This window comes from Nelumbo lutea, chromosome 1, assembly GCF_056320005.1.
Source record: "Nelumbo lutea isolate HS-2025 chromosome 1, American lotus-T2T, whole genome shotgun sequence".
NCBI classification, from domain to species: domain Eukaryota; kingdom Viridiplantae; phylum Streptophyta; class Magnoliopsida; order Proteales; family Nelumbonaceae; genus Nelumbo; species Nelumbo lutea.
The window spans coordinates 158898948-159020851 of record NC_142684.1 but is presented as its reverse complement, the minus strand read 5'-3'; the positions used below and the strand labels follow the sequence as shown (position 1 = coordinate 159020851).

General features: G+C 38.8%; 1 protein-coding gene across 10 annotated transcripts; it reads right to left on the bottom strand.

Moving 5' to 3' along the window:
• Nucleotides 1-7136: 7136 nt before the first annotated feature.
• On the bottom strand, nt 7137-113207 carry ATRX (P-loop containing nucleoside triphosphate hydrolases superfamily protein). 10 transcript variants are annotated; one of them, XM_088958335.1, is made up of 27 exons: nt 112880-112997; nt 100179-100334; nt 99911-99998; nt 98987-99049; nt 98811-98906; nt 98620-98712; nt 95762-95952; nt 95433-95676; nt 80103-80216; nt 64831-64914; nt 63903-64544; nt 59263-59561; nt 58840-58930; nt 58548-58763; nt 48027-48146; nt 41244-41410; nt 40733-40874; nt 30870-31019; nt 30726-30781; nt 30288-30591; nt 30038-30173; nt 27283-27344; nt 26661-26887; nt 15566-15769; nt 15400-15478; nt 14971-15224; nt 7137-7942 (listed from the first exon to the last, which is right to left on the bottom strand). In XM_088958335.1, exons 6-27 carry the CDS (start codon nt 98704-98706, stop codon nt 7474-7476), a joined length of 4338 nt encoding a protein of 1445 aa, XP_088814461.1. In that variant the 5' UTR covers nt 98707-98712; nt 98811-98906; nt 98987-99049; nt 99911-99998; nt 100179-100334; nt 112880-112997; the 3' UTR covers nt 7137-7473. The 10 variants fall into 10 exon arrangements, 9 of the variants coding, with proteins under 9 accessions (XP_088814461.1, XP_088814469.1, XP_088814486.1 ...); XM_088958343.1 differs by having other exon boundaries at nt 100179-100228; nt 112880-112993; XM_088958360.1 differs by having other exon boundaries at nt 98811-98902; nt 100179-100228; nt 112880-112993.
• Between the last annotated feature and the right edge of the window lie 8697 nt (nt 113208-121904).

The following is a 121904-nucleotide window of genomic DNA, read 5'->3' as shown; positions in this document are numbered from 1 at the left end:
GTTTTAATACTTGCCAAGTAAAACTAGGGGTGTCAAGGGTATTTGAAAATCCAATTTTAAATTTGATATTCGACATAATCAAATATACTTTAAATATCTAATTAGTCGATTTTGGATATCTTATTTATACTAAATAGTTAATCAGATTCGAATTCGGATATGACCTAATTCGATTTAATAAATATCCGAATTTGACCAATTATTTATTCTTATATATAATATATAAAATATTTTATATAATTTATATATAATAATACTTTATATCAATAATATATTTATTAATCATCTAAAATAATTAATTAATCGAATTCGAATCGAATCAAATCAAATTAAATCAAATATTCAAATGTTTAATCGGATTCGAATTTGGATATTGGATTTTCTAATCATATTCAAATTCAAATATTACCTGCGATTCAAATTCGATCCGTTTATACACCTAGCTAAAACGTGATCTATCAACCTTGCACCATGGCAACCTCTCTTTCACCTCCTACTTCATCAAACTGAAAGGGTTGTGGGATGATTTGGCCATTCTTGCCCTCTTTCAGATTGTAGTGTAGTGTTGCAAAAGGAATAGCCGCAAAATGTGAGAGGGACAAATTTAACCAATTCTTAATGAGACTGAATGAGATGTTCAGCAATATTTGTTCCAACATCTTAGCTATTGAATCACTCCCGACTATCAATCGAGTATTCGAATTTATGCTCTAGCAGTCGAAGAAGAATGATATCAGTCTATATCTTAGAGGTTGTTGCTTTCTCTATTTCACAATGGTGATCGATTTACTCATCCCTGTCCAAAATGCAAGCACTATAAGTGGATAGGCCATATCGAAGAACATTGTTATGAGTTACATGGCTATATCAAAGGATGAGAGAAAAAGAGGCTAGGACATGGTCCAAAACATAGCTCCTCAACGACTGTCTGTACCACAATGACTAGGTCTTTATTAGAAAATGGATCTTGATCTATTCCTATGACTTTCTTGACTCTTGAACATTACAATAATCTCATGAGACTATTGAATGCTGATACTTCAACTATTTTTGTCTCTAATACAATTGGTAAGACTTCATCCCCCTCTAATAACAGCATCTCATCTTCTACTTCAAATCATTGAATACTTGATAATGGGGCATCTAACCACATTGCCTTCACTTTGTCTTTATTCCTACATATTTCCCCATTATTTTCTACCAGCATAGTTCGTTTGTCAAATGGTTCTACCTTCCCAGCCACTCATAAAGATTCCATCATACTGGATTCAAATCACATTGTGCATGGCATACTATACGTTCCTAAACTTAAATTTAATCTCTTGTCCATCAATGAATTCACACTCCAATTACGATGCACTATATTTTCTTTTGCTTCATGTACACTTTAGGACCTAGCTTCGATGAATCTGATTGGCATGGGAGTGCTGCATAATGGTATCTACTGCCTTCCAGCCATCAAACCTTCAATTGCTCTATCTCTCTGTACTATCGAAGGTTACTCTAATTGGCACAATAGACTAGGGCATGTTTCGTCTCTCCAATTGCCAATCCTTTCTAATGGTAGGTTAGCTTCACCAATATATGTGAAAAGGCCAAACACACACGAACTCCATTTCCTTTGAGCTCCTCTTGAGCTTCAACTCCATTTGATTTCATCCATTGTGACATTTGGAGTGCCTACCATACACCAAGCTAGTTTTTTTTACCATAATTGATGACTATAGTCATTGTACATGGGTGTTCCTTATGAAAAATAAGTTTGATACATACAATTTCCTGATTTTCCTTTTGTAACATGGTGAAAATGCAATTTCACATTGTTATTATAGTTGTGTGTTTTAATAATGGTAATGAACTTCTCTCAAGCCCAATGCAATAATACTTCATGAACAATGGCATTTTCCATCAAACATCATGTATAGACTCCCCTTAGAAAAATGGTGTTGTTGGAAGGAAACACTGCCACTTACTAGAAGTTGCATGTGCCTTGCATTTTCAGGCCCCATTCCCTTTAGTATTTCGGGGTGAATGTGTTTCACTGCAACCTACATTATCAATTACTTGCCTACAATACCATTATAAGGCAAATCCCCTTATAAGTTGTTATTTGGTAAAACCCCATCTTACACCTGTTTGTGTTATGTTCAAAAGCGTCCTCTTTCAAATGACAAATTTGCACCAAGGGCCTCTAAATGTATTTTTGTAGGCTATCCCTTTAGTCAAAATAAATACAAAATTTACAACCTTGATTCCCACCGAATGTTTACTTCTCGAGATGTTTCCTTTTATAAAACAGCAATCCATTTTCTAACACCATATAACAGTCTTCACCCGTCCCATCTCACAAAATTATGGTCATCCCTTTACCCCAATTTGAGGACCCATTTGTTGAAATTTCACCCTCTACAATGTCCATTGACATAAATACTACAAGTCTCATGGACAATGAAATCCAACCCATTCTTAACAGTCTTCACGATAATCAATCCGCTATTAGTGATGCACCTATAGTGTGCGATTTTGATTTGGGCAGTTCACTCACAGTCCCAATGCAACATCCTCAATGTACTAGACATATTCCATCACACCTTCGTGATCACCATTACACCTTATCCATCTCCCTCTCTAACAACATTGCTACAACCCCCTTACCACTTGAACCCACCAATAACTCCCAAGTTGCACATGACCCCAATTGGTGTAAGGCTAGAGTTGTAAAATGGGTCATGCTAGGTTGGCACAACATGGCCCGTCTGTGGCCAGTGCAAAGTGAGGGCCGTTCCATGCCACTTGCGGGTCGTGCCTCCCTCCCCTAGGATATTTTGGGGGGTCAGCCTGGCATGAGCCACGGCCCGTGGCATAGCACCGAATGGGCTAGCCCATGGGCCGAGCCTTGGGCCAAGCCAGGACGTGGATTATGAAAAGTTAATTTAAAAAAAATTAAGAAAAAAGCTTAAAATTTTTATTTTATATGAATTTTGATATATACAATTGTTTATATATACAATAATTAAATAAAATAGTATAATAAAATTGAAAACAATTGTTTATTTTATTAATATATTATAATTATATATTATTATATATAATATTAGGGTTGTTCATAAGAATGCCCAAACCGACCCAACCCGAGTCAGTCGGATTTTCATCAGTACTAGTCGGTTTCGGGTTGGGCAAATATATAAACCGATATATCAGGTCGATTTTGGTTTTCTTGTGTGAAAATCGAAACCAACCCGACCCGAACCGAACTAGTAGAACTAGTTCGGTAGTTCCTAGTTTGAGTAGTTTCCTACTTAACTATAACTAGTCTTCTACTAGAACTAGAAGGCCCATTAGGCAATTACAATTAGAATAGGCAATCTATCATAATTTCTAACTTTCTATAATCTTTTACACCAAATAGGCAACCCATTAGGCAATTACAATTAGAATTCAATTAGGTGTCCTTTTGTACATGATCAAAACCGAAACCGACCCAAACCAACCCAACCCGACTCAAACCGACCATGTCGGTTTGGCCTATCAGTGGGTCGGTTTCAGCTTCCACCTCAGGTAACCTGACCAAGTCGGGTTGGTTGGGAAAACCCCAATAAACTAACCCAACCCGACCCGTGAACACCCCTATATAATATATAATATATTATTTATATAAATATATATGGATGGTACTAGGTCGTGCCATGCTAGCCCATGGGCCACGGACAGCACGACTCACATTGTGGTGCCATGTCGACCCAGCCCCAAACCTGAAATCCCAAGCCCGACACAGCCCATACAATTGTGTCGTTCATACGCCGTGCCAACTCAAAATCGTGCCAGGCTGCGAACGGCACACCCTAATTTACACGTCTATGTAAGGCTATGGAAACTGAGATTATTGCATTGGAGCTCCACCAAACATGGCCCATTGTGGATCTACCTCTTGGAAAGAAACCAATGGGATCAAAATGGGTATATAAATTGAAGCTTCATGCTGATGGAACCATTGAATGCTATAAGGCGTGACTAGTGGCTAAAGGTTATACACAAATTAAGGGCCATGATTATTACAATACATATGCTTCTGTGGCTTGTAATTCTACGGTGCCTTCTCGCCCTTGATGTTATAAAGGGATGGGAACTACATTAGCTGGATGCCACTAATGCCTTCTTACATGGTGATTTGTCTTGAGAAGTATATATGATCATTCCTCTAGGCTTTCCTAAACAAGCTAAAAACAAAAATTGTAACGTGTAGAAATCTCTATATAGGCTCAACCAAGTCTCTTGTTGTTGGTTTGAAAAATTTGCTACTGCTCTAAAGAACTATGGTTTTACCCAATCAGTTGCGGATTATTCATTATTTACTTCCAACCTTTCAGATTCATTTGTGGTTGTCCTTGTGTAGGTTGATGATCTATTTATCACTAAGAATGATGTTGTCCACATTATTGATCTTAAGACCTACCTTCATGGCTAATTTCATCTGAAAGATCTTGGGCTCCTCGTAGAGGTGTCAACGATATTTGAAAATCCGATTTTGAATTTGAGATTCAGCATAATCGAATCAAATTCAAATAATTTGAATATCTAATCGGTTGAACTCAAGTATCCTATTAATATCGAATAGCTATTCAGATTCGAATTCGGATATGACCTGATTCAATTTGATAAATATTCGAATTTGACCAATTATTTAATTCTTATATATAATATATAAAATATTTAACTGTCATATATAACTTATATATATAATAATTAAATTATATGAATAATTTATATATTTATATACTTTATATAAATAAAATATTTATTTTATATACTTATTAATTACCTAAAATAATTAATTAATCAAATTCGAATTGAATCAAATATTCGAATATTTAATTGGATTCAAATTTGCATATTAATTTTCAAAATTCATCGAATATCAAATCGAATTTTCTAATTAGATTCGAATTTGGATATTGCCTAATCCAATTCGAATTCGATCCATTTACACCCTAGCTCCTCCACTATCTTTTTGGGCTTGAAGTCACATGATTCCATTATGAAATTTTTGTGTGTCAACATAAGTGTGCCATGAACATCATCATTGAAATAGGTACGACTGATTGCAAGTCTGTCTCTCATCCTACGGAGTAGCAAAAAATAGTTCGTTGAAATGGATTGCCCACTATTAAATGATCCAGCCCAACATCGACAAGTCACTGACTACCTTGTCTACCTCACCACTATCATGCCAGAATTCACTTTTCTAGTTCACATGTCACAATTTATACATGATCCCCGAAAACACATGCAAGCTGCTCTTCATGTTTTACGTTACATCAAAGCATCTCCAGCTTATGGGATTTTCTTTGCTTCATATAATGATTGCACCCTACAGGTTAATGTGATTCTTTGGACCAATATCTTTTTACATTGAGATCAACTACAAGATATGTCAACATGGTTGGAACCTCTCTCCTATCATGAAAAACAAAGAAACAAGCCATTGTTTCTCGATCTTCCACATAAGACAAGTACTGTGCCATGGCCATGGCTACTACAAGTGAATTAGTATGGCTCAAGTGCATTCTTCGTGACCTTAGTCTTTTCTTGCAGCAACCTATTCAACTCCACTGTAATAGTCAAGCAGCTATCCACATTGCAAGAAATCCTGTCTTTCATAAACAAATGAAGCATATTGACATTGATTGCCATTTTGTTCGGAACACGTCTTGAAAAAGGACATCCAGCTATGCCACCTTTTGCACCAAGTCTCAACCGGCTGATATATTTACTAAAGCCCTAGGGGCTGACCAATTTCATTTTCTTGTACAAAAGTTGGGTGTCACACTACCCCCAGCTTGAAGGGGGTATTCTAGAATATCCAGCTTGAAGGGGGTGTCACACTATCCCCAGCTTGACATGGCAATACAAATTGGCCAAGTGGGTTAACCTAAATCTGCTTATATATGTATCAGTTCACATACGAATACACTACCGTTTTCTTCTCATTTTCTTTCAAGCTCTGTTACGTTTGCCACACTATATGTTTGCTGCAGTCTCTATAAATGTGGCAATTTAGTACTGAATCCAGATTTTGATACTAGGGGTGAAGGTAAGACTAGGAGACCACCAAGATCAGTTTCAAGCAAATATCTTTTCGCCTTTACTCGAAAGACAGTTATTTGTCATTGAGAAATGAGGAGTGACCTGTTACAAGAATAGATTCATGAATCATCTTGCCCGGTCACTGTAGCAAGTCGGCTGTAACAGACTTACGGCCCTCATTGTACACATCAAAAAATCATATGGAATAAAAATTTAAGATTCTTTTTCAAATTCTTTGTTCGTAGTTTATTTTAATTTCATCGTTATCGTTCTTTTCAAATTTTCTAAAAAATATGCCACTCATGGCCCAATCCAGGTCCACATAATGGAATGGCATGAGTGGTAGATGAGCCGATACAGCCCACATTACACCTCTAAAGATGAAGGGTATAGAAAGGGGTAGATGAAAATTGATTTGAGGATCCATATTACAATAGAACTGAAACTCAAACTAGGAGGCCACCAAGATCGGTTTCTGGCTAATATCTTTTTACCTTTAGCTGGTAAGGCAGTTATTCGCCACTGAAAGATGAGTGACCTGTTACAAGGTGAAGGGTATAGAAAGGTGTAGATGAGAAATAATTCGAGGACTTTACGATACACAGAGAACTGAGACTCGTACTAGTGAGCCTTTTAGTTTGAGATGAAAATGCTTTTCTGAACCAGGAGCTCAAAAACCACCAGAACTCAAAACTGGTAACAACAAACCACCTCTCAACACTGGTAACTTTATTTTGCTTTAATTACCAATCTCCATCTCCTAAGGTCATCATGTTTGCTTCTTTGACATAGTGTTTATAAAACGGATGCATGCTCATTGCTTGTGCACATCCATACACAAGTGCCCTAATAAATTTTTCAAATTTCAAGACTTCATGCAGTGATGCCACATGATTGGTGTTTCAATGCACTCGCTGATTCCGACCATGAGAAAGGCAAGCGCGTCCAGAAAGATGAGGTAGACCAACTCTTTACTCTTCAGGACGATATCGATGACAAAATATGAAAGGGCTTGATTGAAAACAATTTTCTGGTGCAACACATGATGAACATATGAGAAAACCTTATATAATTAATAAAATTGAGAATTCTTTATACAAAATCATATATATTATGTACATCCATATAACACTACTACCCAGCCTGAATTTGTCCGGTGCCAATTGGCATTTTTTTCTTTCTTTCTTTCTGGTTGCTAACATCAAGAAATTTGTACGGAAGAACAGATTTGGATTGTGACTAAAGATATTGGTAGGTGGAAGAACCTACCTTTAACTGCTTTTACCATTTGTAAAATGAGACTATTCAAATCAAATAGCAAAGTTGGAATTTACAATGACAGTACATTACATACAACACATGAACAGGCCGGAGCCGGGGAATACTTCCTCATCTTGCTGATTTACCATCCCTGCTGAGGTTCTCCCAGCTGATCTCCTGTGCGCATTCCCCACACACAGTTGTGCAACCGGCTTTAGTTCCCTGGCTCCTAAGGGTTAGCAAATGTGAAAGGTTGGTGCATTTTCGCTGTAACAAGCGGTTCCTTGAAATACCCCTGGTTTGAAAGTCCGTGCTCTCTGGTGCATGTGAGCAGGCGATGCTAACAGTTGGCTTCTGATCAAATGATGACTCATCCATGGGAACTCTCTGTGAAATACCCTCTGCTGCAGGCGGGCAGGTGCTAGCAACAGTTGGCTTCCGCTCAAATGACGACTCATCCACAGAATGTCTTTGGATTTCCTCCCACTCTAGAGTTCTCCGGAATACTTCCCATGCCATGTCCTGCTCCTCCTTAGATAGTTTTTCATCCTCATTTTCTTGCAGAAGTGTTTCATGTTCATGATAATTTGCAATCCACCTGAATGAAGTATTATGCACTCAACTTAGAGGGAGAGGGTTTGATCTCCATGAGTACAAAAAGAATATGCAATTCCACAACAATTCGTAAGTGGTTTAGGCAGTATTGCCTGTAGACAGACGCAGGATTTAGAATCCAATGTGCGCCCAAATGTTAAGACTGGCAGGAACTAAACAAATAGTAGTAAGAACTAGAGAAACTTGAAAGTTCAATATGCACCCTGCACATATTAGCTCCCATGTTGGTACAACACAAGAAAAAAGCATGCAGCCAAGAAAGCGATACTTCAGTAATAATTAGATGACAACAACTCGGAAGTTGCACCAAAGGAAGATAAATTGATAGTTTGATACATATGCACTACATTGTTCTGATTGAAACATTTCAAATTAAACATCGACTACAATAATAAGCATGGAGTTGCTGACAGAATTAACTCGATTTCGAAACAATGACCAATTTATAGCAATAAGCTTAATGAACTAGAACTTTGATCTACAAAGGCCCAAACAAACGAAAACACCCCACCCCACATTGTCACTCATTGAAATCCTAACCTATCCTGTGGTGGCAGGGAATATCTTTACGTGACATACTACAGATTTAAGATATCTTGACACTAAGGGTGCAACTCGGGTTGGCCTGGATTAACATTTTACACTGCTTAGGGTTTGGGGTTTGGACCGGGCCGGCCCAAGTTGCACCCCTACATGACACAGCACAAGAGACTTTAAAACCCCAGAAAGGGGCAGAGTAATAATAGGTTCTTTTTTTTCTTTGAAATTCTACTTCATCAATAGATAATCAGGACTACCCCCAGGAATTGGCAAGGGCTGATAATCCCAGAGGATAGCAAGGATTGAATTCAAGGGAGTTTGAAAGAAAAATTAGCTGGAAAGAAGTTTGAAAGCAGATGAAAGGATGACGTTTTTTCCCTGACTAAGATCAGGGTCCAGGCCCAACATTTAATTGAACATTGAGGGAAACTTCAGGTTTTTAATTGACTTCTAAGATTCTGTAATCAACAACTAAGGAAACAATGCTGCATTTATGGCATCAATCCCAAGAAATATGGGGCTGCTGAATCTTCCATCTCAGTCATGGAGTGTTTAAGATAACTTTCAAGGTTCTCAGATGGGTGTTTTAGTGGGAGGGGGTGGTAAATACAAGCAGAGCATGCTTACCAAAGGCAGGTAAATTGTAGATATCATTGTGGCAATTGATGTGTGGAAGAATGAAAAATAATTGTCTTGGCAATGGTATTTTGGTAAACTGTCTTGAAAAGATTGATAATAATTGTTTTTTAATAGCAGTCAAGTCCATTTCAAGGGCTTCTGTCGATTATCAGAGAGAGGACAGAAAGTGTGAAGTTCCTCCTTAGGTATCATGTGAGAATGATTCCCAGAGAAGTAGAAGGTTTGCTAAACCGAAAAACCTAGAAGTTTCAATGTCTTAGGTATCAATGCAAGAATATTATAGTGTTCGCCTGATGTTGGCCAATTTACTACCTGTCATGTTTACCTTTGGGTTGTGGGAGTAGCTTGGCCTAGATCACTACAAACAGTCTCTTTAATAAGATAAATTCATGAAGAATAATAAACTTCAAAACAAGTCCTAAATCTGGAGTTCGCATGGAACCAGAGAAGGCAGAATGAGTACAGGCAGAATGAGTACACAAGTAGGAGATAAAGATCTGAATATTGAGATGGAGTTCAAACAGCAATACACATGGAGACAATTCTTGAAGGCTGAAGCAAAAATATTTGCTGCTCAAGAAAACCAGAATGCAAGGTAAAATATCGTTGAAGATGAGGGAGATGAAGAAAGCCATGGTAATACTGGTAGGGGCTGATGTAGTTGAATGGCTTCGAGGTTGTCTGGATGGGGCACTAACTGCTAACAGAAATGCAGAGTGGAGAAGCTCGAAGGAAGGGAATAATAGGAGATACACAGCAGAGAGAAGTAATGCTAAAGGCAGGTTTTTGGCTGTATTGGAAGTGTTCAGTGAAAGCAAGAAACAGTTAGTCTGCTTGCCTGAAGGAAAAAAAGGTGTAATATGAGAGGAGATTAGATGCATCTTGCAGGAGTTTCTGAAAGTGCAGAAGGAAGAGAAGTCTCCAGAAGTAGAAAGCTATACTTCTGAGAAAGAAACGGGGGTCAACTTGGTAGTGAACGGCCTAGGTATTGGGAAGCTAACCTGCGGAATAGACTTGCTGGAGGATGAAGTGGAAGTAAGTGCATTGAACTTCCAGTTAACAAAGGAAACAATCACAGTTACAAGATGGTCCCCTAGCTCAAACTTGAAGGACTTAGAATTGATGGATGGAATTACAGTCAGAATTGTTGGACTGCCTTTCCACCTAAGAAAGAGGTGTTTGAGTCCATTGCTTCGTTATGTAAGGCCCGACTTGATGATGTTTTCATCTTAGATCTTCGATCAGCAGCCATTAGACTGAGCGGAGTTAAGCCTCATGAAATCCCAAGGAAAATTGAAGTCTTTGCCAACAACTGCTTCTACACAGTTTGGCTTCTATCCTCCATTGAAGCTAGCTTGTGGAGAGAATCCAGAAGGGAGGAGGAAGAGAAGGTAGAGGAAGATTATCTAGGTGACCATCATAGACTAGCCAATTTCAAATTGGCAGGGTCTTACACGTTTTTGGAAGGTCCGAAAAAAGAAGGTCTTAGGAGAGACACCAAAGAGGAGAAAGAAGCTGATTGAGGTGGATAAGCTCAGGTGTGGAGTGGACTATGATAAAGGTGGCACCAGAAGGAAGGGAAGGAAATTGGATTAGGTAGGGGTTGTTTTTAAGGTTTGATTTCATGATGAAGATAATCAGTTGGAATGTAAGAGGTTTGGGGAGTTCAAGGAAAAGAAGAGTGATTAGACATTGTGCTAATCCAAGAATCAAAGCTATTCGAAGTAGATAGGAGATGGGTTAGGAGTGTCTCGGCTTCTAGAGGACTAAGCTAGACTTTTGCACAATCTTGGGGGGTCTCAAGGGGAATTCTCTAACAATCTGGAAAAATGAAGAGTTGGATTGCTCCGAGGAATTAATTGGTAGCTTCATGGTTACAACACAATTTAGGAGACAGGATGGGTTGGAATGGGCACTAACAAATGTTTATGGTCCAAATTTGTACAGAGAAAGGGAGGAGCTTTGGCAGGAGCTTGCAGCTATAAGGGGACTATAGGAGGGTTCGTGGATTTTTGGTGGTGATTTTAAGCATGAGGAAGTTCAACCACTTTTTGGACTCCTTTGAGTTAAAGGAGTTGCCAATGCTACAAGCTAATTTCACTTGATCTAACTTTCAAGAAGAGCCCCTCTGCTGCAAGTTAGATAGATTCCTTCTCTTGTCAGGTTGGGAGGAATTTTGGAGAGGGATGGCTGTAAGAGCTCTGCCTAGAACTACGTCAGATCATTGCCCAATTAGACTGTCACAAGAAAGATTGGGAGGTCCACGTCTGTTTAGATTTGAAAATATGTGGCTGCTCCACCCGGAATTTAAAAGGGAAGTAAAAGATTGGTGGGACGAGGACCACGCAACTTTTAGATGGAAAGGTTATAGATTTTATAAGAAGCTACGAAAGCTGAAAGCTATGATTAAAGATTGGAATAAAGAGGAATTCGGTAGAGTTGAAGAAAAAAATGAGACCATCAATAAAAGGATTCAAGATTTAGACCTAGTGGAAGCTTGTGGAAGTACAAGGGCAGTAGAGAGGGAGGAGAGATGGAGGTTAAAAGTTGAACTAGAGGAATTCCTTAGAAGAGATGAAACAAGCTGGAGACAGAAATCAAGATGCAAATGGCTGGAAGAAGAGGATGGTAATACAAGATTTTTTTATAACTTGGCAAGTGGAAGGAAAAGGAAGAATGTGATAGAAAGTCTGAATTGGAATGGAGAAGTGCTTACTGGTGAAGAGGATATTGCAAGAGCCCTAGTTGAGCATTTTAAATCCATCTTTCACAGCCCCAGTAGTGTGAGAAAGCCTCTAGTTGATTTTGAATGGAAGATGGGTGACAAAGAATTGATGGAGTCCTTGGAAAGACCTTTTGAGAGTCAAGAGATAAAAGTGGCCCTTTTTCTCTATGGATAGGTCAAAAGTGAAAAGCCCCGGGTCCAAATGGCTTTACAACATCCTTTTATTAAGATTGTTGGGACATTTTAAGGGAGGACTTGATGGAGGTATTCTCAGTATTCTTTGAAAGAGGGAAAAGTAATTCGGGTGCAAATGCGACTTTTTTAGTTTTGATCCCTAAGAAGGTGGGTGCATGCCATGTTAAGGATTTTAGGCCCATAAGCTTGATTGGGAGCATGTATAAGTTAATTTCCAAAGTTCTTGCCTTGAGGATTAAAAAAGTACTCCCATCTTTAAAATCATCGAACCAAGGGGGTTTCGTAGCAGGGAGACAAATCATTGATCAAATCCTTATTGCTAATGAGTGTGTGGATTATAGGAAAAGAAAAGTTGGAAAGGGCTTGATTTGTAAACTTGACCTAGAAAAAGCCTATGACTTGGTAGATTGGGACTTCTTGTTGGATGTTTTGAAAAACAAAGGTTTTGGAGAGAGGTGGTGTAACTGGATTAAAGGTTGTATAACTACTTGCCACTATTCCATACTTGTTAACGATGTAGCTAGAGATTTCTTTCATGCTAAGAGAGGTCTCAAACAAGCAGACCCTTTGCCCCCCTTCCTTTTGAGTGTTGATAACTAGGGCTGACTCAAGAAATTTAATCAAGGGTTGGAGAATTGGGACACACCAAGTGATAGTCACAAACATACAATATGCAGATGATATCATCCTTTTTTGTGAAGGGGAACCAGAGGAAATGGAGAATTTGAAGCTCTTAGTGACACACTTCGAGAGGGTTTCTAACTTGAAAATTGATTGGAATAAGAGCTGTGTAGCAGGATTAAACCAGCAAGAAGGAGAGGAGATACCTGTGGCAAAATCTCTAGGTTGTGGGGTAAGTGATTGGCCTATGGTTTATTTGGGTTTACCCTTTAGGGGGAAACCCTATATTAGAGAGTTTTTGGCACCTAGTTTTGGAAGATTCACAAAGAAACTAGTACGATGGAAGAGAAATTACATCTCACTAGGGGGCAGAATCACTCTAATCAAGTTTACTTTGGCCAACCTACCAGTTTATTTCTTGTCCACTTTCAAGCTTCCTGTGAAGATAGCAAGTCAAATTGAAAAGTTGATGAGGGATTTTCTTTGGGAACCGAGTGACTCAAAAAAGGATCACCTAGTGAAGTGGGAAGTTGTCACTAGGAGGCAAGAGGATGGAGGCTAAGGTATTGGTAATATTAGATTAAGGAACCTAGCCTTGTTAGGAAAGTGGTTATGGAGATTTCCCTTAGAGCAGGAGAGTTTGTGGCATAAAGTGGTCGTGAACATTCATGGTTTGGCAGTAAATGGATGGGATGCTGGCGTCAACCCCAAGGCCTCACCACTCCCCTTGGAAAGTAATCGTTGGAGTCCTACCTTCTTTTCAACCTTTCACAAGTTATGTAAGGTATCCTCTCTCTCCTCTTCTCTAACATTGGGAGGGACCCCTAGCATCACTTCCTAGGATCCAATGATTGAAAACAAGATGGACTCACTTTCAGCAAAACCTATTTGTTTTAACCTCCTCTTGTACGTTCTATCAGTGTTGAGCATTCTTTAAGTAATTTCCTTTGGGATGGGGTGGGAAGAGAGGGAGGGGTAGGAATGAGCCGCTTCTCTACTCTTGAAAAATGAACATGGTTGTTATCATTTGAAAACATTTCTTATTTGCAAAAATCATGGGTTAAAATCTATGGATGGGAGAGCAAACTATAACTGTATCAAATTTTAACCGATGTCTGAGAAGTTATTCTCTCTCGCTACTCCACAGTCATTCCACTTTGACATGGGTAAAACAGTGGCAATCATATCAGTTTCCAACTCCAGTGGCAATCATATCGGCTCAAGCCTAAACCTAACCTGAACTTCCCAACCCAACTCAACACAACACTTTGGGTTGGGTTTGGGCTAACCTGGTTCAAGTTGCATCCTACCCTTGAACCACACCATGATGTCTGACCCTACCAAAGGATGGAATACCATTCTTAGGAGCTAGCAGTAGATAGTGGATAGATTCTCATCATTATCATCCAGCCTTGTCCCAACTATATGGGGTGGTCACTCCCACCACCAAACAAAATATAGTTCAATGGCTGTATCATGAGCAATCCAGGTAGCTCAGGTGTTAATGGAGTTCTCAGAAATCACTGAGATGCTATCATGACTATTTTCTAATCCTATTGGTTATGGAAAGTCATGCAGGGCTGGACTGAATGCAGCACTTATTGACTAACGTTAGGGAGAGACAATATAGTGGTAGAAAGGGACTAAAACAGGTGATCAGAAATCAACAGTTTTGGGGGAACACGAATGCATTATTGAAAAGTTTTTGAGGTTATTTACAAAAAAAAAAAGGGAAAGAAAGAAAAGTTTCTGAGTTAGGTAGTATCTGCTAGCATGAAACTCTAGGAGGGCTTGGCTCATCTTTCATTTTTCTACAAGTAATAAAATCTGTCATGTTACCAAACAGAAAGAAAAAGGTAACCAAGGTACTAGACACTTGTGGCAATCAATTCAGCAAGCTAAAGACTTGATCAATCAGATAAACATCCTCTTCAGATGCGTAGCAAGATCAGATAATTACTTAGCTAATTCACTAGCAAGGGGAGGGCCAGCTTGACTGATTTGTACAAGGGACTTAATCCCAGAAAGCATATTTTTTGTATTTTGGTTTCTTGATTGTATTTTAGACTTGGAGTAGTCTGGCATTTTGAATCTATCTCTTGCTCCTTGAACTAGTCTGATCGCATTCTCATTATTATCAATGAAGTTATCAATCAAAAGAAAATCGATTAACAGTAATAGCAATAAAACATGTAAGAAAAAAGGATAACCAAGTCAGAGGAGCAGGACAAGTAATTGAGTGGGAAAAATAATGTCAGCCTCATAAATCATCCAGAAGTTGATGAATATACCGTGGATGGTGCCTGCTAAGTAAGCTTTCCATCAACTTGTCAGAGGAGCAACTCTCATTGGGCAATTTCTGCTTCAGTATGCTCCCAATTCCAACTTCTTGGTTAGAATGTATACTCTTTTGTTCCTGATCTGGAACTAAATCTGGATTTTCCTCATCACCAAAATCAAAGAGGTGCAGCACCTCCTCCTTAGACATGGTTCTATGTATTTGTTGTCTATCAACAACCCTTGCAGCAAGACCTTCCTTGGTCACCTGTTTAAAGTAAACTCTACATAAAAATCAACTCAGGCCGAATATCTAATATTAGCTTTTACATTTTATGAATGACTAAAGGCTTTAGAGGGGCATTTGCTCCAAAAAAATTAAAACCTGGTAGAATAATGAAACACCATGAATGAACCATTTAATTAAATTCTTGGCTTATTACCTGGCGCTTATATATCTTTTCTTCCATTGTTCCATGTGCCATCAACCGGTAAGCATAAACTGGTTTCTTCTGGCCATACCTACAAGCATGGAATAGAAACTAAGGATAAAATAACATGCAAAAGAAGGAAACTTGTCTCCTATAGAAACCAAATTTTATCTCTTACCTCCAAACTCGGTAAATAGCCTGAAGATCATAAGTTGGATTCCATGAGCCATCAACTATGACCACACGATTAGCGGCATGAAGATTAATGCCCAGGGATCCAGCTCGGGTTGATATCAAAGTGCATTTCACCCTCTTATTCGAGGGCTCATTGAACCTCTCTACCAGCTTTTGCCTTTCAGAGCCTTCAGTACTCCCATCTAGCCTATTTAGCACATTAAGTTAAATAGTGTTACAATAACAAGGAGATTAAGAAATGCTTATTGTTAACTGTCAACAAAATTCCATTCGTATCTATCATTTTCTTTTTCAAAATTTATTTAGTAAAGATTTCATTCAACAAAATGACAGTGAAATAGACAGTTTTAAGATAGGAAGACTGCAAAGGATTTTGCGGAACCTAGGTTGCTGAATAACATATTACATCATCTTATATAATGGTCGACATCAAAGTTGTCAAGGCAACATCCAGACAACAAGGTGATGTTGGAAGGTCACCTCATCCAAACAACTACATGTTTTTGTATGAGGTGCCACATAATATTTTTATATTTTTCATTTGATGGTATTTATAATATTACAATAGATATTATTATACTACACTACTCTTTTTTTTTTTACAATTCTTATACTAGTTTCTTTTCTTTCTTATTTATCTTCTCATAAATATGTTGATTTTCTATGTTTTGAAATAAGGTTTGTACTTTCACGAAGATTACAGTCTCTATTAGTTAAAGGTTACTGTTGAATACTATGAAAGCTAGGGACCAACCTAAGATTTATATTTATTTAAAAAAAAAAAAGAAAAGCAAACTCCCACCTAGGAAACAAGGCACCCTCCCCCCCCCTCTCACCTAGCTTTTCCTCGGTTGCATGAAAACCATTCTTGATACATGTACAATTAGAAACATAATCTAATCAATTACAAACAAAAGCCCAATTATGTGTACCATATAGAAAAATGTGAGCCTAAAATATACTCATAATTGATAAACATAAAACTACACCAGTATAAATTATATAATCAATTATCATGGATAACCAATAAAAAGTCATAATCTAATCAATTACAAACATAAGCCCAATTATGTGTACCATAGAGAAAAATGTGTGAGCCTAAAATATACTCATAATAGATAAACATAAAATTATACCAGTATAAATTATATAACCGATTATCATGGATAACCAATAAAAAGTCATCACAATAAGAGTGACTAAAAGCTCAGTAGAACATAGGAGTAATCTCTTGCAGCTGATCAGGATTTAACACACCCCTAAAAATAAGAAAACAAAAGAAATAAAAAAGCAGCCAGACAGGAAACATTCTTCATACATGTTTATATGCAAATCACATACAAACAGAACAAAAGAAGAAATAGAGAACAAAGTGAAGAAAATAAGTTGGGGTCATGGTTTAAAATGTCAACATATTTCCATTTCCATTTCCATGGGTACCAACACAAAATATAACTGGAATTGGCACATTCCCTAGCAAAAACTACTGGTGCTATGTGGAGAAGTGCACAAGGTAGAATTATAACATGATGAGTTGGCAACAGCATTGTGGATATGTGAATTAGCAATATTATCAGGCACCTAATGGAGATGACAACCACTTTGAGACAAGTTGAAGTTCTTTTTTGGATTTGATGGTAAATCTTAATTTTGTTTGTTTAATAAACTATTTGCTTGATCTTTATAATTATTCACATACTGCAACATTTCTGACATATTACCTATATTTGGATGACCAAGATTTCGACTAACATTCATTTCCACAATGTTTACAATTTTTACAATATCCCCATACAACATTTCTGACATATTACCTATATTTGGATGACCAAATTTTCTGACATATTACCAAAATTTCCACATATTACCTATATGTGGGGCTAAACTCCACATTCATTGCTTTAGTTCCCAAGAAAAGTGAGAAAAGCCACCCAAAGGACTACAGGCCAATCAGTCTAGTTAACAGCCTTTATAAAATCATCACGAAGGTGCTATCAATTAGAATCAGAAAGGTGCTACCATCTATCATCTCGAACAATCAAGGAGCTTTTGTGAGGGGGGGGCGAATAACAGATCAGATACTAGTAGCAAATGAGAGTTTAGAGGATTACAAGAGATCCAAGAGAAGAGGAGTGGTCTGCAAACTAGATCTGGAAAAGGCTTATGATATGGTTGATTGGTCCTCTCTATTGGAGGTGATGATGAATTTTGGGTTTGGAGATATCTGGTGCCATTGGGTGATGGGATGCATTAAGGATTGTCATTATTCTATCTTGGTGAACGGGACAATGGTAGGCAAAGAGACCCTCTATCCCCCTTTTTGTTCACATTGGTAGCTGAAGTGCTGGGGGTTTGATATCTAAAGCAGACTCTAGGGAGCTTATAAGGGTGGAGAGTTGGAAGGAATAATGTACCACTTACACATCTACAATTTGCAGATGATACGATTCTGTTTTGCGAAGGTGGGGATGTCAATTGGATTAAAATTTTGGAACTCTCTATACAACTCTTTGAACATATGTCAAATCTTAGGATGAACTTTGAAAAAAAGTTGTATAGTTGGAGTCAATATGGGGGAAGGGGAGATGGGAGAGTTTGCAGATATTTTGGGATGTGCAGTGTCTAATTAGTCGTTAAACTACCTGGGCTTACCTTTGGGAGATAATCCTCAGAGAGATGATTTTTGGGCCCCTATTGTGGAGAGATTTGAAAAGAGGCTGGCCAACTAGAAAAGAAATTATTTGTCCCTTGGAGGGAGAATCACCCTAATTAGGTCTACGTTGGCTAACCTTCCTATATATATTTTATGTCAGTTTTTAGGATACCGGTGAAGGTGGACAATAGATTGGAAAAGCTAATGAGGGACTTCCTGTGGGAGCTGGAGGAGGAGAAGAGGGACCATAGGGTCAAATGGGAGGTGGTTTGTAGAGCTAAAAAGGAGGGAGGGTTGGGTATTGGTAATATTAGGACTAGGAACCCGGCACTACTAGGAAAATGGTTATGGAGATTCTCACTGGAGAAAGATAGGTTGTGGGTTAAGGTGGTGGGAAGTATACATGGACTGGCAAATAATGGTTGGGATTCAGGAATTCTAGCAACGACTACAAGAGCTTCCCCTTGGAGAGTCATTCAAGCCATCTTGCCTTTATTCTCTCCATGGATCAGGTATGACTTGCAGTCTGGTAACCTTATCAAATTCTGGGAACAAGTTTGGGTTGGGGACTCCCCTCTGAAAGATCAATTTCCAGGCCTTTTTGCTTTGTCCTCCCTCAAGAATGAACCAATTTCCTCCTTTATTGTTCCTTCTAATTCACCCTTTGGGTTTGGTTGGAATCTAAGCTTGAGAAGAGGTGTTAGGGACACAGAATTTGCCTGTACCATAGCCTTAATTTCTATCCTTCAAGGGGTCTTTATTGAGCCATCTAAAGCAGATAGAAAAATCTAGACACTCACTCACTCGGGCTCCTATACTTGTGCCTCCTTTTTCAAAGCACTGTTACCCTCTCATCCTGCTAGTTGTTCCTTCCCTATTAAAGAAGTGTGGTGTCGACCTATACCTCCTAAGGTTGGGAGTTTTTGTTGGGAAGCCTTCCTGGGAAGAGTTAATACAAGGGATCTACTCCAAAGGCAAAGGCCTAACAGTTGCTTGTCTCCTCATTGGTGTGTTCTCTGCAAGTGACGACGAGTCTGGATATCACTTGCTAATTTCTTGTAGGTTTGTTAAAGCTATTTGGGTATGGTTTACTTCTTTGTTTGGATGCAGGTGGACCCCCCCCCCTTGAATGTTCCAAGCTTGTTTTCTTCTATGCCTAATTGGCCAACTAAAAGGGCTAAAATCATGTGGAGGTGTGGTAGAGCTGCAATCTGTTGGACAGTGTGGGAGGAGAGGAACTCAAGGATCTTCTCAAGTAAAGCGAGTATTCACATTGGAATGACACAATGGTTGAGAACACTGGAGCTGTTCAAAATGTTCTTAGTTGATGAGCTGTTACGAAATTGGAAGGAGATTGTAAATTCAGGCTTATGTAGAAAGTTATCAAAAGCTTGCTGGAGTCCTCCACCTATTGAATTCACCAAACTGAATTTTGATGGTAGCAGCATAGGCAACCTAGGGCCTTCTGGAATTGGAAGTGTGATAAGGGATGGAACAAGAAACTTGTTAGCCATGTACTCTCGGCCAATTGGGATGGGAGACTCATTGAGGGCTGAGATTCTTGGAGCTATTGAAGGGACTCAAAGGGTCAAGGAAATGAAGATCAAAAAGGTGGTTATAGAAGGTGATTCTGCAATGGTGGTTCTTGGCAGTGTAGCCGGCCAGAGATAGGTGGAAGAGGAGAGAAGAGAAGAGAAGAGAAGAGAAAAGAGAGAGTTTGCAATGCAACAGTACTGGCGGCGCCAGTGTTTATTTAATATATATAGGGCGACAGAAATAACAAGGGAAAAGACCCTTGTGCCCTTGAGTACAATAACAGACATAACAGAAATAAAAAACGAAATAAAAAAAAAACACTTTAATTAGACAAACAGGCCCTAACAACTGCAACTAAGTTATTCTAACATTATTCCAACACTCCCCCTCAAGTTGGAGCAAAGATGTCAATCATGCCCAACTTGTCACACAAATATTTGTGCCGCACATGATGAAGACATTTGGTGAAGATATCTGCAAGTTGCTCTTCCGAGTTGACATATGGTGTGCACACTTCTCCACTTTCAAGTTTCTCTCTGATAAAATGTTTGTCCACTTCAATGTGTTTCGTCCTATCATGCAGAACTGGATTAGCAGCAATATTGATAGCTGCTTTATTGTCACAGTAGAGTGAAGTAGGATTGTTTACTTCAAAACCCAGTTCACCTAACAGATTTCTTATCAACATGATTTCCGCAACCCCATGAGCCATCGCCCTATATTCTGCTTCAGCACTGGATCTAGCCACCACACTTTGTTTTTTGCTTCTCCATGTGACAAGGTTTCCTCCTACAAAGGCACAATAACCACTGGTGGACTTTCAGTCATTGACTGCTCCTGCCCAATCTGCATCAGTATATACTTCCACTTTTAAGTGACTGTGTTTCTGGAACAACAAACCAGCCCCAGGAAACTTCTTGAGATATCTCAAGATCCTCTCTGCAGCTTCAAAGTGAGTTGTCATCGGGCTGTGCATGAATTGACTAAGGACACCCACTACATAGGCAATATCAGGCCTGGTCATAGACAAATACAGAAGTCTCCCCACAAGTCTCTGGAACATCTTTACATCTTTCAAAAACTCTCCCTGACTGTCTCCTAGATGGTGATTAGGTTCAATAGGTGAATCAGATGGTTTTACCCCCAACTTGCCTGTATCTTCTAGTAGATCTAGTACATACTTCCGTTGGGAAATAAAGATGCCCTTGTGAGAGCGGGCAACTTCAATTCCAAGGAAGTATCGTAAGGAGCCTAGATCCTTCACCTCAAATTTAGTGGCTAAGAATTTTTTTAGTCTCTGGATTTCAGCCTCCCAATCTCCTGTGATCACTATGTCATCCACATACACAATAAGAGCTGCAATTTTACCTTCACCTCTTTTTACAAACAAGGTATGATCTGATTGGCATTGTTTGAATCCCATTTGTTGGACTACATGGAACTTACTAAACCAAGCCCGAGGTGATTGTTTCAATCCATATAGGGACTTTTTCAACCTGCACACCTTTTGTTCACTGCCTCTGGCACAGAACCCTGGGGTTGGGTCATGTACACCTCCTCTTCCATGTCACCATTCAAGAAGGCATTCTTGATGTCCAATTGATGAAGATCCCAGTCAAGATTTGCTGCCAAGGAAAGGAGAACCCGGATGGAGTTCATCTTCGCTACAGGGGCAAAAGTCTCTGCATAGTCCACTCCATATACCTGTGTGAAGCCTCTTGCTACCAGTCTAGCCTTGTACCTTTCAATAGTTCCATCGGCTTTGTGTTTCACTGTGAAAACCACTTGCACCCCACCGGCTACTTCCCCTCAGGAAGATCTACCAACTCCCACGTACCATTTTTATGTAAGGCATCAATTTCTTCCTGCATTGCATCTGTCCATTCAGGTTTTGACAAAGCTTCTGCCACGGTCTTAGGGATGGGAACACTGTCCACAGAGGAGAGGAAGGCACGGTATGAGGGTGAAACATGCTCATAGGACACAAAGTTAGAGATAGGATGATTAGTGGTACAAGATCTAACACCCTTTCTCTTAGCAATAGGAATATTAAGATCATTGGGGACATGTGAATCAACATTTAAAGGAGCAATGGGAGCAAGTGTACCTGGCTGATGAGACGGATTTGCCTCGGGTGAATCCGATGATGTTGGTTGCATAGTGTCCGGCTCCACGGCTGTTGAACTCTACTGGCTCTTATGACGATGATGGAAAACCCGAAACGGAGGAGGATCGGGTAAAGGAGGTAGTTGAATCTGAGTCGTCGCCTGTTTCTCCTCAACCCTACTCTCCCCCCGAGGAGAAACCGAGAAGAACGGTTGACTCTCAAAGAATGAGACATCAATGGAAACATAGTACTTATGGGCAATGGGATCATAGCAACGATACCCCTTTTGAGATGAGGGATAACCAAGAAAAACACAAGGAATAGCCCGAGGGTCAAGTTTACCACGAGTAGGTGATAGGTTGTGGACAAAACGACACCCAAAGACACGCATCGGAATGGTGGACAGCGGGGCTGTAGGGAACAGGAGCTGATGTGGGGCCTTATACTCTAGTAGCCGAGAGGGCATGCGATTGATGATATATGTCGCACACAATACTGCATCCATCCAGAACTGTTTCGGCACATTCATATGAATCAGCAAGCCACGAGCAACTTCGAGTAGATGACGATTTTTTCGTTCAGCCACACCATTTTGTTGGGGTGTCCTGGCACAAGAGCTTCGCTGAAGTGATCCACTCGAAGCAAAGAACTTCGTGAGATCACTATGGAAATATTCCTTTGCATTGTCCGACTGGAAAATATGAATTTCCGTTTGGAACTGAGTGAACACCATGCGTTGGAAATCTTTCACAATTTGTGGCACTTCATCTCGAGATCGCATAGGATAAACCCAAGTGTATCGAGAATAATCATCAATCAACGTAACAAAATACTTATAGCCAGCCGCAGTAGGTAGAGTAACAGGGCCCCAAACATCAGAATAAACAATTATGAAATGGAAATTCAGATCTTTTATTTCTTAAAGGTAAAGAGCTTCTACAATGCTTACTCAACTGACAAGTTTGACACTACAATTGACTCACTGACAAGGACTCAAAAATCTTTGGGAACATAACTTTTAACGACTCAAAAGAAAGATGACCTAAATGACTATGCCATAAATAGGCCTGACTCTCACTCGCCGAACTTGTGGACTCAGTCGCCACTAGACCAGCATTATTCTCCAACACGTAGAGACCATCCACCATGCTTCCTCTACCAATTGTCTTCCCCGAGGTCAAATCCTGAAACACACATGAAGACGGAAAAAAGGTGACTGAGCAATTCAAAGAGTGAGTAATACTACTAATGGACAACAAATTAATAGGTAATTTCGGAACATGCAGGACATTTGGTAGATTAGCTGAGTTATACCTTCTTTGATTCTGCTGGCCTAGTTTCTTGCCCTGATCTGGTGCTGACTTCTTACCCAAATCCTGTGCCCATTTAGGTTTTCCATGGAGATCCCAGCATGTATCTTTAGTGTGTCGTGTCTTCTGGCAGTGAGTGCACCAAAGCTTGCTTTTATCTTCTGTTTTTTTCTGAGTGTCACCCCTTTTAAAAACACCTCCGACATTTGTATCTAAATTTCCCCGGACCGCTAGGGCAACTGACTCCCCTTCCACACCATTCATCACACTTCTTCTGCTTTCTTCTGACTGCACCAAGGCATACACCTCCTGGACTGATGGCAAGTCTTTACTACCCAAGATCTGTACCCTGATGGACTCATATGACTGATTCAGTCCTAGGAGAAAGGCAAACACACGTTGCTGTGATACAAGTGACTTATAGGATTTTGCATCTTCATCACACTTCCAATTCACATTCTGATAGTGATCAAGTTCTTTCCATATTGATGTCAAATCAGAATAGTACATCGAGAGACTCCTCTCCCCTTGCTTGCAAGTAGAAGATTCTGCTTGTAGTTGATATATCTTGGCATAGTGTCTCTGTTCTGAATAAGTGGACTTCGCTTGTTCCCATATCTCACAAGCAGTTTCAGCCCACATAAAGGTCTTCCTTACTTGTGGCAGCATTGAAACCAAGAGCCAAGACATCACCATACTGTTCTCTTGGTCCCACCTATCATGCTCAGCACTTCCATACTTCGGTTCCTTTACTCTCCCATTGATGTATCCTATTCGCCCCCTAGCAGTGATGTAGAGTTTTATCCCCCTAGACCACTCAAGGTAATTCAGACCATCAAAGGGAATGACAGCCATGGGAAAGCTCATATCCATTCCCCCACTCACTCCATTGTGGCTCCCTAAGATTTCTGAAGTAGCAGAATTCTCAGTCGACATGGTCAAGCAGTTACTCAGTCCCACACACCGGATTTAGGACCCCTCCTTACTCCACAAAGCAATGCTCCACTCAGTTCACACCCACACACTAGGGTTTACCAACCAGATTGTGCACAAACCGTACCAAATTCTGGACAAAACTGAGGTAATAATCGGCAGTTTCAGACCTGCCTATCAGAATTCTAGAATGGCTAACAGCCACTAATCAGCAGGAGAGATCCTTCTTGCTTATAGTCAACTCAAACCATTGAGAAGACAGGTCAGCATTGACCTACAGTTGTCTTAACACATCAACAGGATCACACCATCCAAGACAACTAGGGTTACACAGGTTCGATAGCATTCAGCCGCCCCAGATTCATAGGGTTTTCACTCGGCCCATGATCGATCTTCTCTTGACAGTAGGGTTGATCGGTCTGCTCTCTTTTAATCAGTATTCCTGCTCTGATACCATCTTGGCAGTGTAGCCGGCCAGAGATAGGTGGAAGAGGAGAGAAGAGAAGAGAAGAGAAGAGAAGAGAAGAGAAAAGAGAGAGTTTGCAATGCAACAGTACTGGCGGCGCCAGTGTTTATTTAACAGACATAACAGAAATAACAAGGGAAAAGACCCTTGTGCCCCTAAGTACAATAACAAACATAACAGAAATAAAAAACGAAATAAAAAAACACTTTAATTAGACAAACAGGCCCTAACAACTGCAACTAAGTTATTCTAGCATTATTCCAACAGTGGTGAAATGGCTAACAGAGGACAGTGCTATGATGTGGAAATACAGCAATGAAAAGAGGAAATATAAATGGTTAACCAGGGACATGGAAATTCAATGTAATTGGATTAAGAGAAGTGCAAATGCATTGGCTGACGGTATAGCTAGGCAAGGGGTAAATAGAGACATTATTCTGGGCTGTTCTGTAATCACTACAAAATCAGAAAGTTCTTGGGTAACTGGAGTTAAGACTTTTTAGCTCCATCCCATTGTAATCTTGTTTTTATCATTAATAAAATTTCACTGTTACTGATAAAAAAAGAATTCCACTAACATTGATATTTTAAACCTTGATTGGGATGACTTCAGTAAGGCCCTTACAACTAGGTCATCAAACCAGTGTAGTTAAGGTGGGTGGGTAACACCCAAGTAGTTTTGAATAAGATTTGTAGAGAGACTGGGACGAATGGGCCCTAGTACTTGTCTTTTATTAAGCAATGTCTGTTTATGTTTTATTATGTTAATGGGCCTTTTTCTCTATGGGCCTGTTAACTTCTTTTTTGTTTCTTTTAAGTGATTGATGAACGGACCACCCACTTAAGGACAGAGTTGTAATTAATCTCAGTTAAGATGAAATAAAAGGATTAGAGAAAGAGGAGAGAAGATCATTGAACTCTCTTCTCCAGTTCTCCTTTCTCTTCTTCTTCTGCATCTTCTTCTTCCTTTCTGCTGTAATCATCTTTTTTTTTCCTTTTCTGATTGCTGTAATCAAAATTTAATCATCAGATTTACATCTGGATTAAGAGTCCAAATTTCTAGTTCTGCATACTCTCCTATAAACCGAAAATGAGTTAAACACAGTCATATCAGGGGAGCATAATCAGTTAAATCCCCTATTAAGATGTTAACATCTATACCACTCACCCAGTTGGTCACCTTGGCAATGAGCCTCCTGCAAAGTATCGATAAAGGTAATAAGCAAAATTGTGCATCGTGCGGTTCACAATTTTAAGTTTCTAGAATTGAGCCAGCACATCTTTAGGATGGGTACTAACCTTCAAAAGTAGCCACATGTCCTAACTCCTAATATTTAGTGTCTCAGTGAGTTCAAAAACCAATATGTATCGTACAAAACACACTGATACATATCAATAAATTGAACCCTGCACCCAACTACATGTCTCAAGAACAGGACTGGAAAGTGGGCTGCTGAGATTGGTAGTTCCAAGCTCTACTTATTTTGTCTAGGGCCGAGAAGTTCAGCAATAATCTTAGCACAGTTTCATAAATAACTCTAGCAAAATATATGAACTCTAAAATTATTTATCCTACTAACTTTAACAAAAATAAAATAATGTTAAAAATAATAAATACAAAGAATAATCATTTGATTATAAGAACTACCAAATCAACGAATTTTAAAGGGGGAGCATTTGGTTCATATCAGGGAACCAGAAAGGCAAGCAATTCCCATTGTACAAGTTCCTCCAATCATCTCCAGACATTGAAACATTCAATTATACTGTAGAACCATCTTTTGCTTTTAATATATTAAAAGTTGAAAGAAATTCTCATAAAGTCAAGTATATGCTCAAGTTATAAGAGAAATTCAGATAGTTAAAAATTCCATCTGATTGCCTTGACTTTTGGTGTAGGAGTCCTAGGTTTTCAAGTTCAGTGCTGAACTCTGATCTTCTGAACATGCATCTTATAGCAACTTACTGAGAGCCCAGACCAGACAGACACAAAACCAGCCATCCACATGTTACTCTTAACAATTGACTAGACAATAAAATTCCACAGGAAGCATTGTAGTAATTTATACACACCTATACCAGTCTTTTCCTTGTTTCCAGTATTTTCCTTCTCTGCCATTCCGTGGTAATTTTGACAGGTAGCGCTCAATGAGGTCTAGAGTTGTCAAGCTCTGGCTAAAAACCAATGCCTTATCACCTTCTGCAGAACTCATTGATAAAATATCAAGTAGAAGAACCATTTTTCCGCTGTAATCAACCTCTCTGTAGTTCTTCTCATGAAGAAGGTTCTTCCACCAATCCTGGGAAGATAACAAAATAGTAAATATGTCCAGTATAATTAACAAATTACCGACCTATATATTAAAACAAACAATGTAAGAGAGCAGGGCAGTTAACAGCACAATCAACATTTACTTTAAGACGGATTTTAAAATGTCAAGTTAATAAATAAACAAGATACATTAAATAGTACTTCACATAAATCACATTATCAATGGAGTAGCAATGAACTAGGAATAGTTAATAGGACTAACTCATCAATATATGCATGGAACCATGCATGATTAATCAAGTAATCACTGCAGATTCAACCAAATATGAAGAGTTAATAGCAATAGCACATAAATATCAGCATGAACCAATGCATAATAAGTTATATACCAAAAAAAAACAAGACAAAATAAGTTGCTCAAACCTCATGAATAAAACCGTTATCACTTTTTCGAGGTGCACAGTCAGTCTTGATCCTCTGCTTCTCTGTTCAAAACATGAAAAAAAAAAAAAAAGATTATTACCTCACTGATTATCCAACCACAAAAAAATGAAATAAAAAAGTATATCCTATACAAGCATCATGAATGCATGAAAAGGATGAACACTTCATTCCCAGTTTCATCTGAAAGGGAGTTTTTTTCACATTCTAGAACTTTTTGCATAAAGTGCTATTTCTAGTTACAAATTGTAACTTAAAATTTTATTATTGACAAAAGGAAAATCCTAATCAAGCCAAAACCATAGAGATTGGAAACTATACAGCAAACATAAAGAAAGCATAGAGATTGAGACAATAAAGGCACAAAGAACAACCCAAGAAAAAAGGACCAATGGAGAAAACCTTTTTCTTTTCAGTTTCTTTTTTGTGGAAAACTATATTTATGAGTTACCATTCATGTCACTATTCACTACCTTTATGAAAAGGACCAAAACTTACCACCCCTATACCTACTGGGGCCTTCAATGCTAAAATGAAATTAATAATCAAAATAGAAAAAATAAATAAAAGAAAGGCACACTTTCTACTTATAAAGAAATCATCTCCCTTATAAAGTTTCCCCAAATTCATTACAAAGACAGGTCTTCACATCATTTAAATTCTAGGAAAAAAATCGGCATTACATTGGAGAAGGGGGGATACACACCTTCTAAGTTCTTAGGTCGAAAAGCTCAAGACCTTCGATTCAAGTTTGAGATGCTTGTTGGATTTTCAAAAACAGAAGGCCAATCTTTTATTGACACTTCAGTTGCTCCAGAGCCTACTGAATTACCTTTGCTCTCATAATATTAATTATAACAACTGACTTTGAATTGATGGTAATGCTACAATAACCTCCTCCTTATGGCTGCAATCAGATTGAATCAAGTCGAATATAGACCGATCTAAATTTGATTCATTTATGTTTGAATTCGAATTGGAACTTATCCATCAGATTCAAATCAAATTCAGGTTGCAATCGGATATTTAATAGTATTAATAAATTAAACTAGAAATGCTAAAAATATTATATATTATTAATAAAAAGAACTAAAAATGACTTGTATAAACTTGAACTTATCTAGTAAAAATGAAGCACTTAAACCAACTTTACTGATAGATACAATATCAATTTTAAGTTTATATGAGCAAATATATTTAAATCGAATTGAAACGGGTATTACAGATTGAATAGGGGTAGATGCATATTCAATTCAATTAGAAATGGAAGGTTTTAGCACCATCTTTTTTAATCAAGCACAATTACTTGCATTTGACTAAGCTGAATTTCCATTTCACCTCTTCTCAACCTGCATAGACACCCATGCAAAAATTGAAGAACTTCTACAAGGACAAGAACTAGATGTGAACTAAATGTGAAATCAAGTCAAGGATAAGAGTCATAAGACTCAATAACATAATTTTAGCACCATCTTTTCGGAAATTCTCCAAATCCATGCTACTACACCTTAATTTTAAATGCATATGTACATCCCAGAACAGTAAGTCCTGGCGAAGATAACGGAAGCTACCCTTCTACACTTCCCTCTCTAAAAGCGCATTTCTTCCAACAATTCACTTGCCTAAGTTGACAGCAAATAATATTTCCTTTTTTTTATTTTTGAAGTGGTAAGTGGTAACTACATTCACTTGTCAAAACAATGACAATTAATTACTATTTCACTCATCATGTTTAAGCATCATAAGTAAAAGTAGTTAGGTATTAAATGATTTAATAGAAGAGTTTATTATGCAATCTGTCACTGTCCGTACATTAAATTTTCACAACGGTTCACTTGTCTATACATTCTTTTTTTTTTTCAAAAGCACTCTAAATGAGCAAATGTATCAGTTTGAAGCTTTTTCTTTGCCCCTACAAACCACAATTTACCAAAAGCATATTAATCTTGCTAAGCATCGGCAAAACATGATGTATACCTTTATCAACTAAAGTCTACCATCTAATATATGGGGGCTTAGTATCAGTATAATAATAAGAGGCATGAAAATGTCCAAAATACCCATGCAATTACTTTTGACCAAAATGTTCGTTTTCCAAATTCTCTCTTCATATGAGTCCTACCCCAAACCCTTCCAATCTCTTTTTCTGAAATTGAATTATTTTTCAAATTTGCTCTTCATGTCAATCACTCAAAGGTAAAGCTGCAACTGTAAATTCTCTTTTTTGTTGTTTCTAAAGTTTGTATTGTTTTTTCTTTTTCTGTACAGTCCAGCATTAATATTAATTGCATGGGTCTTTTGGACATTTTCATGCCTCTTTTTAGAGGATTCTAAGAGAGGGGGTCTACTAGCAGCTATGTTAGAAAGTTCAGGAGAGGTGACTGCAATTACCAAACTTAAGGGGATGTTTTAGCAACAGTCCAAAACTTGAGGGGAGGTTCCAGCAATTTACCCTTTTTATATTTCAATATATTATACTTCGCATAGAGTGTGCACCATAAATGATTGAAGTGGCCAATAATGGAATGACCAACAATCTCACATTAGATCATAAAAAAAAAACACTACATGAAAGCACTATTATATACTGCAATAGGCATTCCCCCCCCCCCCAAAAAAAAGAAAAAAACGATCCAGTAACAGTTGAACCTAACCTATCTCATGAAACAGTGCAATAAACTGCACTGGGATAGATTTTCATGCATTCAATAAACAAAAACAAGTTACAAGTAGATACCTCCAACTTGCATTTCACGGTCAATGTTATCGTCACTGGAGCTGTCATCAACAAGAAAATTCTCAACAGCATCTTCACGCCTTAAGTAGTCTCTATGTTCTTTTGTCATCTGTAAAAGCCCAGGATGGTTCCATATCTAACAGTAAAAGTGCATATTTTCATTAGTTATCAAATCGTAAAGAAAGAAGATTAGCCAGGCTGTTAAAACTATTACAGTAAAAACAACTTCAAAATTTTAAAAGGATCTTACCTGAGCCAGTGCCTGATACCCAGTAAAAAAACATCTTGTCCTTATTTTTTCACTAGAAACCTTGTCATTTGTGAACCCATGCACATCTAGAAATCTTTTATATAACTTCCTCTGTAACGGTGACAGCTTCACAGCAATTACAAACACAGTTTTAGGGGGTAAGTCCTTCTTTACCACATTCATGTCCATCCGTTGGACAAATCCTTTTAACTGTTCATAAAGAATATGTGACCTCTGGTTCATAATCTTAACATCATCAGTGGTAGAATTAGTATGTTGACCATTCTCTATTGGATTCTGGAACCTGCACATCGAATTACATGATCAAAAGGAAACAAACCATTCAAGAATCTGTAAAATGTCATCCAACATGAAAAGCAGGGAACTGAAGATAGGAGAACAGGAAAAGGGTCACCAAAGTACCAACCAAAGTCTTACCGGTTCCTAAACTCGTGGCTGCTACCAAGAAATCCTTCTCTTACAAAATCAACCATCTGCCACATACAAAATAGAGGTGAAAACGCAATATAAGAAACTTGTATATCAATTCAAAATTTTGGTACAAGTATAGAATGTCCTTACACAATAATATTCCATTAAATTATTTTGTAGAGGTGATCCTGTTAATGCAATCCTCCTCTGGCACTTCACTTGCTTCAACGCTTGGGTAATATCAGCTCTAGTATTCTTGATCATATGGGCCTCATCACAAACAAGTATATCAGGTCCATCCTGTTAAAGTAAATCAAACTTTCAACAAAGTATACTAAACATTACACATGAGAAAAAATGCTTTCAAGGATGAAAATGAAAAAAGAGAGAGAGAAAGCAAACACATATATGGTAATATCCAAGGAAAAGAGGAAAATTTAATTATCAGCACTTTTTTTATCAGCAAAAGAAATTAATTTTATTAATGGGTAGTAAAAGTAACATCAGATTGGGTATCCATTCACCCGAAAATATAGAAAGAAACAATGTCCATATAACTAATTTACAGTAGAGCCAAAAGAGATTAGTTTTATTAATGGGCGGTAAAAGTAACAACAGATTGGGTTTCCATTGTAACTAGAAGTGATCTGAGAAATGGCCACTTTTGAATCTCCTTCAACTTCCAGATTTCTAAAATTCGATTGCTTAGCAAGTTTATGCCTTGTAATAGTGCCATTAGTTCAGCCTTTAATGAGTCTCTTTCTCCAATAGGTCCTGAGTACATAGCCAGCATCTTACTAGAAGAGTCTCTAAACAAACCACCAATGCCTGTCATCCCTAGGTTTCCTATAGAGCTCCCATCAAAATTTAACTTTATCTTATCCCTTGCTGGTGGCTTCTATTCATCATCTCTCTTTCCTTTTGTTTCGAAGAGTGTGCCACCTCATTCCAAGCCCTTATTATATCAGTCACTGTAAAACATTGGAAGATGTCGAGTTTTTATCCGATGGACCACATTCCACCAACTCCTCCTTTGACCTGAGCTTCTCGTTAAATATTCTTTCATTCCTCTCCTCCTAAATGATCCACATTACAGCAGCTCTAACTGCCTTCTGCATTGTTCCCTCACTACACCCTAGGGAGTTATCCACCTGCAACCAAAAAGAGAACAAAAAGATTCCCAAATAAACAAGGCAAAGGGACAAGAGAATAGTAAATGGCATAAGGATTCACCATATACAAAACAAAGACAGCACACATGTAGGGAAAGACATCTATTCAGCCTCCTTTTTTGAAGCATATCACAGGTGTTGACCTTTCCAAAGAAACCTCCCAGAACTGTGCTTGAACTCTGGGTGGCATGGACTTACTCCAAATTTCTTTCATTGGGAACTTTTCTCCCACCTCTAATGGTTGTAAAAGTGAATTAAAAAAAAAAAGGCACAAGTAAGAAAACAAGAAAGCAAGAAAGCACACTAGAGTTTATGCAACATCTGAGTAAGGGTCTCACAATCACTATCTCTCAGCCCCCTTCTGAAACCAAAATTCCAACTCACACCCAGAGAAGGTGACAAATCTCGAAATAGGTTGATACTTGTGGTCAAACATTAAATAAAGGCTGCGGAAAAGGGAACTAAGAGGAACATCAACCAACAAATTTCTTTCAATGGAAACCTCTAGAGAGACTTCCCTAGTAAAGAGGTATTCCTAAGAATCAGATTCCCTATACCTAGTCCTCCCTTCTTCTTTGCTTTAATAGTTTGTTCCCACTTCACTAGATGGCACCTCTTCTCATCCCCAGGCTCCCACAGAAAATCCCTCATAAGCTTTTCCAGCTGACCTGATATCCTAGATGGAATTCTAAAGATGGACAAGAAGTAAATTGGGAGATTGGCTAAACTTGTTCAAATCAGAGTTAGCCTCCAACCCATCGAAATGCAGTTCCTCTTCCAAAGGGCCAGCTTTCTAGTGAATCTCTTGACCACCGGTTTCCAAAACACTTACTGATCTCAAATTCCCTCCTAGGGGTAGTCCTAGATACTCCATAGGCCATTGCCTACTCAAACCTTCATCCTCCACAGAGATGTCTGCTATACAACTCTTTGCTCGGTTCACTTTCAATTTAGAGATGGATTCAAAGGAGTTAATAAGCTCTTTCAAATTTCCAGGATTTTCATGATTGCCTCCCTCACAGATGAGTAACTAGCACCTCACGACTTCCAATCCTCCACTCTCTAAACAAGTTGTTTTGATCAGCCTTGATAAGCATTCTACTCAACAGAATTAGTCATAACAATGACTTAACAATATGTAAACAACACAAAAGAAAAAGAAAACAGAACCTTCCAAATGGCTGTAAAAGGAACAAACGAGAAGCAATATGGAGCGCTTCTAGATTTAGCTTTATAATCAGTCGTCTTACTTGATTTACTTGATTTTCAATCTACTGAGGCCTAAATCTGATTGTGCTAAAATTTCATGCCTTGGTCAAATTTTGATGCCAGTAGAAAGATTCGAATTTTTAATGCTAAAATTTCATTAAAAAGAAAAAGCATTACAATCTAAATGGGTGTCAGGATGGCATTCCAATAGAACTAATCCACTTGAAAAAGATTCAAATTGCTTGAAGTTCAAGGACATCCCAAAAACTATCCATCAGATCTATTCTGTTAACTAGTGCAAATTCTGGAAGACCCAAAACTAGTCAGTTACAAACATTCCAACCAAATCTACTATCACCTCAAGGGTCTTCGACTTATTCTCAAACAGCCTTTTATTCCTTTCATTCCATATTGTCCAGCACACTGCAGAGGGAATGCAGCTCCAGATGATTCTAACCTTCTTGCTTCCTCTGAATCTTGGCCAAGAAGGGAAGAATCTTCTGAACCTTGGCAAAGAAGAGAAGATTTCTGCTGATGAAGATGGCTGAAAGACCCTAATATCAAATAAGAAAGTGTACAACTTCCAGATGAAGATGGCCACCTTGCAGGAAATGAACAAGTGACAAACTGTCTCCTCATTTGAATTGCATAAAAAACAATAACTTCAGACAATTAGTAGTTAATATGCTATCTAACGCTACCAGCCAAGCAAATGCTTCTACACAAATCCTGTTCCAACTATATAGGATCCGTTACACAAATCCTGTTCCATCAATCCTATTTGTTCAGTACAGTATCCATTATTCAATTATGAGCACTTCTGGCCCATTCAGCTTGTAACAGAGCACTTCTTCTTACAAGTTCTATAGAAGGTCTTCTCTGCACATGACCAAACCATCTTAGTGCACTTCCCATCATTTTTATCAACTATTGGAGCTACTATTAGCTTCCATCAAATAAGTTCATTTCTGTCCGGTTCTTATGTTTAGTTTATTTCCCATTTGTTCTGCTTAAATAACTTAGTTTTTTATTTGTTTTATGTGCAGGGGCATAAGAGTTATTTTCTCATCTTTTAAGTGCCGCCCTATATATAATATATTCTGGCACCACCAGAACTGATTCTCTCTCCAAACACTTTCTCCGCTCTTCTCCCTTCTCTCTTCTCTCTCTCCTCTCTTCTTCATCTTACTGTTTCTCCAAACTGAGATCAGAAAGACAACCTACAACTGTACCATGAAAAAAACCATATGAATCAAGACTGCCGAATGCTGTCAGAATGGTTGTGAGGTTCAAACCTCTTTTCTGTGGATCATGTGATCCTGTACCTGAGAATGGAAAACCTGTAGGTCATGGATGATGACCTGTTTTTACCCTTTTTTTGGTGTGACAACACTGTTTTATTATCTCTCCTGGTAGCTGGTGTGTTTTTAGATGATCTGGAAGAATGGTGAACCGTGACTGTTAAACCTGTACAGCACTGAAATCAACCTAAAAAAATTCTTTTTTTTTTTTTGAAGAATTAGTGCTGGTCTGTGTTCAGACTATGTCCAGGCTGGAGTGTGAATGTCGGCTGCATCTCTAGCATGCTTCTAGGACTGTTTTTTGGTTTCAGGAGGGATCTTAGGGTGTGTGTTGAGGCTGAATAGTGAACTGAACTATGTCCTCTTAGAATTCTGCAACTTCTGGAGGTCAAAACATAATGAGTGGGGAGCTGGATATCAGTTTCCCCATGGCTGTAATTCCCTTTGATGGACTAAATTGCCTCGAATGGTCTAGGGGAATTGAACTCTACATTACTACTAGGGGAAAAATAGGGTATATTAATGGCAAAGTGAAGGAACCAAAAACTGGAAGTGCTGAACATGACAGGTGAAACCAAAAAAATAGTATAGTGATGTCATGGCTCTTAGTTTCCGTGCTGCCACTAGTAAGGAAGACATTCATGTGGGATGAAACAGCTTATGAAATATGAGAACAAGCAAAATCTACCTATTTGAAGCAGAGGCACTATGCAAAGATATACCAACTTCAAGCTAAATCCTCTCCTTGCAAGTAGGGGGAGAGAAGTCTCTCAGTGTATTACTCAGATTTGACATCAATCTGGAAAGAACTAGACCATTATCAAAGTGTGAATTGGAAATGTGATGAAGATGCAAAGGCCTACAAACTACTTGTCTCCCAACAGCAAATATTTGCTTTTCTTTTGGGGCAGAACCCTACGTATGAGTCTATTAGGGTACAAATCTTGGGAAGTAAGGACTTACCTTCAGTCCAGAAGGTTTATGCCTTAGTTTAGTTTGAAGAGAGTAGAAAAAGTGTGATGAATTGTATACAGGGGGAGCTAGTTGCATTGGCAGTCCAGGGAGGTACTAGTGCAAATGGCAAAAGCTATTTTAAGAAGGGTGATGTACAAAAGAGGTTGGATGACAAAGACAAACTTTGGTGCACTCATTGTCATAAGTCCAAGCACACTAGAGACGCATGTTAGGACCTCCATGGGAAGCCTAAGTGGGCTCAAGAATTAAGTAAGAAATCAGCATTTGATCAATGTAAGAAGCCAGCTCAGTAGAATCAGAAGAAACTCAGCAAATGTGGCATCTAAAGAGACTAGTCATATGGTACCTCAAGAGTGACACCCTGGTTCTAATCCCAAGGAAGAGATTATCAACTCTTTTCATGACCATTTGGAATTAGGTGGTAGGGCACTTCACCAAATGGATTATGGCCCTACTCCTTCTATCTCCTTTGCGTCTACATCAAGTAACTCTGCCACTACCTTCCATGTGTAATCTCATACATTTGATTCCCTTGGATAATTAACTCTGGAGCTTCAAATCCCATGACTAGTAAGTCAAATTTATTTCAGGCATACAACCTCCTCTCTAGGAGAAATAAAGTGAGACTAGTCGATGGGTCATTCAACACCATAGCCAGTCAAGAAACCATCTCCCTTCCTTTCGATCTTACCCTCTTTAATGTGTTGCATGTTCCAAAATCACCTATCAATTTACTTTCCATTAGCAATATTACTCACTATTTGAATTGTTCAGTAACCTTCTTTCCTTCTTCTTATGTATTTCAAGATTTGATCTCGGGGAGGACACTTGGTAGAGGAAGCATGGTGGATAGTCTCTACGTGATGGAGAGCAAAGCCAGTCTTGTGGCTACGAAGTCTTTGAGTTCATCTAGTGAGAGTCGCGCTTATTTATGGTATAGTTGCCTTGGTCATCTTTCTTTTGAGTCATTAAAGCTTATGTTTCCAAAGTTACTCAAGTCTTTGTCAGTTAATGAGTTACAGTGTCTAACATGTCAATTGAGTAAACATTGTAGAAGTTCTTTTCCTTTAAGAAATAAAAGATCTGAATTTCCTTTTCACACTGTCTATTCTGATGCTTGGGGCCCTATTACTCTACCTTCTGAGACTAGGTATATGTATTTCATTACTTTAATTTATGACTATTCTAGATATACTTGGATTTACCCTATGCAATCTAGAGATGAAGTGCCAATGATTGTGAAAGATTTTAAACGCATTATTTTTACTCAATTCCAAACTGATATTCATATTTCCAATCAAACAACACAAAGGAGTAATTTCATAGTGATCTCACAGAGTTATATGTTTTGTGTGGATCTCTTCATCGGAGCTCTTGTGCTAAGACACCTCAACAAAAGTGTTGATGAGAGAAAAAATCACCATCTTCTTGAAGTTGCTCGTGATTATTACTCCATATGCATGTTCTGAAACACTTCAAGACGGATGTCGTTATATGTACTGCATATAGCATCAATCATATACCATCTCAATTGCTAGAATTATAGGCCCCAAATCCCTTGTGCTTTTCTCGATTACCCTTTATCTCAAAAGGGCTATCGATACTATGATCCTGCTTCACACAAGCACTATGTCTCCATGAATGTATCCTTCTTTGAGAGTAAACCTTTTTTTTTCTCGGTTTCTCCTTAGGGGGGTGTAAGGTTGAAGAGAAACACACCCAAGTTCAATTACCTCCTCTTCTTGATCTTCCTCCATTCAATGTCTTCCTTCGTCGCCACAAGAGCCAATAAAGTTCAAGAGCCATGGAACCTGACACTATGTAGCCAACATCATCAGACTCTCCAGAGGTAAATCCTCATCATCTAGGTACACTTGTTCCCATTGATATGCCTAATCATCTTGATATTGATCCTCCTGTCATCGATTATCTTGATGTTCCTATTGCTAATAAAAAGGGTGTTAGATCTTGTACTACTAATCATTCTATCTCTCACTTTGTATCGTGTGTTTCTTTCCTCCATTGACTGCATTTCTATTCATAAGAATGTGGCAGAAGATTTATCCATACTTGAATCGGCATATGCAATGAAAGAAATTAATGCCTTGCACAAAAATGGCACCTGGAATTAGTGGATCTTCCTGAAGGAAAAAAAAAACAAAGGGATGCATAGTTGTCAAGGTGACGCCTATGCACTTTTTGGGTCTTGCCTCGCCCAACGCCATATGATGTTTCTATAACAATTGTAATTTTTTCGTATTTAATATTTTTTTATACTTTATAATATAAATATAGACATGATGCACCGAATCATTATTTCTATTTTTTTCATATTATAATAATTTTTTTATTAATTTCTTATCTTTTTAAGGTTTATAATAGATAAAATATTTGAAGATAAGTTCTATCAGACGAGTTAAGAGGTATGCTCATCAAGTTCCCAGTTGCATGTCTTTGAAGAAGAGAAAGGCAAATTGATCACAAAGTTATGCTTTTCGTTCTTCTTCTTCTTCGGCAACAAAAAACAGGGGCTCCACCCCTTCTTCTTTTTCTTGTTTTGGAACAAAAACAGGGGCTCTGCCCCTTCTTTTTTTCTCCTCCTCTCCTCTCTTCTTCTGCTCCCATTGTTGTAGGAGCAGGGGTTCCGCCCCTCCCTTCTCTTTTTTTTGGAACAAAAACAGGGGCTCTGCCCCTTCTACTCCTATTGTTGCAATGTTGCTGGAACAAAAAACAGGGCTTACACCCTTCTTTTTCTTTTTCTTTTTTGGAACAAAAACAAGGGCTCTGCCTATTCTTCTTTCCTCATCCTCCTCCTCTCTTCTTCTTCTAGAACAAAAAATAGGGGTTTGTTTCTTTTTCAGGAAGAAAGATAGGGGCTCTACACTTTTGTATTTCTATTTCAACAACAAAAATTGGGGTTCATCCCATTTTTATTTTACTTATGTTTTAGATATTAAGTGACACCTAGGTGCCTAAGCGACCAGGTGACTAAGCACTCCCCTATCACCTAGGTTCGCCTTGGCGCCTTGAAAACTATGGTGGGATGCAAGTGGGCATTCACAGTGAAGCATAGGGATGATGGTATGGTAAAAAGGTACAAAGTCAGATTAGTGGCAAAAGGGTTTACACAAGTGTTAAAGTGTATGGAGTAGACTATGCAGAAACCTTTGCTCTAGTAGCCAAGATGAACACTATTAGAATCCTCCTTTCAGTTGCAACTAATCTTGACTGGGAATGTCACCAATTGGACACTAAAAATGCATTCTTGAAAGGTAAGCTAGAGGAGGAGGTGTACATGACTCAGCCTCCAGATTTTTGTGCCAAAGGTAGTGAACAAAAAGGTGTACAGGTTGAAAAAATCGTTATATGGGTTGAAACAGTCACCTCAGGCCTTAGTTGTACAATAAATGGGGCTCAAACAATGTTAGTCAGATCATACTCTGTATGTGAAGAAAGGTGAAGGGAAAATTGCAGCTCTAGTCGTGTATGTTGATGACATAGTGATCACAAGAGAATATAACACTGAAAATATAAATGTTGAAGAAATTCTTATCCACTCAGTTCAAATTGAAAGATCTAGGCCCCTTATGTTATTTCTTTGGGATTGAAATTGCTCGCTCTCAAAAGGGCATCTTTATTTCTCAAAAGAAATAAGTACTAGATCTATTAGAGGACACAGGCAAGTTAGGAGTGAAGCTAATTGATTAACCCACAGAACCTAATCATCAACTTGGTGATAATCAGTGGGAGGCTATGTAAGGAGACAATTATATTGTCTATGACCAAACCTGACATTGCATATGCAGTGGGTGTCCTGAGTCAATTCATGTATAATCCTAAGACTTCCCACTTTGAAGCTACAAAAAGGATCCTTAGATACCTCAAGAAGTTCCCAAGTGCTGGTTTGTTATTCCAAAAGCATGGGCATTTGAATGTTGAAGTATATACAGATGCTGATTGGGTATGAACAGCCAATGATAGTCTACTAGTGGGTCTTTGTGGGAGGAAACTTAATTCCCTAGAGAAGTAATAAACAAAGCGTGGCGGCTAGGTCCAATGTTGAAGCTGAATACAGAGCAGTCTCATGGAGTTGCTAAACTCATGTGGATAAAGAACCTATTAGAGGTGAATTGGGCTTTGCAGTTAATAGTCCTATGTCACCCTATTGTGACAATAAAGCTGCTATCAACATTGCTGCCAACCTAGTCCTCCATGATAGGACAAAACATATTGAAGTGGACAAGCATTTTATTAGGGAAAAATTTGTGAGTGGAGAAGTATGCAATGACTATGTTAGTTCAGAAGGGCTTGCAGACATTTTCACCAAGGGTCTTCATCACGTGCGGCTCATTGGTTTGTGTGACAAGTTGGGCATGATTGACATCTATATTCCAACTTGAGGGGGAGTGTTGAAATAGCTTAGTTTTTTATTTGTTTAGTTTATTTCATATTTTTTCTGCTTAAATAACTTAGTTTTTTATTTGTTTTATGTACTGTAAGTGTCGGAAGGGCACAAGAGCCATTTTTCATCTTTTAAGTGTTGCCCTATATATAATAATGTATTCTGGCACTGCCAGAACTGATTCACTCTCCAAACACTTTCTCTACTCTTCTCCCTTCTCTCTTCTCTCCTCTCTTCTTATTTCTTCTATTTTTCTCTATTAATACTGACCATGTCCTTTTTAGTTTTCCCACCCATCCATCTCAACATTCACATTTTTACCAAACTCATTTTTTTAACATGTTGCTACTAGAATATATCTTTCTCCCATATAACATAATCCTTCTCACAGCCTCATACAAGGTCAATTTCCATTTCATTAGTAAACAGAAACTCCTGGAACATAATTTTGACAAACCTCCATTGAATGTAAAGCATCTCCTCCAGCAATTAGTTTTGGATGTTCCTCATGTTCTTTAAATCCCTCCAGTTTTTTATATTCCACTGACTGAATGTGCGCAATAAAGTTGGTTGTCTTATTATAAGACTTTTACATACCAGATTAGTTCCAATCATTTGGCAGGTTCAGACCTGGAATGGTTTGGAGCCACCTATGTCAAACACAAACCTGAAACCGATAACACCTACAAACAATACATTTGGTAGTCTGGGTGTGGATATGTATGGATTCAACCCAAACACAACAAGTTGAGGACACTAAGAGGAGAAGCTAGGGTACCAATCATGAGTTCAAGACCAACTCTATTTTTTTTCCACTTCTTGTTCATGGTTGTCTTCTTCCATACATACAAAATATGTAATGCAAAAAATACATTGTTAATTACGAGCCACTTAAAAATAATAATATAGAATATCAGTCTTCTAAGGAAAACTTTGATAATGCAAAACATGCACCTGTAGGGCATAACAAATTTCTCTAGCCACATGCCTGTCCTTCACATGCTTTCCAAGGGACAAGTTTCTAAAAGCAGTGTAGCCAATCAAGAAAACACCACCCTTAGCTTTCCACTTTGTGAGCAAATCCAACCTTCTATCCCTGTAAACCAGAGGACCATGTGATGTGAGCAGCTCTATTTCATACAAAGTAGATAGATATGAAAATAAATTAGAATCACTTGTACATAACACAGAATGCAGTGATAAAATGGTTTAACTCCAATCCTTCCAATAGGGGCAAATTTTCCAATAATAAATAAAAGAACAAGAGCACAATTCATCCACATTGTGCAGACCCATGAGAGTCTCTTGGATAAAACTATGATGCATCATAAAATGATTCTCTTTATCTATTAGTTCTCACGTCAAAAAGGATCACATCCCACAAAAATCAACACCTTGCTCCAAATGGGAAGGGATCATGAGGAAAGAATACCATAAGCTATAATGCATAGAAAAGTATTCCAACCTTGAAACGTCTTCCAGCATAAAGACACGAAGTGGCTTTAACTCCACAGGTCTCCACTTTACAAATTCTTGTCGCCAATTGTGCAACACATTTACAGGTGTAACAATAAGTGCAGTTTTAAACCCTAAATCAACAGCTCTCATAGCAGTGTACAGAAAAGCTATGACCTGCACATGCAATTTGAGAATCATAATAAACTTAATAAATCAAAACCAAAAAGAATGCAAACCATGAAAAGAAAATGACCATTTGAACTCCAAAATCAAGTAAAAAATACTCCTGTAATTTCTTATCCTGAGAACATTGAATATATACAAAACATTATACAATCACCATGTGTCCACCAATAACAAATGAGTAGAAAGTTTTGTACAGACTATACTAGATAAGTATATAACATGCAGATAAGGTAAAAAGATAAAATATTTACAGTATCCACTAAAAAATTAGACAAAGGACATAAGATCAGAGAAAGAATATCACTTGATGTTTGTTAAGTGACTTTTCTTATATTAAAAAGAAAATATTATAAAAATAAAAAGAGAAAACAAAGGAAGGTGGCCAGCAGTAAGACGAGAGGAAAAGGGATAACTTCACCTCCAAGATTAAACCCACCCCCCTTCAACAATACACCAAATACAACCAAAGGCCAAAAGAAAAAAAAATACCAAGAAAAACATCTAAACACTGCTAAACTAAACAAGACGAGTCATTTGAAAATATTTTGTGAGTGTTCAAGTAATTAGTCACCAAATCTTCCTTTCATTTCATCCCACGGCTAAGTTTTTTAAGCTCTCTGATTGATCTAGGGTTTAAAATGCTACCTTCCTTCCCTAAAAAACAACCAGTATGCACTTCTCTCCCCTGCCAGCTTTGGTTCCTGAGCCTCTCAGCTCCTTCTGTCCAGGGTTGACAGGGAAGGAGCAACAGATTGATGATCAGCACCTGCAACTAAACAACTAAACTAGGACTAGCATAAGGGTGGGGATGTTACTTGGATGGAGAGATTGGAGGGTTAAGGGTAGGCTCAGCTGCTGGGCAGTCATGCCTGCTAGCTCCTTAGACTGAAAGGCTAATGCCTCCGTTTCAGCTACCTGTGATGAGCACCTCAAGCTGGCATGAAGAGGCTTTCACCACCACTGAAAAACAGTCAGCTGGGGCCAAACGTAAAATTTTGAGGAAAAAGGTGTCTCACTTGAGAAGAAAACCCTAGTTTTGGGTGGTTGAAGAGCAGTTCTTTGCTTGGAATAGCAAATCTAGCTTAGTAAAAGCCCTAATTTGATATTCGTTTGCATCTATTCACTCAGTGGAGCAGACTAAAGGAGAAGCCAAATATCCCACAGATTCCAGGCTTGGACATGGGGGGCCAATGGAGATTGTGTTAGGGGCAACGACCACTATGAAGTTGTATGAACCAATTATTTAGCTTGGTCTAAAATACACATGTAGTAGAGGAAAATGTAATTACCGTGAGCAAGAAGAAACCGGCAGAGGATGACCCTAGCTATGAAAGGTGGATGCAGAAAAATACAAAGTAGTGGGTTGGTTAGTGAACTCTATGCAACCACATATTAGTCACCACTACCTATGGATGGAAACAACAAAGGAAGTGTGGGATAGTGTCACGGAGACTTATTCCCAAAAGTTGGATGTTGCTTGGGCCTACAAATTGAAGAATGATGCGAATAATCTAAGACGGGGAAAAGCCCTTAGCCATCTACTTCTCCATGCTGAAATCTCTTTGGCAAGAAATTGATTTGATGGAAATTGTTGTTTGGGGGTGTAATAAGAATGCAGAAACACATAGGAAGTTGGTGGAGAGAAATCGGGTCTTTGAGTTCCTCATTGGACTCAACCCAAAATATGATATTGTGAGGCAGAATGTTTTGTCAAAGATTGAGGTGGCATTGTATCAGGCTTATGCTATGTTGAGTAGTAAGGAGAGCATAAGACAGGTTCAGTTTGTAGAGCCGCAAGTTATCATTATGCTAATGTTGGGATGAAACCAAAGGTTAACACTAGGAAGAAAGATGTTGTCTGTGAGTACAACAAGAAAGAGGCCTAAACATATTAAAGACACCTATTGGAAGCTGCACCCAGAGCTCATTCCTGCCAGGCCCAAGAATGGAAACAGTGGAAAAATGATTGAGAATGAAAAAAATGGAAATGCAAATGTAGACACCAACTCACAAAATGAACAGAGGCAAAGTGATGAGAAGTTAGCGGGAGAGCAACTTGCAGCCGCTAGGGTTGAGTATGAGAAGTATGCTCGAATAATCAATCATCTAGAGTCTACTGCTATAGCATTTACTTCATTAAAGACAGCTCCTCTACCTATGCACACTCAGTATTCATGCCACTACAAATTATGTTACTATTTCAGGTACTCACAAAATACCTTTGCATAATTGATTCTAATGCCTCTGACCATATGGCCAGCATTAACCTTATAAACTCTTTTCTAGCTAGAACAAGATATCCCTTTCCGATGGCTCTCTTGCTTCTATCATAGGAAATGGAGACATCAAGACCTCACGTGCTCTAACCTAATAATTTGTTCTTTCATGTACCTAAACTTAATACTAATTTACTTTCAATTAGCAATTTGACTAAATCCCTAAATTGCAATATGACCTTTTTGCCTTCATATTGTGTTTTTCAAAACATGAAATCTCATAAGGTAATTAGGAGTGGCCATGAGGTGAATGGGATATATCCGTTAGACATGGCCGAGTAGAGTCAAGTACAACCTCAGAGAACTATTTTTATTTCACAATCCACTAGTCGTATTATGTTATGTCATAGTTGTTTGGATCATTTGTCTTTCTCTTCATTGAGTCAATTGATTCCAACTATTTAAATGTATAAGCCTATCGAGTCTACATTCTGAGTCTTGTGAGTTCTCAAAGCATTGTAAGAGCACTTATCCTTCAAGTAATAAAAGATCGACTATTCCTTTTAATATTGTTCACTCGGATGTGTAGGTGGCCTTACCATTTACCTTGTATGGGTGGTATAGATATTTCATCCAGTTTATTGATGACTTTTCACGATATACCTGCATCTACCTGCTTATAGATATTTCATCCTAAACTTGTGCCATAGTTCCACGAATATATACTCAGTTTGATACCCACATCAAAATATTTCAATCAAACAATGCTAAGGAATATTTTGAGAAGGATCTTACCTCCTACCTTGAAAATTTTGGGGTTGTTCATCAGAGTTCTTGTGCTCGTACTCCACAACAAAATAGAGTAGCAAAGAGGAAAAAATAGATATATTGCGGAAGTTGCAAGGAGTATTTTTTTTGCTACCCATGTTCCTATCAAATTTTGGGGTGATGCAATTTTAAAAGCCACTTATCTTATTAACCATATGCCTTCCCATGTCTTGGGGTTAAAGTCTCCTTTTGGTGTCCTCTTTCTTGGTGTTGAGGTTTTCTCCATTCTTGTGCATCTCTTTGGTTACACTTGCTATGTCCAAATTCTCAATTCCAAGAGACAAAAGCTTGAAACCAAGTGTATCTTCACATTAGTCGCACCCAGTTTGTTTTCATGGATGTCACCTTTGTAAAATTAGTTCCTTTTTATAGTCATCCTTCTAAGGGGGAGAGTCTCTTGAATAGTTTTCTTCAACCCTTCCTTTGCCAGCTCCAGCTGAGTCTTGTGTTGAGCCCTCCATAGTTACTTCCAATCTCGAGGAGGGATCCTCTCCTTCAAGGTTTTCCATTCCTGCTCCTCCCCCTCATTCTAATAGACTCTAGTTTTTACCACCCATCCTATCCTTTGGAGGTGGTACCAACGGCAAAGACTAAGGCAGACACATGTTGATCCCACATCTCCATTTGAGTCTCAGGTGTTTCCAATCATCAAAGAGAGGACAGGTTTGACATCACCACCAGCAACTTCGTTTCTAGACCTTAACTTTCCCATTGCTCTGAGAAAGGATAAGAGGAAATTTATAACTCATTAAATTTCCAAACATCTTTCTTATAGCTTGTTGTCCCCATCCTACCATTTCTTTCTAGCATCCATTTCCTCTTAACCCATCCCAAAGTCAGCGACTGAAGCCTTAGCCAAACCAGAGTGGAGCCTGTGGAGGGATGTCGTAAGAACTAAAATAGAAGCACTTCATAAGAATAATACTTGGGATACTATTGACAGAAGGAACCTGTTGGGTGCAAGTGGGTTTACACTATCAAGTATCATGCAGATGGGTCAATTGAAAGATATAAGACATGTCTTGTTGCCAAGGGATATATCCAGGTATATGGGATAGATTACATTGAACCCTCTCTAGTTGCTAAAATGACTTCTGTGAGAGTTCTTTTTATCTTTAGCACATAGTTTTCAAGGTGCAAAAGCGAGGCTAGGCGACAAGGGGGCACTTGGTCGCCGAATCGCCTAGGCAATGAATTTTTTATGTAGAAAACATAGATCCTAGGGTAGTTTCCTAGGTACTATAACAATATTTCCTTAGTAATTATTCATACTTTTCATAAAAAAATATAGAGTTCATGTTAAAGTATAGAAAATCAGCATATTCATGAGAAGAAAGAGAAGGAAAATAAATATCAAAAAATATAGGGGCTGAAAATAAATAGTAGTAGTAGTACTAGTACTTCTTCCTTACTTATTGGTTCAGGTTTTAAAGTCTTTGATGGTTCAATACAGCATTTAGCAATGCTTGTATTGATTAGGCCTTACAAATAAGAAAATAATAAAAATAAATTAGTATATAAACACAAAAAATGAATAATTTAGTTTAATAGTGCTTGTTTTATAAATATGATGTCAAAAAATAAAGAATAAAAAAGTATAACAATACGTAGTACAAAACTGCTTGGCAATTAAGCGAGGCGAGCTTCAAAGGGCGTCGCCTTGACAACTATGCTTTAGCAGTGAGTTGTGATTAACCACTTTATCAGTTTGATATTAAGAATGTATTCCTGAACGGCAATCTCATTGAAGAAGTATATATGTCCCTACCCCTTGATATACATGGTGAGAAGATCCAAGGTAAGATCCACATGGTTGGTATGACAAGTTTAGGGCTGCTCTTGTTCAATTCGGCTACACTCAGACTCAATCAGATCATACCCTCTTTGTTAAAGGGAGAAGTAATCTCGTCACATTTCTTATCGTTTATGTGGATGATATTTTTGTTACTGGTAGTGATAAACAAGAAATTAATGATTTCAAAAAGTTCCTCAATTTTGAATTTGAGATCAAAGGCTTAGGGGAGTTGTGGTATTTTTTGGGCATTGAGGTTGCTAGGTCCAAAGAAGGTATCTTTATTTCTCAGTTGAAGAATGCGTTGGATCTTCTTACCGAGAATGGGAAACATAGTGCTAAACCTGCCTCCACCCCTATTGATGTGAATCATAAACCCTTAGTTGATGATGGAGAGCTTTTAGCTGACAAGTGAGTGTTTCAGGGACTACTGGGAAACTTCTTTACCTATGTATGACTCGTCCAGACATTTCATATGTTATGAGTGTAATCAGCCAACTTATACATGTTCCCCAAAGACACAGATATGGTTGTTGCAGAAAGGGTACTATGCTATCTTAAGGGAACTCCCAGGAATGGTATATTATTTGCTAAACATGGTCATATGAAGGTAGAAGCATATGTTAATATGTAAATACTAATTGAGCAGGTAATCTTGATGAAAGGAGGTTCACATCAGGCTATTATGCTATGGTAGCTGAGAATATTGTTTCTTGGAAAAGTAAAAAGCAGTTAGTGGTTGCTAGTTCTTCAGTTAGTATAGGGCTATGGCCCATGGGGTTTCTAAGTTGATGTGGCTTAGATCTCTCCTTGATGAAATGGGTGTCTCATGTGACAAGCCACTGATGTTATATTGTGGTAACTAGGCTACTTTTAAGATTGCTCAGAACTCAGTTCAGCATGATAAAACTAAACACATTGAGGTAGACAGACACTTTATACAGGAAAGAGTGGCTTTAGGAGAGGTGTGCCTTCTTTTCATTGCATCAGAAGAGCAGCTAGCAAATTTTTCTACTAAGGGAGTTCCAAAAGCAAAGCTTCAACCTTATGTAAGCAAGATGGGCATGATTGACATCTATGCTCAGCTTGAGGGAGAATGTAGTGAGAATGGGCCGAATAGGCCTTAGTTTCTTTATTCCTTTTAAGTTGTGTTTTATGTTTATGTTCCTCCATTTATGGGCCTTAATTATGGGCCTCATTTGTTTTGTTTTATTAATTCTTTAGTGTTGGCCACCCCATTAAGGGCATCCAGGGAATTGTACTCAGTTTAGAATTCATAAATATAAAAGATATCATGGTGGGCTAGAGAGAGGATTGAACTCTTCTCTTCTCTCTTCCCTTCTCTTCTCCTTTTACAAACTTCTGCTAAAATTTTTTCTTTCATCTTTCTTTTCTTCTCTTTTTTTATATTTCTGAATTATTGCAAGTGTGTTTCACAACTAAATGACCAAACAATTGTAAATGAAACTCTTAGCACAAAATTAGAACAATAACCAAGGTACCATGACACCATCACACATTGATGCCCAACCACCAAGTAAATTAAACATATCGATGCCCAGTACCAAATGCTAGTGCATTATACACCACATATCTAAAAAATAGGTTTAATTAAGATGAGTCCACCAAATGTCCATCCACTTGGCTCTTACTATCTTACAGATATGTGGTGTAACCTGCATTTGCAAGTGATGCAAGGAAAAAATAAAATCCAAAATAAAAATGGTATCCTCTCTATACATGTAGAGAGAGAGAGAGAGAGAGAGACCTGAAATGTTTTACCAAGGCCCATCATATGAGCTAAGATACAGCCAAGACCTTTATCCCCGGACTTCACCTTTCTAACAGACTGTATGATATTTTCCCACATAAACCGAATCCCTGCAGTCTGCAGTAATTACAAGTGAATTATTAAAAAAGGAACACAAATGATGGACATTTGACCGGTCAACCCATGTCAAAAATTAAAAAAAAAAACAACAAAAAATCAGACACTGAAGGAGCAACTCCAAACATTTATTCCTTCATGAAATTGTCAATTTAAAATAATATGCTAATGCAGAGCACAGCCAGTTCTAACAAATTATAAAAAAAGGAATACACTTTGCCAATAGAGAGTAGAAAAATAATATAATATTAAATGAAATAAAAACTTAAACAAACACCTAAAACTACAAACACCTAAACAATAAAGAATATCTAAAGCAAAATTCTACCATTATTGTGAAACTACTCATTGGTAAGTATATTTGGATCAGTTTCATATCTAACCACTTGCAATCACCATTACACTACCAATAGCCAAGGAGGAACAAAGGAGTGATACATGCTCTTTTCTTCTTCTTCTTCTTCTTTTTTTTTTTTTTGACAAAAAAGATACCTAAGAAAAATTATACAGATATACATGAAAAGAAGCATGAAAACATTCAATTGTAAAAAGCATAAAGCTATGCATAAATATAGAGAAGCTTTATATATAGAACCAAAACAGAAGTACCAAGTACTAACAGGCTCCAAAATCTAATATCCAAAATACCTTTTAATATAACACAGAGAGAGAGCGAGAGAGCTGCAGATTCAACAAAATCTATTCCTAAAACATTATCGTGATTTTTTTCAGGTCAACAAATCCAATAAAATCTATGGATAAGTACACTGCACCCCACCGCAGAATTCTGAATTCCACTACAGACCTCCAACAATTCAAAATGTCAAACACCCACACCCTAAACAATACCCGCCCGTGTATTGGCATCAATTCCGAGCTGGCACCTACCCCAACTGTACGGTGGGGCTAAGAATTGTGGGCTGAATAGTCATTCTCCCTAAAATCTACAAGTAAAGGTAAGCCCATTTCTGAGTTTGCTCTTCCTTCTGCATCTTTTTCTGGGTTTAATTCGAATTTGGGTCTCTTAGAACAAAACTTAGATATTCTAAAATCCCGTCTTACTGAAAATACTGGATTTCTTGATCCTTGTAAGGTTGCTGGTCTTATATAGATTCCCCACCCTCCGGTTGGCTTCTCAAATGTTTAAACCTTGTCTAACCCCCTTCTCTCTCTCGGATTTTTGTAAAAGGTGGCAATGATTGGAACGTGAGATGTGATTCTTAGATCTTCAGAGGATTCACAAGAAGGTCCAACGCCACTACCATGATGATGTTACTGTTATTGTTTTGTTCTTAAATTATGACCTTATTTCAAGAGGATCAGTACAAAGCCCTCCAGTCTCTGTCCAAATTGCTCTGGTACACTGATAACTTGTAAAAAACCTATGTTACTTCTATCCAATATTTTGGTCATTACCCAGCAAAGCATGTTTATAATTCATCAAAAATTTATTTAATGAAAATGATTCCTGAGAGTGGCAAGTGACAAAGCAGTTGCTGCAAACATTTTTCCCAATTTTTCTCTGGTTTGAAGGCTAATACAGTTCCAAGAGACTGGTAAAATGTGTTCAGTTTATTTGTTAGGAGACAGTTACCGCATCCCTGTAGTTCCCTTAAAATACTTTTTTCCATGGCACGTGAAAGAGCAAGGAGTCATTAATATTTGGTACATGAAAGAGCATCAAAGTGGTTAAAATCGTCTTTTCTGATGGATGAATGAAGCAATTTCAGATGTCCTGGTGGAAGATGCTGAACCTAGAGAGGCTTTTGCAGTTAAAGGTGCAACCTGGTTCAATGAGAGAAGTATCGTTATTTTGGGCAACTGTCTTTGGGTAATTTTGTTTTTCCAGAATCACTTAATTTTGTTTAGAGGTATACTTTGAAAGTTTGAAGAACAATGAAGGGTAAATCATGCATTTCAATCTTTCTGTCCATATTTAATGGTGATGTCCTATTGTTAGAAAACTTGAGGGTACTTTTAAGTAATTTTGCAAACAGTGAGGGTACAGTTGGTTCATTTGACAAAACCCAAGGGTACTTTTAAGAAATTAACCCTTGAAAACATTACAATGAGGGTGGCAAGTTGATGAAGACTATGGATTTTTTTTTTTTTTGATAGCAAATAAAAAATTAAAAAAAAAAACAAGATACAAAGGTCATAAGCCATCACCCGAGAAAATGAAACAGCCCCCCAGAAAAGCAACTCCCACCCTCCCCACAAATTACAACAAAAATTCGAGGGACATCCACCTCAAACTCAAGGGGACAAAAGCCACCTAAACCAACAGGAGCACAAATCACACCCAAGAGACCAATCCCAACTGAAAAAAACATACTCCCCCGGCTTCAAACAATGCAATTCGGCAACACCAATCATTTTTTAGATTCTGACTCGTACCACCATCTATCTTCTTTTCAGCAACACCACCACCATAGAGGAATGAAAATGGAGAGAGCTTAAAGCACAACTCGATTTCTGACCATGTTCCACCTTATCGGGCATGCTAGACCTATCTCCGAAGGGGCACCTCAGCTTCAATATCAGGCTCCAACTCCTTCTCTGAAACCTTCTGCTTTAACTTCTTATTCACCACCCCCTAGTATCTTGTAACCATCCACACCCAGTTATCCTCTTCTCCACCTCCCTTGGAAGCTCCACACCTTACATTGAGCAATCCCCCTTTCCTTGAGACATTAATCCTCTTACCAGTACTACCTTTACCTTTATTAACTCGTAGACAACTCCCATTCCTCCTTTTCGAACCAATTGTGCTTTTATTTAAAAAGTGGAATCCACTTATAGAACTCTCAACCCTGGGTTCCAAAAACATCAATGATATTATTAAAAATCGAGGTGCAATGGTAGGACCCTCATCAAAAAAGCCAGAGGTGATGAGGAGATGGATACTACCAAGAAGAGGATTTTTGAAGTTGAACTTTGATGGAAGCAGTCTTGGACTCTTGATAATGCAGGACCATTGGGAACAGGAGGAACATTAAAGAATAAAAATGGACTCATATGTGCAATGTTTTCTGAACCAAGAGATGGAGGAAACTCAAATAGGGTAGAACTCATGACAAATTTTTGGGGTGTAAAAGGTAATATAAATAGAGATTTAGAGACTTGTAATTGAAGGAGATTCAAGAATAGTGATAAGCTAGTTGATGGCGGATGGTAGCACATTATGGATTTACAGGAATGAGAATAAATGATTTGTGTGGTTTTAAGGAATATGCAGTTAACAATACAATGGGTACAAAGATCAGCTAATAGTTTGGATGATGCTCTTGATGAACAAAGGGTAAGTCAGAAACTAGGAAACAGATATTTTGGGCACAAATGCAAAATGATATGATGAAAGGAGAGACAACATGGGCTATGCTCTCTTGGACTATAAAGATATATATAGAAAATATCTCATGATGTACATTATTGTTTATTCTTAATAAAACTTTCTGCTATTTATCAAAAAACATCTAAGGAATATAAAGGAAAGTGAAAGTTATGAGGCATAAGAAGTTATGGTTGGGTGGTTCAACCAACAATTGGGGCATTATGGGGAATCATGTTATGAGATAAGCTTGTGGTTGAAATTTTACACCAGGATGTAGCAGCCTCTCTTGTTCCAATTCTCTATAAAACATTGCTATCCATTCTCAAGGATGCACACAGGAGTTTGTGAACCAAATGATTGAAACATGAAGAAAACTTTTGGGCAAAATTAATGGCTACGCACAACTTGTGGAACAGGCTTTGCTGCTCAGGAGGGGATATTAACACTACCCTGTTATCTCGAGTGTGAAAAAAAGTGGCTTGTTCAATTAGATATTTTGGAATTTAACATTCCTAGCAACCAGGAGGTTTCTTATATGTTAAAGTTTGCAATATTCTCTATTTATGTCGGTTCAGAGTAAATTCGCCCAAATGAATCATTGGAAACCATGTGCACAATATCTTACCATGTCCCAGATTTTGAAGACAGGATGAGTAGACAGGAACCCTGTCCTGGAGTATTGAATAGTTTCTAAAATTTAAGATCTTGATGACAAGTAAGAAACAGGACTTCTATTTGAGCAATGTTAGTGTAGGGGTATTTCTGTCTTTATACTTATGTTGAGGTTGCTGATCTGTAATATTATATTAGAACTAGTGTCCCTCACTTAAATAAGGGCACATGTGTCTTTTCCATTCTGTTAATAATATAAAAACATGTCTGGCCGAATGGGGGAGTAACTTTTACCCTAATACGAACCAGACTTTTCTTCTCTCTTTTTATCCTCTTTTCTCTCTCTTTCTTCCCTCTTTCTTCCTCTCTCTTCTTGACTGTTATCAGACTAACAGAACTCAAAGGCAGGTCGAATTCTAACATGGTATCAGAGCTAACTAAGCAACTCGGATCTGCCTAGATTTCTGTTCTCTGCGCACTCAATCTAGGGTTTTCCCTTGATTTCTCTGCCATTGATTGGAGATAAGGGAAAGGACTGAAAAGGAGTGGTCGCCCTCTTCCCTTGGAGGTTTCTATGCCTCCAGTTGTGTCTTGTGTGGTCGGTTGCTGTGGTTTCTAAGAAGCCCTCCCCTAATCGATGAAGAGAAGAGGGTTGATTCGTGTGGTGCAGTAGGTGTCTTGTGTAGACTGATTTTCTTCTCGTGTGATTTGTCTTTCAAGTGATGAGGTAAGAGATTTCTGTGCATATTTTCTGCTATGAATCAAATAGGAATTATGTATCAGATCGTAAGATGGAATTTCAGACTGTAGTGTGCTACGGTTTATGCTGTTTTTGTGTGATTCAAGGAGGAGTGGTGCTCATATAGTGGTGAGATTTCAGATAGTCGTAGGGTAGGTTTGTGGTACAAAGAGTATAGTCTTCAGCAATAACAAGTGCGGAAACCAGTGTGATCAGTGTGCTCAAACAGTGTGCAGTGAGCCGAATTCAGTGATAACAGAATTCAGCAATGGGAGATAACAGTGATAGCAAATCTAATGTGATGATAACCTACTGACTACCTGAATGTTCAAATGACCTCCATTAAACTGAATGGAGAGAATTATGAACCTTGGGCTAAATCTGTAGAAGTTTTTCTAAAGGCAAAGAAGAAGGTGAAACACACAAGGGAGGAGAAACCCTCCACTGATTCTCATGAGTATGAAGACCGGGAACAAGAGGATGCACAGATAATCACATGGCTATGGAATAGTATGGAACCCAGGATTAGTGTATATTTCATGTTTCTTGACACTGCCAAAGATGTGTGGGATCATGCAAAGAAGTCGTATTCTGGTAAAGACAATACAACCAGAGTATATCAGTTGTATCAAGAATACTTTAATCTGCAGCAGGGCAATCAAAGTCTTGAGGAGTACTATGCTAGTATGAGAAACATCCGTAATGAATTGAATGTTTATCACCCCCTCACTTCTGATGTCAAAATTTAGCAACAACAGAGAAAACAGCTTGACGTGACTCGATTTTTGGTGGGGCTGAAGTCTGAGTATGAACCAGTATGGGCTCAGATACTAGGACGGTCAGCTCTCCCTTCTTTAGAAGAGGTGTTTGCTCAACTTCGGAGGACTTCTATTGGATCTACTAAGAACTCTAATGTCTCAGATAGATCAGCCTTTGCAGTGTCAAGGGGCCGTGGTGTTAGAGATGGAGCTCGGGGAGCTCAATCTAGCTGTGGTGGTAGCAGTGGTCCGGTATATGGCCAGAGTGGTGGTGGTGGACCTGCATATAACCATGGTAGTGGTCATACTAGAGGTAGAGATTCAGGGGGAACCCGTGGTAGAGGACGTGGCTCAAGTCCGAGGAGGTGTACTCATTGTGGTATGGATGGACATACCATTAATTATTGCTATGACTTGCATGGTCCACCCTCAACCTGGGCCAATCATGCCATGACTAGTGACACCAATTCCAGTTCCAGACAGGAGAATCGTTCAGCTGATCAAATGCCTCTTACATCCACAGATGGTTCCGAGAAGGAGATGGTGAGTGTTCCACGTGATGAGTATGAGAGGTTTGTCCAATCCACATCTCAGCAGAACACGCCTACCTTTGCACACTAAGGTATGGCTTGTTTGGCATCCACACTCAATCCTTGGATTATTGACTCTGGAGCCTCCGATCACATGACTAGAACTCCAGGTGTGTTTTCTTCCCTCTCTCATTGCTCAACAACACAATCTGTTACCCTTGCTAATGGTTCCACATCCTCCATTTGTGGTGTTGGTAATGTTGACCTGGACCCTGTATCCCTATCCTAGTTTTGTATGTCCCTAAATTTCCGTTTAACCTTATGTATGTCAGTAAGCTGACCAAGTTACTTAATTGTTCCATTACCTTTTACCCTTCTATGTGTGTTTTTCAGGATCTCAAGACGGGGATGAAGATTGGTGGAGGGCATGAAACTAGTGGATTGTATTATCTTGACGGTGGTGGAAGAACATCAACAGCTCTCCAATTATCTCTCTCCTCTCCAGTGGCACTTCGATTTGGTCATCCTTCGCTGAAAGCTTTGAAATCTTTGGTTCCTTCGTTGAGTCAACTTTCTGTTTTAGATTGTGAGTCATGTCAGTTTGGGAAACATTATCATGTTCCCTTTAGTTCTAGAGTTGATAACCGTGTGTCGAGTCATTTTTCTTTGATTCACCCGGATGTTTGGGGTCCTTATAAAGTGATGTCATACAATGGATATAGATATTTTGTCATTTTTGTTGATGATTTTTCAAGGATGACGTAGCTCTATTTAATGAAAGAAATAAGTGAATTGTTTACCATCTTCCAGAAATTTTATGTTGAGATTTGCAATCAATTTGGTGTTTACATTAAAATTTTTTGTTCTGATAATGGCCGTGAATATTTATCTTCATCATTTCAAGAATACTTGGACCAACATGGCATTATACATCAGACCTCATGTACCTACACCCCACAACAAAATGGGTTGGCTGAGAGAAAGAATCGTCATCTCTTGGAAACAGCCCGATCCATCATGCATCACATGAAAGTTCCCAAACCCTTTTGAAGTGATGTGGTGCTTACTTCTTGCTTCTTAATTAATCGGATGCCCACGTCTATCCTTGATGGTCATTCCCCATTTACTACCTTGTTTCCCACCTTGTCTCTATTTCCTCTTCCTTGGCTATTCTCAAATCTAGAAAGGTTACAAGTGTTACCATCCTAGTTCTCGATGTTCCTTTGTATGTGTCGATGTTACCTTCTTTGAGTCTACTCCGTTTTTCTTGGGGTCTGGTGATGCTTCTTCCTCCTCATCACCTCCCCCTCTTCCACTTCCAGTTGTTGATTCTGTTCCCCTTGTTCCAGCCGTGACCAAGTCCTTGCCTCCAATGCCACCACCTGTTGAACGCCCAACTATCTGTCAAGTGTATACACATCGCCCACGTGTACCGACTGCTACTCCTCCGGCTCCATCACTGTCGACAGATCCGGCAGTTGTCTCCACACCAGCCCCAAAACCAATATCTGATCTTGATCTTCCCATTGCCTTGCGGAAAGGTAAACGCACTTGCACCCTTCATCCTATTTCTAATCATGTTTCACTCACTCACCTTTCCTCTTCCCATCGCCAGTTTATTTCTTTGTTATCCCAGTTGTTGTTCCTAAGGATGTCCAGAAAGCCCTTGCCTCTCCAAGGTGGTGTCTGCAATAGAAGAAGAGCTCTCAACTCTACTTCATAATCATACTTGGGAACTCACCGCTCTTCCTCTTGGGAAGCAGACTGCCGGTTGTAAGTGGGTTTATACTGTTAAGTATTTGCCTGATGGTAGTGTTGAGTGCCTAAAAGCTTGATTGGTTGCAAAAGGGTACTCCCAAACCTATGGTATTGATTACACAGAGACCTTCTCCCCAGTTGCTAAGATAGGGTCGATTCGTGTTGTGATCTCTCTTGCAGCTATGTATGATTGGCCCCTATATCAGCTTGATATCAAGAATGCCTTTTTGCATGGTGATTTGCTCGAGGAGGTCTACATGGAGCAACCACCGGGGTTTGTTGCTCAGGGGGAGGATGGTAAGTTATGCAGACTCAAGAAGGCTATATATGGGCTTAAACAGTCTCTCGAGCATGGTTTGATAGGTTCAGTGAGGTGGTAAAGAAGTTTGGTATGAAACAGTGCCAAGTTGATCATTCCGTCTTCAGTCATGACTCTCCAGCAGGAAAAATACTATTGGTGGTGTATGTAGATGATATTATTATTACTGAGAATGATAAAATGGGCATTGACAAGTTGAAGACTTTTCTACAGGAACATTTTCAAACAAAGGACCTTGGTAAAATGAAATATTTCTTGGGCATAGAAGTAGCAAGGTCTAAGCACGGTATTAATTTGTGTGAGAGGAAATATGTGCTTGATTTGCTGGAGGAGAAAGGTTTGTTAGGTGCTAAACCAGCTGAAACACCTATGGAAACAAATACTAAGCCGAGCAGTGATAATGGGTGAAGTGTTTGAAGACCCTGGCAGATACCGACGACTTGTAGGTAAACTAAACTACCTAACCATTACTCGGCCAGATATTTCGTTTGCAGTTAGTGTGGTAAGTTAATTCATGCAGAAACCTCTAGTTCCTCATTGAAATGCGGTTCTAAGAATTGTGAGGCATTTAAAAGGGGCTCCTGGTCGTGGTTTGATATACAAAAGTGGTGAAACACTTGAAATAGAAGGGTATACTGATGCTAACTGGGCTGGTTCCATGTCTAATAGGCAGTCTACCACAGGTTATTACACTTTTCTAGGGGTAATCTGGTGGCATGGATAAGTAAAAAGTAGACAGTCGTGGCAAGAAGCAGTGCAGAGGCAAAATATAGAGCTATGGCACATACTGCTTGTGAATTAGTGTGGCTAAGGAACCTTCTACAGGAGATAGGATACAACATTAATACTCCAATGAAGCTCTATTGTGACAATCAGGCTGCAGTTCATATTTCTTCTAATCCGGTGTTTTATGAAAAAACCAAGCACATATAGATTGATCGTCACTTTGTGAGAGAGAAGGTGCTGAATTGAGTGATAGACACTGCATACATTAATACAGGGAACCGGTGGGCAGACTTATTTACAAAAGGGTTGAGTCGGGGAAGAGTAGACTACATATGTAACAAGCTAGGATTATAATGATATATACTCACCAGCTTGAGGGGGAGTGTTAGTGTAAGGGTATTTCTGTCTTTATACTTATGTTGAAGTTGTTGATCTGTAATATTATATTAGAACTAGTGTCCCTCACTTAAATAAGGGCACATGTGTCTTTTCCATTCTATTAATAATATAAAAACATGTCTGGCCGAATGGAGGAGTAACTCTTACCCTAATTCGAATCAGACTTTTCTTCTCCCTTTTTCTCCTCTTTTCTCTCCCTCTTTCTTCCTCTCTCTTCTTGACTGTTATCAGACTAACAGAACTCAAGGTAGGCCGAATTCTAACAAGGAAGCAACCAAGAATCTCGCCAAAGACAAGAATTGTACACTATCCAGAGGATGTCTATGGACTAATTGTTGAGAAAGTGGGTTTTGAGTACAAATGGAGAGAAAGGATTCAAGTTTTCTATAACAATGTGGGCCAGTACTAATTGAAGGAGCTCTAGAGGATTATTTTAAGAATGGCAAGAGTCTTCAGCAGGATGATCCACTATCCCTGCTTTGTCTTCATACTAGTCAACAAGGCCCTAAGTAAACTGACACAAAGAGTCGATGCAGGTGATTAGATAAAAGTCCTCAAAACTCACAATAATTGATCATATGTCCTTTATCTATTTCACAGATGACACAATCATCATCACAAGCCAATCATCCATACTAATAGTGTATTTCCCTATAATTCAGGCTATATCTCAGAATCTTATTTATCTCTAAGATTGGCATCAATGGCAGCCAAAAGATGGAATGAAATTTCCGGTAGTATGTACTCACATCAGCAGTCTTATTTTAGTTTGCCTAATAACTCACCAAGAGTTTGAAGACAATTTAAAAGATACTTATTTTGAATATTGTTGATATTAAAATAAATGGGTGATTTTGAGATATAATCTTTCTTGTTTCATTTTTTGTTGTTCCATTTAATGTCGAGGTGCTACTATTCAAGATACCATTTTGATTTCAACTTATCTAATTAAACTATTAGTTTTTTGTACTTTATTATCAAAAAAATTGTAGCTAAAGCAAGCAGGAGGTGGGGCCAAAGTGGTGATCTGTTAACAAGTTGCATTGCACACTTGCCATGTCAAACTTCCTAATCACGAAACATAGAAGGATCTTTCTGAATGTTTCTTGTTAATTGAAACTTGAAAAGCATTAAAAAATCAAGCAAACAGCAGGAGACACTAGAAATTTAAAAATACAAATGTGTGTATATATATATATATATATATATATATATATATAAAAAACCTGATGGGGTTTCAATTTCGATGAGATACTGGGAGGAATCCTCACTGCTTCCTCATCTTTCTCCCTTACAACATTCACTATATAACCACTTGTTGCATCACCTAGAACTTCAACACTACCACCTTCTGATGCATAGCCATTAACGGTTCCGGTATTCGTCATCCATGATTTAGTAGTAAACTGTACTTTTAGTGACTTGAGATGTTCTTGACGTTCCTACAAAAAGAACCACATAAAACAATAAGAGACCCAAGATAAGTTTGCAATAAAAACTTCATCAGACAAACGTTACCTTTTCAATTGCAATTTTTCTTTTGGTTTCCTCTCCAAGTTCAGTATCTTCAAGAATCCTCCTTATCTTCTTTTTCCTGCGTCTTTTAGTACTGAACCAGAAAGATAAAAAAAATGAGAGCTCAGTCTAAAATGATGCTTTCAACAATTTTATAACACAAAAAATAGAAACTTTGAGGATCAGATATCAAAAACAATTAATTGTTTAAAAAAAGCTTCAGAAAAATGTGCCTATTCACCAAGCTAATACATAATTTTGAAACATATGCTTACATATCCAACATATAAAACTAAATAAAACTAAGAAAGGAAACACTAGCTCTGTAACATCAATAAATAAATCACACATGCAGGCCAGTGCATAGATCCTACCACATGTAAATGCAGACTATGAACCCAGATCTAATCAATAATGCAAAACTACCTTACTGAAACAGTAAAGCTAGTATCTGAAATCTCTGAATCACTGTCTGTGCCAGAGCTTGAAACTGTGCGACTTCCATCACCAATGGCTTTTTCATATTCTACAGTCAACCGTTCCAAGGGATCCGGACAACAGCAACAACATTTCCAGCCAGAGACTTGAAGTTCCGGCAAAGATTCTTCACCAAAATTCCTCTTTATGCATGCAGCACAGAACAACATTTTACAAGACTTGCAACTGATTAGATCTTTGCTCTTTCCACACCATCCACAGTAGCACTCAGAACAATCAGGATCCTGCTGCAGCCAATTATGTTAAAAGGGTATGATATGAATAACAGAATAAGCAAACCAATAACCAACTTCAATGGGCAAGCCAATATTAGGTAGAGATGATAAATGACCTAACTTGAATCAAGGATAAAACAAGGGTTTCTAGCAGATAAGGGCGACTTTTTGCCCTTAATATCAATAAAAAGCAATATTTTTACATAATAATCAAAATGGGATAACTTTTATTACAAAAATATCAAAAAAGGGCAGTCTCTCGTCTTCCTCCTCTGCCCCTGTATTCACCCGCTTCGACGGCGCAGGAGGGGGCAGAGGAGGCATTCCACCTCTGTATCCAGCTCTAAAGAACTGCACATCTCAGCTTCCATTAACGTTGAAATGGAAATATCCATCCATCGAGGCTATACCCCACTCTATCTGCCGCACTTGAAGAAGAAACCCACTCTATCTGCCGCACTTGAAGAAGAAACCCACTCTATCTTGCACACCAGAAGAAACCCAGAATACATCGATGGACGAGAATGTGCTATACGTGGTTGATGAGACCAAAGGAATGCTCAGGAGATACAATTCTTATGGGGATTGCTGGGAGGAGCTCATTCAGTCAGCCCATCTGAAAGGAGTAGTGCAAATTGCAGTCGGCAGGGGTAAGGTTTGTGCTATTCGTTCACATGATGGCGGAATTGCAGTGGTGGATGTCGTTGCCAGACCACCGCAATTGTGGGTTGTGGATCCACCATCGGCATTGCAAGCTGTTGCTGTTCATATCTTTCCGAGGATGACAAGGCCGGTACCATGACAGCTGTAACCAACATCAACACCAGCGGTGTGGGACGATCCTTTTTCCGGGGAAAGGCCTCTTTTTTCTTTCTTTTTTTACAGTATTTTTTTGGTTGGAAATTGAACCCAGCAGAACTACTGACGTTGGTAGTATCAACATTGGAGGAAGTACCGGCGAACACTGTCTTCCCGATTGGATTCGCTGCAATTCCCGCAGCAAAAAGTACCGGCATACCACGTTGTCTGCATCTGAAGCACAGATCTGTAAACTGTAGGCCATCGCCGTGAGGAGGTCCGTGAACCTGAAGTTTACGATTCTGTAAACTGTAGGCCATCATCTTTCTCTTCACAGATACTACCGACGTTGGTAGTATCTTACTTCAGGTCTGTAAACCTGAAGAAGAAACCCACTCTGTTTTTATTTTTTTTGGTTGATAGGGTGGTAGGCCATCGCCGGAGGATTTACACAACAGCAGAGGAAGATGATGAACAGTGATACTGCCTTTATTTGATATTTTCCCAAAAAAAATACTCCTTTTTGGTCATTATATAAAAATAGTATTTTTTATTGATATTAAGGGCAAAAGGTTGCCTTATATGATATTATCTCATAAAACAAACACTAATTACATTATATCGAACAGCACTAATCAAAGTTACTTTAATATGTATGTTACAAAACATATTTGAAAAATAGGAATTTAATATGTACCAATACAATAAACAAGCATTCAAAAACCATGCTAAGGGCATATTTGTAATAACAATATAATATACAGAACATGGCAATCTACTTATTTCCAGTATGATAACTGTAAAGAAATGACAGGCATAGTTAACACAAGGTTGGTTTCACAAAGACAATTTGATGTTTCTTCATTTTCAAATAAGGATAATGAAAAATCATCTACAAGTAAATACAGAGACCAAGACTACAAATCAACAATGATGCTGATTGATCTTAAGAAGCTTATTGTAGTCAATCCTCTATTTCATGAAAAACTGCAGTTTCCTAGTCTCAAAAGCTCAAGACCAAGGATCCTTACTAACCAAAGTAAGTTTAAAGGCCATTTGTCTTGCTTTAACCTTCATATATTGAGGCTGGTTTAATTGTTGAATTGATTTAATTGTATATTTCATGTTGAAAATGACTTCCCTGTATATTTACATTATTGTGAAATTGTACCATAATGCACGAGAGCTTTATTATGCTTTTGCATAACCTCTTCAGCTTTGTTACTCATGGAAACCATATTGTTTAGTAGTCTACTACTCTATTCAAATTTTCCTAGAATCCCTGATTGTTCATTTTCCGAATTTTCAACCTACATCAGCACCAGTTCAACCCCTTGCCACTTGGATGTCTAGTCCATCTACTGTCACTCATCCTACAAATCCAGGCTGTAGTCTCTCTGGCTCAATCAGGATATTCAAGAACTGCAAATAATTAGGCTAGGAGTGATGCTCCCTTTCAACCAACTCATGAAGATCTATCTGAACTTGTGGGTTGCGTGAAATAGGGCACAAGGTGTGATTTAGAGAACACCAACTGGCCAAAGACCCCACCTGTGGCAGGAAGCTTCACATCGACAGCTATGAGGCATCTGTCAATGCAAAGTGTTCTGCCACCAAAAGCAAGAGATGATGGAAAGAGATGTTGTTCCAAGATCTTGGGGGGTTTATGTACAGGAGGCTGAAGTGCATCTATGACATATATAACATCTAAAACTACCATACCGATAGGGTAAGGTACTCTTCAATGTTGTCTGGATACAAGAGGGACAGAGCTGTTAAAATAAACTAAAGGTTAGTGTTTCTTGTATAATTATGTTTTCATCATCACCTTTATAAATTATCAAATAAGGTTTAATGGGGTAATATGGAATGGGAACATATTGGATGCATGATTGAAAGGAGAAGCTGATTTATCCATCTTACTGTATCTTGTAGTGAGTAAAAGTTGTATTATTTTTGGTATTACATAGTAAACATTACATGGGAATCAGGGATAGGGCAGAGAAGGGCGTACATGAGACATACTGATTGTACTATGGAGAGCCCACAGTTCAGTGGGTTTGATCCCACACCCCCTATTCGAAAGGGTGCAAGTGACCCTAGACAACTGGGTCATCAGTGGGTAAAAGTTGTATTTAAGGGTTTTAAGTTTGTGTATATAAAGTTTGTGATCCCTCCAAGAATTTTCTTGAAAACATTACCACCAAGCAGCTGCCCTGCTAATGTGGAAAAGACCTATTCTTAATCATAAATGGTAAGTAGGGAAAACCAAACCATCTTTTTACTGATGTAAGCTACATAGGTGAGTGATTGGCATTGTACTCCTTTACTAATTCAAAGAAAGCTACCGTTTCCAATCAAAAAAAAAACAATGTATAACTTACATGTTTTATGAGCAACTTACCTTCAACATCTGACAAATTAAAAATCAACTTAATGGCAGAAACTGAATATGGATTGATTAAAATAACTGGAAACAAGACCAGCTTATCAAACTTTCTTTTGCTAAGTAGGGAAAATCAAACCATCTTTTTACTGATGTAAGCTTCATATGTTATACATTACATTTTTCATAAGCAACTTATCTCCAACCTATTGACAAATTAAAAATCAACTTAATGGAAGAAGCTGAAATTGGATTGATTTATATAAGATAAAACATTTTACCATTTAACTATTAATTATTTAATCTACAAAAAAGGCAAACAAATAAGTCATTCGATTCAGCCACTTCACAGTAATCTATAGCCCCTCAAAAAGGAAAAATAGTCAAACTTTTTTTACCATTGATTAATAAGATTCATTAAATCAAAACCAAAAAAATACAACACAAGAAGAGGCACAAGATGCTACCTCCCCTTTAAGAAAGGGAAATGGAGGATCCCGTCGACCCTTTTGCTGATTACACGAAACAAAGAAAAATAGTCAAGCTTTAATGTTGTTTCCTTTCACTGTGGTAGAGTAGAGAGTTTTGAAGCATCATACAGTTTTTTATCTTGATTTACATCATTTTTCTATCCATAATATTTATGGATAAATCACATATCGCAAATATATATAATATAATATATTATATTATATATAATATATATATAATACATATATGTGGGTAAATCCTCTTTGAACTTCACAACTATACTTATTTGCTTTAACTATAAAAAAATCACCCATACCTTTCAACCCCTAACAATCTGTTCATGTGAAAGATTCTTGGTTCGTTTACAATTCTTCACTAAAAAAACGGATTAGCAAAGAGGCCTCTCTTCCACTTATATTTTATACTTGCCATTCTTATTCAACTTATTATACAATTTCTGCTACAAACTACCCGTTAATTCATCAGCACAAAGATACCATACTTTTCAGTACATGTTAATCCATCCAAACACATCCATACATAAATATGGTTTTGACTAACACTCTATGTCTGTATATCAATATCATAACTTGACAAATCCTGACACCCATAACCATAAATTAAATGAAAAATTAACATTTATTCATTAAAATAACAGTTAAATCCTTCAAATAATTCCCAAAGAAATATAACCTGACCTTTTCATCCATCTTCTCTTCCACTGAACACTTGCAATTTTCACATACAATGACTTTCAAGAGCGGATGGCGGCGCACTTCATCAGGTTTGACAACTTTAGTGCATACAGTGCAAAGAAAATTGTCAGATTCTTCCATCACATTTTGACTCTGCAGAGGAAGAGACTTGGAATCAACAATATCAACTTCTTCTGTAGACAGCAACTTGGATTCTGTATCCATGTTTTGTCCATTACAAACATGAGAAGCAGATATATCATCCACCACACCCCCCTCATCATCACTGTCAATAATAACAGTACGAGTCTTTTTGTTCTCATTGTCTGGATCCTCTCCATCACGTGAACGCTTGGATCCTCTGGGTTCAGCTAAATCAGCTGAAGAAGATTCAACAAGCACTGAAGAAGTACCACTCTCCATCGGCCTTTCTTTCTCAAGCTCCATAGAAATTTCAAGTTTGTCGAGTACTTCAGACCCCGAAGGTTGAAAAGCTTCACTATTGTTAGCCCATGAAACTCCTTCACCAACCCCACATGCAACATCACCTGAATCTAAGTGAGAATATCCATTTGAAGGTTTTAAGCTGATAACATTGCTTTCATGCATCTGATCAACTGAGCAAACCTCTTTCTGAATTACCTCCTGGTTCACATGGGCAGAAAACATCAGGATATCATGCTGAACACTACAAAATGATAAACAAACACATATCTTTCAAACTCTGACATTCTTATTCATACACTCACTAAAACTTTCTTACAGCAAGGCCATATTAAGACCTCTACTAAACTCCATGTTTCAATTGTACAATGGAATATAAATGACCGAAAATACCATAAGCATAGCTATAGATTTACATCATAACAAAAAGAAATTTTAGATGAAAAAAGAAAATAAATGAACAAAAGTATTAAAAATAACACCTGACCTGTTTACACCTTTTCCTGTGTCTCCTCCTTTTCAAATGAAGTTGAAGTTTTTGTGTAATTTTTGCATCATCTTCCTCCTTGACCTGCAAAGAAAAAATAGTATGAAATACAGGATTGATGTTCAGTCCAGGCAGTATCGTATTAACAGTGATAGGGAAACTGTTAGAAGTTATTAACAGATATAAGTGTCTTCTCTTTATATTATTAATAAAATGGGTGGCAGTCGAGACTAAAACTGATCGATCTCCTCTGTTTTTTCGGCCCACATTTCTTACACCCCTTCTACCTTCTTACTGTCCACAATAGTTTCAGACCTATTTCTCTCTTATTTTCTATTATCACTTGATATGTTTAAGGCTGTTCACAGAAACTAATCATAGAACATAAAGAACTTGATTCCACATTGCAATTTCGTACAGGATCTAGGATGCATCATAAATTTAACCAAATTTCAGTGAAAAGAAAAAAAAAAAAAAAAACAAGACAAAATAAATAAAAGTTGTCATGTGTTTGTTCCACCAGCTGAGTGTTGAAATAATTTAGTTATTTGTGTTAGGGTCTGTTTGGCTAGTTAAAGCATTTTTTATTTTCTGTTATTTCTATTATTGTACTCACAGCAGGGGCACAAGAGTCTTTTCCCTTCTTATTTCTGCTGCCCTATATAATATAATAGAAGCTGGCGCCGCCATTACTATTCCATTGCTCCAAACCTTTTCTTCTTCCTTTCTTCTTCTTTTCTCTCTTCTTCCCCTCTCTTCTCTACTTCCTCATATTTCAATCGGATTTATTGCCAAGATGGTATCAGAGCAAGGCTGTTGAATCTGGGCGACCAAGTTTTTCTCTTCAAGTTGCTGAATCTGGGCGGAACAGAGGACTGAATCTGGGCTGATCAAATCAGATCTGCAACTGGTACAACCCTAAAGTTTTCTTTCTTCTTTTATTTCTTTCCTTGGTCGTGTACCAAGTGGAGAACAAATGAATCCAAACCACTGAATGTCCGCAAACTTTTGTGAGGGTTATACCTTTTTTCATTTGTTGGATTGTGTGATCCTGTACCTATGAAGAGGTGACTGTAGGTTATAGATGACCTGTTTTCTCTGCTCGTTAGTCTGATTTCATGTGTTTTAGGATCTCTCTTATTGATTAATGCTGTGGTGGAACTTACTGGAAAACCAGAAGGTTGGGACTGTTCTTCATGCAAATCTGAAAATTAGTCTCGTCATAGTTCTTCTTTGGAAATTGGTGCTGTTTTATGTCCTCAAATTAAGTCCAGAACTGAATTGTTGTATGTGGAGCTTTTGTCGATACTTCTGAGAATTCTGCTACTTCTGACATTTCAGGGAGCCACAGTGGAGTGAGTCGGGGAATGGATATGAATTTCCCCATGGCTGTTATTCCCTTTGATGGTCTGAACTACCTTGAGTGGTCTAGGGGAATAAAACTCTACATCAATGCTAGGGGGAAAATAGGATACATCAATGGGGGAGTGAAGGGACCAAAGAACGGAAGTGCTGAATATGATGGGTGGAACCAAGGAATAGTATGGTGATGTCATGGCTCTTGGTTTCCATGCTGCCACAGGTAAGGAAGACTTTTAAGTGGGCTGAAATGCTTGTGAGATAATGGGAACAAGCAAAGTCCACCTATTCAGAGCAGAGACACTATGCCAAGGTATACCAACTGCAAGCTGAATCCTCTACTTGCAAACAGGGAGAGAGGAGTCTCTCAATGTACTATTCTAATTTGACATCGATATGGAAAGAATTTCATCACTACCAGAATGTGAATTGGAAGTGTGATGAAGATGCAAAGGCGTATAAGTCACTTGTATCTCAGCAACGGGTCTTTGCCTTCCTCCTAGGGCTGAATCCTTCATATGAGTCCATCAGGGTGCAGATCTTGGGAAGTAAAGACTTGCCATCAGTTCAGGAGGTGTATGCCTTAGTGCAGTCAGTAGGAATCACTGATTGTAGATTTAGTTGAATTTCTTGTGAAAGGAAAAGGGGAGGAAGATAAAGATTTCAGTAGTAGAGAAAAAAAGAGAGGGAGAAAAGAGTAGGAAGTCAACCAAGATTCTTGAATTAACCCTAACCGCCAACCCCACATTATATTTATACTTAACTTAAAGGATGAGATATTACAGGGATGCCCTTAGTAGGGCGGCTACTAATGTAGTTAAACAGTCACAACTTAAAAACATAAACTAATGGGCCTAAAGCCCAACAACTTTCTAACTAAATAGCTTAAAATAAGAATAAAAAACAACTAGACCCAACTCAACACTCACCCTCAAGTTGGGAGTAAATGTCACACATTCCCAACTTGCGTAGATCATGCTCCAGCTTGTTCTTTGCAACACCTTTTGTAAGAACATTTGCGAGATGCAAATCAGAAGCAATGCATGGAAGACAAACTTCTCCAAAAGTTACTCTTTCTCTGATAAAATGTCTATCCACTTCAATGTGCTTAGTTCAGTCATGCTGGATCAGGTTATGGGCAATGTTAATTGTTGCCTGGTTATCACAGTATAATATCATAGGTTCTTCTACCTGTACATTCTTCTAATAGGGAACGGATCCAAAGAAGTTCTAAAACTCCATGTGCCATGGCCCTGTATTCAGCTTCAGCACTTGATCTTGCCACTACTGTTTGTCTCTTACTCTTCACGAGACAAGGTTACCCCCAACAAGGGTGCACACTCCTGAAGTTGATCTCCTTTCATCAAGGCATCCTGCCCAATCTGCATCTATATAAGCCTCTAGTTGCAATTGTCCATGATCAGTAAACAATATGCCTCTACCCGGGTGTCCCTTCAGATAAGCAAGAATCCTATCAACTACCTCCCAATGCTGGACTCATGGAGCATGCATGTATTGACTTACCACACTGCATAAGAAATGTCTAATCTTGTCATACACAAGTATAGCAGTCGACCCACAAGTCTCTGATATCTCCCAATGTCCTTTACTAGTTCACCTTCTGATGCATTGATTCTATGATTTTGATCAATAGGGGTACTAATTGCTTTCGTTCCAAGCTTTCCTGTCTCATGAAGAAGATCCAAGACATACTTCCTTTGAGAGATAAAAATTCCATGTTTTGATCTTGCAACTCCAATGCATAGGAAGTATCTTAGTTCTCCAAGATCCTTAATTTCAAATTCTTTATGTAGATTCCTTTTCAAACAATCGATCTCACTTGGGTCATTCCTCGTAACAACAATATCATCCACATAAACAATTACGACTGACACCAAAGATCCCCTGCGCTTCACAAACAAGGTATGATCGGATTGAGTCCGAGTGTATCCAAAAGCAATCAAGGCCTTTCTGAATCTGTCAAACCATGTTCTGGGAGATTGTTTCAAGCCATAAAGTGACTTCCTAAGCCTGCATACCTTTTCCCTTTTCAGTATCACTGTAAAAGCCAACAGGAAGATTTATATACACTTCCTCTTGCAGATCCCCATTTAGGAAAGCATTCTTCACATCAAGTTGAAACAAGGGCCAAGAGTATGAAGCAGCAAGAGAAAGAAGTATCCGAACAGAGGTCATCTTTACTACTGGTGCAAAGGTCTCTAAGTAATCAACACCATAGGTCTGTGTGTACCCTTTTGCAACAAGTCTTGCCTTGTACCTTTCTATACTTCCATATGCCTTATATTTTACCGTGTAAACCCATCTACATCCAACTGTCTCCTTGTCTTCTGGTAGATATACAATGTCCCATGTCTGATTCTTAATCAAAGCTGCCATCTCTTCCTGCATAGTTGTCTCCCACTCAGGTTTGGAGAGAGCCTCACTAACACCCTTGGGTATAGACACTGAGTCAAGGGAGGAAAGAAAAACACGGTAGAAAGGAGAAAGTCCACTATAGGATAAGTACTGTGAAATACAATGAGCAGTACACTTTCTCTTCCCTTTTCTGAGAGCAATAGGAAGATCAAGGTTATCTGTAACAAGGTTAGTAGAATCAAATGGGAACTGAAACAGTAGCGGAACCAAGAGGAATACCTGAATCCATGTTAGTCGAATCTGAAGTCTCCAAGGAATCGACAGGAAGTGATGTGAGTTCTGATGCAGTGGAATCAACCTCCTTGTGAAGTCTCTATCGTAAGTAATGCTAAGAAGCAAGACGCAAAGGAGGTGGTAAGGTAAGTGACACAGGATGGTCAAGCACAAGAGTAGACATAGGATGGTCAAGCACAGAAGTAGACACAGAGACTGGAACTGGGAGAGGAATAGACTGTTGACTCACTTCCCCAAAACACTCCCCCTGAGAAGGATTCTTTGAAAAGAAGTATGTGGATTCAAAAAAAGTGACATCCATGGTAACATACCAGCTCCTAGAGACTGGATCATAGCAGCAGTACCCTTTCTAATTTTCTGCATATCCAAGGAAGACACACTTCTTTGCCTTGGGATCAAGCTTTGAGCGGTAAGGACCAAGGACATGTGCAAAGCAGACACACCCAAACACCTTGAGAGGAAAACATCTCCCCCTCGGGAAAAAGGAGACTGAATGGGGGGTTGAATCCAAGTATACGAGAAGGCACCCTGTTAATCAGATATACTGTTGTGAGAATTGCACCACCCCAAAACCGAACTGGAATTGTAGATGTGCTCATCATGCTTCTTGCAATCTCAACAATGTGTTTGTTCTTCCTTTCTGCAACACCATTCTGTCATGGACTGTAGGGACAACTGCTCTGATGTACAACACCATATTCTAACAGATATGAAGCAACGTGTTTTTCAAAATATTCCCTGGCATTGTCTGATCTGAACACCTTTATTCTTGTTCCAAACTGTGTTACAACCATCTGATGAAATTGCCTCACCAAGGATGGTACTTCATCATGGGATCTCATCAGGTAAATCCAAGAGTATCGTGAGAAATCATCCACAAATAAGAGAAAATATCGATAGCCTCCCATAGAAGGAACATGGTAAGGTCCCCATACATCCGAATGTATAACATCAAAAGAAAAATAACACATTTTATTACTAGGTTTAAATGAATGTCTACAATGCTTTCCAAGTTGACAACCTTCACACTCCAGACTTGACAAACTAACAGACTCAAAAAGTTTTGAAAACAAAAGACTCAAAGAAGAAAAAGGTAAATGGCCCAAACAATTATGCCAAAGGTTAATTTGGCCAACAAACCCTGACTCACTATTCCTACTGACATGATGACTCTGATGAGGAGGAAGAACATCCATGAGGTAGATCCCATTCACTTCACGACCACTCCCAATCCTCCTCTTTGAATCCAGATCCTGCAAAATACAATGACCAGGAGAAAAAATTACCGAACAGTTCAGGTTCTTAATCAAACTACTAATACATAACAAATTAGTGTTCAATCTAGGAACATGAAGGACCGAGGGTAGAGAAATAGAATCACTAATCTTGACAGATCCCTTCCCAGCAATAGGAATATGGGATCCATCAGCTGTGGAGACCCTATCTCTGTTAGAGCTGGTAAGAAGAAAAAATAGTAGAGCTATGGGTCATGTGCTCTGAGACTCCATAATCTATAATCCAAGGAGGTCCCTCCTTACCTGAAGAGAAACATAATTTGTAGTGGCGTGTGAACTACCTGTGTGAGCAAAGGCAGTAGAGTGGACTCCACCAGTGCCACCTGTACCTTGTTGTCCGCTAGATGTTGAACTGGAACTGGATGTATCCCGCTGGTTCAAAAGTTGCCCATACCTCTCAAGTTCGGCCCTTACTACAGCAGCTGCAACAGATTCCAGAGCAGTTGTAGTAGGAGGGGCCAGAATGTCCCTTCTTACTTTTCAGTCTAGCCGGCACAAGATGTGGGTGAAGCTTCCAGCAAGTATCTCTTGTGTGTTTAGGCTTCTTACAGTAGTCACAGATCAAATATCATTTATCTTCCTTCTTGATTTCACTGCCACCCCGATCTCCACTTTGTTTAGGTTTCACAGTACTCACCATGGCAGACTGATCAGAAACAGGATTTTTCATCATCACATCTCTCCTGCTCTCCTCCCCTAACACAAAGGCATATGCCTGGGAGAGGGTAGCACTGTCCATGGAAAGAAGATGTTGTCTTGCAATATCATACTCAGGATTAAGGCCAGCAAGAAATTCAAACACCCTATACTTCTCTAGATGTTTTTGATAGGTAGCTGCATCCTTAGTGGTTTCCCAAGCAAATGTCTCTAAATGGTCAATCTCCTGCCACAGGGTTTTAAGGACTGAAAAATAGGCTGCAACAGGTCTATCTCCCTGCCTTGTAGAAATAATCCGATTTCTCAACTGACAAGCCCTAGCAACATTCTCCCTCTGTGAATAGGTTTCTGCAACCCCATCCCATATTTCCTTAGTTGTATTTGCCCAAACTATATGGGGCAACATGGAATTACACAACCAAATCATCACCATATAATTCTCCTGTACCCACCGGAAGTTGCTAGTTTCGGATTTCACTTCCTCACTAGTGATATACCCTAATTTCCCACGAGCACCAATGGCCATCTTTGTAGATTGTGGCCATTCTAAGTAATTTGCACCATCAAACCTAATTGTAGTAATGGTCCCAGTTCCGAAAAGGTCTCCAGCACCTCCTCCCACTGGTCCAATTTCACTCTCGGGCTTATTTTCAACTCCGTGACCCTCCATGCTTCTCAAAAATGTAAAGAAAATAGCTAAAATATGTAACAAGATCAAACGAAACACTTCTGGAACCAACAACACCTTTCTGGTGTCCTAGACTGTCTTCCCACAAAAGATTCTTTTTCTGTGGGACAGGAGAAGAGAGAAGAGGCAGTCGCTCTCTCTAGAAGCCTCCAAATCAAGCAGGACTTGAACCGCCCCTTACAGAAAACTCCAAGGAACCCTAAAAAATTAGGGCGGCTACTAAAGTAGCTGAACAGTCACAACTTAAAAACATAAACTAATGGGCCTAAAGCCCAACAACTTTCTAACTAAATAGCTTAAAATAAGAATAAAAAACAATTAGGCCCAACTCAACACAGTCAGAAGAGAGTAGAAGAAGTGTGATGAATTGTGTAGAGGGGGAGTCAGTTGCCCTAACTGTCCGGGGAAACTCAGATACAAACGTCGGAGGTCCTTTTAAAAAAGGTGACTCTCAGAAGAGAACAGATGATAAGAGTAAACTTTGGTGCACTCACTGCCAGAAGACAAGACACACTAGAGATACATGTTGGGATCTCCATGGAAAACCTAAATGGGCACAAGATTTGGGTAAGAAGTCAACACCTGATCAGGGCAAGAAACCAAGTCAACAGAATCAGAAAAAGTATAACTCAGCTAATATGGCGTCTCTACTAGTCAATTGGTAACTCATGAGAGGCATCCCCAGTTCTAACCCTAAGGAAGAAATTATCAACTCCTTTCGTGACCGATTGGAATTGTATGGTAAGACTCTCCGCCAGATGGATTCTGGTCCTACTCCCTCTACCTCTTTCGCGTCTACATCAGGTAACGCTGCCACTGCCTTCTATGTGTCACCTCATACCACTGATTCTCCTTGGGTTAGTGACTCCAGAGCCTCAAACCACATGACCGGTAAGTCAAATATATTTCAGACATATAACCTTCTCTCTGGGAGAGATAAGGTGAGACTAGCTGTTGGTTCTTTCTCTACCATAGCTGGCCAAGGTACCATACCTCTCCCACTCGGCCTTACCCTTTCTAATGTACTACAGTTCCAAAATTACCTATAAATTTATTGTCCATTAGTAGAATAACTCACTCCTTGAACTGTTCAGACACTTTTTTTCCGTCTTCATGTGTGTTTCAGGATTTGGCCTCGGGGAAGGCGATTGGTAGAGGAAGCATGGTGGATGGTCTCTACGTATTGGAGAATAAAGCTGGTCTTGTGGCTACAGAGTCCATGAGTTTGTCCAGTTAGAGTCAAGTCTATTAATGGCATATTCGTCTCAGTCATCTTTCTTTTGAGACATTAAAAGTTATGTTCCCAAAGTTGTTTGAGTCCTTGTCAGTGAGTCTGTTACAATGTCACACATGTCAATTGAGAAAACATTGTAGAAATTCTTTACCTTCGATAAATAAAAAGATCTGAGTTTCCATTCCATATTTTTTTATTCTGATGTTTGGGGTCCTCTTACTCTACCCATTGAGGATGGTTATAAATACTTCATTACCTTGATTGATTATAGATACACTTGGGTTTACCCTATGCGATCTAGAGATAAAGTGCCAAAAATTGTAAAAGACATTCAACGCATGGTATTCACTCAGTTCCAAACTAAAATCCATATCTTCCAGTTGGACAATGCGAAAGAATACTTCCATAGTGATCTCACGGAGTTTTTTGCTTCAAGTGAGTCACTTCAACAAAGCTCTTGTGCCAAGACACCCCAACAAAATGGTGTTGTTGAACGAAAGAACCGTCACCTTCTCGAAGTAGCTTGAGGCTTATTAAATCATATGAATGTGCCAAAACGTTTTTGGATGGATGCAGTTTTGTGTGCTACATACATCATCAACCGTATTGAAAGAATGGTAGGATCCATCTAATGGACGCCATGATGGTTGCGGAATGGGTGGGCGCATTTCAAAAATTTTCCTACCTTCTCCCAACTCGGAATCATATTCCCTAAATTTAAAATACAATATTCAATGATTCTACTTGAACCATAATCGAACAAGATCTAAACTAAAGAAAAATGGAGGATTATACCTGATTCGGAGAAACAGTATCTCCCAAAGTTGGTGTTCATGCCCAAAGAAGACACCAAGATCCGCTCCTGCTGAAGATGACACAGCTAAGGGTGGAACGGAACCAGCAAGGTGTGTCCTACACACTGGATCCTTCGCAAGAACCCTTTGGAAACTCTAAACACCGAATTTTTTTCAGTCTTTCTTGCAAGACTGATGTCAAGAACTGATTTCTTGACTTCCTATTGCTGCAAAGATCAAATCTTGCAAAAGGGAATGGCGGCGGCTGGAGGAGAACTCCTGGGACGAAGATGGCTAGATTGCTTCTCTTCTCTCTAGAGTCTGTATGAGATCTAATCTCAATTCGCAGGATAATTTCTTGCTTACTCAAAAAACCCTAGTTCGAAATCTGATGTATTTCTCTTAGGGTTTCTCCTCCTTTCTTCTTGATTAAGAAAACCTCCTAATTAGGAGTTATCCCAATCCAAATCAGTATTTGGATAGGGGATTATCTTAATCCTATATGCAGATTAAGTTAGTTTAGTCCCAATCTTATCAGGAGGTTACCAGATTCAAATATGATTTGAATTTGGTCTCCCAGAGTGGATAAGGTTAAAGGCCCAATCCTTTTACTAACATTAATCTCAGCTTCGCCCCATAGATGGATGATCATATCAGCCAGCTCGTAATGGGCTTTTGGCCCATTAAGTGTTCAGTGTTTAACTAGTTTCCAATCTGCTTCCCAGTTGGGCTTCTTTGTATGGCGTGGGACCCAAGCATTGATCTACACACCAGCCACATGGGTTCGACCCAGCCTTTATTACAAGGCCCAGCCGAATTCACTGAAAAGCTCAATGAACCCCTGAGCTCATCACATGGACCCTATGGGCCCAACACTTACATTAAGTGGTCCCTGGGCCAAGCCATCTTATAAAAACCCAAGGACTGTGGGCAAGTGCAAGATTAGCCCATCAGGTATTATCCTAAATGGTCTTACACTTAACCTCTCAACCCTTAATGATCAAGCACTGCTCGACAAGAGAGGACCTCTCCCTCGGTTGCAAAGAACAATGCCGCACTCTCTACTCACATGGATCCCGGGAATTAAAACCATTTGCAAACTTTTTGAAACCGTACATATACATATATATATTTTGCAAAACAAAATTCCAACGATTGAAATCAACTGCCAGTAGTTTGGTTTCCATCAGAGAGAGTGCATTCCCGATCATTACCATTGTCCGACAAAGGGGTTGATCCTGTCACTATGATCACTCACTCAGATAAATTCTCAGACTGCCCCAACATGCCCAAGTTTTGACCCTCGCTAAGGATCTCACTGATTGACATATCAAAAACAGCCCGATCCGACACCTAGTGAAATGTCATAATCGAGTCTAAGGGTTAGGTGTAACTTTCCAATTTTGCCCATCTGTCTCCAAGGTCCAGGGCAATACTGGAAATCTGGTTCGGTTCAAAGATTCAAGTAATCTCATACTACATGTGCCTTGGGTCTTACCCTGGTGGCCGAGACAAGCCATCCCAACACTTGGTGGCACACCAGTATCAGCCTTGGCAAGATAAATCTCCCCAGACTTATCCAATGGCTGTGAACATTTAAAACTAACACGAGTCTCTATAAGTGTCCAGTTTTAGGGTCTTACACAAAATTATACCAAACAACATGAATCAAACATGCGCTTTATTTATTTACACTAAATGTCAAAAGTACATCAAATTGGATTGAAGCTAAGAGCATACAAAATTGTCTAACACGTATGCCATCTCAGTTACTAGAGTATAAGGCCCCACATCAGCTTCTGTTTCCTACAGCTCCATTGTCCACCATTCCGATGCGTGTTTTTGGGTGTCATTGCTTTGCCCATAACTTGTCCCCTACTTGAGGTAGGCTTGATCCTTGGGCTATTCCTTGTGTTTTCCTTGTTTACCCTTTATCTCAAAAGGGGTATCATAGCTATGATGCTACCTCTCGCAAGTATTATGTCTCCATTGGTGTATCCTTCTATGAGAATCAACCTTTCTTCTCGGTTTCTCCACAGGGGGAGAGTAGGGTTGAGAAGAAACAGATGGCTCAAACTCAACTACCTCCTTTACCTGATCCTCCTCCTCCATTTTGTGTCTTTCATCGTCGCCATAAAAGCCAACAGAGTTCAAGAGTCGTGGAACCCGACAGTATGCAACCAACATCATCAGATTCGCTAGAGGCAGATCCGTCTCATCAGCCAGGTACACTTGCTCCTATTGATATGCCTGTTCCTCTCAATGTTGATTCCCCTGCCATCAATGATCTTGATGTTCCTATTGCTAAGAGAAAGGGTATTAGATCTTGTACCACTAATCATCCTATCTCTAATTTTTTGTCCTATGATTACATTTCACCTTCATTCCGTACATTCCTCTCTTTTGTGGACAGTGTCCCCATTCCTAAGAATGTGGCTGAAGCTTTATCTAAACCTGAATGGACAGATGCAATGTAGGAAAAATTGATGCATTACACAAAAATGGCACTTGGGAGTTGGTGGATCTTCCTGAAGGGAAGGAACCAGTGGGTTGCAAGTGGGTGTTCACAGTGAAACACAAGGCTGATAAAACTGTTGAAAGATACAAGGCTAGACTAGTAGCAAGAGGTTTTACACAGGTATATGGAGTGGACTATGCAGAGATTTTTGCTCCAGTAGCCAAGATGAATTCTATCAGGATTCTTTTTTCATTGGCAGCAAATCTTGACTGGGAACTTCACCAATTGGACATCAAAATTGCTTTCTTGAATGGTGACTTAGAAGAGGAAGTGTACATGACCCAACCTCCAGGTTTTTGTGCCAAAGGCACTGAACCAAAGGTGTATAGGTTAAAAAAATCTTTATATGGGTTAAAACAATCACCTCGGTCTTGGTTTAGTAAGTTCCGCTTAGCAGTTCAACAAATGGGGTTCAAACAATGCCAGTCAGATCACACTCTATTTGTGAAAAAAGGTTAAGCGAAAATTGCAGCTCTAATTGTGTATGTGGATGACATAGTGATCACAGGAGATTGGGAGGCTGAAATACGAAGACTAAAAAAATTCTTAGACACTCAATTTGAGGTGAAAGATCTAGGCCCCTTATGTTATTTCCTTGGAATTGAAGTTGCCCGCCCTCACAAGGGCATCTTTATTTTCCAACGGAAATATGTACTAGATCTACTAGAAGATACAGGCAAGTTGGGGTAAAACCAATTGACTCACCAATTGAATCTAATCATCAGCTAGGAGACAACCGGTGAGAGTTTTTGAAATATGTAAAGAAGTTCCAGAGACTCGTAAGGAGACTCTTGTATTGTCTATGCCAGGCCTGATGTTGCTTATGCATTGGGTGTCCTTAGTCAGTTCATGCACAACCCTAGGACAACTCACTTTGAAGCTGTAGAGAGGATCCTTAGATACCTCAAGAAGTTTCCCAGAGCTGGTTTGTTGTTCTAGAAACATGGACACTTAAAGGTGGAAGTATATATTGATGCTGATTGGGCAAGAGCAGTTGATGACCAAAAGTCTACCAGTGGGTATTGTGCCTTTGTAGGAGGAAACCTAGTCACATGGAGAAGTAAAAAACAAAGTGTGGTGGATAGATCTAGTGCTTAAGCAGAATATAGAGCGATGTCTCATGGGGTTGCTGAAATCATGTGGATAAGAAATTTGTTAGGTGAGCTAGGTTTTGCAGTGAGCAATCCTATGTCACTCTACTGTGACAATAATGTTGCCATCAATATTGCTACTAATCTAGTCCTGCATGATAGGACGAAACACTTTGAAGTGGACAAGCATTTTATTAGAGAGAAACTTGTAAATGGAGAAGTGTGTACTCCATATGTCAGCTCAGAAGAACAACTTGCAAATATCTTCACAAAGGTCTCCATCATGTGCGGCACAATGATTTGTAAGACAAGTTGGTCATGATTGACATCTATGCTCCAACTTGAGGGGGAGTGTTGAAATAATTTAGTTATTTGTGTTAGGGTCTGTTTGGCTAGATAAAGCATTTTTTTATTTCTGTTATTGTACTCACTTACAGTAGGGGCACAAGAGTCTTTTCCCTTCTTATTTCTGCCGCCTATATAATATAATAGAATCTGGCGCCGCCAGCACTGTACCATTGCTCCAAACCTTTTCTTCTTCCTTTCTTTATTCTTCTTTTCTCTCTTCTTCCCTTCTCTTCTCTACTTCCTCATATTTCAATCGGATTTATTGCCAAGATAGAGTAAAGCATATAGAATTTAAAAATACACACACATTGGACTCCTACCAAGTCTCACCAAAGCATCAACTATTTGACCAACTAGTCAGATGACAGCCATACCAATTGTACGATACACTATGATACCCATGATGTGGTAAACAAGAAAATTCAATCGACGACTAGATGGTTCCAAGCACCAAGTTGAGACTAGGCAACAGGGTGGACTTTTTATCAAAAAGAAAACTAAATCCTACAGTAATTCCCTAGGTTCAATTGCAACCAGCAATCATCTTTCACTAGTAATTATCAATAATCTTCATCAATCAAGTATAAATTTCATATCAAAACATAAAAAATCAACATATTCTTGAGAACAAAAACAAGAAAGCAAACAGAGTAACATGTGTGTTGATTTAACTCTAACAAATAAGAAAATAATAAAAAGAAACTAGTATATACAGTCACAAAATTAATAATGTAGTGTAATAATATCTGTTGTATTTATTATAACCTCAGAAAATAAAAATGATAAAAAAAAATTATAATGCCTTGAACAAAAAACTAGGTGTTAAGGTAACTATGGGCACCTTGTCACCTAAGCACCTGCCTGGACGTCGCTTTGGCAATTATGTCATCTAAGACCAGTATATCTTAAGTTTTACTTGTTTGTGTTTATATCCAGATAGTTTAACTAGTATTTACATGCATCTATTTTGTTCCACGGAAATGGATGTGGTAAATGTTTGTTGTGGCACACAATCCAATGCCACATTCCACTACTAGAAGAGCCCCTCCCTCCCCCCCCCTCCCACCTGTTAAACCAGACTTTTTTTTTAATCAGCACCTGTTAACCAAGACTTTCATTCTCACTTCTTGTTTTTCACATCTCACTACTCCATTCAAAGGAAGTCTAGAGAAAAAGGGTAACAACAGCCATTAACGAAAGACCACAGCAACAAAGACATTATAGAGAAGGCGAATGAGATCTTCAAGTTATCATGGGGTTAGAATCTTTTTTTTCATTTTATATCTGTCAAAAAGTGTAAGAACAAATGTATAAAGAAGGCCTAGATTCAAAACGCATTACAGCAGAATACACACTAAACAAGAAAAAAAAAGAAAAAGAAAAGAAAGAAGAACAAGAAAAATCCCTAGAAACCAATCCATCAAAAAACAGAAAACATCAAAACATAGGCAGACCAAAGGATTTAAGATACTGTCAAAGAAACATCCATTAGGCTCCTTCCCAATAGCACGGTAATGGTAAAAGGAACCAAAGACAAAACAAAACCAACCCTACTCCAAACGAAAACAAAAGCAACAACCATCCATTTCACTTATCAAAAATCCAAAACCAGTAAGTCTTGAATAAAATAAGATAATTGCCAAAGTATGATATGACAAGCAGAGTGCCAACCAGATGGTTGATAAGGTCTCCTGCTGGTTGTAGCGGAGATTTGGGATCGAATCCCGCCTGCAACTGGGTTGGGGGGTTATGGGTTGGGGGATGGGCTACCCCCCCATTGTGTAGCCCTTCAAAAGATATAAAAAAAATGGTATGATATGACAAAAAAGAAATAAATTACTCACTAAATATTTAGCAGAAACACAGGTTGAATATACATTTTGGATCTACACAGCGCAGTACGTATAGGGTAGACCAACCGCAAGCATCTTATCAAGAAATACCAAATACAAGAAAAACTCGACATGTGGAAGACACATTTTATCGAAATGTAACCAGAATCAGCAGTCTCCACATTTTATCGGAATGTGATTGTAAGCTTCCTACAGACTGCATCAGAAAAATCCCATGTTCTGTTGGACTTGATAGAGAACATCATATAGTTTCTGGAGTCACTCTTGGAACTCCTGACTTAAGAAGGGTCTACAGAACAGGGTTCAAAATGACCCAATCACCCAGCACTGACAAGAAAATGAATGTGGAATCCTTTAAAGCTATTTCTGCTAAATGCACTCCTACTAAATGCTAATATATAAAGTTGGTATTTGGCAATATACTTTTTCCATATCCACTATTATAAATTAAAGTTTTATTTTATCATCTTTTATACATTTGGAATCCTTTAAAAAAGATTTCTGTGATAGATACTTTTATATACAATATTCAATATATAGCATTAGCTATTTTATTAATTTCTAACAAAACATACCAAAGTTTCAGTGAAATGTCAAAATGTGTCACAAGGCAAAATCAAATTTCCAGAAAATTAAAAGTGTTTCAGTCAAGAACAATCTCCTAACTTCTCATTCATAAATTTTTTAGCGAAACAATAATATATAGAAAATAAGAATATCATGAAATAAACATATATATGATCTATGGATGTCTAATTGACAAACCTTCTTGAAGTTTTTCTTTTGTTCTTCGGAAAGATCAAGTTCACACTCGTTAGCTATAGCATCTGCATAAAAAGGATCACTACAGTTGCCATCAATGTCATCGATCTCCTCCACCTGAAAAAAAAAAAAAAAGAAAAGATTTTTCTCAAAAGTGCACTCTTAAGTGTCAATAGAACTGTCACCAAACATCAAACAAATTCGGTGACAGAAATTTAGCATAAATCTATACATACAAAAGGTGTAATCAGCCGATAAAAAAAAAAAACAAATGATTACAGAATATTTGAGCACCATTCTGGCATATATAGAAAACTGAAAACCTATTGAGAATTTAAAAAAAAAAATGCTTAGAATGTCAAGAAGAACTAAAAGATGATCAAACTAAGTGAACAATCAAAATACAGCAAGATGAGGAAAATGAACCCAGAATTCATTAAGTAAGGACTTTTGTGTGGCTAGAAGGACATAATCAAACAGTCTAGACCCTTTGGAGTGAATAATGACTGTTTGAGAATTATGAAGGGAATATTTTTATCTTCGCCACAAGTTCATAACAAAGGAAAAAGAGGAAAATAACCTAATTGGAGTTTTCTCTTTGTCTTCCTCTTTCCATTCCTTCCTTCTACCCCTTTTAATACTTAAGATACACAATTGCATTATCAACAAAACTCTGAATAAGACAAGAGACTAGAATTGTTATGTACAACAAGCTATCAAAACCCTGAACTTGGGGTAAGTTAGCAAGCAGGCCATCCAGGATTGACTCAAGATAAAGCACATATAAGAATGAAATATCTTTAAACCAGTGTTGCATGGACTTTACTAAATGGACATGGATTCTTGAGGAGCACTTCCATATAACACTTTCCTTCGCTCCTTGATTATTTGACATGAATGAACTGCTAAATGCTAATGTACAAAATGAATGTTTTTTCTCATACATGAATCCTGCTCCAACATTCCTTTCTATTCAGTGCCAAATCTTCTCCCTCCAGCTATCATATGCTGCCAAATAAAGTAAATAGTTTTCCACTAGTATAAGAAAGCATCAGTTTTGATGTAAGTTGATTCAAAAATATTCTCAAAGATTTGGTGATACTTGTCAAACTCACTCAGTCCCTGGTGGAAAAGGGAAAAGGAAATGGAACAGAAAGAGAGAAATTTTCAGAGGATCAGCAGATGGTCTCTCTTGTGAAACTCAACGTTATACTAGAAAACTTTCAGTTAGCTAACAACAGGCTTATAGAAGCCCCACTGTTACGAAGTATATTCATCTCCTTACAATGGGCAGGCCCCCATACCAGATCCCTGATACAATTTCTCTTGCTAATGAACCAGCTCCTGAATTGGCTGCCTGGTCACCCATCTGAACAACCTGTAAGTCTCTCTCCATGTCAGTAAATCCAAGCATTTATATCCAGTTCTCCAACCTACCTAATAAAACCTGCAAGTCAGCCTCCATAGTCAGCCTTTTTATATCCCAAAGCCTTTGCTAGTCTAAATCACTGAATAAATTGGCCACATAAATGGTCAGAATTTTTCACCAGCTATTTCTCAAAATCTCCCCAACCTTTAATCACATCATCAGCACAAATGGCTTTTTTTTTTTTGCTAAATGAGAGAATTTTATTAATTCAAATAACGGAAATACAATCAACCTAGGAAGAGGCACAAGATGTTACCTCCCCCCGAGGACTGAATCATATACACTAAACATGCACAAGCCTGAAACACAAATTACAAAGTAGCCCAAAACAGATCTCCCCTTGACACCCCTTGCTTGGCCAGAAAATCAGCCATTGCATTTGCTAATCGTCTGACCCACTGAAACCGGACAGTCATATTTCTTGTCATCCATTTAACTTTTTTAACAGATCCCTGTAGCCCCAACAAGCTGTATCTGGGCTATTCAGCCAGCCCACTACTACCTTGGAATCCCCTTCTACTAACAAATTGTTCACTCCAATTTGACTAGCCATCTGTATACCTTGTACCGCTGCTAGTAACTCTGCCCTTACAGAATCACCTTCACCCAGTGGCTTGAAAAAAGAGACAACATATTGCTGCCTTTGTCTCTCAGAATCCCACCAATCCTGGATGGCCCTAGGTTACCTTGGGAGCTGCCATCAAAATTCAATTTTACCACTCCAAGGGTTTCCATTCAACTTGTGATTTGTTCTTGGTGGAGACTCTAGAAGCCACTACTTCCCAGTTTAGGAGAAACCTGTCAACAATTGTGAAGATTTCAACCATGAGATTGTCCTTGTCAATATGCATTCCTTGATTTCAGCAAGACTTCTTTCCTTTTCTTGAAATATTCTAGCATTTCTCTCCTCCCATAAAATCCACAAGGTAGCAGCTCTAATACATTTCCACATTAACTTCCATCTTTTTGTCAATCTCCCAAGAGCAGCCAGAGTGAATAGCAGCTTTACTTCAGAGGGCAAGTTCCACCTGCACCCAAATAAGGAAACAACCCAATTCCAAATATTGGCAGCAAAGGAGCATGATATCAGCAAATGGTTAAAGTCCTCACCCCTCACTTTACACATAAAGCACCAATTTGGGGACAGACACATAAAAGGTTTCTTTTTTTGCAAGTTTTCCACAGTATTGATCTTTACTATAATAGGCTTTTAGGGGTTGAGTGCTCACCCAAGTATCTTCTCAGAAAATAATGGAGTTTCCAAAACATGCATTGTACCTTACAAAACTGAGGAATTTAGGGAGAATGCCAGAGATAGCCTTCCAAGGTGTTGTGAGCAAAGCCTTTCGAGATACCCCCTGCATCCCAACCTTATTCAAAATAGCCATGGATACTTTTCACTACTTCATGCCACAACCTCTCCCTCTCCAAGGGCCACCTCCAAAGCCACTTACCTAAAAGAGTCTCATTCTCACTCACCACATTCCCTAAGCCTAGGCCGCCTTCTTTTTTGCTCTAACTCACCACCTCCCACCTGATCAAGTGATCTTTTTTCTCTTCTCCAAGTTCCCATAAAAAGTCCCTCATCAGTTTTTCCAACCTCTGCCTCCCTTTTAGGATTTCTAACGACTGACAAGAAGTATAAAGGCAAGATGGCTAAAGTTGCTTTAATCAAAGTAACTCTACCACCCACGGAAATATAGTTTCTCTTCCAAGCTACAAATCTTTTTTCAAATTTTTCCACCACCGGGTTCCAGAACCTACTTTCCTTTGGATTTGCACCAAATGGAAGTCCTAGATAGGATAGAGGCAAGTGCATTCTAACAAGGCTGCTATAGACACCATCTCCTCTATATTTAAATGAACTCCCACAACACAGCTCTTCTCAAAATTTACCTTCAAATTTGAGGCTCTCAAAGTGAATTATTAAATCCTTTAGATTCCTTACCTCCATCAAATCACAACCTTCACAAAAGTTTATTATGTCGTCTGCAAATTGGAGATGTGTTACTGAAACTCTATCTCTACCTATTCTCCACCCTCTTGGAGATCCGGCTCTATCCTCTTCTGAGAGGAGTCTACTAAAAGCATCAATTACTAAAGTGACAAGGAAATGTGACATGGGATTACCTTGTCTCAGACCCCTACTAGCTGGGAAAAAATCAGTAACTACCCCGTTGACTAGGATGGAATAATGGCAATTAGAAAGGCAACCGTTTATCCATTTGCACCATTTATCCCCAAATCCACACTTCCTTAGCACTAGTGATAAGAATCCCCAATCCACCAAGTCATAGACCTTTTCAAGGTCTAGTTTACAAACAAAACCTTGACGCCCCGATCTCCTCATCCCCTCCACATATTCATTTGCTATTAGAATCTGATGTACAATTGGTCTCCCCAAAACAAAAGATCCTTGCACTTGGCTAATAAGACAAGGAAGCACATTTTTTTTCCTCAAAGATAACACCTTTGCCACAATCTTATAAACACTAGTCACCAAACTGATAGGTCTAAAGTCCTTTGGATGCTTGGCCTCTTTCTTCTTGGGAATTAAGGATAAAAAGTAGCATTAATTCCCCGATTCATCACTGGATTATTATCAAATTTCTTGAAGACCTCCATTAAATCTTCTTTGACTACATCCTAACAATATTGAAAGAAAGCCATTGTAAACCCATCTAGCCCCAGTGCTTTAGATCTATCCATGGAAAAAACGGCTTTTCTAATTTCTACCTCCTCAAAATTCCTTTCCAGCCAGCTTCTACTCTCTTCTAGAAGACTTTGTGAGGTCACACCTTCCAACTCCACACTAGGGCTTAGGGATCTCCTCAAAATGGATTTGAAATGGTCAACAAAAAAATTGGCTATCCTCTCTTAGGTATCATAGACTATTCCATCCACTTCCAATTTGGACACTAGGTTTTTCCTTCTCCTGCCATTGGCTAGGTCATGAAAAACTTTAGTGTTCCCATCTCCTTCATTCATCCACTTACATCTAGACTTTCTACCTCTAAGAAATTTCTTCTCTCAAAATGACTTCATCTAACTCTCTTTTTCGATTCCATTGCCGATCTCTATCCTAAGGGCTTATGGCCCTTCAAATTATGTTCCTCTATTTGGGTCAACAGAGAGGATTTAATTTCTTACCCCTTTCCACTTCACCCCCCTTAGGTCTTCTCTCCACCATTTCTCAACCTTCTTCACGAAGTCCAAATGAGTCAACCACATGTTCTCAAACCTAAAGGGTCGAGGTCCTTACCTAAAAGGCTCCTGTCCTAGGCCAATGGGGCAATGGTCAGGTGTGACTCTAGGTAGAGCCCTTGTTATCAAGTCTGCCCACTTATTTTCCCAGCTTTCATTGAAAATGAACCTATCTAATTTGGAGTAGGATAGTGTCTCCTAAAAGTTGGACCAAGTATAGAGAGTTTGCCACAATGGGAATTCCTTTAACTCACAGTTATTAATAAAATCGTTGAATTTCCATATGCTGGTTGTAATGACCTATTGGGGGTTATTTGATTCATTCGTAAATCAAATTACATTGAAATCTCCCCCCAAGCACCATGAACCATCTCAAAGCCCTTGAATCCCATAAAGTTCTTCCCAAAATTCATTCCTTTCTCTGTAATTGCTTGGTCCATACATATTAGTTAGAGCCCAAGTAAATCCATCCTCTACCATCTTGAATTTTAATGACACTGAAAAAATACCTACTAGCTCCTTCAAAACCTCCGGCGTATCCTTTCTCCAAAAGGTAGCAATTCCCCCTAAAGCCCCCCAAGAAGGTGTGGAAACCCAACTTATTCCTCTAGATTTCCAAATGCTTCATGCCCATCTTCTATCAATAACAGCTAATTTGGCCTCCTGTAGCATCACTATATCTGCCCTTTCCCTTCTAAGGAGGTCCTTAATCAGCCTTCTTTTCCTAGCACTCCCCAACCCCCTCACATTCTAACTGATGATTTTCATGGAGATAAGAGATTTGGCATCCCCTTCTAAGACCATGCCTCTACTTAGAGGCTTTCCTTCTCTCCCCTCTTCCACTAAATTCCAAATTTTCTTCTATATCTGATATCAACCTTTCCACCTCTGATCTTTTCTTCTTCCTTCGGTTATTAATTGTTCCAAATCTGCTTAAGGCTGCTTTTGTTTTATTTTGCCTTTCCGAAATTCCTTGATTTTCCTCCAAAGATTCCTCTATTTGCCTATACTTCTCAAGGAGAGCACAAATATGTCCCCAAATCCTCTCTAATTCCTCCCTCTACATCTTTCCCATAATTGATTTATCCCCTACTTTTTTCCTACTTTGAACCCCTGTTTTTACTGAACCTTCTTGAACCTCATACTTCCCTACCTCTTCATCTTTTCTCTTATACTCCTCCAAAAACATACAGATCTGATCCCAGATCTTCTCTAACTCCTCTTCATGTGATTCTCTTCCCCTTACCACTTCCTCTTGTTCTTTGCCCTCCTTGTCCCCAATTAAATACTTTCCATCCATGGCTGTTGCATCAAGTTGAGTGGCAAAAGTACCAGCTCCAGGCAGGAAACCCACATTAGTAACAGAAAACGAATTGACAATATTACCTGAATGGTTGTGGGAAGAGGTCAATGACTCTTGAAGAGCAACACAAAGGGGCAAGGTCGTGGCTAATCCTTCCAAAAGAGATGATTGTGGGTTCCCATTGCGTTCAACCAATGTTGTTTTAGTCCTTGCATCAGAATTTGCCTTTAGATGTTGTCCCATGGTTGATGACCCTGTGATCGGTGACCAAGGTAAGTCATGTTCCTCTATTCCACTATCAATGTTGTGCTGCTCTAGCAAACTGGGAGCAAATTTAAGAACCAGTGCCCCCTACATCTCCTCCATAATAGTTGCGATAAACCCCAATTCCTTAGGTAATGGGAGAAATTGAGAGTGCTTCTTCTGGGTTGAGTCTGTTAAATCCAAATCATCGTTTTCCAAAAAAAACAGCTCGGTGTGAAGGCTCTCATCAGCATTGATAAATTTGGCATTTTACAGTTCCACGCTTCCAATACTTGAAGAGCCTTTAGACTCTGGTTCTGAGCTACCTTCTTCCTCTGTCGCACAGACATCAAATGTGTCCGTACTATTCTAATTTACTATCGCTAGAATGAGGGAACACCTTGTCTCCACTATCAAGGGTGCTTCTTGAACCTCAAATTGCACCACTCCACATCGACTAACTTTGATAGGAACATAGCTCGGCCCACTACTACTGCGCAGCCCAGAAGCATGATACCCATACAACCTTATCCGAATACCTATGTGAGAGGGCCACGTCAGCTAGTTAGTTACAATTGAACTAGTCCCCCATGTGATGTAAAGGGCTATAAATAATTGAAATCAATAAAGTGGATTACCTTTTTGAGCATCAAACCATTCCTCTCTTCTCTTTCTTTCTGTAGGAGGATTGAGCTCCCTCGAAGAAGCTCATGTAGTAGGTAGAAACCTACCAGATGATATTAGAGCCTACACTATGCTTCCCAGTTGCAATCGTGTGGCGCAGTTGGTGACGTCGGTATTGCAGTGTTCGGTCGGGACTAGGGGGACTAGTGCAAAGCCAGCCTGTGTGAGCGCCGAGACTGCGAAGCATGGAGTGTTACGATTCATTAGTCCCACATCGGTAGTATGGGATGCCATTGTAGGGTGTATATGTGTCTAGGTTCTCTCCCTCTAACAGCTAGCTTTTAGGGGTGAGTTCGCCTAAGGTACATAACAAACGGGCTCTACTACTATAGCTGCAGTGGATAAATATCTCACCAGTCGGGACTTAATCTTGCAAGAGCTCAAGGGCAATTTACAGCGAGCTTAGCAGATAATGAAAGTTGCTTATGACCACAAGCATCGTCCTTTGGAATTTCAACCTGGAGACATGGTCTACTAGAAGCTCCAGCCCTATCAACAGACCTCAATAGCCAAGCGAGCATGGGAGAAACTAGCTCCCAAATTTTATGGACCCTTCAAAGTCTTGGACAAAATCGAGTCAGTCGCCTACAAGCTGGAGCTCCCGCCATCATCCAAACTCCACCCCTTTCATGCATCACTACTCAAGAAACAAGTGGGTCCAGGGGACAAGTCTCAGGCAACCCTTCTAGCCTTCACTGATGAGGGAGTCATGGTCATGGAGCCTCGCAAGTTGATAGACTTCCGTTGGGTTCGCAAAGGGAGATACTACACCGAAGAGGCCTTGGTCGTATGGAGCAGCCTACCTAAAGAGGAAGCCACTTGGGAAGAATACTCCCGATTGAAGCAAGAATTTCCCCATGTCAATCTTGAAGACAAGATTGATCTCAAGGAGGGGGGAGTTGATAGGAACACAGCTCGGTCCACTACCACCGCGCAGCCCAAGAGCATGATACCCATACAGCCTTATCCGAATACCTATGTGAGAAGGCCACGTCAGCTAGTTAGTTGCAACTGAATTAGTCCCCCATGTGATGTAAAGGGCTATAAATAATTGAAATGTAGTAAAGTGGATTACCTTTTTGAGCATCAAGCCATTCCTCTCTTTTCTTTCTTTTTGTAGGAGGACTAAGCTCCCTCAAAGAAGCTCCTATGGTAGACAGAAACCTACCAAACTTTCTTTCCTGCAGCTGGTAGAAGAGATTTGCTCGAGGAGGACGATGATAGACCATCTTTTTGGTCCATCATCTCCCCATTTCCTTTGGTCACGTGCCTACTTAAAATGGCACGTGGCTCTTTAAAGCTTGGGTCTACACTATTTACACAATCGGCCCATTCACAGGAATAGACCCATTAATTTTTTATGGGCCAGGGACAGCCCCCCAACCTCATTACCAGTCACGTGTTCACTTAAAACAACATGTGACTAGCCTCAGTTCAATGGACCAGAATGAACCGACTCACAAGACCGGCTTGACACTTGAACCCTTGCCGACCTTTGTTCAATTTCATTTGAATTTTGAACTCCTGGCACAAGTCTGCCTCCAATTAATCCTCCTGTCACCGACTGAACATAGGACCTGCCATCCCTCAGCCCACCCTGTCATGCAAACTTTCCCCAAGTGGTTAAATTATTCTCTTTTTTCTCTTTTTTCTCTTTTTTCTCTTTTTTCATGGTTACCTCAGATGACTTAGCCTCTTTTGTAGTGACTATTCTGCCTTGCAAACCAAGCAACCAGGCCTGTTCTGCCCCTTCTTCCCTCCTTCCATAGCTGGGCTTCAATGGAGGTAGCAAGCAAACGGGGTATACTAAACCCTCTGAAACATCCTCTATCTTCCTTGGAATGTCACTGGGTTTAACACCACCTAACATCAATGCAACTGAATGGAGATCACAATCAAAAACACCTTCTAATTTTGCATCACAGATTACAGCTATTGACTGTAATACTTCCTCCTTCCAGAGATTGAAAAGTAACCCAAGCAATCTAACTATTACATTGTCTTGAATCTCAAAACATTTGGTATTAGGGAGAGGACACCATTTCGAGACTGTGGCACCACCAACCTCTAAGTGAATGTTTAAAGCTGAAATCTCTACTTTGTCTTCACCCAGATCTATCAAAGCTTTACAAGATTCATAAGGAGTAATCACCATCGGCTTTTGCAGGTTTAATTCTCTGAATATCGCCTGAGCAATACCTCTCCGATCCTTTGGTGGACTTGAAGTTTCCACCACAAATTTCTTCCTCCAATCCTCTTTTTCTGCTGTTGCTACCAGTTTACAACTTCTTTTTCCTTTTTCTGCAATCATCCATTTCCTATCAATGGGCTCTTCCTCTCTTTTGTTTACCCCCTTTCTTTTCCTTGCTACAGCCTCTACTTGTATTGTTTTCAGCTGCTGAGTAAAGTCACTCAGTACCTCTGCTACTACCTTCCATCCATCACCCCTTCTACTTTCTGGGAAGCAAACCAACTGCTTCTTTCTTCCTCCAAAGAATTCCTGCAGAGTTATGTAGCATCCTTTTGCATTCTTTTTGCATTCCAACTCATAACTCTTTCTTCCATCAAGGTTGAACTTCATAAAGTTCATTTGTTTACCTTTAGAACTTGCTTCTGAAACAAACTTCTACATCCATTTGATCACTTCAAGGCCTTCCAACAGTATTGTCGCTTTCTTTGCCTCCCTAATCTAAAAGCTCTGCCTCCCTAATCTTCAAATATGAGATCTTTTGTTTCAATCTTCATCACTTTCCTTCATCTTGCAACTTCTACAAACCTATTCTCCATCTCCCATCAGAACAAATTTCTTTGAACTACTCTCTTTCTTAACCCAAAGCACCACTCCAATTTTTATTTGCTCTATCAATGCTCCCACCATATTTCAGCTTCATTTTATTAAGAGATGGGTGCTTCAACTCCATCACCTTCCTTTCTTTCTTCTTAGAGGAGTGTGCCACTTCATTTCGCATCCATATTAAATCAGTCATCAAGAAGCTTTGGAAAAGTTCAAGGAGTATCACCCAACCATAGATCTTCCCAAAAGAGTACCCTAGAACCACACACCACATCAAATATGATGAGATTAAGATTGGATATACCTCTTGTATTGATTTCCAAGGAGAGCACAATTTCGATATAGGAGCTATCTTTGCATCCCAACCATTGCTCATCAGCCTATAATGCTTTCTATAACCTTCTGCCACAGCCTCTCTCTTTCCAATAGAAGCCTCCAAAGTCACTTTACTAACGAAGAAGTATTTATTTGAACTACATTCCCAAGTCCTAGAGCTCCCTTTTCTTTGTTTTGCTGACTTGTTCCCACTTCACTAGGTGGTGCCTTTTTTCCTTCCCAAGCTCCTGGAGAAAACCCCTCATAAATTTCATTAATTTCCCTACTATCCTAGCTGGAATTCTAAAGGTGCACAGGAAGTAGACTGGTAGGTTTGCTAAGGTTGCCCTAATTAGGACAATTCCACCTATAGATAAGTAGACAGGTAGCCTTAAATATTCCAATGGCTACTATTTAACCTCACACCCCAAAACCTCAACTAGCACTCTCATATTTTCATCTTTTTTTATCAATACTCTCATATTTTCATCTCTTTTTATTACTCTCATATTTTTATCTTCCAAGTTAATCCCTGCTATACAACTCTTTCCTCAATTGATCTTCAATTTGGAGACCGATTAAAAGGAACTAAAGAAATCTGAGATCTTATATTCTCCTAATTACCTCCCTCACATGATAAAACGATGTCATCTGCAAACTGTAATTGTGTGACTATCAACTCTAGGCTTCCTACCCTCCATCCTCTAAATAGGTTACTTTGGTTAGCCTCCAAGACCATCCTACTTAAAACATCAGAAATTAAGGTGAAAAGGGAGATAGGGGATCACCTTGCCTCAACCCTCTTTTCGCTAGAAAGTAATCTCTATCCACACCATTAATCGGTATTGAGTACTGCAATAAGCTTAAGCAACCCTTCATTCACATCCTCCACGCTCCCCCAAACAAATTTTCTCCATGATTTCTAAAAGAAAAGACCAATTCACAAAGGCATAGGCCTTCTCTAAGTCCAATTTGCACACCAAGCCCTTCCCTCTCCTCCTCCCCTTCTCTGCTACACAACCATTTGCCACCAATATATGATCTACAATCAATGTTTTAAAACACAGAGGTGTGATGTGAGGTGGTCCACTACCTAGAAGCGTGAGGCATAGTTCAAAATGTAAGAGGCATAAGCATCCCAAACACAAGGAGCCACAAGCCTCCTCAAGGGGGGTGACAAGGAGAGGAGGAAGAAGAGGAAGGAGGATCTCATTTTCCTTTATTTTTAATAAAACCTTTTATAATAAGAAGAATGAAGAATCCATAGCACTAGTTGAGAAGGGGGGACCTTGTCGAAGCGGATGCGAGCGAGCAAGCCAGAGGCATACTTTTCTTCCCCCTAGCACACCTCATGAAAAAACACATGAGAAATTGTCAATGCCATTGGCATACACCTCAGGGCATTCTGGGGCTGCCTCACCTAGAGGCACGCCTCCAAGCGTATGCCTCCCACGCCCTTTAAAACATTGTCTACAATCTGTCTCCCTTCAATAAAGGCCTCTTGAAGTTGGCAGCTAAACTTCCCTAAGACTTATTGTGCAAGAATTGTGGTCCGCACACTCTTGATTTAATTTGCTCACCAAATCCCTATTGATTAAGTTATCTTTATGGGAGTATGCCTGATTCTCGAAGCAAGTTTTTCATAATTTTCTCTAACCTCTTTGTGGCACTGATACTCTAAAAAGTCAAACAACAAAGAAGGTTGGAGAAAGACCTAATGGTAATTGTTCTCCCCCTAAGGTTTACTTCAGGTCAAGGTTGAAGTACTGATACATTGAGCAACCAAGAATGCTAGCATATTTTATTATACAGATATGACCCAAATTGACTCCAAAACAGCTTTAACCCCAATTGACCTTCCCAAAGAGAGTCTTCTACACAAACCAATAAACCAACCACAAGCCAGCCATATATATGTATGTACTTTTTCAAAAACAAATAAGGTCAAATTTCAATTGTACTTCCAAGGAATCTGGAATAGTCTCAAGGGTGAGTCACTAATATGTTTTAACCTTGCATTCAATTTCTAGAACAAGGAAGACATGCTAAAAAATATAGTACAATTACATAAATAACCTATTAGATACAGTAAGTAAATCCCATGAAGGAGATTAAGAAGGATAATAAATAAAATTTTCCATTTAATATGTGAAAGATCAACTATGAAACCAGTAAGAAGTAATTTAACAATAAAGACATGATGGGATGACGTAGGATGATATATTTAAGGCCTGTAATTCAACAATGGACATAAAGAACAAGAAAATCATCAAGAAGAATCAATGGAAGGCTATGAGGGACATGCATTGAAGTAGAGAGAAAGATTCAAGGGCCTGTAATTCAATAATAAACATGGCACCCAATACAAAGGAATAATGGAACAGGATTCATGGAGCCGAACACATTTAGTTGGGAAAAAACTATGTTGAGTTGTGTTGAGCAGTGCAAACTGCAAACTTAAAGAAAAGTATAAATAAATCCTGAAGAGAATTTTTCTTCCCAAGAAAAACGCTCCCCAAACTCATATCTAGGGATGGCAACAGGGCGGGTATAGGGCGGGGCACCCACTCCCCATCCCCGCCCCGTAGCTTAAATCCCCACACCCATCCCCGGCCCCATTGGGGATGGGGAATCCCTGACATGTACCCGCCCCGCAATCAATGATCTGGGGACAGGTAATTCCCGATACTTCTCCGCCTCAATGACTGTTTCAATGGGTAAGTTGGAAGACAAGCTTGCAGAGATGCCGGCCTAAAAGCCAAAAGAGATCGATGAAATGGAATGGAGCAGAGATGTAAATCAGAGGAAGGGTTTCCATGAAAGGCCGCATGACATTTCAGTTTACAAGAACCTAAAATTCCATTTGTTTGTTCTGTTTTGATTCAATTAGCAGGACAGTCTTTCAGAAACCCTCAACTGTTGGACAATGAGGAGCTTGGACCTGATCTTGATGCAATGGTCAGCAGACGAACAGAGAACAAGAAAGATCGAAGAAGATTGCAGACCGAGAAAGGTTGAAGACGAATTGACAATTGCAGACTGAGAAAGGTCAAAGATGATTGCAGACTGAGCTGCACCCTTGTGCTACAGCGGTCGGCGGCCGGAGGCCGGCCATCCTACAGTGGCGACAGTGCCTGGCGGTTGGTGGACGAACGGAGAGCAAGAACGGAAGAAGATTACATACTAAGAAATTGAGAAGTCTCTAAGACGAAGACTGAACTGAAAACGGTTGCAGATTGAGCCGCAGCTCTGTGCTATGGAAGTCAGCGGCCAGTGGTCGGCGGTTGTGCGAAGGTTGAAGGTCTCTGCGCTAAGTGAAGGTTGAACAGTGAAACTGAAGAAGAAGATGAAACAGGAATTCAGGAAACACGAATTTAGTCAAATTACTCTTACCCTAATACGTTTAATACATTATATATATATATATATATATATATATATATATATATATATGTGTGTGTGTGTGTGTGTGTGTGTGTATAGTTGTAAATTAAAACCGGGGTCAGGGCAGGTTCGGGGATTTATAGGCAGAACCCATCCCCGCCCCATTCCCGGTTTGGGGCAAAAAAAATTCCCCGAACCCGCCCCATTCGGAGCGGGGCGGATCGGGGACCCGGTTTTGTGGGTAAAATTGCCATCCCTACTCATATCCTTCACAAGAGAAATCCTTACACTTTCCCTAATCTAACAAATGAATACCTACACTAAAAAACCAAAAACCTAGAATGCAACATATAAGCCCATTTAGAACCCAAAATGCACAACTAGGGAACACCGAATATCTAGCAAAAAACCTACTGTTGGGGACTAAATTCTCTCTCTAAAAAAATATTACAAAATAAATCATAGTTGATGTAGAAGGGGTTTACCCTGTATGACAAATAAAAAGTTAAAACAAATAGTGAAACTACCAAGAAGAGATTTGCATGACTTCCTTGAGTTCAAGACACTATTCCCAACAAAACAACCAAGCACAAGCTGGTGCTGAATAAGCATACAAAGTATTCAACAAGCAAGAGCCATAAAGGTAGACTGAACAGATCCTATCCAATTATATAGGGTCTGGTTCCACTTCACTTGTCCTGATTATAATTGGGTCAGTTCTGAGTTTGAATACTATGTCATTATAATTGGGTCAGGATCAGTTTTGCTTGTTCCAAACCAAATAAAGACCCAAATTAGCATATTAAAAAGATAACACTAGTCTAATACATTGTTTCTCATGATATGATTGTAATATTAGCATATTATCATTTCCAAATGTATCAATTTGACAAATTTGCAGGTTATTGTCAAATTACAAGTTAAAAATAAACAGTCAATTATAATCTGGTCTTATCAGGTCAGTCCTAAATAATAATTGGATAGGTTACGATTCTGTAACAAAGGTTGTCTAGGGTTGGATTCAGAACTGGTTCTGCACATTTATTTATCAGGTCGGGAGCCATTCTACCTAGACCCAGACCATAGCAGACCCATTGAGAGCACAAACAAAAAAGGGCATCTTCTTTTCTTAAAGCGAAAATTGATTGAAGGGATACAAAACCTACTTCTCAGAAAAAAAAAAAAGGAAAAAAAAAAGATGGTAATAAACTGAACAACCAAAATAAAAGATAAAAACCAGTTTCTTATTCCTGCATTCAGCTATATGCACCAAACCATCAACTGCCAAATGGTAGAAGAAAATATGGCAGCTTCCCCTTCTCAAACATTTTTGTCCCAAAAAAGACATGAGAAATAGGAGCTGACTCGGCTCCTATGAAGGAGGTTGTCAGACCTACGTGGTCCCGTCCTGAGGTAGGATCTGTAAAACTGAACTTTGGCGACAGCAGCTAGGTAATCCAGGTCCTTCAGGCATTGGAGGAGTTTTCAGGAATGATGATGTAATATCGTTGCATTTTATTCTGGTCGAATTGGGGTAGATGATTCTCTAAGGGCTGAAACTTTTGCTGCTATGGAAGGAATTCAGAAAGCTAAGGGCATGCAGATATGTAAGTTGGTAATTGGAAGGGGAATCAAAATTAGTTATCAATTGGTTGCATAAGGAAGAGGATGCTGGATGGTGGAACAACATCCATGAGAAAAGGAGAATCAGGTGGCTGTTACAATATATGGAGGTCTCTTTTCAGTGGGATAAAAGAGAGACCAATTACTTGCTGACACATTGGCCAAACAAGGGGTGGGAAGGAATCAACTGCTTTCGGCTTTGTTGTAATTTGTATTGATTCTGGGAGAGTTAAGACAGTCTATCCCTCCCTTGCTTGTACACCCTTATACTTTTTCTTATTTTAATGAATTTCAGTTATTGATCAAAAACAAGAATAAACTACTAACTAAACATCTAAAACCCAGATTACCAACCTCATCAACTCCTGGCAACTTGAGCCCCAAATTTGCTGCTTGTTGTGGTGTACTAGCTAAGTAAACAGATGCCCAATGCTTGCTACCAAATGAAGTACCATCAACACGCTGAGATTGAATGATTTTGTTGAACACAGACCAATCAGCTTCTGAATTTTCTCTTACAATTTCTTTATTGTCTTCACTTGCAAGCTTTCTTCCCAGAAATCCACTTGCACCTTCTTCCAAAAGCCTACCATGTTGTCTGGACACAAAAGTACACCAACATAAAGTTACATTTTAACCAGTGCAGAACCCCAAAAAGACAATGATAAAGGGTGGAATCAAACCTCCTGACAGGCCGATGGGATTGAAGAAATTTTTCTGCGTCTAAAATTGAGTTAGTAAAGTCAGTTGTTACTTGAGATCCCACCCAGTGAGTCCTTTTCATCCATGCCTCAGTGCTGCAACCATTGGGAGCCTGACTCTCAATCCATTTATAAAGGCTTGGGAGTTCAATACCAGCCCCATCAAGTTGTTCCTGTGAGAAAAGCATGTAAACAAATACAGGAAGTGCACAAAAGATATAACACAAAAGAAGTTGAGATTCACATGGTTGTGAAAACAAGTAGCTAGCTCAGCAACTTAGCATTGCAACTAGAAATAGATTTCATTACCAGACAACAGTTTGCCTTAGGATGCATATCTAAGAAATATCACTACTTTTTTCTTTCTATTTCCTTACCCAGGGGTGGGGAATGAAGTCTTAAAAATTAGAATGCTCCTAATATGAATAATTAACTACATATAAACCCATCAGTATGCAAACATATCAGTGAAAACAGAACAAGAGTAGACTAGGCAAAAGCATTTCAATGATAAAAAGTGTTCATAAGATGGTGATACAGACAAAGAAGCAAGGAAATAATCCATGGAGAATTAAACCAGTTTTCTGATTCCTATGCAAATTTCAGAAATTTGAGATGATAGGATACCAGCATTCTTTGAGTTTTTTTAAATTTATTTTTTAGTCATATGTGTCTGAAAAATAGGATTTTATGTTTTCTAGAAACTGACAATTATTCAAAATTAGGAAAATAGATTTGAGATAGGAATTTTTATGTAGGACTAGAATGGAGAGTTGTGAAGGGAGACCAAGTTTGGTCATGTTTCAAATATATTTTCACTAAAGGACAAAATACTAGCATTGTGGATAAAATTCAAAATTAATAGAATCTAGGGATCCAAGTCAAATTTTGGGATGATATTTGGAGGGATGACATGTGAAATATGGATGTAATAGGACACAGTTTGACAAAAGAAAAAGAAGAAATGATTGGGTTACCATTTATGAAAATTTTGATTTCAATGAAAATAAAGAGAACCCCACCTAGATCAATTTACAATCCTTTAAAAATGCTAAATGAATACATATTGAAGGAGAAACTATGGCAGTTGAAGGATGCATTGGCTTCTTGAATGAAGAAAAAGGCAATAGAGAGAGAAAGATGAGAGAAAACTCAAAATCACTGTAGGGCATGGGAATCACTCACCACACATGACATAAGCTGTAAGATCTCAAATAAACTTCATTCAACATCTTTTATGTTTTTTTCACTATACACATATATTAGACACTATAGAGATGGCCAATCCTACTAGAACTAGGAAAAACAAAATTTACAATTGCCACTAACACAATAAAATTCCATAATTTCTAAACTACTTAACAAATGATTTGGAAATTTTAAATACAACTAAACTATGAACAGACAATCAAACTAATATCACACCCCCCCCCCAAGGAGATGCAAATTCACCAAAATACCCCTACTCACAGAAAATAAAGTACATAATTTTTTTCAAAAAAGAAAAACCAGTTTTTCTTCCTTCCTCCTGCATCACAAACATACCAACACCAAACTCAACATCTATATTTCTTTCAGTAAGAATTTAGCACAATGGATAGGATGCTGAATAGCTAATTGGAAATCTAGATTGTGGACCTCCCACTACCTTCTTTATAATCATTAATAAAAGTTCAATTCTATTAACAACAACTAAAAAGGAAGTTAAGGTGCATATATTTACTAATTTTACAAATGATAAAAGATACACCAACAACTCTATACATTGTGATACTAGCTCAGTAGCTCTTCCTTCTTGAAACTTCATTCTGACTAGCTCAGATTTAAATCCATCACAACATTATCCAAAGTTATGTCAGGATTTACAAATCTGTAATTCAGTTTTGGACAGGTTGATTGTTTTATATTATCCCCAGGCTGGGTGAGGGCATGGTCTGGGTGATCAGCTCGTAAAGCAGAGATTAGTTAGCCATGCAACTAAAACTACCCATCCAAGTTGCATCCCTTCCACTAATGCAAATTCATCCAGTTATTCGGACTGAATTGATACGCTTAAGGGTTGGTCACTCTGAAAACTTTGGAGCTTTTTTCAGATTATTCCATGGCTGACCTTTTGAGAAAGTGGAAAGAAATAGCTACCTCGGCCCAGTGCAAAAGGACCTCTAGACCTTCTTGGTCCCCCCCTCCTTCAGGATTCATAAAACTGAATTTTGATGGTTGTAGCTTAAGGAATCCTGGGCCTTCAGGGATTGGGGGAGTTTTCAGGAATGAGGCCGGGATTACTAATGCCATGTTCTCTCCCTATTGGAGAGGGTGACTCTCTTACGGCTGAGATTTTAGCAGTTCTGGAAGGAATCAAAAGAACAAGAGAATTTAACATTCGGTGCTTGTTCATTGAAGGAGACTCAGAGGTGGTGATTAGGTGGTTGAAGGAAGACAGCAATGGCTTGTGGAGCTACAGAAATGAAAAGAAAAAATTTTAATGGCTAAGGAGGGATATTGAGGTGAAGTACAGTTGGGTGGAGAGAAGTGTTAATTCCATGGCTGATGGGTTAGCCAAGCAAGGGGTGCTTAAGGACTCTTTGTTTTGGGCTAATTTTTAGCTTTCTTTATTGTTCTCTGTTGTGGGGGAGTTAAGACATTTTACCTCCCCTTTCTTGTACTTAAAGTTTCACAATTTTTATAATCTAATAAAGCATTTTGTTATTGATAAAAAAAAGAAAATACCAATTTACAAGAACACACACAGATTTTGTATAACTTTTCTTGATTGGTAATTTGTAAAACATTTATCAACAATCAAATACTTTACTCAAAATTGAGGGAAGAAAGAGGCAGACCAACAAGTTGGCACTCTCTGTCTCCAATCCATCCAGAACATTTTCCCACTCTTCCACGAAAATTCTCATTTCAGTCTTAACTGCCATGTCCAACTAAAAAATGAAAAATAAAAAACAAAACTAAGTCAGTGACAATGGATAAGCTCCAAAGGGTTAAAGAAATGGAACTACAAAAATGGGATTAAGCTTACATCATCCCCACTAATGGTCTGTGCCAATTCTGCTCGGACCTCACTCTCCACACGATCAAGTGACTCCTTCTCAAGTGATTCTTGCGCCTCAGCTGCCTAAAAATTAGAATGAGACAAGGAAAAAGACACAGGGAAAAGATAAAAGGGAAGATTAATCAAATGAAAGATAATAATACCTTACTCTCAACTTCCAAGAACTCAGCAAGGAGTTCTTCTATTTCTTCATCAGTCAAAGGTGTCTGCACAAAGAAAATTGACACTTACAAATTCAATCCATATGACATATTAATTATAATAAGAGGCTTCACGTTTGAAATTGTTTAACCAAATGGTCCAAGCAAAGCTGACAAACTAAACCCAACTAACAAAAGGACCAAACAATTAACAACAAAAGCAGTCGCTGACACATTCCAACCTTGATAAATATTAATGAAATAAAAATTGCTGCAACTTGCAAGTCCTCATACAAGTTCAAGTTAAGCACCCTTTTTTTGTTTGAAAATATGTGGTAGGAACCATAGTTGTCAAGGCAACGCCTAGGGCTGTAGTCAGCTTGAACTAGCTACATCCACATCCGATCCGATTATCAAATCTTTAGATCCAAGATTTGATATGTCGGGCTCATATTGGACTCAGATTTAATCTGTATTCACCTTATTATGATTAGAAAAAACAAAAAACAAAAAAAGGTTTTAAAAACTAACTTTTAACTTGTACATGTATAATAAATGTATATAAACGAAAAGACCAGATTGGTGCTCATCCCCAAATTGGTGCATTCTTTGTAAGGCTAATGGTGAGACTTGTTATCATTTACAAATCTCTTCTCCTTTCGTTGCATGTAGTCAGGAAAGGTTTTTCTCTCTCTTTGGTGGCTGGTGAATGGTACCTCCAAATATGGCAAGGTTATTCTATGAAGTGACTTTCACATGGCCAAGAAAAATAGGGAGGGTTGTGTGGAGATGCACAATGGCAGCAATTGTGTGGACAATAAGAGCAAGAGAGAAATTTTCGGGGAGGAAAGAAGTCAGGAGGCAATGTGTGAGTGCATAATGGCTAGGATGGTGCATTGGGTCAAATCCATGGAGTTTTTTTCTTACTATTCATATGATGACTTGTGGAGAAAGTGGGGAGAGGTGGCTCCATCTTCCACGAGGAAATTAAGAGTCCATAAACAATGGACACCACCTGAGGAGGGATATATTAAATTAATGTTTGATGGAACATTTAATAAAAAGTATTAGGTAAAACAATAAACGACAAATTGAAAAAATCAATTTCGGGTTTTATTTGCAACATTTAATAAGACAATGTGACATGATAGGAGATGAAGTAAAATGGAATATCAAATGTAAGTGAAATACTTGCCTCGAGATGAGCTCCATCATCATGTTCAGATGTGGATGGTTCACCATCACCTGAATCATCAACAAATGAATCACTAGAAGTGGTTTCCACATCTTCTACTTCCCCCTGTTGTTCCTCCATTCCAATCACAACTTAAGTCTTATTTATGTAAGTCCCCTACGTTAACATATGCCCAAGAAACAAACGTTTTAGCAAGATGAAAATCCATAAAATATGATGATTGATATCCTCCACCAACAAGACACAAATTGTCAAAAACCAAAGAAATATGAAAGGCAAGCAGATTTAAGTTTGGATAAATGCAAAATTTTTTAACTAAACCTATTTGTACAGTTGCACAAGTATATAACTACTTATTTTCCCTTAATCAAGATACTTTCTACTTAATTTTTTTTGTTTATCAATCAAGATACTTTCTACTTAATTATTGTTCAAAAGTGTTCCAATAGATTCAAATTTAAGAACTTCGATATCCTCAGCACCAGCTAGCTTTTTTCCTTATATACACAATGGAGGGCAGTCCATCCCCCATACCCCTAATCCCCCCCCAAACCGTGGTGGTAACAGGATTAAATCCCAAATCTCCACTACAACCAGCCAGATACCATTTTTTTATCAGAAATGATAACTTTCATTAAAGGTAAATTAAAACTGAGATACAGGAGTCAACCCTTATTAGAAGAGGTTGATCTAATAAACTCCAACCATTACAGAACTGCCCAGAAAAGCCTCTCCCTTACAGTCCCTTGTTTAGCTAAAGCATCAGCAAAACCATTTGCTGACCTCCTTACCCACTTGAAACAAACACCCACCTCCCTTGTTATGCTAAGTATTTCCCTCATAAGCTGTCTATATTGCCAAATTCCCAGCTGTCCTGATTGCATCCACCCAATTACCAACTTGGAGTCCCCCTCTATCTCAATCTACTTTAGCCCCAATTGTTTGGCCAGTTTTACACCTTGATATAGTGCCAAGATTTCTGATCTTAAGGAAACACCCCCTATACCAGATGGGCCTGGATCACCCATGAAGCTTCCATCGAAGTTCAGTTTTGCCCTCTGTGGTGTCGGTGGGGACCAAACCTCCTGTGCCACAGCTTTGGAAGAAGTTGTATTTGCCACAGTACTCCAGTTTCTAGAAATGTCTTCAGCTGAGAAATCCTTAAAAAGATCACAAGATTTCAACCAATGGATAACCTTGGATTAGGGTGGATACAGAATGGAGAATAAATTAGTAGCCCAAATCTGAACAGTTCCTATATCCTACTACTGGGTTCAAAAAATGTTGTTCATAGTCCAGATACTTGTGGAATTCTAAGCACTATTCTGCAGTCTCTGGATCATAATATCTGCAAATTTTGGTGCTGAATGCAGTTTGATTGTCTTCACCTGCAAATCTCAGCCTAATCCAATTACAATCTTATGGTTTTTAGTATGGTGGTACTGTTAATTTTGTTTTATAGACTACAACATTTTTGTCTATTTTGCATATTTAACACCTGTCATGCCCCATTGTCCACAATACCTTAAGATCTGCCTTTTTCTTACTTATCCTCAAAAATATCTGGCTTTGTTTTCACAAAACTCCCTTTCAGTTTATCAATAAAATTTAGAAATATCTTTTTTTTTTATAAGTGAATAAAATTTAGAAATATCCACCTTTAAACAATCAGATAAACACGAAGGGATCCTTATAAAAAAATAATTGCTTGGGGGATTCAAAAAGAATGCAAATGGTGTAGCATGATGTATGAAAATTATGATAGCATTGAGAAAATAATGCCATACATTGTACTCAGGCCCCTGTTGCTGACTGTAGATAAATACTTACAGGCATTCATATGTATATGGTTACAAAGTCAAGTAAGTTTTTTTATTTCATTGGATGGGCGAAGAAATTCTTTTTAGAAGATAAAAAATCAAGGAGAAAGAGTACATAAAGGGGATTAGACCATAAAAACTTAAGTGGTCAAGAACCAACCAGATACCATACCAACTGAACAAAAGCTTAGTTAAATATTAAAGCAAAGGAATTTATCAAAAAAATATATTAAAGCAAAGGAAAATAGTATGAATTCCTGGAAATTTTCAAGATTGCTTGTTTACTAGAACCACTCCTACAAAAAAAGCTTGCAGGTTAGCTTTCCTACAGTCAGGAGTTGCAATTGGATCGGTGAAGAATGAGCTAAAACCCACCCATTTAACAAATATGTGCAACCCATCCTTATAAAGCCTAAATGGAAGACACCTAGACACCTAGACACCTACCCACATCCACTCTTAACCCAACCCAACCTACACCCACCCACTCTAACCAAACCACTAAAGAGAGTGAGAAAATGAAGGGCCAGGAGGGTCAAAGACAGTAGAAAAGTGTTTGTAGACAAGACCAGGATTTGGGAGTTTGGACCTTGTTAATGCAACCAATGGGCATGATGCAGGATGATAATGGAGAAAGATCCACTATTTGATGCTTAAGAATTGGTCCTAGAATAAGTGAACCCAAACCAGCCAAAATAATAGTTGCTTACAGTATTTGCAACCAAAAATATGGCAATAACACTTAAAAACATAACAATCAAAACCAACATCTATAATTTTATTCTTGATATAAGTTCTTACATTTGAAGTTTTTTTTATAAGTAACTTCGATTTTATCTATCAACTACCAAAAGCATTGCAAGCATCCCTTAGAGAGGCACGAGATGTTAACTCTCTAACAGAAAATATAAAAATAAAAAACAAAACAAATTACATTTGAGCCCAATACAATATGTTTCTAACTACCCCTTGCTAAGCTAGAGCATTAGCCATCCCATTTGCCATTCTCCTATACAATTATACCCTTAAATTCATGTTTTGTAGTAAGCCATTAATTTTTTCTTCTTAGAAGAGATTCACACAACCACTTCCCAACTCCTCTAAACATCAACAAAAGAAAATTATGAGAACAATTTCAAAGTCCAAATCTAGACAATCACACAGGCTAACACAATCAAAAAGTTCTCACCTTGGTGCAGCCGGTACTCCGTAACGGAGGAAGACTCACGGAGAAGGCCAATGGCAACAACACTGAACCTCCGATTTTGCAACCCGACAAGGCCTAGTGACCTTAACCTCTACGCATGTAGATGGTGATAAAGAGTTTAGGGCTCTATGGCTCTAAACAAGACCCACCAGAGAAGGAACAAGGCAAGAAAGTAGATGACGATGATGATGATGATGAGTCCTTGGAGACCAAGGAATACCTTAGTATTCAAAAATTCAAACAACTGCATGTTACAAAGATCGGCCTAGATTATATAGAGCCGAGAAAAAAGATGCTACAATTTTGACACCTAACGAACATTCTACCAAATTAGCTAAACAAAAGGGTAATTGACTCTAGAAGATAGGCATAAGATTGAAATAAAAATTGTTGTTGATGGTGTTTGGCATGTAATTTCCCTGTCAGGCAATTGCTCAATGTGATATTCAATGACGGGTAGGCTCTGTTACTGTCACATATTGGTAGCTGTCTACAGATCTATAGTAGATGTTAGATAAGAAGTGTAACCGACCTTCGGAAATTGTCTAGGCATCACAAAAGTCTTGGCGAATAAGGTGAGTGTGCTAGATGGGATGTTGTTCACCGCACTTGGTTTTCGTCACATCACAGTCTTGCTTCCTCGTCACACTGCACCCAAGGTTCAAAATTTCGATACGATACATCCCGTATCGGGCATATCGTATCGTATCAGTGGCTTCACGACACACCTATTTAAAGGGATTTCGGGAACCACTCTTTTTGAATAAAAAATATGGTTAAAATTAAAAATGTCCAAAAAACAAATTTTGAAAAAAAAAAACTAGAAAATATAAGCATGCATTATTTTAAGTATTGATATGCCCTTGCCAATACACAAGGGCGTATCTATATTTTGAACCTTGACTGCACCCGCTCTCATCATTACTTCTCTCCTTTGTCTAAGAATTTTCTTGCATTCCTTTCTTCCCAAGTAAACCAACCCACAACTGCTCTCATGCATCTCCACATACTTCCCCATTCTTAGGCCAAACAAAGGTAGAAGGATCAAATTGTAGCATGTTAACCTCTGTTGGTGCATTCCCTCTACATCCAAACAAAGAGAAAAACCAATTCCAGATATCTACAACAAAAGGATAGGATATTACAAGGTGATAACAACCCGATAGATTTACACAAGACACACCAATTTGGAGACAAACACAAAGAGGGTCTTCTTTTCTGTAACAAGTCCAAAGTGTTGATCTTCCCATGAGCTACTTCCCAACAAAAGGCTCTCGTCTTGTTGGATGGGATGGACCAACACCAAATTTTTTAAAAGGAAAAGCAAGAGGAGCCAAAGAGAGACACAAAGACTTGAACAAAGAAGCACACGAGAACAAGCCTTTAGCATGGGGGCCCAAATACACCTATATGGTTTAGAGGGGTCTAGATATACACTATCAAGAATTTGTGAGAGAACATTCATCAAAAAAACGGAATTTGTGAGAGAACTAAACTAAAATTCACTTCATCATCCCTAGTGTTTTAAAAGCGCAAGGGCCAATTTGAGTCAGGCGCAAGGCAAGGCACATGCCTTTTTAAGAAAGGCACAAATTTAAAAAAAAAAGGCTAAAAATAAAAAAGAAAAAGGTCAAAATTCAAAATAAATCCCAATTTAAAAAAAATGCAAACAATATCAAAAAATATTAAACATAATGTTAATAAAAATATAAACTTAAATTTTAAAATAAATGATTTAAAAAACCTATTATCTAAAATTAAAATACATAAACATAACATGTAAATTGTATTCAAATGAAATTTTAAAAATAAAAGCAGACATATAAAGCATTTTCAAGCATGTAAAATGATTTAAAAAACCTATTATCTAAAATTAAAATACATAAACATAACATGTAAATTGTATTCAAATGAAATTTTAAAAATAAAAGCAGACATATAAAGCATTTTCAAGCATGTAAAGCCCACAATCTCTTTTTTTCCTTAATTACATTACTTCAAGTAGCTAATGTGATGTAAAACATATTGCATTCTTGATTCTATGAGTCGCCTTTGTACCACACCCCTCGAGGCAAGCCAGAACAAGTCTATGGTAGGGCCTTTGTACCCCCTATTCGCTGATGTTGTTCATTCTTCTTACAAGGCAATGAAAGTGGTAAAATCATTATTTTTTATGTGAGAAATAAGAATTTCAGACCCTAACATAGACATGTCTAGGCTTGCCTCGAGGTGCGTGGTCGGGGGTCCGGGTTTGGAGCCCCCGGCCCAACCGTTAGTCTCAAAAAAAAAAGCAAAAAGCGCAAAATTTTAAAAAGGCGCACACCTGGGCTGAGGTGCAAGGCGCATCAAGCGTGTGCCTTTTGAAAGGGGTGCACCTAGGACCTGAGCGAGGCACATACCCCAATGCGCCTCGCCTTTTAAATCACTAATCATCCCTTGGACGTCTTCAGAAGCCAATGTCCCAATTACGACCCATAGAAAGTAAAGGAGCAATGAATTTCAAAACCCCATTCTTGTATAGAGAAACGGAATACAAAGAAGGTAATAGGTCCTTCATAAGAGAGGAGCCGACCAAGATATCTTCCCAAAATCTGGCTAAATCCCCAAAGCAAACGTCATACCTAATAAAACTGAGAAACTGAAGAAGAACCATGAATAGATTTCCGCAATGATGTTGAAATAGCCCAATGTGATACACTTGCATCTGAACTAAATTCCACCCTTTCATGTATACTAGACACTACCTCATGCCACGACCTCTCCCTCTCCAATGGCCACCTCCATAACCATTTTCCTAGTAAAGCCACATTCTTCCTATCAACATTAACAACCCCCAACCCGCCTTCTTGAATACTTAGGCAAACTATCTGCCACCTTACTAAATGGTCTTTGTTTTCTTCACCTAGCACTACAAAAAAGGAAAAAAAAAAACCATTAGTTTCTCAACCTTTTTTACCTTCTTTTGAGGGGATCTTAAAGACTGAAAGATGAAAGATTGGCAAAATTTTACAACAGAGATTTTATTAGCATGATCTTGCCTCCTAAAGAGATGCAATTCCTCTTCCAAAATAGGGTTCCATATCCTATTTTCCTTGGGGTTTGCTCCTAGGAAGAGACCCAAATAAATCAAAGGCCAACTAGAGATGAAATACTCTAGAATGGTTCTACTGCATTTACCTCTCCTTCCTCCATATCAACCCCTACAATCAAACCTTTCTCAAAATTAAACTTTAGATTAGAGACAGCTTCAAATTTCCTAACCAACTCCTTCAAATTCCCTACCAAATTCTGCTCTCCTCCTATATATATCAGCAAACTAAAAGTGAGTAACTGATATCCTATTCCTGCCTACTTTCCAACCCTTAATCTCCTCCTCCCTATCAGCCTTTGAGATTAACCTACTAAAGACATTTGCTACAAGAGTGAAGTGGAAAGATGATAAGGTTCCCCTTGCCTCAAACCTCTACAAGCCGAACAAAGCCTTTAACCATCCCATTTATAACAACAAAATAGTGACTTGATTCTAAACTCCCAAAAACCTAATTACACCACCTCGCCCCAAAGCCACAATTTTTCATCACCTTAATCAAAAATGTCCAATCCACCAAATCATAGGCCTTCTCTAAGTCTATCTTGCACACTATAGTGAGAATGGGTCAAAATGGGCCTTAGTGTTTTTTATTTCTTTTAGGTAGTATTTATGTTTAAGTTTGTTGCTTATGGGCTTTTTTTTGTTCTCTTTAATTATCTATTTAGTGTTAGCCACCTCATTAAGGGCATCCAAGTAATTGTACTTAATTTTAGAATTAAGTTAGTAGAAGAGATCAAAGGGGCTAGAGAGAGAGGTTCGAACTCACCTTTTCTCTCTTCCCTTCTCTTCTTCTTCCACAACCTACTGTTGAAAACCTCTTTATTCTTTGTTCTCTTCCTTCCTTTCTTTTTTTTCCTATATTTTCTAAATTACTGCAGGTGTATTTCTCAACTTGGTATCAGAGTGGGTTTTCATTTTTCGACTTCTTTCTCTTTTCTTTGCCCATAAATAGTGTGTATGGAGAACTGATCAGTTGATCAATCAGCAACTTATGCATCCCAGCTAGAAGGGTTTTTGGAGAGTTTTTGTGGAGGTTTTAATCCTTAATTGAAGCCCAAGGAAGGCTCTTGGAGATTTTTCCTGAAAACCGTAGATAACTGAAAAAATCTTGTTACATGTCATAGAGACATTTTGCACCAGACACTTGGGGATCAGAGGTAAGATTTTTTATTTCCATTAAGAGTGGTTTTGGTTGGACTGAGTTCTAGAACCTCTTGTAGGAGCGGTTGAAGTTCCTCTCTTTCTCCTCATCCTGTCGGGTCCTGTGAAACCCTGTTTTGGGGTGTTGAAGGGTTGTTCTTTGCTAAGAACAGTAATTCTAGCCTACAAAAACCCTAATTTGATTTCGTTTGCATCTATTCACTCAATGGAGCAAACTAGAGGAGAGAACAAATATTCCACAAATTCTAGGTTTGGACATGGGGGGTCAATGGAGAATCTTTTTGAAGTTATGGCTACTGTGAACTTAGATGGGACCAATTATTTAGCTTGGTCTCAATCTATTAAGATACATGTGTAGTAGAGGGAAATGGGGTTACGTTACCAAGAGCAAGAAGAAACTGGAGGAGGATCCTACCTATGAAAGGTGGATGCAAGAAAACTACACAGTAGTAGATTGGTTAGTGAATTCTATGCAACCACACATTAGTCAACATTACCTGTGGGTGGAAACTACAAAGTGTGGGATAGTGTCACGAAGACCTATTCCCAAAAGTTTAATGTTGCACGGGCCTACAAATTAAAGAATGATGTGAATAATCTAAGACAAGGGAGAAGTCCTTTAGTCATCTACTTCTCTATGTTGAAATCTCTTTGGCAACAGATTGATTTGATGGAAACTGTTGTTTGGGGCTATACATAGGATGTAGAAACGTATAAGAAGTTGGTGGAGTGAAATCAAGTCTTTGAGTTCCTTACCGGACTCAACCCTAAGTATGATATTGTGAGGCAAAATGTTTTAGCAAAGGATGGTAGGCTATGGTGAGCAATGAGGAGAGTAGAAGACAAGTCTAGTCTGTCAAGTCGCAGGTTGATCACTATGCCAATGTCAAGATTGAAGGAATGAGAGATCCATCATATGGATGGCCGAACCCTGCAGGAAGGTTGGGCGAAATTTCAAAAATTTCCTCTCCCCTCATCTGGGAATCACATTCCCTGTTTTAGAAAATCTGCATTTTCAATGATCAATCTTGAACCCTAAATCGAACCAGATCTAAAACCAGAAGCAGGAGAGGGATATACCTGATACGGAGAAACAATATCTCCCAATGGAGGTGTTCACGCCCAAAGAAGGAACCAAAGACTGCTCCCACTAAAGATGGCGCAGTGTAGGATGGAGCAGAATCAACAGTGTTCTTCCAAAGAACCAGATCCTTCGCAAGAATCAGTTGGACGGCACATGAGCACGACTTCCAACCAGCCCTTTCACCAAGGACTGATATCAAGAACTGTTCTTGATGACTCCTACTGTCGTGGAGATACACTGGCAATGAAGACGGCAGCAAGAAGGAGGCGACAGGGAGAAATCAGTGCAGTCTTACTGGAAGTTGTTTTCTCTCTTCTGTAATCTTTTCTCTGTAGGTGAGAATGTGTTAGAGGCTATCGCCCCCTCCTCATTTTATAACCTTAAAGGGATCAGTTCCTAATCCTATTAGGAGTTGCTGATCCAAATCTTATTTGGATCTAAATCCCCTTTAAGTGATAAGGATGAGTCCTTATCTTATCTGCAGATTAGATCACCCCTTCCTGATCTTATCAGAAGGTTTCCAGATTCAAATATTTATTTGGATTTGGACTCTCTGAGTGGATAGGGATAAGACCTTATCCTATCTGCTAATCTAATCTCAGATCCGCCCCCTTCTTTAACTAATCAAATCAGCCCAATTCGAAATGGGCTTTAGGCCCAATAAGTATATGTGCTCACTTAGCCTTCCAAACTAATGCCCAATTGGGCTTTCTTGTATGGCGTGGGACCCAAGCATTGATCTACACATCAGCCACAAGGGTTCGGCCCAACCTTTGTTACAAGGCCTAGCCAAATTCACTGGAAAGCCCAATGAACCCCTTGAGCCCATCACATAGACACTATGGGCCCAACACTTACACTAAGTGGTCCCTAGGCCAAGCCACCTTGTAACACCCAGGGACTGTAGGCAGATGCAAGATTAGCCCATCAGGTATAACCCTTAATGGCCTTACACTTAACCTCTCAGCCTATAATGATCAAACACTACCCGACAAAAGAGGACCTCTCCCTCGGCTACAAGGAATAGTGTTATACTCTCTACTCACATGGATCCCGGAAATTAAGACATTTTGCAAACATTTTGAAACCATATATGTATATATACGGATATATATATATATATAATATATTTTGCAAAACAAATTTCAACGATTGAAATTAGCTACCGGCAGTCTTGGTGTCCATCAGAGAGAATGTATCCCCGATCATTACCTTTGTCCGACAAAGGGGTTGATCATGTCACTATGATCACCCACTTAGATGAATTCTCAAATTGTCCCAACATACCCAGGTTTTAACCCCCTCTAAAGATCTCACTGATTGACATATAGAAGGCAGCCCAATCCGACACCTAGTGCAGTATCATAATCGAGTTTAGGAGTCAGGTGTAACTTTCTAGTTTTTCCCACTAATCTCCAAGGTACAGGGCAATACTGGAAATCTGGTCTGGTTCAGAGTTTCAAGCAAACCTACACTGCATGTTCCTCGAGTCTCACCCTGGCGGTTGAGACAGGCCACCCCAACATTTGGCAGCACACCAGTGTCAGCCTTGGTAGGATAAATTTCCCCAGACTTATCCAACAGCTGTGAACATTCTAAACTAACATGATTCTCATAAGTGTCCAGTTTAAGGGTATTATATAGAAACACACCACAAGAACATGAATCAAATATGTACTTTATTCATTTACAATAAATGTCATAATGTACATCATTCTGATTGGAGCTAAGGGCATACAACTGTCTAACAAAGATGAAACCAAAAGTTAACACTAGGAAGAAAGATGTTATCTATGAATACTACAAGAAGCCTAAACACACTAAAAACACCTCCTCATAAGGTGAACAAGAACAGGGTAGAGAGAAGTCTGTGGGAGAACAACTTGCAACCGCCAGGGCTGAGTATGAGGAGTATGTCTGAATAATCAGTCATTTGGAGTCCACTGCTAAAGCTTCAAAGATTGTTCCTTCCTCTGCATATGCTCAGGTATTTGTGCCACTACACATCATACTTCTATTTCAGGTACTCATAAAACCCCCGTGCATAATTGATTTTGGTGCTTCTTACCATATGATCAATGTTTCACAGTTATTCACCTCTTACCAACTCCTTTCTAGCTGGGATAAGATATCCCTTGTTGATGGCTCTCTTGCCCCTATCATGGGAAATGAAACATTAAGACCTCCCATGCCACAACCTCATCTGTTTCTTCATGTACCTAAACTTAATACTAATTTGCTTTTAGTTAGTAATTTAACTAAATCCTTGAATTACAGTGTGACATTTTTCCCTTCATATTGTGTTTTTCAGGACATGAAATCTTAGAAGATGATTGGGAGTGGCTATGAGGCGAATGGGATCAATCTATTAGACATGCCAAAGTAAAGCCAAGTAAAACTTAAGAGAACTGCATATGTTTTAGAGTCCACTAGTCGTATTGTGTTATGTCATAATCGCCTCGGTAATTTGTCCTTGTCTTCATTGAGACATTTGTTTCTAGAGTTATTTAAAGGAATCAATCTATCGAATCTACATTGTGAGTCTTGTGAGTCTTCAAAGCAATGTAAGAACACTTATCCTTCAAAAAAATAAAAGATCGACTATTCCTTTTAATATTGTTCACTCTGATGTGCATGGGCTTTACCATTTACCATGTATGGGTGGCTATAGATATTTTATCCTATTTATTGATGATTTATCACGATATACCTGGATTTACCTTATGTGCTCTCATGCTGAAGTGCCTAAACTTGTGCAACAGTTACTCAGCCAATACCAGCTTTCAAAAACCCCAAACCAAACAATCTAACCTAAGCCACCACTTTCAAAGGTTCTAGACCACCTTACCCCTCCAAACACCCTTAAACAATATTAAACAGCACTAAATAAGTCTCAATGTCCACTGCACCAAGGTGCAAGAACAGAAGATGTTTTTTGTCTAGAGTTGGGTTGCCTCCACGACAAGAAGTTTAATTGGTAACTTCTGAGTCAATAGAATCATTATAGGATGAAAATTTGGTTTACCCCAACAACAATAAGGATGCCTAGATTATGCAAGCAAACTCCTACACATATATTCCAGACAAAACTCAAATTTGGTGGTTTCAGCTTTGGAAATCCAGGCAGATCAGGTATAGGAGTCTATGGAATCATTATGGCACTCAAATTACAGCACTTTTGCAGTGGAAGGCAATTCAGTGGTGGTTATAGGCTGGTATCATAACGATGCATTAGGAACTTGGCAGCAAGGAACCCTATGAAAGAGGTAAGGAGTCTAATTAGAGAGCTGGGAGCATCTACTCTGTAGAGTCACCGATCAGCAAATGCATTAGCAGACCCCTTGGCTAGGCAAGGGGCAAACCACAATTAACTGTTTTTTGGGGGTTACAAATCAGGCAATGTAATTAGAATATGCTGAAAAGAATCAAGGGGTGGGATGAAAAATACCCAATCTTTGTATCATATTATTCTTTTATAATTTTAATAATATTGGAAGTTACCAATCAAGGAAAAAAATGTCATGTCTTAGTGTCTTCACCAAGAAAATTAGCTATTCTTTTAAACTCATCTCACTAACAATACTGTCTATCTACTAAAACTCTTGAGTGTAAGGAAATGAAAGGCCAAGTCCAACTACTTTGTCAGCCTCAACTAATTTTTTTCCAATGGAGAAAAAATGTGGCAACATATACCATATTTCCATGCCTCAATTTCCATTTTAGACATAAGCAAACTATTGATACAATCATACCATGGATATGTATCATTTTTTGTAGTGTCAATGTCAAGAAATAGTTCCCTCTTTTTTCCTTCTTTAGGGACATAGTAAGCCAACTTTAAAATAAGTTAATGAATGCCATTGGTGGTCCAACTAACAACACCATTAAAAACTACCCAAATTAAGTACAACCCAGATGACCTTCACCTTGACTTCCCAGCATCCACTATTCATTTCTCCTCCGCCTCCCGTTTCTGAACATCATCAAATGTTCAAAACACACACACAACTTAGCTCAACCACTTCAACAGGCGAAACCAAAGCAACTAACAATGAAACGACTCAAGACAATTCAATTAGCAGAGCAATAATCATATAAAATAAAGGCTCTACTACGCTCCAAAAAAATCAAAACCACAAATCACCAGCATACTCGACCCTGCAATTACAACTTCCGGCCCTACCTAAAGCATGAAGGGAAGCATAAACAAAAAAGTCATGTATATAAACTACATCGGACACAGAGATTATTCAACATGAATTGGAATGAAACAAAATTGAAAATAGTTGGAACAGCTCTACAAGTGTTTTAACTCTTAAGTTCGAACACGGGACTTACCTGTAGATTTCTAGGGTTCGAAATGAAAGCCAATCGACGCGGCAGTCAGAGAGAGAGAGAAGTAGGGAGGGAGGGTTTATTGCATTTTCAATATTTTCTGAAAAGGGGACAAAACCATAGAGAGGGAGAAACGTATAACGTGAAGCGGCAGGTACTTATGGAACGTGGGGTCGGATTGATTTTAATCTATTCGTACAGGGGTACTTCCGGTAATACATCTGGAATAGGGGTATTTCGGATAAAATATTACGTAATTAGGTCTGGCGCAAGGACCTGCCGGCTCGCGAAATGGTAGTTTTGGTTCTGACAACTGACGCCCGACGGGTTCGGGACTCAGGATTTGCGGCGTTCTACTTTTATATTAATTCTCGTACGTATTTATATCTTCGATGATTCCCAACACGTGGAAAGAGCTGAGTCGTGAGCGTGGATGGATGATGTAACTCATCCTGTCCGTTCATCTAATTAGATTTTTTTTGGGTATATCCAACTTTGTCGATGGCTCCACGTCATCGTTATCCCCCTATATTAATATATTATTCTAGTTTTACGGTGTAGCTTGTCAACTCCTGTTTTACGTATCGCTTACGGGTTTTGCTTTTGTTAATTGTTTGGTGACATACTGACATCTACTATTTCTGCTGGTAAACGGATAGTGTTTTGTGCCACCTGTGCTTTAGGCAATTATTCTTACCATGCCGGAAGGGTATGATACCCGAAGAACTTTGACCAATCAGGCCACCGATGAATTTCAGTTGATTGCCTGATTCGTTGCCACTTCTACGACACCAATGGATCGGTTGGTTATCCGATATTAGATATCATACCTTTTCCTTATCGTAATAAGTAGCGAGTAGCCCTGCTTCGCAGGGGCAAATGAAAACGAAAAGGGTATAGGGGAAAAATGGCTAAATAAAATATTAATATAATAAAGAGATGCAAATGGAGTCACCGCGGGAAGTTAAAAAAAAAAATGTAAATGCTAATGGTTAGTTTGGAAGGAGTACAAATACAAATATGGAGAGTACAAAATCTTATATTTTGTATTATTCATTATGTATCTTATTGTACATATTTGCATTTGTATTCTTTCTAAATTGAGTCTAATGAATAAAATACAACAAAAAATTTGAATTACCCCAGTTTAGTATATGTTTGGCATGGCTTCCATTTATTAAATAAGCATTTGTATTTGATTTGTCTTCAAAACTAAGAAAAAATTATTGACAAAAGTTTTTTTAGGATTTGTTAATAACTAAATGTCACTAGGCACCATTAGGCACCACATCAACGGAACAATAAATAAACGCTTTTGCATTGGGGAAGCATTAAAATGAAGCTTTCCCCAATGTTTGGCATGCACGTAAATCAAGATAGAAATATGTCAATAAATATGTGTACGAAATAAAATAATGGGACAAATGATGATTTGACAATAACATGGCACCATTTAACGAATAAACGGAAACCATACCAAACATCTTGATAGTTTATAAAAAAGAATGCCACCAATAATAGGCTCAAAAGCATCCCTTAACCTCGCTATCTACTGCTTCGACTCAAAGTTACCAACTCTCAACCTCCGAACCCATTGCTTCAATTTCTCACATCTCAAATAATAATGCTCGTACTCATCATAGTCTAAATCATCTACATGCACTTGAAAAATAGATCTAATTGTATTAATAACTCTTTTAGAAGGAGCTCGCATTTTGTGCACTCGTGGGTGCACTAGACGAGTGCACCCGTGAATGGCTAAACAACACATCGACTGGACCAATGTTAATGCACATTTGAGTGTTAACGTGGTCTGGTTTGATTCACATGAACACAAACCCGTTCGTGTGAACACACTGATTTGGAACCCAAGCTAAAATCCCCATTTTGTTCTTCTTATTATTTCTTCAATTTCTTTCCACTGAACCCTACCCATACAACAAACCCGCATCCAACAGTGATGTATCCTTCTTCTCTTCTTCTTCGACTCTTCATTCTTCTTCTTCTCATCTTCTTCTTCGACTCTCCATACTTCTTCTTCAACAAATAGTTCAAGTGGTATGGTCGACTACCATTATTCTTCTCCTCTTCTGCTTCATCTTCTCCGATGGTAGGTCCGATTTGAAGGATGAACAGGTATGACTGTTGCTTTCTCTTCCATGTATCTTTTTGTTATTGGATGCTCAAATATGCATTAGGTAAAATTGAACCTTAAGCTATGTCTTATTATCTCATAAATCTTTTTCTTCTAAGTTGCTCAAATATGCATTAGGTAAAATTGAACCTTAAGTTATGTATTATTATCTCATAAATCTTTTTCTTCTAGGTTGCTCAAATATGCGTTAGGTAAAACTAAACCTTAAGTAAACGAAGCAATAGATTACTATACCCAGTGATATTTAGAACTTGGTGATCTATTTGACATGTGATGCATAATTCTGAAGACTTCAAAACTGTTGATTGGAATTAGCTGTCTAATTTTGTTGGAATTCATCAGCATTACATCAATATGATGTTTCAGGTGCTTTATGACCCAATCAACTTTAATTCGTGAGGGTTAGCCTTGGGGTTCACATGCCAAAATTACAAGAGAGGGTATAAAGAACTACCTTCATAGAGTAGTTGACCCATGTACTTAATATCAAATGACACAACTACCTTTTTGTATGTTTGAGAATTTGTAGGACTAGGACTTTTCTATATGTTTATATGTGTATGATTTTCTTTAAATAAAAAAGCATATATAGATAAGAGAATTTGTAGTCATATGATTTATTTTTATGTCTCTATTTGGTAAGGAAAATTCTACCAATTTTTGTTTATATCCAAGGATGTTCCTACAACTTTATGCAAATTCCCCATTTTTTTTTCTTCCAGCAAGAATATGCCACACTCAATAGTCCTTTAGATATTCATCAATCCTTAAGCTTATGACATTTTAGAACTGAAGAATTTCCAAGTATTATCGTACATTTGGATTATAATTCTTTTTACACTATTGTGCAAAGGTATGAATTATCAGTCCGTGTGTGATAATCCATCATACAAGAACTTTAAATATAACCCAATGATTTGTGATTGTGGAAGGAGCTGTATAATTCAAGTATCAAAAACACCTCAAAATCAGCACAAGTTGTTTTACACTTGTCCCGGAAAAGGTTGTAAGTGATATAACACATTTTCATGTTCTATGTATGTTAATAATGACAACTGAAATATTTGATGACTAGTATGTTGTATCTATGTAGGCAAACAAATCAGATGGTAAGTGGTGTGATTATTTTGCATGGGCAATTCCCCAAGGACTTGATGATGATAATGATGGCATTTCAAACATCCATAATCAAGATCTAAAAAGCTAAATTGATGAGCTTGACTAGTGGCTAATATGGATGATCTAGAAAGAATTGACTAACATGATGACACAACTTCGTATTGGTAGTTCCTAATAAAACGCATACTACTAAATGAAAGTGTAAAAGTAAATCAAATGGGCATGTACGGAAAGCAAGTAAAATGAAACCTATTATAAACTATTGCTTATCATGCAAAATAAAAGACGGTGAGAGAGAATGATGCTAAGACAAAGAAAACTAGAAAGAAAAATAAAATCTACGAGAGCAGAAATGCAAAAGAACGACTAATTAATGAATTGCTTATGAAATTAAAAGTTTAATGCATAATGCAATTAATCAAAAAAGTTATTGCAAAACATGAGGTGATCAAATCCAACAATCCTAAGTATTCTACCAATTGTGAGGCTGAAATAACAAAATCTAAATAAAAAAAGCGGTGCCAACTAAGCAAGTGAGATGAAAAATGAGATGATGCTAATAAGAGTAGAAAAAAAAAATGATGGCATACTTGTTTAAGACAACAAAGAAATGCTAATTAAGAAACATGAAAATAGAAAGCCTACAACATAAAAAGGAACAAAAAAATGGAACGTCAAACCTTATGGGTCATGAAGCAGGAGTCACCTTTTGTCAGTCTTTCTATTAGCAACATGACCTTCATAGTTGCCCTTGATATGCTTCTTCACAAGGCATTTGAAATCATTGTAAATTGATGTACTTTATGAGTTTATTGTAAATGAATAAAAGTACATATTTGATTCATGTTCCCTTGGTATGTTTCTGTGTAATACCCTTAAACTGGACACTTATTGAAACTCGTGTTAGTTTAGAAAGTTCACAGCCAATGGGTCGGTCTGGGGAGACCTATCCTGACACGGCTGACACTGTGGTGCCATCAAGTCAGTTGAGGTGGTTTGTCTCAGCTACCGGGGTGAGACCCCAAGCACATACAGTGTGGAATTAATTGAATCTTTGAACAGGACCAAATTTCCAGTATTGCCCTGGACCTTGGAGATTGATGGGCAAAACTGGAAAATTACACCTGACCCCTAGACTCGATCATGATACTGCACTAGGTGTCGGATCGGTCTATCTTTGATATACCAATCAGTGAGATCCTTAGTGGGGGTCAAAACCTGGGTATGTTGGGACAATCCGAGAATTCATCTGAGTGGGTGATCATAGTGACAGGATCACCCCCTTTGTCGGACAAAGGTAATGATCGGGGATGCGCTCTCACTGTTGGAAACCAAGACTGCCGGTAGCCGATTTCAATTGTTGAGATTTGTTTTGCAAAATATATTTTATATGAGATGTAAAAGTATATATATTATGGTTTCTAAAATGTTTGCAAAAAGGTTTTAATTCCCGGGATCCATATAAGCAGAGAGTGCAACACTGTTCCTTGCAGCCGAGGGAGAGGTCCTCTCTTATCGGGCAGTGTATGATCATTAAGGGCTGAGAGGTTAAGTGTAAGACCATTGAGGATAATACCTGATGGGCTAATCTTGCATCTGTCCACAGTCCCTGGGTGTTACAAGGTGGCTTGGCCCAGGGACCACTTAGGGTAAGTGTTGGGCCCATAGAGCCCATTTGATGGGATTCAGGGGGTGCACTGTCTTTAACAGTGTATTCGACCAGGCCTTGTAACAAAGGCTGGGCCGAACCCATGTGGCTGATGTGTAGATCAATGCTTGGGTCCCACGCCATACAAGGAAGCCCAACTGGGCAGCAGTTAGGAAAGTTGAGTGAGCACATAAGCTTAATGGGCCTAAAGCCCATTTCGAACTAGGCTATTTTTTTAGTTAATTAAAAGGGCAAATTATGAGATAGATTAGCAGATAGGATAGGATCTTAATCCTATCCACTCAGAGAGTCCGGATCTGAATGTGATTCAGATCTAGAAACCTCCTAATGGGATTAGGATAAAGCTAATCTAATCTGCAAATAAGATAAGGGTTTATCCTTATCACTAGAAGAGAAGGGTGATCCAAATATGATTTGGATAAGCACCTCCTAATGGGATTAAGAGCTGATCTTTTAAGTTAACAAAAGGAAGGAGGGGGCGGCAGCCTTGAGAGAGAACAAAAAACACATCAGATCCTCTTTACTGCTGAAATCAAGAAGAGAGAATTCTGCAGCCTGCGAATACTCTCTTACCGCCTCCCTGCTCTTGTCGCCCTGTTTGCCAATTCGATCTCCAGCTGTGGGAGAAGTCAAGATTGGATCTTGACATCAGTTTTTTGAGAAAATGATTGAAAAGGAAGTTGTGCTCACGTTCCATTCTACTGTTTCTTGCGAAGGACACAGTTCTTGGGGAAGAACATTGTTGATTCTGCTCCATCCTGCACTGCGCCATATTCAGTGGGAGCAGTCTTTGGATCCTTCCTTGGGCGTGAACACCTTCGTTGGGAGATATTACTTCTCCGTATCAGGTATTATTCTCTCTCATTCCTTTTGGTTCAGATCTGGTTCAATTTAAGGTTCAAGATTTATCCTTGAAAATATGATTTTCTAAATAGGGAATGTGATTCCCAGCTGAAGGGAGAGAAAAAATTTTGAAATTCGCCCCTTATTCCGCAATCTTTGGGCATCCATGTGATGGATCTCTCATCCCTTTCACTTCATAGTTGCCCTTGATATGCTTCTTCACAAGGCATTTGAAATCCTTGTGAAACTCCTTAGATTGGAGATGAATTCTCGGTCATTTGGGAGGTCAAAGACATTGGTTATGTAGACGAAGACGTGTGGAAGCACTACTGGATGGAATATCATTTCTGTTGCATAATTGTCACTTCAAGGATGCTTTCAGCTTCTTCTCTTGGATGTATGCATGACTTGGGGAGCTCTTAGGCTGAAGCATTGATATGGAGAGACTCTAGGGATGCTGGAGAGTTAATGGGGAGGCTTTGGGACGTGGGTAATGGCTGAGGGAGTTGAGCTCTCTCCCTAAGCTAGCCTATGTCTAGGTTAGATTGTGTCGAGGATGTAAGAAATGTGTGGTATTTATAGATTTTTTTGGAGGGGAATGGAAGGCTAGGGCTGTTCACAGATCGGGTTGGGTCGGTTTACTGAGATTTTTCCAACCGACCCGACCTAGTCGGGTTACCCGAGATGGAAACCAAAACCAACCCAGTGTTAAGCAAAACTGACCTGGTCGGTTTGAGTCGGGTTGGTTTGGTTTGGGTCGGTTTGGCTCTAAGTTCATCCATGCCCACCATGGCCACCTAGTTTTCTGGAAATATATTTAAAACTGAAATATGTATTTTAGAAATATATATATATAAACAAAAATATACATACAAATATATTGGAATATATATTTTCTCGAAATATATATCTGACATATTTCATAATATATATTTTTTAGAAATAGATATTGAAATATATATTTTCAGATATTTCTGTTTTTCGTTAAGTAGGAACTAAGTCGGTTCAGGTCGGGTCAATTTCGATTTTCATACAAGAAAATCGAAGCCAACTCGAACCATCAGTTTATGAATTTGTACAACCCGAAACCGACTGGTGCTGATGAAAACCTGACCGACTCAAATTGGGTCATCCCGGGTTGGTCGAGTTGGGCCTTCTTATGAACAGTCCTATGGAAGGCTAAGATGGGAGACAAGGGAGATCAATGGCTAATGTTTAAATGTTTTATGAAGGGAGATTGATTAAGAGAATGGGCTATCAAGACACTTTTGTGAGAAATTCTCTCAATCAATCAAGACAAAGAGTGAAATATTTCACCAATTTACCTAAATTGGAAGTTCCAAGTTTAGGTGATTGGCTTGATTGATTGGAAGTTATAGCTGGTCAAATCTTACACTTTTAAGATGTTTTTAGAGGCTGAGGGGAAGTTTTGTCCGTGTAATGCCCAAGGTTCAAAATTATTGTGAAGAGGATTTTGAATGGAGGAACCGAATCGAATCTAACTTCGGGTCTCAAGATAAAGGTGCTAACAGTGTTGGAATTGGACAATCTTGGTGCCGTTGGACTCGGAATTTTGAGCTATATCTATGTATAGGATTGGATTTTAGATTTTGTGGAGGATAGTGATGTTGCGTGATCTGGGCACTCCTACTGGCGGAAACCTAGCTCCTAGCTGGTGACAGACGATACCTGAAGTCAAAAGAAAGGTGAAGAATTCCCGGGGAGCTCGCCCGACGGGAACACTCTGATGCTTAAGTTAGAACTCTGAGAGAACTGAAGAATATAAACAAAGAGCTAAGAATGCAGATGACACAAGTTCAGTACTTTGGTTCCTCGATGGTCAGGGTCTTTTTATATTGGGGATCTCTCAAATCAGACATAACCGCCTCTGACACAACCGTTACTGCCAGAGCCGAGGTGGCAGATGCGGGCAACCATTGCAGGGTACGGTCCTGTTAGGCATGCCACATCTGGTAGAAGTGGGAAGCACGACGCCACCTGACAAGAGACATGGGTGCAACCTCCAGATTTGGAATTTAGTATTGTCAGGCAGATCTTTCCTACAGGTTGTCGAGCTACATTTCACCTAGCTACCTTACATCGAGGTGCTGGGGGTACGCCGAGGTGCTTATGCTTGAGGCGAGCCATAGGTAAGTATGGGCAGGAGTGTTAATGGGGTTGTCCCGAAGTGCTTCCACTTCAGTACTTACCCGTAGATTGGGGTGTTCCCTTCTCAAGAAGGAAGAGTTCGGGGCCCGCTGGGAGGAGCTTGGGATTCCTCGCTTAGAGGGAGCTCGGGGTGCTCCTCCCTTAGGGAGAATTCGGGGTAAGTTGGATGCTTCTTCTCGGCGAGTTGCCACGCCCACCAAGTTGTATCGCCGGGCTCCGACGAGTTCATTACGCTGAGTTATGGCCAGGCTACCGCGCTGAGTTATCACTTATGCTAGGTTGTACCCACGTGTCCCCATGCTACAAGGTCGAGCCAAATCACCCTCCATCATATAGGATTTAGGATCAGAGATGATCTTGATCAGACGATCGAAATCGGTTCTGACTTTGGGTCTTGAGATGAAAGGGTAAGCGGTGTCTGATTTGGGTGATCTTGGTGTTCTTGGATTTGAATTTTTGGACTCTACGTGCCTATGGTCTATGTGCCTATGGATTTGGGTGATCTTGATGTTAAATGAGGATTATGATCAAAATGACTCTGATCGGATGATTGGAATTGGATTTGGCTTTGGGTCTTAGGATGATGGGGTAAACGGTGTTGGACTCGGGTGATTTTGGTGTCGTCGGATTTGGATTTTTGGGATCTACATACCTATGATCTTGGATTTTTGTTTTGATGTGAAATGAGTCTTATGATCAAAATGATTCCAATCAGACGATCGGAATTGGTTCCAACTTTGGGTCTTAGGATGATGGGTAAATGGTATCGGACTCGGGTGATCATAGTGTTGTTGGATTTGGATTTTTAGGATCTACGTACCTATGGTTTTGGATGTTTCATTTGGAGTGAAAAATGCATGAACATCACGTGATCTATAGACTCCGCCGATGTCAAAAAATGCGCTAAACCAATTTCTTCTTGGGGGTCGCGGAGCTAGTTTCCTTGAGAGTCGTCAGAACGTCTTGATCTTGACCGTTGATGCCCGAGTACAATGGCTATAAATAGCGGGGGTCCTGGTCATTTTTCCCTCACCATAGGTTCTCAACATTTGTCTTGAGCTCGCATATAAGGT

Coding starts and splice junctions, on each gene's coding strand:
- ATRX (XM_088958307.1), bottom strand. CDS start 100,298: ATGGAGGAACAACAGGGGGAAGTAGAAGATGTGGAAACCACTTCTAGT. Junction 64,545..64,830: donor ACAGGAAAAGGTGTAAACAG/GTCAGGTGTTAT, acceptor CATGTGAACCAG/GAGGTAATTCAGAAAGAGGT. Junction 15,225..15,399: donor AAAAGATATATAAGCGCCAG/GTAATAAGCCAA, acceptor TACTTTAAACAG/GTGACCAAGGAAGGTCTTGC.